This window comes from Cetorhinus maximus, chromosome 16 (genome assembly GCF_964194155.1).
Source record: "Cetorhinus maximus chromosome 16, sCetMax3.hap1.1, whole genome shotgun sequence".
Lineage (NCBI taxonomy): Eukaryota > Metazoa > Chordata > Chondrichthyes > Lamniformes > Cetorhinidae > Cetorhinus > Cetorhinus maximus.
In genome coordinates, this window is record NC_135894.1 from 98,089,165 (window position 1) to 98,214,088 (window position 124,924).

The 124,924-nt window shown below is 46.4% G+C and overlaps 1 protein-coding gene across 3 annotated transcripts; it reads left to right on the forward strand.

Annotated features, from left to right (window-relative positions):
* Positions 1-3,876: 3,876 nt before the first annotated feature.
* LOC144691838 (SAM domain-containing protein SAMSN-1-like) lies at positions 3,877-107,735 on the forward strand. 3 transcript variants are annotated; one of them, XM_078560378.1, is made up of 9 exons: positions 3,877-3,997; positions 25,888-26,243; positions 85,886-85,966; positions 89,338-89,496; positions 92,730-92,856; positions 96,683-96,834; positions 98,091-98,297; positions 100,280-100,424; positions 104,720-107,735. In XM_078560378.1, the coding sequence occupies exons 2-9, from the start codon at positions 26,055-26,057 to the stop codon at positions 104,917-104,919; spliced, it is 1,260 nt and encodes a 419-aa protein (XP_078416504.1). In that variant the 5' UTR covers positions 3,877-3,997; positions 25,888-26,054; the 3' UTR covers positions 104,920-107,735. The 3 variants fall into 3 exon arrangements, with proteins under 3 accessions (XP_078416504.1, XP_078416506.1, XP_078416505.1); XM_078560380.1 differs by having other exon boundaries at positions 3,883-3,997; positions 96,680-96,834; XM_078560379.1 differs by lacking the exons at positions 3,877-3,997; positions 25,888-26,243 and adding an exon at positions 43,164-43,332 and having other exon boundaries at positions 96,680-96,834.
* Positions 107,736-124,924: the final 17,189 nt, after the last annotated feature.

Sequence of the window (124,924 nt, forward strand, 5' to 3'; positions counted from 1 at the left end):
CACGGCCTGTCCAGTGCCAAATCAAATTTATTTAGTTGTAATAAATTTTATCCCAATCTATTTTTCTCCTCCCTTTGGAGAACATTCGATAACATTGCGTTAAGTATATTTTGACCGGCTGTCCTTGAGAATTGCACAGCAGTCCATATTAAATGCCACGGCAGTAGGAGAGAAAATAATAAGTACAGCAGAAAGCTGGGGGGATGTGATGGGAAAATGTGAGTTTCAGAAACTTGTAGACTGTATGAGGATGGGAGGAGCGAGGGAGCTGAGGAGATTCATTGTTTTGAGATCTAGTAAACAGGGAGGCCGCGGGAAGAGATGGAGTGCATGGAAGCCTTTACCTGCCCTGACACACTCCTCTACATGCCTACCTGCTCTGATACCCCAACAATAAGCTCCTTCTGTGCTGTAGGTGCCCTGATAACCCTCTCTGCCCTTGTGTGTGCCTGTTATGATGTAAAATTAGTTCTAGTTGCAATGTAAGATGTTTTGGAAATGTGCAATTCAAAATTGGTTTCCTCACTCCAGGTGAGACATTCTACATGTGTTGCAGATACGAGGCATTCCTCCTTGGATTTGTGGGGCAAGGACAGGCGATTGAGTTATATTGCTTTCTGCACCTTTCCTCTCCCCATACACTTTGGCAACTTGTGTGCGCACGCATGAGTGCACATGCACACAGAAGACACACACCCATCCACACCAAAGCACAACCCCACTTCCCATCCAACACACACACACACACACACACACACACAGGAGACAACATGCATATACAAACACACACAGGAGACAGACACATATACACAACCACTCATAAAAACACAGACAAACACACAGGCACGCACGCACATACACGCCTATTTGGTACACCAGTTCTGACTCTGCTTTTTCCTGCTACTTGTTACAGAATGGAATGTCGATTATCTCTACAAGGAACTTGTCAAGAATGATGATGGGAATCACCTGCTTAAGGTAAAGGGCAAGAAAGCCAAGATTTCTCAGGCTAGCCCCTGGCTATTCACTACACAGATTTTAACACTGGCAGATCCCAGTGTAAGTTATTTGTCACAAGCTGTGTGCATGAGCATTGCTTTGCAGCTAGCACCAGTCTAGCTTAAAGCACCAATATAGATGTGGCCATGTGCCGATCATGCGTTCTTCTCTAATTCCCTTCCTTATTCTGCATCTCTCACTTTCTGCTTCTCCTTTGCTTTTTGTGTCTTTCTTTCTCGATTGTAGTGATTGACAGGGACTCTATGTGCCAGAAATGGGGGTTCTAGGTAACAGGAGACAGACATTTACAAGTTTATTAAGAGTTACATGGCATACTCATAGATAAAGCTTTGCAGCAGAAGCTCACACATTACAGTCTTGAGCTCAACTTCCAGCTTCTCTTGCTTGTTTTATTTTCATATACTGCCTACTCCCAAATGCAAATTTATTGAACAGTCAGTGTCAGCCACTCCTATCAGCTCTGGTTCAGTGGGTAGCACTTTCACCCCTTGAGTCTGAAAGTTGTGGGTTCAAGTCCCACTTCAGAGGCCTAAGCACTTAATCCAGGCTGATGCTGTCTAAGTGGCATTGCACAATTGGGGGTTCTGTCCTTTGGATGAGATATTAAAGCAAGGAACTATATACCCTCTCAGGTGGGTATAAAAGGTCCCATGACATTATTTTGAAGAAGATTGAGATTCTCTGCTCTATTCCAGAAAGTCCGGAAGTAAAGGATAGAACTGGAGCCAATCTTTACACACATTTATTAGTATTTATTTACGGAGTCACATATTACAAACATGAGCCTCCTAACCCAACAACCAGAGTTTCAGTCGGTTCCTATTTGTAGACATGAAAGTACTTTCATCCAGTTAATGCCCTCTGCCTGCATGCAATTAAATAATTAATAGACAATTAATATTCTCCATAGTATCCTGGCCAACATTTATCCCTCAAGCCAACATCAGTTAAAAAGATGATCTGATTACTCTTTGTGGGGCCTGACTATGTGAAAATTGGCTGCCACATTTCCTACAAGCAGTGGTGAATACACTTCAGAAAGTATTTCAAACTGTTGCTTGGTGATACGGAACTTGAAAAGAGAGATATGTTGCTGAAGCTTCTTATCTTGCACTCATCAGAACAAACACAAGAATGCTAAATTTTAAATGATCACAATCAACAATTTATGCTTGGGTGCTGATTGGTTGGCAAGTCAACTCTGATTGGCTGAGGCATTGCTATGGAGAAAGCAATGGGGAACTATAGGATCCCCAAGCTCCTGGGTAATTTGTGGTGTGCATAAATTATTTGGACTTAAATATAGTAGGTATGATCAAGAAGTTTGAAGATGACACGAAAATTGGTCGGGTGGTAAATAGTGAGGAGGATAGCTGTAAACTGCAGGAGGATATCAATGGACTGGTCAGGTGGGCAGAGCAGTGGCAAATGGAGTTCAACCTGCAAAAGTGTGAGGTAATGCACTTGGGGAGGGCTAACAAGGCAAGGGTTAATACTATGAATGGTAGGACCCTGGAAAGTACTCAGAGGGACCTTGGTGTGCATATCCATAGATCCCTGAAGGTAGCAGGGCAGGTAGATAAGCTGGTTAAGAAGGCATATCGGATACTTGCCCTTATTAGCTGAGGCATAGAATACATGAGCAGGGAGGTTATGCTGGAATTGTATAAAATGCTGGTTAGGCCACAACTGAAGTACTGCCTGCAGTTCTGGTCACCAGATTATAGGAAGGATGTGATTGCACTTGAGAGGGTGCAGAGGAGATTTACCAGGATGCAGCCTGGGTTGGTAGGTCTGAGCTATATGGAAAGATTGGATAGACTGGGGTTGTTTTCCTTAGAGCAATGAAGTTTGTGAGGGGACCTGATAAAGGTGTATAAGATTATGAGGGGCATAGACAGGGTGAATAGAAAGGCACTTTTTCCATTAGTAGATGGGTCAATAACCAGGGGCATAGATTTAAGGTAAGAGGTAGAAGGCGAAGAGGAGAGTTGAGGAGAAATTTTTCAGTTAAAGGGTGGTGGGAGTCTGGAACTCACTGCCTGAAAGGGTGGTTGAGTCAGAAACTCTCGTAATATTTAAGAAGAATTTAGATATTCACTTGCGTTGCCATAGCCTCCAACGCTATGGGCCAGGCGCTGGAAAATGGGATTAGTGTAGTAGGATTTTTGTTGACCGGCATGGACACAATGGGCTGAATGGCCTCCTTCTGTGCTGTAGACATCTATGAGTCTAAAAAAGATGCAAGGCTGGAACATATTGCTTTGTTTGCAGAGAACAGGTCCCTGCATGTGAATGTATGTCACTTCTAGCAAGTGTAAATGAGCCACACTATGAACTCGACTGATTATCTTAAATTGGTTGTCAGTGTAGCTATTAGCACACTCAGGATTGTTCAGCGAGTGTTGCCTAATTGCAGAATCATATCTAATAGTGGAAGTTTTGTTTTGTTTCTCATCCAAAAGCAGCAGTGTGTACCATCTACAAGATGCACAGCAGGAACTCATCAGGGCCCCTTAGACAGTATCTTCCAAACACATGACTGCTACCATCTAGAAATACAAAGGCAGCAAACACATGGGAACATCATCAACTGGAAGTTCCCCTCCAAGCCACTCACCATCCTGACTTGGAAATATATCGCCATTCCTTCACTGTCGCTGGGTCAAAATCCTGGAGCTCCCTAACAACACTGTGGGTGTACCTACACCACTGGGACTGCAGTGGTTTAAGAAGGCAGCTCAGCACCACCTTCTCAAGGGCAATTAGGCAATAAATGCTGGCCTAGTCGCGATGCTCACACCCCCTGAATGAATGCAAATAACTCACCTTGATTCCCTCTTTTTTTTTTTACAGAGGGTACAGCCAGGCAGTGAAGAGACAGAAGAGATTGGAACATTAAAGCGGCTTCAGAAGCTGGTCTGGAGTAGGAGGAGTCATGGCACCGATGATGGAAAGCAAACTCCACTTGCTCACAGTAAGCGTCACCACCAATTTTCATTCCCTACCTTCACTCCTGGCTCCAAAGCAATCTCTTATGCTGGGGTATGTCAGTGTTGGCTGCTGCCAGCGTCCCAGCAGGTAGCTAGTGCTCCTATGACAATAGATTATACCCTAGAGGTGGACATCATTGCAGAGTCAGAAACTAATGCCCATCAACACATAGAGTCGTCTGGTGTTAATCCAATCCCAAGCCAGTTGGTGAAGCATAAAACTAGACATTAACTCTTTCCTTGTTAATAGGCTTATTCACATAATGCAACATTGTGCATGCCTGGTTCTTACCTACTAACAATCCAGTGCTCCAGCAGTTTCTCTTTATAAGTTCACTAAGTACTTGATTAACCAATGCCATTCAATTGTACATTTTAACAATATAATTAACAAACCATTAATATCTGCCATGTCTCAGTGGGTAGTACACTGATTCAGAAGGCTCCATGTTTGAATTCCACTCTCAAAACTCAAGTACAGAATATCTGGGCCAGCACTCCCATTTCAGTGTTGCACTGTCCAAGCTGATGTCTTTCAGATGCAGTGTTAAACCAAGCGCCCATCTGCGCTCTCATGTGGAAGGTCATAATGGCATCATTTTAAGGAGTCAATGGGCCTCGAGGGCACAGAAGAAGGCCATTCAGCCCACTGAGTCCATTTTGGGTGTCTGTAGAGTAATCCAGTCAGTCCCATTTCCCTGCTCTATCCCCTAGCCCAGCAAGTTCATTTCCCTCAAGTGTCATTCATCATCTCCACTTCCACCACCCTCATAGGCAGCGAGTTTCACATCTTTACTATGTAAAAAAGTTCTTCCTCACATTCCCCCTGTATGTCTTGCCCAAAACCTTAAACCTGTGCCCCCTGGTCTGTGCACCATCAGCTAATGGGCACAGCTTTTCTTTGTGTACCTTATCTAAACATGTCATTATCTTGCTCTAAGGAGAACAACCCCAGCTTCTTGAACCTGATAGCTAAAATCCCTCATCCCTGGAACCATTCTGGTAAATTTCCTCTGCACCCTCTCTCCATGACCCTCACATCCTTCCTAAAGTGTGGTGGCCAGAACTGGACACAATTGTTGTGGCCTAATAAGGTTCAGCATGATTTCCCAGCTCAATACCTCCATTTATGAAGTCCAGCATCCCATATCCTTTGCTAACTAGCCTCTCGATATGTCTGGCCACCTTCAAAGATCTATGCTTATGAATCGCCAGGTCGCTGTGTACTTGTACATTCTTTAGAACTGTGAGTCCTTGCACACTCTTCAGAACTGTGAGAAGAGTAAGGGTGTTCTTCCCAGTGTCTTGGCCAATATTTATCCCTCAACCAAAAATGAGATTCACTGCAGAGAGAGGAATGAAAAAGCTTACATTTATCTAACACTTTAATGACTACTGAACATCCCAAAGAGTGCAATGGCCATATAGTACTTGCAAAGTGTCGTCACAGTTGTGATGTACAAGCGATAACACATTTTTGCACAGCAAGACCCCACAAACAGCATAGAAGTACTTGTGGATTGGTGCTGTGTCCATTATTCACTTTTCAATTGGTAGTAGGAAGGCAGTGTGCCATGATAATGGCCTTGATAGGCAACCAAAGGCTGGAGTGTGGGTGAGGGACTTCATGTAATAAATCCCCCAGGAATACATCAACCAAGATGGGCAACCTTAGGTCTTGTTTTAATGACTTTTCTAAGGGGGTACTGTCTAAAGGATGGACATTAGTGGTGTCTGTTTTAGCATAAGTCTCTGAGCCAGTCAGATTCACTCTGAGAATCGACCCCTACTGTGGTAATGAGGTGTACAGACGAAGAGGCTTATAAGTTCCATTGCTGGTCTGTGTAGACTGGCACCATAGGAACGGGAGGAGGCCATTCAACCCCTCCAGCCTGTTTCACTCTTCAATTAGATTGAGGCTGATCTGAGCTTCTGGCTCAGAGGCAGGGACACTACCCACTGCACCACAAGGACCTCCCATCAACTTTTTTAATCAACTTAAACATATCAATTTAATCAGCCCTTAATCTTTTATATTCAAGGGAATACAAGCCCAGTCTATGCAATCTGTCCACATAATTGAACTCTACTGGCCTCACGTCATTCTGGTGAACCTGCTCCCCACCTTCTCCAAGGCCAATTTATACTTCCGGAGCTACGGTGCCCAGAACCGAAAGCAGAACTCTAAATGACCTCTAACCAGACCTTTATATAACTTTGACATTCATTTCACCACTTTGTATTCCAGCTGTATTTGAGATAATGGCTAACATTCAAATGACACTTGCATTTAAAGAGTGCTTTTCATGACCACGAAATGTCTTAAAGTGCGTTACAACCAATGAAGTGTTGTCATTATTGTAATGTACATTATATAGATAAATAAATCACTAATTTCAGTCTGGGAGTGGTGTGAGTGTGGTACAAAGTGTGTGTTTGAGGAAAATAACATTGCACTGTTGGAGCTGGTGTCTTTCGTATGAAGTATTAAACCGAGGCCCCATCTCCCTGCCTGGGTGGATCCAAAAGATCCCTGGCACTGTCTTGAAGAAGAGCAGGGGAGTTATCCTCAGTGTCACATGGCAGACAATTTAAGCTCAGCAAATTCCCACAAACAGCAATGTGATCATGATCAGATAATCTGTTTTTTTTGTGATGTTGATTAAGGGATAAATATTGGCCAGGACACAGACTAAAATTATCGATTGATTTATTTATCTATATAATCATAACCCCTAATTTTGGACTGCACCAAAAATGCAAAGTAGGGTGGGAGGAGGCTCATTTTGCGCCATGTCAACTTGTTAAACTTAAGTATGAGCACTGGCAAAGAGCAGTTAGGCCAAAGGGCTTTTATCTACCCTGCAAAATTCCATGTTGTGAAGAGAAGTGAGTTGGGACCAAAAATAAAATAATTATAAAATGTAAAGCCTTAAATTTGATTACCCACCCTTTAAATGTTAATAAAACTATATTGTGCCTCTCTTTTTGAACGAACCATCCCAGCAGGTAATATCAGCAGTTGAGTTGGTAGATGCTTAGTTCAAACTAACTCCACAACATCAATGCTGCCAGACTAGATGGTGCAACATCAATTCCACTAAACAATAACACCTTGCATTGGTATAGCACACTTAATACAGTAAAACATCCCAAAGCACTTAACAGGAGCATTGTCAAACAGAATTTGACACCTGAACCACATAAGGACATATCAGAACAGATGATCAAAATCTTGGTCACAGAGGTAGGTTTTATGCCGTGTTTTATAGGTGATAGATAGATAGAGAAAGAGAGAGGGAGAATGACCGAGAGGTGAGAGGTTCAGGGAGGGAATTCCAAAGCTTATGTCCAAAAGAACTGAAGTCAAAGCCACGTGACAAGCAAAGTGGATAATGGGGATCCTGTAGATGTAGTATATTTGGACTTCCAGAAGGCCTTTGATAAGGTGCCGCACAAAAGATTAATACACATGATAAGATCACACAGAATTAGGGGTAATATATTAGCTTGGATAGAGGATTGGCTAATCAACAGAAAGCAGAGAGTCGGGAAAAATGGGTCTTTTTCTGGATGGCAATCTGTAACTAGTGGGGTGCCACAGGGTTCAGTCCTTGGACCCCAACTATTTACAATCTATATTCATGACTTGGATTCAGGGAAAGAAGGTATTATAGCTAAATTTGCAGATGACACCAAAATAGGTGGGAAAGTAAGTTGTAATGAAGAAATAAGAAATTTACAAATGTAAACAGGTTAGGTGAATGGGACAAAATTTGGCAGATGGAGTTTAAGGTGGATAAGTGTGAGGTTATCCATTTTGGTCGGAAGAATAAAAAAGCGACTTGTTATTTAAATGGAGAGAAACTTCAGAATGCTTCAGTGCAGAGGGATCTGGGTGTCCTCATGCATGAATCGCTGAAAGCTAGTATGCAGGTACAGCAGGTAATAAGGAAGGCAAATTGAATTTTGGCATTTATTGCTAAAGGAATAGAGTATAAAAATAGGGAAGTGTTGTTGCAACTGTACTAGGCATTGGTGAGACCGCACCTGGAGTACTGTGCACAGTTTTGGTCCCCTTACTTGAGGAAGGATGTGGTTGCATTGGAGGCAGATCAGAGGAGGTTCACTAGATTGATTCCAGAGATGTGGGGCTGAATTTTTCCCTTGACGGGCGGGTGGGCCCGACCGACTTGGCAGCGGGTGGGCAGCCGATCGCTGCTGCCGAAACGGGGCCCCGCCGGCATTTTAAGTGGGCGGGCCTTTTGACGCCTGACGGGAAGCGATGTGCGCTTCCTGTGCGGGCGGGGGGTTCCCCAAATGCGAGGCTTAGCGCTGCCTCAGGGAGATCGCTTGTCAAAAAGTGTAACAATAGAAAAATAAAAATATCATTAATGTGTCCCCCTCATGTGACAATGTCCCATGAGATGGGACATGTTAATAAAGTGCACAAAAACTTTATTAAACTTTTAAAAACCGACATGAAACCTCATCCCACCGGTGGATGAGGTTTCATGTTTTTTCTAGTTCCCTCCGGGACTCCTGGCCGACCCGCCAACCTTAAGGTTGGACGGGCAGGTCCTTTAATTGTTTTAATTATCCTGTCAATGGCCTCAACTGGCCGCGCTGTCCCCCCGCCTTCCTGAAGATTTAACTGGGGCAGGATGACATTGGGTGTTCCGCCCAACATCAACCCGCATCATTTTCACATCAGCGAAAGGGCCCCGCCCTCAACTCGCTGACCGAAAAATTCAGGGGTTTGTCTTATGAGGAGAGATTGAGCAGTTTACTCACTAGAGTTTAGAAGGATGGGAGGAGATCTAATTGAAGTATAAGATGCTAAAGGGGATAGACAAAGTGCATGCGGAGCAGATGTTTCCCCTTGTGGGGAATTCTAGAATGAGAGGCCATAGTTTTAGGCTAAGGGGTGGTAGATTTAAATCAGAGATGAGGAGGAATTACTTTTCTCAAAGGGTTGTGAATCTGTGGAATTCACTACCTCAGAGTGCAGTGGATGCCGGGACGCTGAATAAATTTAAGGAGGAGATAGGCAGATTTTTAATTAGTAACAGGTTGAAAGGTTATGGAGAGAGGGCAGGAAATTAGAGTTGAGGCCGAAATGAGATCAGCCATGACCATATTAAATGGTGGGGCAGGTTCGAGGGGCTGAATGGCCTACTCCTGCTCCTAGTTCTTATGTTCTTATGTATTAGTGGTGGAGTGGTTAACATCGGGGCTTTAGAGAAGCACAGAGATCTCATATTTCAGGAACATAGGAAATAGGAGCAGGAGGAGGCCATTCAGCCCCTCGAGCCTGCTCTGCCATTTGGCAAGATCATGGTTGATCCTCTACCTCAATGCCATTTTCCCACACTATCCCCATATCCCTAGATACCTTTAATATTTAGAAATCTATTGATCTCTGTCTTGAACCTACTCAATGACTGAACCTCCACAGCCCTTTGGGGTAGAGAATTCCAACAATTCACCACCCTTTGAATGAGGAAATTCCTCCTCATCTCACTCCTAAATGGCCTGCCTCTTATTCTGAGACTGTGTTTCCTGGTTCTAGACTCCCCAGCCAGGGGAAACATCCTTCCTCCAACTACCTTGTCGAGCCCAGTAGGAATTTTGAATGCTTCAATGAGATCACCTCCTCATTCTTCTAAACCCTTTGAGAATACAGGCCCAGTCTCCTGAAACACTTTGTGGGGCTGGCGGAGGTTACAGGGATGGGGAGGGGAGAGGCTATGGAGGGATTTGAATATAAAGATGAGAATTTTAAAATTGATGTATTGCAAGTCCGGGACCCAATGTAGGTCAATGAACACAGAAGGCAGGTCATTCTTTCCCTCACCTGTACTGCGTTAACTGGTCTCAAGTGAGATATCAATGAGGACCCAATGCTGTGCCTGAGTATCTCTGAATTAGAGACGTGAAAACCATACGTGGGTCTTTCTGTTGATCTTTATGCTGCTCACCCAAAATGGAATGTTTGTGCATGTTTATTCTTTTAATTTGTTCTCGGGACATGGTCATCTTTGGTAAGGTTGGTATTTATTGCCCATTGCTAGTTGTCTTGAGAAGGTGGTCATGAGCCTTCTTCATGAGGCCCTACCTACCCTCTCAGGTGGATGTAAAAGTTCCCGTGACATTATGTTGCAGAGGTGTAGGGAAGTTCTTTACAGTGGCCTGGAAAATATTTAACACAAAAGTGATTATCTGGTTATTAGCACTTTGCTATTTGTGGGAGCTTGCCGTGTGTAAGTTAACCACTGTGTTTTCTACATTACAACAATCACTGCACTTCAGAAAGTACTTCATTGGTTGTAAAGAGCTTGGGAGCTTCCCAAGGTCATGACAGGTGCTTCTTAAATGCAAGTCTTTCTACTGTTGGAGTCCTTGTAGTGAAGATGCTCCCACAATGGGGTTAGGTAGGGAGTTTCAGGTTTTTGATCTAGCTAGGATCAATGAAACCCAGGCTAAAAGGGTTAAATGATACAGACAGGTTGCATAGAATAGGCTTGTACTGCCTTGAGTGTAGGAGATTTAAGGGGCTGAGGGGATCTAATTAAGGCTTTTAAAATGGTTAAGGATTTGATAGGATAGATGGAGAGAAACTATTTCTTCTGGTGGTAGGGGGGTTGTGGGGATGGGGGGAGTCCAGAAGAAGGAGCCATAGCTTAAAAATTAGATCCAGGCTGTTCAGAAGTGATGTCAGGAAGCACTCCTTCACATAAAGGCTCGTGGAAATCTGGAACCCTCTCTCCCCCCAAAAAAAGCTGTTGAGGCTGGGGGTCAAGTGAAAATGTCAAAATGGAGCTCGGTAGATTTTTCTTTGGCAAGGGAGTTAAGGTTTATGGGACCAAGGCAGGTAAATAGAAGAGTAGAATGGCCATGATCTAACTGAATGGCAGAACAGCCTAGAGGGGCTGAGCGGCCTCCTCCTGTTCCTATGTTCCTAAGTAGTGGCAATGCACGTCCTATTCAGGACGGAGTGTGTGAGTTGGAGGAAATCTTGGAGGTGATGGTCCCATTCCAAATAAGGACTGAATTGTATTGGTTGGTGATATCTGCAAACGCTCATACAGCCCAGGATCCCACAGTGAATATCCCAAGGAGAGCCAGCACCTTCAGAAGAGGGGAAGAAATTAGGGGTAATAGAACTGACAGAGTGGAGAAACATTTCTTTTTGTTTTAAAACACTTGTGGCATAAATCTCAGCATAACTTATGACGTGCATGCAATGTCGCTATGGCAACACTTTTATGTTTCACCTAACTCACCCCTCCCCCCACCCCAAGAAGTTGCTTTTCCACATAGGCTTTTTTTTTGAAGACACCGGCCCTTGAAACATTCGTATGACGCTTATCTCCTTCAGGAGGAGGTCATGAGGTCACAGCATAATTATTTCTCTTTGAATATTCATCAGAAAGGAATTTTTAAAAAAGAAAACAGCTTCTAAAAGTGGAGAGACCGTGGAAACTTGGACCGCTCTCCTTAGAGCAGAGAAGGCGAAAGGAGGTTCAAGAGAGAAGAACTCAAAATTATGAGAGGTCTTGGCAGAGTGAATAAGGAGAAACGGATTCCACTGACAGGAGGGTCAGTAACCAGAGGATGCAAGATTTAAGATAATTTTCAAAAGAACAGGAGGGGGAGATGATTTTTTTTTTGCACAGTGGTTTGTGACCTGGGTGGCACTGCCTGAAAGGGTGGTGGAAGCCGATTTGATAGCCACTTTCGAGAGGAAATTGGATAAAGGTTTGAAGAGGAAATGTTTAAGTGGGACTAATGGGGTCTTTTTACCAAAGAGCTGCCACGGGCACGATGGGCCGAATGGCCCCCCTCCTGGGCTTTTTAAAAATTATTTCACGGGACGCGGGTGCCGCTGGGCCAGCATATCTATTGCCCATCCCTAATTGCCCCTTGAGAAGGTGGTGGTGAGCTGCTTTCCTGAACCGCTGCAGTCCCCGTGGTGTAGGCGCACCCACAGTGCTGTTAGGGAGGGAGTTCCAGGATTCTGACCCATCTTTGTATGGTTTTATGATTCTATATTGGAGAAGGGCTAGCAATTACCCTCCCACCTACACATGGACAAATTCACATATCAAGCAGCAGTGAACTTATCTACTGAACCGCCCTGCTCAACTCTTTGGCTCAATCAACTTTTAGCTGTTTCTTCTTCACATAGTTTTACTTAAGCTGTAGTCAGTGCAGCTCTGCTGCTCTCTCACTTCCTGCTCTGAGACCATCGTCCAACATTCTCTTCCTCCTCCCTGGATCCTCGCTCTATTTTCGCCTGCTCTACCATATTCTTTCCCAGGAGCTGGAAAACAGTAGAACTCCCTCCCTCCTGCGTATATTTTTCTCCGACAGCCTTCAAATAGGGGAAACACCAGCTTGGTGTCGAGCGTTGCCTCCTGATTCTCGTTGCCGTCTCTTAGCTTTCCCTCAGCCTTGCTGTGCTCTTGTGAGCCTGAAACCTTTACCCAAGTTTCTCAGTTAAATACAAAAGATAAGTATGCACCAAGCAAATGGGGTACAAAGTGAAAACCATTGGCAATCCAAGATTCTCCCACTCATGACGCTGACCCAAATCCACTTATGACTTAGGTACCTGTGAGTCATTAACTAACCGTCTCATTGTACATAAGTTATTCAATGGCTTTTCCTATGTTGCCTGTATCCTAACGTACCAAATCACGTTCACCTATCACCCCTGTGCCTGCTGGATAACATCGATTCCCGGTTAGCAACACCTTGTTTTAAAACTCTCGCCCTCGTTTTCGAAACGTGGGTTGATGTCAAAATTGCACTCGTGGGGTATATCAAAGGCGCTCTGTGAATGCAAGTTGTTGTTGGTCTCTCAGAATCACACCGGGCGTGTACATACTTGAACGGCTCGTTAAACAGTCTTACGTGAGGAGCAGTCCCTTTAAGATTCTGGAACACTTTTTTTTCAGTTCGCAGTTGATGATGGAGATTTGCCTCAATGTGAGAATTTCAATTACAGCGTTTGCAGTTTGATTTAGTGCTCATGTGCTTTGTTCTAGTTGACCTCGAGGTTGCTGATGCAGAAACAATATCCCGCAACCATTGTTAGGCAGGGTCAAGGTGACCTTCAGAGGAGGTCACATACTTCTGAGTGATCATTATAACATAGCCAAAACATGCCATCCTCACACTCATTTCCTCCATCTTGTATGCCTTTATTCTCATTAGTATTTCTTTATTCCCCCACCCCCCCTTCTGCAGTTTCAGAGAAGTGCTACCTTGTAGAGAGGTCCCACTCAGGCTAAGGAATGTGGGTGACAACTACAACTGTTTTGTGCTGAAGCTCTTGTTCTCAGAGAAGGCACCGGTTCTTGCAAAGCTTAAAGCACCCATCTGGCTCAGTGGGTATCACTCTTGTCTTAGTCAGAAAGTAATGGGTTCAAAGGCTGCTCCAGAGACTTAAGCCCCATCATCCGGACTGACACTCCCAGTACGTTATAGAGGTAGTGCTGCATTGTCGGTGTGCTACCGAGGAACGTGAAGCCAAGGCAGATGTATGGAGTTGAGGTGCAGGTCAGTCCTGATCTAATTGAATGACAGAGCAGGCTCAAGGTATTGAATGGGGTCCTCTGGTCCTTATGTTTTCCTTAGTTCATACACGAGAAGCATTTAGTGCCTAATTTCCCTTGAGAGAGCGGTGATGAGTGATCACCTTGAGTACAACTGAGAGGCTTGTTAGGCCATTCTAGAAGGCAATTAAGAGTCAACCACATTGCTGTGGGTTTGGAGTCACATGTAGGCCAGATGGATGGGATAGCAGATTTCGTTTCCTGAACCAGATGAATTTTATGACAGTCCAGACATTCATGGTCACAATTACTGACACCAAGCCATTCCAATCCAGATTTTATTTAATTAATTGAATTTAAGTTCCCAACTGTAGTACTGGGATTTTACCTGATGTCTCCCTATCATTAGTTCAGGCCTCTGCATTGCTGGCCTAGTAATATAACCGTTATGCTACGCACTCCTGGGTTCCTAGGTTGTTCAGTGTAAAACCACTTTAAAGCCCTTTTATTCTGATGGGAAAGGGCCAACCCTTAATGCCATGGGCTGGGATGAGTGAAAGCTGCAACATTTTCCAACATTTTTTTAACTGTGGCTCAGTGGATAAGACTCTCACCTCTGAGCCAGGCATTGTGGGTTGAAGTCCCACTCCGGGATCTTAAGCACAAAAATCAAGGTTGACACTTTCAGTGCTGTGCAGAGAGAGTGCTGCACTGGGTTGCCATCTTTCGGATGAGATGTTAAACTGAGGTCCGCTCTGCCCTCTTGGGTGGATGTAAAAGATCCTATGGTGCTATTTTAAAGAATAGAAGGGGAGTTCTCTCCTGTGTCTGTTGTATGATGTTGTATGTGCCTGCATGTCATTGTACTGTAAAGGTGCTCAGCAGAGCAATGGTTAATGTGGACTGGAGAATAGCACTGCCCAAGGTATGATGTGTGGAGTCACATGGTAATAGACTCATAGAACCCTCTAAAAGCAGCCTACCTGCATGGCAGCAGCACTATGCATGACAATAACTGGGTTCTGTATATAGTTCAAGACTACCAACAAATGATTCATGTCTAAATATGTAAGTCTCAAGGTCTCATCATTGAGAATCAAATGAACCCATAAAACAACAGCAGCAATATTCATCCCTCAAACAACATCATTAAAAACAGATTATTTGGTCATTAGCTATAAGTGCTGTTTGACATTGCTGGGTGCAAATTTGCCACCATGCTCCCAATATAACAACTGTGACTACATTTTAAAAGTAATTAATTATCTGTATAACGGTTAAGGGCAACCTGAGGTCATGAAATGCAATATATAGGAACGTAGGGTCAGGAAGAAGCCATTCAGCCCCTCAACCATGTTCCATCAATCAATTAGATTAAGGCTAATCTGTATCTCAACTTGAGTTACCTGCCTTGATTTCATATCACTTAAGACACTTTGCCTAACAAGGTCTGTCAATCTGTTTTAAATTTTTCAATTGACCCTCCCAGCCTCAACAGTTTTTTGGGGCCAAGAGTTCCAGATTCCCACTGCTTTTTGTGTGAACAAGTGCTTCTTAGGGGGAGAAAAAACACAGAGGAATAAATTCCACTCTAAAAGGTTCAGATCCTGAACAAAGTGAAGGAATATAGGGCTGCAGATACATGAATATTAAATGATTGGGATACTTAGGGATTATTTTGTGCAGTTCTGGGTGCCCCAGTATAGGGAGAGCCATTGAGGGGTCGAAGATTCACTGGAATGAAAGGTTATTGCTATAAAGAAAGGCTGGAAAATATTTTATTTTTCTCCGCACAACTGAAAAAATTTAAAGGAGAGAGACCTAATGGAGGTTTTCAAAATTATGAAAAGTTTTCATGAATCAGTAACAAGGGAAGAGGAATGTGAGAAATGCAAAAAGCAAAGGCTGTAAGAAATGTTTTAGGCCCAGGGAATTATAGAACATGAACCCTGCTCCACAAATAGAGACTGAAGCAGGGATTATGATGTTAGTTAGAAGGGAATTAGATGTGAGGAAGAATATAAACGCATTGGAGGAAAGACCAGGGAAATGGAATTGGAATAGATAGCTCCAAGTGATGACTTAACATTGACCTAGGCAGGATCAGCCAATTGCCAATCAGCTCTGAAAAAGAGTCATACGGACTCGAAACGTTAACTCTGCTTCTCTCTCCACAGATGCTGCCAGATGCTGAGTTTTTCCAGCATTTTCTGTTTTTATTTCAAGCAGTTGGCCTGTGATGTAGGCTATGGTTTTATAATGCTGACAGCCAGGCATGACTGACACCTCCAACTATTACAAAATAAAAACAGAATTACCTGGAAAAACTCAGCAAGTCTGGCAGCATCGGCGGAGAAGAAATCAGTCAACGTTTCGAGCCCTCATGGCCCTTCAGCAGAACTGAAGCATAGTTTCAACAAGGGAGAAATATAAATTGGTTTAAGGTGGGTGGGGGGGAAGAGACACATTGAGGGTGTGGTGTGAGCAGATAATCAAAAGATGTCAGAGACAAAAGGGTCAAAGAGGTGTTGAAGGTGGCGGTCTTTGTCTGAGAAAAGTGCTAATTAAGAATGCAAGACAGGATATTCAAAGTACAGCTCTAGTGGGGGTGGGGTGGAAGGACTAAAGGTTTTAGTTTTAGATTTAAAAATAATGGAAATAGGTGGGGAAAGAAGAATCTATATAAATTATTGAAAAAAAAGGCGGGTGGGGGGGGAAAAGAAACGGGGTGGGGATGGGGGGAGGGGGGTTTAAGATCTAAAGTTGTTGAATTCAATATTCAGCCCAGAAGGCTGTAAAGTGCCTAGTCGGAAGATGAGGTGCTGTTCCTCCAGTTTGCGTTGGGCTTCACTGGAACAATGCAGCAAGCCAAGGACAGACATGTGGGCAAGAGAACAGGGTGGAGTGTTAAAATGGCAAGCGACAGGGAGGTTTGGGTCTTTTTTGCGGACAGACCGCAGGTGTTCCGCAAAACGGTCGCCCAGTTTGCGTTTGGTCTCTCCAATGTAGAGGAGACCGCATTGGGAGCAACGAATGCAGTAGACTAAGTTAGGGGAAATGCAAGTGAAATGCTGCTTCACTTGAAAGGAGTGTTTGGGCCCTTGGACGGTGAGGAGAGAGGAAGTGAAGGGGCAGGTGTTGCATCTTCTGCGTGGGCATGGGGAGGTGCCATAAGTGGGGGTTGAGGAGTAGGGGGTGATGGAGGAGTGGACCAGGGTGTCCCGGAGGGAACGATCCCTACGGAATGCCGTCAAGGGGGGTGAAGGGAAGATGTGTTTGGTGGTGGCATCATGCTGGAGTTGGCGGAAATGGCGGAGGATGATCCTTTGAATGCGGAGGCTGGTGGGGTGATAAGTGAGGACAAGGGGGACCCTATCATGTTTCTGGGAAGGAGGAGAAGGCGTGAGGGAGGATGCGCGGGATATGGGCCGGACACGGTTGAGGGCCCTGTCAACGACCGTGGATGGAAAACCTCGGTTAAGGAAGAAGGAGGACATGTCAGAGGAGCTGTTTTTGAAGGTAGCGTCATCAGAACAGATGCGACGGAGGCGAAGGAACTGAGAGAATGGGATGGAGTCTTTACAGGAAGCGGGGTGTGAGGAGCTGTAGTCGAGGTAGCTGTGGGAGTCGGTAGGCTTGTAATGGATATTGGTGGACAGTCTATCATCAGAAATTGAGACAGAGAGGTCAAGGAAGGGAAGAGAAGTGTCAGAGATGGACCATGTGAAGATGATGGAGGGGTGGAGATTGGAAGCAAAATTAATAAATTTTTCCAGGTCCCGACGAGAGCATGAAGCAGCACCGAAGTAATCATCGATGTACCGGAGAAAGAGTTGTGGGAGGGGGCCGGAGTAGGACTGGAACAAGGAATGTTCCACATACCCCATAAAGAGACAGGCATAGCTGGGGCCCATGCGGGTACCCATAGCCACACCTTTTATTTGGAGGAAGTGAGAGGAGTTAAAGGAGAAATTGTTCAGTGTGAGAACAAGTTCAGCCAAACGGAGGAGAGTAGTGGTGGATGGGGATTGTTGGGGCCTCTGTTCAAGGAAGAAGCTAAGGGCCCTCAGACCATCCTGGTGGGGGATGGAGGTGTAGAGGGATTGGACATCCATGGTGAAGAGGAAGCGGTTGGGGCCAGGGAACTGGAAATTGTTGATGTGACGTAAGGTGTCAGAGGAATCACGGATGTAGGTGGGAAGGGACTGGACAAGGGGAGAGAGAAGGGAGTCAAGATAACGAGAAATGAGTTCCGTGGGGCAGGAACAGGCTGACACGATCGCTCTGCCAGGACAGTTCTGTTTGTGGATTTTGGGTAGGAGGTAGAAGGTCCACTCCTCCATCACCCCCTACTCCTCAACCCCCACTTATGGCACCTCCCCATGCCCACGCAGAAGATGCAACACCTGCCCCTTCACTTCCTCTCTCCTCACCGTCCAAGGGCCCAAACACTCCTTTCAAGTGAAGCAGCATTTCACTTGCATTTCCCCTAACTTAGTCTACTGCATTCGTTGCTCCCAATGCGGTCTCCTCTACATTGGAGAGACCAAACGCAAACTGGGCGACCGTTTTGCGGAACACCTGCGGTCTGTCCGCAAAAAAGACCCAAACCTCCCTGTCGCTTGCCATTTTAACACTCCACCCTGTTCTCTTGCCCACATGTCTGTCCTTGGCTTGCTGCATTGTTCCAGTGAAGCCCAACGCAAACTGGAGGAACAGCACCTCATCTTCCGACTAGGCACTTTACAGCCTTCTGGGCTGAATATTGAATTCAACAACTTTAGATCTTAAACCCCCCTCCCCCCATCCCCACCCCGTTTCTTTTCCCCCCCCACCCGCCTTTTTTTTCAATAATTTATATAGATTCTTCTTTCCCCACCTATTTCCATTATTTTTAAATCTAAAACTAAAACCTTTAGTCCTTCCACCCCACCCCCACTAGAGCTGTACTTTGAATATCCTGTCTTGCATTCTTAATTAGCACTTTTCTCAGACAAAGACCGCCACCTTCAACACCTCTTTGACCCTTTTGTCTCTGACATCTTTTGATTATCTGCTCACACCACACCCTCAATGTGTCTCTTCCCCCCCACCCACCTTAAACCAATTTATATTTCTCCCTTGTTGAAACTATGCTTCAGTTCTGCTGAAGGGCCATGAGGGCTCGAAACGTTGACTGATTTCTTCTCCGCCGATGCTGCCAGACTTGCTGAGTTTTTCCAGGTAATTCTGTTTTTATTTTGTTTTGGATTTCCAGCATCCGCAGTAGCTTTTAGCTTTTTGTTTTTACCTCCAACTATTATCCTGTTTTCTCAACTGTCCACGTTAAAGAAAAACTAGGATTTAAATGATTTGATAGGCTTGATAAAGACAGACCATTTCCTCTGGTGGAAGAGTCTAGAACAAGGGGGCATAGAACTTAAAATTGGAGCCAGGCCACTCAGGGGTAATGGTAGGAAGCACTTCTTCAGATGCCTCTACAAAGAGCTTCGTATGCTTCCTATCTGCTCATTCTACTAACCTCTCTATTCCCTTCATAATTCTTTGTCAAACTTGGCCTACAGCTGATTTTGGTATCACGACTAAACTTTGGCATCATTCCTCGTCACATGATTAAAAATTAAACAGGGCCTTGCCACAGCATTTCGGGCCCAGCGGTATTCTGGTCCCACTACCCTGACCATTTATCAATGTGGCTCAGTTGAGTGTCCCGTTGTCTGAAGATTTCAGCGCTGAGACTAAAGTGGCCCTCTGGGATCAGGGGTGAAGTTAAGTTGAGGCCGGTTGTCCCCTGCAGTTGAATACAAAAATCCCCCAGTACTATTTAAACGAGTGTGTCCTCTTGGTACCTTGATTAACGAGGACCATCAGTTGACATCGATAAATGCATCTTATTGATGATGTTCTGTTCAAAATTACGTAGAGTTCTGATAGAGTAAGTGCAAACTGTTTCCAGTGGCAGGTGTTTTGGTAACTGAAGTAATTAGCAAAGGAACCAGAGGGTGGGGGGGGGGAGGGGGATGAGGAGAGTTTTGGATTGCGGGAAATGAGGAGAAGGTGGGTAGGTGGGATTGAGGGATATGGGGAGTAGGTGGGATTGAGGGATATGAGGAGAAGGTGGGTAGGTGGGATTGAGGGATATGGGGAGTAGGTGGGTAGGTGGGATTGAGGGATATGAGGAGAAGGTGGGTAGGTGGGATTGAGGGATATGGGGAGTAGGTGGGTAGGTGGGATTGAGGGATATGAGGAGAAGGTGGGTAGGTGGGATTGAGGGATATGAGGAGAAGGTGGGTAGGTGGGATTGAGGGATATGGGGAGAAGGTGGGTAGGTGGGATTGAGGGATATGAGGAGAAGGTGGGATTGAGGGATATGAGGAGAAGGTGGGTAGGTGGGATTGAGGGATATGAGGAGAAGGTGGGTAGGTGGGATTGAGGGATATGAGGAGAAGGTGGGTAGGTGGGATTGAGGGATATGGGGAGTAGGTGGGTAGGTGGGATTGAGGGATATGAGGAGAAGGTGGGATTGAGGGATATGAGGAGAAGGTGGGTAGGTGGGATTGAGGGATATGAGGAGAAGGTGGGTAGGTGGGATTGAGGGATATGAGGAGAAGGTGGGTAGGTGGGATTGAGGGATATGAGGAGAAGGTGGGTAGGTGGGATTGAGGGATATGGGGAGAAGGTGGGTAGGTGGGATTGAGGGATATGAGGAGAAGGTGGGTAGGTGGGATTGAGGGATATAGGGAGAAGGTGGGTAAGTGGGATTGAGGGAAATGAGGAGAAGGTGGGTACGTGGGATTGAGGGATATGGGGAGTAGGTGGGATTGAGGGATATGAGGAGAAGGTGGGTAGGTGGGATTGAGGGATATGGGGAGTAGGTGGGTAGGTGGGATTGAGGGATATGAGGAGAAGGTGGGATTGAGGGATATGAGGAGAAGGTGGGTAGGTGGGATTGAGGGATATGAGGAGAAGGTGGGTAGGTGGGATTGAGGGATATGGGGAGAAGGTGGGTAGGTGGGATTGAGGGATATGAGGAGAAGGTGGGTAGGTGGGATTGAGGGATATAGGGAGAAGGTGGGTAAGTGGGATTGAGGGAAATGAGGAGAAGGTGGGTAGGTGGGATTGAGGGAAATGAGGAGAAGTGGGTAGGTGGGATTGAGGGATATGGGGAGAAGGTGAGTAGGTGGGATTGAGGGAAATGAGGAGAAGGTGGGTAGGTGGGATTGAGGGAAATGAGGAGAAGTGGGTAGGTGGGATTGAGGGATATGGGGAGAAGGTGAGTAGGTGGGATTGAGGGATATGGGGAGAAGGTGGGTAGATGGGATTGAGAGACATGGGGAGAAGGTGGGTAGATGGGATTGAGGGACATGGGGAGAAGGTGGGTAGGTGGGATTGAAGGATATGGGGAGAAGGTGGGTAGGTGGGATTGAGGGATATGGGGAGGTGGGTAGATGGGATTGAGGGAGATGGGGAGTAGGTGGGATTGAGGGATATGAGGAGAAGGTGGGTAGGTGGGATTGAGGGATATGGGGAGAAGGTGGGTAGGTGGGATTGAGGGATATGGGGAGAAGGTGGGTAGGTGGGATTGAGGGATATGGGGAGAAGGTGGGTAGGTGGGATTGAGGGATATGGGGAGAAGGTGGGTAAGTGGGATTGAGGGAAATGAGGAGAAGGTGGGTAGGTGGGATTGAGGGAAATGAGGAGAAGTGGGTAGGTGGGATTGAGGGATATGGGGAGAAGGTGAGTAGGTGGGATTGAGGGATATGGGGAGAAGGTGGGTAGGTGGGATTGAGGGATATGGGGAGAAGGTGGGTAGGTGGGATTGAGGGATATGGGGAGAAGGTGGGTAGGTGGGATTGAGGGATATGGGGAGAAGGTGGGTAGGTGGGATTGAGGGATATGGGGAGAAGGTGGGTAGGTGGGATTGAGGGATATGGGGAGAAGGTGGGTAGGTGGGATTGAGGGATATGGGGAGAAGGTGGGTAGATGGGATTGAGGGAGATGGGGAGTAGGTGGGATTGAGGGATATGAGGAGAAGGTGGGTACGTGGGATTGAGGGATATGGGGAGAAGGTGGGTAGGTGGGATTGAGGGATATGGGGAGAAGGTGGGTAGGTGGGATTGAGGGATATGGGGAGAAGGTGGGTAGGTGGGATTGAGGGATATGGGGAGAAGGTGGGTAAGTGGGATTGAGGGAAATGAGGAGAAGGTGGGTAGGTGGGATTGAGGGAAATGAGGAGAAGTGGGTAGGTGGGATTGAGGGATATGGGGAGAAGGTGAGTAGGTGGGATTGAGGGATATGGGGAGAAGGTGGGTAGATGGGATTGAGAGACATGGGGAGAAGGTGGGTAGATGGGATTGAGGGACATGGGGAGAAGGTGGGTAGGTGGGATTGAAGGATATGGGGAGGTGGGTAGGTGGGATTGAGGGATATGGGGAGAAGGTGAGTAGGTGGGATTGAGGGATATGGGGAGAAGGTGGGTAGGTGGGATTGAGGGATATGGGGAGAAGGTGGGTAGGTGGGATTGAGGGATATGGGGAGAAGGTGGGTAGGTGGGATTGAGGGATATGGGGAGGTGGGTAGGTGGGATTGAGGGATATAGGGAGAAAGTGGGTAGGTGGGATTGAGGGAAATGAGGAGAAGGTGAGTAGGTGGGATTGAGGGATATGGGGAGAAGGTGGGTAGATGGAATTGAGGGACATGGGGAGAAGGTGGGTAGGTGGGATTGAGGGATATGGGGAGAAGGTGGGTAGATGGGATTGAGAGACATGGGGAGAAGGTGGGTAGGTGGGATTGAGGGATATGGGGAGGTGGGTAGATGGGATTAAGGGATTTGGGGAGAAAGTGGGTAGGTGGGATTGAGGGAAATGAGGAGAAGTTGGGTAGATGGGACTGAGGGACATGGGGAGAAGGTGTCACCACTGCTGACTGAGCTGGCCGAGTCCTAAATGACATAGCTGCTAGACTGAGTCTACAGCAGGTGGTGAGGGAACCAACAAGAGGGAAAAACATACTTGACCTCATCCTCACCAACCTGCTTGCTGCAGATGCATCTGTCCATGACAGTATCGGTAGGAGTGACCACCACACAGTCATTGTGGAGGTGAAGTCCCGCCTTCACATTAAGGATACCCTCCATCATGTTGTATGGCATCACCACCATGCTAAATGGGATGGATTTCGGACAGATCTAGCAACTCAAATCTGCGCATCCAGGAGGCACTGTGGGCCATTAGCAGCAGCAGAATCGTACTCAACCATAATCTGTAACCTCATGGCTTGGCACATCCCCCACTCTACCATTACCATCAAGCCAGGGGATCAATCCTGGTTCAATGAAGAGTGCAGGAGGGCATGCCAGGAGCAGCACCAGGCATACCTAAAAATTAGGTGTCTACCTGGTGAAGCTATAACATAGGACTACTTGCATGCCAAGCAGCAACAGAGCTAAGCGATCCCACAATCAGCAGATCAGATCTAAGCTCTGCAGTCCTGCACACATCCAGCCATGAATGGTGGTGGACAATTACACAACTCATTGGAGGAGGAGGCTCCACAAATATCCCCATCCTCAATGACGGGGAACTCACCACATTGGTGCAAAAGATAAGGATGAAGCATTCGCTACAATCTTCAGCCAGAAGTACTGAGTGGATAATCCATTTCAGCCTCCTCTGGAGGAGCCCAGCATCACAGGTGCCAGTCTTCGGCCAATTCGATTCACTCTACGTAGTATGAAGAAATGGCTGAAGGCACTGGATACTGCAAAGGCTATAGGCCCTGACAATATTCTGGCAATAACACTGAAGACTTGTGCTCCAGAACTTGCCGTGCCCCTAGCCAAGCTGTTCCAGTGCAGCTACAACACTGGCATCTACCCAGCTATGTGGAAAATTGCCCAGGTATGTCCTGTACACAAAAAGTAGGACCAATCCAACCCGATCAATTATCACCCCATCTGTCTACTCTTGATCATTAGTAAAGTAGTGGAAGGGGTCATCAACTGTGCTATCAAGCAGCACTTGCTTAGTAATAACCTGCTCAATGATGCCCAGTTTGGCTTCCGCCAGGGCCACTCAGCTCCTGACCTCATTACAGCCTTGGTTCAAACATGGACAAAAGAGCTGAACTCCCGAGGTGAGGTGAGAGTGACTGCCCTTGACATCAAGGCACCATTTGACAGAGTGTGACATCAAGGAGCCCTAGCATAATTGGAGCCAATGGGAATCAGGGGGAAAACTCTCTGCTGGTTGGAGTCATACCCATCACAAAGGAAGTTGGTTGTGGTTGTTGAAGGTCAATCATCTCAGCTCCAGAACATCACTGCAGGAGCGCCTTAGGGTCGTGTCCTCGGCCCAACCATTTTCAGCTGCTTCAGCAATGACCTTCCTTCCATCATAAGGTCGGAAGTGGGGATGTTCGCTGATGATTGCACAATGTTCAGCACCATTTGCGACTCCTCAGATACTGAAGCAGTCCATGTCCAAATGCATCAAGACCTGGACAATATCCAGGGTTGGGCTGACAAGTGGCAAGTAATATTGACGTCACACAAGTGTCAGGCAATGACCATCTCCAACAAGAGAGAATCCAACCATTGCCCCTTGATGTACAATGGCATTACCATCACTGAATCCCCCACTATCAACATCCTGGGAGTTACCCTTGACCAGAAACTGAATTAGTCTAGCTTTATAAATATTGTGGCTACTGTGGCTACAAGAGCAGGTTAGGGACTAGGAATCGTGCGATGGGTAACTCATCTCCTGACTCCCTAAAGCCTGTCCACCATTTACAAGGCACAAGTCAGGAGTGTGATGGAATACTCTCCACTTGCCTGGATGAGTGCAGTTCCCACAACACTCGAGAATTTTGACACTATTCAGGACAAAGCAGCCCACTTGATTGGCACCCCATCCACAAACATTTACTCCCTCCAACACCGATGCACAGTAGCAGCAGTGTGTACCATCTACAAGATGCACTGCAGGAATTCACCAAGGCTCCTTAGACAGCACCTTCCAAACCTATGACGCTACCATCTAGAAGGACAAGGGCAGCAGATAGATGAGAACACCACCACCTAGAAGTTCCTCTCCAAGTAACTCACCATCCTTACTTGGGAATATATCACCATTCCTTTACTGTCGCTGGGTCAATATCCTGGAACTCTCTTTCTAACACCACTGTGGGTGTACCTACTACTCATGGACTACAGCAGTTCAAGATGGCAGCTCACCACCACCTTTCAAGGGCAACTCAGGATGGGCAACAAATGCTGGCCCGGCCAGCGAAGCCCACATCCCAGGAATGAATGAAAAAAAACCCAAATATTGATATAAGTTTAGCAGAACTTCACGGCTTTTGCATTATATCCCTTTAAAAATGTACCCCAATGTCTTTTTGATTTTTAAAAAATAATCTTATTAACCTGTCTTGTTATTTTTAATGATCTGTCTATTTGTACCCCCAGGACCCTCTCTTCCTCGATCCCATTTTGACCCAACTTTCCAAGGAGTAAAAATCACCTCTTTATTCTTCCTACTAAAATGTATTACCTCACCCTCAGTTACACGAAAGTTCATTTGCACATTACATACCCATTCTGCAAGCTTATTAATGTCATCCTTTATCTTCGGTATTATGGGGCAGACAGTGATGTAGCGGTGATGTCACTGGACTCTTAATCCAGAAGCCGAGGCTAATGCTCTGGGGACATGGGTTTAATCCCACCATGGTGGCTGGTGGAATTTGAGTTCAATTAATTAGTAAACCTGGTAACTGAAGCTGATCTCAGTAATGGCGATAACGAAACTATCATCAATTGTCGTAAAAGCCCACCTGATTCACTAATGTCCTTTAGGGAAGGAAATCTGTCATCCATGCCTGGTGTGCTCTAAATAGGACTCCAGATTCACAGCAATGTGGTTTTGGATTAATTAGGGGCATATACATACTAACCTACAAGTTAGGAGCAGGAGTAGGCCACTCGGCCCTTTGAGCCTGCTCCACCATTTAATAAGACCATGGCTGATCTGACTGTTACCTCCCGCCTACCCCCAATAACCCTTCACCCCCTTGCTTATCAAGGATCTATCTACCTCCGCCTTGAAAACATTCAAAGGCTCTGCTTCCACTGCTTTTTGAGGAAGAGAGTCTCAAAGGCTCACTGCCCTCTGAGAGAAAAAAATTCTTCTCATCGCTGTCTTAAATGGGCAACAAGTACTGGCCTTGCCAGTGATGCCAAGATCCCATGAAAGAACACATTTCTAGAAATGCAGTTGACCTGTGTGTATGTGCTTTTGGTTGATTAGCTCCTGGGCAGGGATCAGATGACCCTACGTGCGCAGAGAAACCATTGCGTCCGCAGCCAAAACTCAGATGCGGTTCCCAGGCACAGAGGGGGTTATATGAGCCGGACCCGGACTGGGACCTCTCCTCCCCATCGCTGATCAGGATCCGCAGCCCCGAGTGGTACGAGATGCCGGAATTCTTTTCTCCATGGGACCGGAAGCATCATTCCTGTTGTAGGAAGCTGCAAGACTCTGAGGACCTCCGACTTGATGCAACTCTGCCGATGGGGCGCGATTGGTCTCCTCTCTGTCTGCATGCCTGTCATTGCCAAAGGTTTCCGTGCTCTGTCACAGGAATAAATCTGTCAGATGGATTGGTAGGTAAATGTTTCATTTTTAGCTAACGTGCTTTTGCCTTGATGTAGGGGCTGTCGCCAAGACTATAATTCAGAAGTGAATTGTCCCCTTTTACCCATTGTGTGTACAGTAAAAGAAAGGACCTGCATTTACATAGCACCTGTCGCAGCCTCACAATGCCCAAAAGCACTTAATGGCCAAAGGGCTACTTTGAAATGCAGTTACTGTTGTTGTGTAGGGAAATTTGGCAGCCAATATGTGCATAGCAAGATCCCACAAGTGGCAATGCTCAGATGATGTTTCTTCTCTGTTGGTTGAAGGATAAATATTTGCCAGGATTTTTTACACCTGTGAGAGCAGACAGGGCCTTGGTTCAGCTTCTCATCAGAAAGACAGTGCCTTCGGCATTTCAGCACTCCCTCAGTACTGTACTGCAGGGTTAACCTGGATCAAGTGAAAATGGAACCCACAGCCTCTGACTCAGAGGTCAGAACCTCGGTACAACACATTTGTACGTGTGCACTGTGTACTGTACGCTACAAGGACTTATAGTGAGACACACATAGGGCTGGATTTTCCGGACGGGGAGGGGCGATGGTGGGGAGAGTGGGGGTGCTGTCCCTGCCCCCCACTCCCCCAGCGTAACAGTTGGGAGCGACATTGCCTCTGCTTTGCCGGCTTGCCCTGTGGCCATCTCATGGCCATCGGGTTGCTATTTGGCTTGAGGGAAATGGGGAGAAGGTGGGTAGGTGGGACCTGAGGCCTCTGAGAGCTGTTGGCCAATCAAATGGCAGGCAGATCTCTGGTCCCAGCAGCACCACTGGGAGTGGTGGCCACTGTTGGGACTGCAGCAAGTGCCCATCACTGATCATCGTTTGAGCTGGATACAAAGTGAGTGGGATGAGGGAGGTATTGCTGTCAGGGCCTGGGGCTGTGGTGGGGGGGTGGCGGTGGGGGGTGGGGGGTGTGGTGGGTGGGGGGTGTGGGGGGTGGGGGCGGTGGTGGGTGGGGAAAGGGTGGTGTCGAGAGGTGTATTAGTCTGAGGTGGATAGGCAAGGGGGTAGGGAAAACCTGGGGGTAAAAAAACCTTTTGGGATTGGCACTGTGATGAGCTGCATTCGTGGCATGGGACTCTCCCACTGTGGGTGAACTCCCAGCTTCAGTGGGAGGAGGCCCTTATTAGTGGCCACTTTAGGGCCTCTATTGACCCACGAGTGGGCAGGCCTCCCGACACCTCACCACCTCACGCACTGCTGGTAAAATTGAGGCAGGAGTGGGGGTGGGCAGGTAGTACACCCATGGCATGGCATTCTATTTACAGTCTTCACCGGACTGCTACCCTGCCCCCTGGGGTCTTCTTCCTTGCCACCCACCCCCTCCCTGCGACACTCATCCTGCCCTCACCCCGCCCTCACTCACTTGGGATCCGGTGTCAATCCTTGGGCTGGGCCTCAGTACATCATTGGCTGCAGCCACCATTCCCGGTGGCACTGCAGGCAATTGAGAGCTGTCAGCCTCTGACTGGCGAGCAGCTCTCAAGGCCGGGTTTTATGCACCACTGGGGGCTTGACTGCCATACAGCCATTTAATCGGAAGCAACATGGGGCTCTTGCCGCTTCTCCAACTCGTAGGAGAGTGGGGGCCCTGCCCTCACTGGAACAACAACCAGCCTCGTGTATTAAGGTGATATTAGTCCAAAACTTCCTGGAAGGGGAACGCAATAGTATTTTGTGTCAAATCAAGTCCCATTCACCCATCAACCCTGTGATCGCTGACCGAAATTGGCTCCCAGTCCAGCATTATCTTCATTTTAAAATTCTCATCCTTGGTTTCAGACCCCTCCATGACCTCACCCCTCCCTATCTCTGCAATTTCCTCCAGCTGTAGAATACTTTGGGGATATATGGGCTCTTTGAATTCTGGCCTTTTGTTTATCTGTGATTTTAATCACTCCATCATTGGCAATCATGCCTTCAGCTATCTAAGCCCTAAGCACTGGAATTCTTCCCTAGCCCTCTGCACGTCTATAACTCTTCTTTTAAAAGCTCTTGGAACTATCCTAATATTTTCTTAAGTGGCTCAGTATTAAATATTGTTTGATAATCGCTCCAATGAAGAGCCATGGGACATTTTGCTACATTAAGTGTGCAGTCTAAATGTAAGTTGTTGTAATGTAACCTCAGAAACTGAAAATAAATTGACTCTAAAGACAGCTTTGAATATTATCAACGCAATAGATCAGTGTGTTTTCAGGAGAAATATTTGGTAATAGTGTTGAACCTCCTTTAAGTCATGATTAGTCTGGGTTTGGACAGGGTGTATGTGTCAACTTTACTTCACTATCACTGTCCTTGATGCAATTTTGTGCAATCTCTCTCACTGCTTACACAGCAATGATTAGCAAACTGAAGGGGAGGAGGAAATGATGAAAGAGTGAGTGCAAGGATGAGTGGATCTTATCATTGCTGCACCTTGGCTTACTCTTTGGCCCTAAACCACTCCACCTCCGCCTCCTCACAGTGGACATCAGGTGGGATTGAAGCACAGGGGAGACATCACAGAATGTCAAAGGTGTGATCACTCCCTGACTGCTTTAACTGAGGGCCAGCAGAGCTTTGATGGGCTGAAGGGCCTCCTTTATTTGCTATAAATTTCTATGCCATGGGACTTGGGGAGCAGAATGTTCATGGTGTTCAAACACTCCCTCCACCCCCCCAAAATTTATATTGCCTTGTTTTTATCGGAACAATCTTTTGGAAAAGGCAGACTTTAGCTCACTGGAAAAGACCCAGAAACATTGGAATTTCTCCTACAGTTGATCAGTTTTGTATTCAATCATTGAATAGTTGGGCTTCTGATTCTAAATGCTCAGCAAAGTATTGTAGTGAATAGTAGTTATCGATTAATAAGTCTATCAATGACTAGACGAGTGACACATAATCAGTGCTTGGACTTCATGAACATAGGCACATAGGAAATAGGAGCAGGAGTGGACCATTCGCTCCTTCAAGTCTGCTTCAACATTCAATAAGATTGCAGATGACCTTTTATCTCACCTTCACTTTCCTGCCCAAACTCCATATCCCTTGCTTCTCTTAGTATCCAAAAGTATGTTGCCCTCTGCTTTGAATATATTCAACGATTGAGCATTCACAACCCTCTGTGGTAGAAAGTTCCAAAGATAGAGTCCATTGAGTGAGGATGCTTTAGAGTTCTTTTGCTGATGAGACCGATTTTTCTTTTTATATGCTTTTCTTGAATTAATTAATCAAAGTGTATTTATTTCCGCTTCAATCTTATTGTGAAATTTTTATTGATTGATTTATTTATTTATTACTCATTCACGGGATGTGGGTATCGCTGGCTGGGCCAGCATTTATTGCCCATCCCTAATTGCTCTTGAGAAGGTGGTGGTGAGCTGCCTTCTTGAACCGCTGCAGTCCATGTGGTGTAGGTACACCCACCGTGCTGTTAGGGGTGGAGTTCCAGGATTTTGACCCAGCGACAATGAAGGAATGGCGATATATTTCCAAGTCAGGATGGTGTGTGGCTTGGAGGGGAACTTCTAGGTGGTGGTGTTCCTATCTATCTGCTGCCCTTGTCCTTCTAGATGGTAGTGGTCAAGGGTTTGGAAGGTATTGTCTGAGGAGCCTTGGTGAATTCCTGCAGTGCATCATGTAGATGGTACACACTGCTGCTACTGTGCGTTGATGGTGGAGGGAGTGAATGTTTGTGGGTGTGGTGCCAATCAAGCAGATTGCTTTGTCCTGGATGGTTTCCAGCTTCTTCAGTGTTGTGGGAGCTGCACTCATCCAGGCCAGTGGAGAGTATTCCATCACACTCCTGACTTGTGCCTTGTAGATGGTGGACAGGCTTTGGGGAGTCAGGAGGTGGGTTACTCGTCACACGATTCCTAGCCTCAAAGGGACCTGGTGTAAGTAAGGTGGCCAAAGAAAAGTTGTTTCCATTAACTGATGATACAAGGACTAAGGGCATAGATTTAAGGTTTTGGGCAGGAGATACAGGGCGGATGTGAGGATGAACCTTTTTACGCAGCAAGTGGTAATGACCTGGAACTAGCTACCTATGAGAGTGGTGGATGTACAGAGACAATCAAAGATTTCAAAAGCAAATTGGGTAGGCACATGAGCAAAATGAACTTGCAGGGCTATGGGAATAGGACCAACTGGACTGCTCTACAGGGAGCTGGCATGGTCTCGGTGGGCTGAATGGCCTCTTTCTTCATCATAATGACACCTGACTTAAGACTTTTTGAAGGAGATTTGTTTGTTATGGCAAGTACAAGTAAGGGAAATTAGATAAATGCTTGTAGGGAAAAATATGAAGGGCTGTGGAAAATAGCAGAAGGAGTGAGACTGCTTGGAGAACTCTTTCTAAGAACTGGTGCAATATCAATTTTTGTGATTCCTGGTATTTACATTGCTCTGTACCAGAATCCTAGAACTCTGTGTTGTGCCCTCTCTTAAGCCTCAGGATCTCCAGTATGGAGTCCAATACTAACCTAGTACCCCAACTAAAGTTCTTAAAGATTTTACAATCAATTTGAAGGCCTTTCTCCCTTTCTCTCCTCCTCTGCAGGTGGCTGAGGTCACCGTCTTCTGTTCTCAAAGTTGCCGACATCCTTTTGATGTTTTGTCAACATGTTAATTCTATAACTGGGAAGGATGAAAGAGAGCGTAAGCAAGTATTATCTGAAAAGGAAGAATGTGCAGGGTTAATGGGTGAAGGCACTCGGTGAATTTACCATTCAGAGAGCTGGCACAGACATGATGGGCCAAATGGCCTCCTTCTGTGCTATAACAATTTTGTGATTCTGCAACATGGAAATATTACATTTGGTTCCCTCATCCAAATCATTGATATGTATTATGAATAGATGGGGCCCAAATACTGATCTCTGCGGTAAAAAGGGCCTTAACAGTTGCACAGTATCCTACATTCACCCAACCCAGGCTTATTCAACATTCACCCAACCCAGGCTTATTCAAACACAGTAACATAGAAAATAAGAGCGAGAGTGGGTCATTTGGCCCTTCAAGTCTGCTCCACCATTCAATATGATCCTGGCTGATCCTCTATCTCAATGTCATACTCCCACTCTTTCCCATATTCCTTGAGGTCTTTAAAGTCCAGAAATCTATTTATTTCCTTCAGTGACTTGGCCTCCACAGCCCTTCTGTGGTTGAGAATTCCACAGGATCACCACCCTCTGAGTGAAGCAATTTCTCCTAATCTCAGTCCTAAATGTATCCTGTATCCTCAGACTGTGACCCCTTGTTCTAGACCCCCGAACCAGAGGAAACATTATCCCTGCATCCAGTCTGTCCATCCCTGGCAGAATTTTTTATGTTTCAATGAGATCTCCTCTCATTCTTCAAAACCCTAGTGAATACAGACCTAGATGGCCCAATATGTCCTCATATCACAATCCTGCCATCCCAGGGATCAGTCCGGTGAACCTTTGCTTGCGCTGCCTCTATGGCAAGTATATCCTCTCTTAGGTAAGGAGACCAAAACTACACACAATACTCCAGGGTGGTCTCACCAAGCCCTGTACAGCTGCAGTAAGACATCCTTGCTCCTGTACTCAAGTCCTCTCACAGTGAAGGCCAATATACCATTTGCCTTCTTAACTGCTTGATACACCTGCATGGTTGCTTTCAGTGATTGGTGTACAAAGACACCCAGGTCCCTTTGTGCATCAATATTTTCCAATCTATCACTATTTAAATATTATGCCATTCTGTTTTTTCTACCAAAATGGACAACTTCACACTTATCCACATTGTACTGCATCTGCCATGTATCTGCCCACTCACTTAACCTGTCTAAATCACCTTGGACCCTCTTAACACACTTCTCATCGCTCACATTTCCACCAAGTGAACTTTAGATCTTAAACTCCCCCTCCCCCCATCCCCACCCCGTCTCTCCCCCCTCCCTTTTTTTTCAATAATTTATATAGATTCTTCTTTTCCCACCTATTTCCATTATTTTTAAATCTAAAACTAAAACTTTGTTAGTCTTTCCACCCCACCCCCACTAGAGCAGTACCTTGAGTGTCATGTCTTCCATTCTTAATTAGCACTTTTCTTAGACAATATCACCACCTTCAACACCTCTTTGATCCTTTTGTCTGTGACATCTTTTGATTATCTGCTCCTATCACTGCTTGCTTATCTCCACAATCACCACACCCTCCACTTCTCTCTCCCCCCTGCCCCCCCACCTTAAACCAGCTTATATTTCACCTTTCTCCTAACTATGCTTCAGTTCTGCCGAAGGGTCGTGAAGACTCGAAACGTTAACTGATTTCTTCTCCACCGATGCTGCCAGACCTGCTGAGTTTTTCCAGGTAATTCTGTTTTTATTTTGGAAATATTACATTTGGTTCCCTCATCCAAATCATTGATATATATTATGAATAGAGCTGGGGCCCAAATACTGATCCCTGTGGCACCCCACTAGCCACCGCCTGCCAGTCCGAAAAAGACCCATTTATTCCTACTCTCTGTCTCCTTGCTGCTAGCCAATTCTCAATCCATGCCAATATATTACCCCCAATCCCATGCACTTTAATTTTACACACTAACCTTTTGTGTGGAACTTTATCAAAAGCTTTCTGAAAATCCAAATACACCTCATCCACTGGTTCTCCCTTATCTATTCTGCTAGTTACGTCCCCAAAACACTCCAGTAAGTTTGTCAAACATGATTTCCTTTTTATAAATCCATGACGACTTTGTCCAATTCCGTTAATATTTTCTAAGTATCCTTTATAATAGACTCTAGTATTTTTCCTAGTACTGACGTTAGACTAACTGGTCTGTAATTTGCTGTTTTCTCCCTCCCTCCTTTTTTAAACAGTGGGGTTACATTTGCCACCCTCCAATCCGCCGGGACTGATCCAGAATCTACAGAATTTTGGAATTTTGGAAGATAACAACCAACGCATCCATTATTTCCATGACCGCCTCCTTTAGTACCCTGAGATGTATCAATCAGCCTGTAGAGGAGGTCACTGGCTGATTCATTCCTCCTGCCCCCGCTCACCCTGGCCCACAGTGGTTCAGTGTCATGCTATACGTCAAGGCAACATGCGCAGTTGAAGGTATTTCACCACCAAAATCACACTAATGTCGTCAGTGTGTACGTAGTCACCAGTTCTTTACCGAGGACACTGGTTGATTTACAGACTAGGGCAATGAAAGGAAATGGTGAAACTGTGGAGGAAATGTAACATCACAAAATCCTTCTAAACAGCTCTTCCTCTATACAAAGATACACAAACATACAGACACACCTATACACAATCACACCCGTGTGTACGAATACAGGAGAATGCAAACACTCATACACACACAGAAACATAGGTACATTTGACAGCACCTTCCAAACCCACGACCACTACCATCGAGAAGGACAAGGGCAGCAGACACCACCATCTGGCAGTTCTCCTCCAAGCCATGCACCATCCTGACTTGGAAATATTTTGCCGTCCCTTCACTATCGCTGGTCAAAATCCTGGAACTCTTTTCCTTACAGCACAGCCTAGACCACATAGAATGCAGCAGTTCAAGAAGGCAGCTCACCACTACCTTCTCAAGGGTAACTAGGGATGGGCAATAAACGTTGGTCTAGCCAGCAACACCCACAACCCACAAACAAATAAAAAACAACATACTCAATTACACACACGTACACAAGCACACACACAGATAAACACATCCATAAACGGATACACACCTATCCTTCACTCCCCTCCCCAAAGCACACATATCTCCATCTAATGTTCCCCCTCCTTCCTGCATATGCATGCACCTCTTTTCCAGTTCCCTGCCCTTCACAGATATCGCCATGCTCTCCCACCTTCCTCTACACAAAGATATCTCCCATCCTCTTCCCTGCTCATCCACATTCTTCCCTAGAATACCCATTTCCCCCACTTCATAACACATGCATATCCCAACTGCACCTCCTCCCCACACAGCTGCATCCTTTATGTTTTTGTTTATAATTTTGTTTTCTCATATGAAGATATAGAACCATACAGCACAGAAGGAGGCTATCTGGCCCATAGTCCCTGTGCCAGCTCTTTGAAAGAGCTATCAAATTAGTCCCAAACCCCTGCTCTTTCCCCATAGCCTTGAAGATTTTCCACTTCAAATGTTTATCTAATTCCCAGACTTGATAAGGTGCCACATCAAAGTTTATTGCGGAAGAAAGAAGCTCATGGCGTAGGAGGTAACATGGATAGAAGTTTGGCTAGCTAACAGGAAACAGAGAATAGTCATAAATGGGTCTTTTTCTGGCTGGCAGGATGTATTGAGTGGATTGCCACATGGGTCAGTGCTGGAGCCTCAACTTTTTACAATTTATAGAAATGATTTGGATGAAGGGACCAAAGGAATGGCTGCTAAATTTGCTGATGACGCAAAGATAAGTAGGAAAATAAGTTGCGCTAGGACATAAGGAGGCTACAAAGTGACATAGACATGTTAAGTGAGTGGACAAAGATCTGGCAAATGGAAAAGGTGAAATTGACCATTTTGGCTGGAAGAATAAAAAAGAAGCTTATTATCTAAATGGTGAGAGATTACAGAGCTCTGAGATTCAGAGGGATCTGGGTGTCCTAGTGCATGAATCACAAAAGGCTAGTGTGCAGGTACAGCAAGTAATTAAGAAAGCTAGTAGAATGTTATCGTTTATTGTGAGGGGAATTGATTATAATTCCAATAGAATCAATATAATTGATTACAAAAGTAGGAAGGTCATGTTTCAGTTGGACAGGGCGCTGGTCAGACCACAGCTGGGGCAGAATTTTTCGTTGAGCAGGTGGGGGCACGCCCGACCCATTCGAGCGTAATGCCATTGGGTGAGCATCCCGACATCAGCTTTCGCTCACACGATACTTCAGCTGGCGGGTCCGAGTGGGAGTCGGAGCTGCGCCCGCCATTAATTAAGTGGCCAGTTAAGGCCATTAAAAAGGTAATTGACGGCCATTTTACGTTGCGTGTGTGATTTCGTGCTCATCACACGGGCAAAATGGGCAGGCGGCCGGCCAACAATTTGCAAAACCTCATCCAGCAGCATTGCCAGTGTGAGGAGTGAGGAGTTTGGTGGATAGTTTGCTGCTGGTGACGTATTGGTACTTGGCAGCTTCATCTCTGTTCGGGGCTTCATTCTTACCATGTCCAGGCTTCATTTCAGGACTCCAAGGCCCCCAGAGGATTCAGACCACGTGGACCCTTCTCCGCTGGTGGCACCTCCTCTGACGAGGAAGAGAGGGGCAGAAGGGAGAGGAGGCCAGGTGTCCCAATGCAGCCTCCAGGGGAGGGACCTGTGGGAAGAGAGGCGCAGGCACAAGGGGGGGCAGGGCCAGCAGTTAATCCAAGGCTGAAGGGGCCACAGAAGATGCCACTAATCTGCTGTCAGGGTTTACAGGCGGCAATGCAACTGCCTTAATATGTCTGAGGTGCAATGCTGAAGGAGACTCTGCCTCTCCAGGGAGACTAGCCTCCATTTATCAGAAGGTTGATCCTGAGATCAGCAATGATTGTGTGGATTGACACCCCATGCCAGTGGCTCTAAAGGTCAAGGAGGCCCTCGAATTCTATGCATCCCTCTCTTTCTATGGCTCAGTGTGGAGTCTCCCAATCAGCTGTCCACAGTTGCATCAAGCTGGTGACAGAAACTCTGTTCAGGTGGGTATTGACTTTCATTCATTTCTGTATGGACGAGGCCAGCTAGGCTGAGCGAGCCAGAGGCTTTGCAGCGATTGCTGGGATCCCCTGCGTCCAGGGTGCCATCGACTGCACACGTGTGGCCATCAGGGCGCTTGCGAGTCAGCCGGGTGCGTTCATCAACTGGAAGGGATTTCACTCCATGAACGTGCAGATAGTGTGTGATCACAGGACGCAGATTCTGCAAGTCTGTGCAAGGTACCCAGGCAGCTCCCATGACGCCTACATCCTCAGACACTCCCAGGTGCCGGGGCTCTTCAGTGCTCCAGCCTGACTGGTTGGATGGCTGCTGGGTGACAAGAGCTACCCCTTGAAAAGGTGGGTTATGATGTCTCTCTGCCATCCAAAAACAGAGGCAGAGCAATGGTATAACAGGAGTCAGGCCTCCACAAGAGTGGTGATAAGGAGAACCATAAGCCTTCTGAAGCTTCACTTCCGATGCCTGGACTGTTCAGGGGCAGCACTACAATACCCCCCAGAGCGGGTGTCACTGATAGTGGTTGCATGCTGTGCTCTCCACAGTCAGGCACTGGCAAGAGGGGGCACCCACTGGAGGAAGAGGATGTTGACGCAGCTGCACAGGCCACAGAGGATGAATCCAGTAGTGAGTCTGAAGAGGAGCACGGTGAGGAGAGTGCTGAGGGTGTGGAGGCAGATCTCTGTCACCTCCAGGGAGGCAGAGGCACCAGGGACGCCTTGATCCAACGGTCCTTCAGCTAGGCTGCCAAATAAGCACTACCACCTCATGCCAGGGCTGCAGCCTCCATCCTGGATGTCTGAAATGACCCTTTCCTTTCACTCCAAAGTCCACTCAGTGCCTGTGCAATAACGTTCAGAACCACCTACATCCAGCATTACATACTGGCGTACCCTGCACCATATTAAATAAAAAAGGTGAAGCATACTCAGGCCACTATGACGGAAGAAAATTTATCTCAATTGACAATCCAAACAAATTAACAGAACCTTCCCTGGTCTTCAGCCCCAGACCAGTAAACATAAACAAAACATTGCACAACAGAAGGTCACCCCTGACCAGTCCCTCTTGTGCTCATGGTACTTTAAACTTGTTTGCGAGTGGTACGTCTTGGTGCTCCCCACTCGCTGGCAGCAGCATTGGAGACAGCCCACTGGATCTGCTGCCTTGTTGGCCTTGATGACCTTGGCGGTCATCCTCTGGCCAGTGGAGACTGTGCTAGACTCACCTGGGAGGGAGTGACCAGTGCCATGGCTGGCATCTCCCCAGTCACCGCAGCCTCATCAGATGCCACGGTAACTGGCAGAAGGGTGGAGGAGCTGCTGCCTTCATCGAGAGTGCCCTGAGAGGAACCCACAGAGACGACAGGCAGCTCCTGTGCCAATGTGAGGTCACTCTGGACCTCCCTGCTCACCATTGATGGACAGGCACCTAGCTGGGATACTGGGTTCTTCATCCATCTCACACACTGACACTGACCAGCTGAGGTCATTGCCTGTGTGAGGGTTTTGCAGGTTCGAGCGCAACCCCAGGAACCCCCTGATTCTGTTCCTGGAGCTGCCTCTCCATGAGAGTCGCCAATCTTTCAATGGAGGAGGTAGTGCGCTCGGCCATGAGGGTTAATGCAGTGCTCATGCTCCACATGGATTCCTCCACAACAGAGAACATGGCACGCATACCCTCATGGATCTCCGCAAGATTCTCCCAGACACCTCACTGGACACCCATCATCTGCCGTCTAATGGACAACTCCCGAGGCTCATCATCTGCCTTCGGCTCAGCATCGTCCTGGTCTCCAGCAGTCCTCCAACTGCTGGCGCCCTGGGAATTCTCTGCCTCCACCTCCTCTTCAAGCTAGTGTGAAGTGCCCTCACCGCTGTGCACTGACATTCTAGCTGAGGTGCTGGTATCTGCACTGGTGCCTGGTTCAGAGAGCAGGTGTGACACAGGTACATCTGGAGCTTGGCAGTCCTCTAGCATCAGGGGTGGCTCTTCAGGGTCCTATGATTGGGTGCGTGGTGGCAAACCTAAGGAGAGAACAAGGACATACCATTAGTTTAAGCCATCACACTGTCACTGTATCTGCCAGGCACCCTGGTGAGACCATGGTGATCTGCATCATGGTGTCATCTTCTTTCAACGATCAATGGGGAATCCAGGTTTGAGGCTCCCATCAATGATGAGGCTACACAAGAATGTTTGCACCATCCAAAACTCTCACCTCTGCGCCCTGCACTTTTATCTTCGTCTGACACCCCAGCCTCTCCGCAGCCGGTTGACTGAAGTGCGTGCCAGCTCTCCATCTCCAAGGCATCCTGCTCATACCTCGTGAGGATTAGGAGGTTTTGGGGGCCTCCACCAGTCTGCGACCTTTCAGTGTTGTTATGGGCCGTCTTCTCCTGAAAGGACAGAGGAGCATTGATTAGTCCACTCTCTACCTGCAGCGCCATTGCAGCCTGGCCAACCCCACCTGAGGAGCACCTCGCAGGGCACATCCGAGTCGTGGCCCTCGAGCTGCAAGGCACTCAGTCCAAGCAGCCAGGGCTCACCCCCTTGGCCATCTCTGGCGTCATTGACGGTTGGCGCTCAGACTCTAACACCCCCTGAGCTCCATGGGGGGTGGAGGGCAACCACACCTCAACACTTCAACACACTGATCCATGCCAACATGGTACTCACCCTTCCTGACGTAGCAGGTTGTTAAACCTCTTGCTGCACGGGACCCAGGCACAACATCTGCTGACCTGCACTGCCACCTCCTCCCAATATCTTTTTTGTGAGGCGTGGTGACCTCCTCCTTCCATCCCTGGGGACAGGGGTATCCCTTCTGGCAGCCACCTCCTCCAGTGGGGACCACGAGGCACTTATCAGAAAGCTGGGAGGCCGAGGGCCCACCTGACCTGCCCTCCTGGCTGGCATTTGCAACCACACTGGGAGCCATCATTTCCTGTTGACAACACCGAAGATGTCTTCCTCGCTGGCCCCCCGCTCGGCTCTTCCCGACCACTGAGGAGACACGTTTCACACTGGGTGGGCCTTAAATGGATAGTTGCTTAGAATAAAAGACATTTCATTTAGGAGAAAAAAGACCTTCTACTTCCCAATATGAACAAAGCATGAAATTGCGGTCGAGGGCCGGTCACGGGCTGCGGCCTACTTCACGGCCACTCCTGGGCTGGCCGACCGCGCCCACCCACCGAGCTCAGAATTCTGCCCCTGGAGAACTGTGTACGGTACTGGTCTCCTTATTTAAGGAAGGATGTAAATGCGTTAGAAGCAGTTCGGAGAAGGTTTATTAGACCAATACCATGAATGGGCAGGTTGTCTTATGAGGAAAGGTTGGACAGGTTAGGCTTGTTTAGGAGAATAAGAGGCTATTTGATCGAAACCTTTAAGAACCTGAGGGGTCTTGACAGGTTGGATGTGGAGAGGATGTTTCCTCTTTGGGGGAAACCAGGACTAGGGGTCAATATCTAAGAATAAGGGGTCGCCCATTTAAGACAGAGATGAGGAGAAATTTTTCTCTCTCAGAGGGTCGTGAGTCTTTGGAACTCCCTTCCCCGAAAGGCGATGGAAACAGAGTCTTTGAATATTTTTAAGGCAGAGGTGGATGGATTCTTGATCAACAATGGGGTGAAAGGTTATCGGAGCAGGCAGGAGGTTACAATCAGATCAGCCATCACAATTAAATGGGTGCTTACGCTGTGGTTGGCAAATATTGTGTTATTAAAGCTTTGCAATGATAGTAAGGCAGAGAAACAGCTGCATATTCAGAGGTGTAAAACCCTCCACACAGAATACCAATTAACTTGCCATAAAAATGAATGGGGAGATGGTGGCACAGTAGCAATGTCACTGGGATAGGAATCTGGAGGCCCAAGCTGATGCCATGGGGGGCAGGGGTTCATATTTCACCATGGCAGCTGGTGGAATTCAAACCCAGTTAATAAATCTCAAATTACCAGCTTGTCTCAGTAACGATGACCATGAAACAATTGTCATAAAAACCCATCTGGTTCAATAATGCCTTTTGGGGAAGGAAATCTGCCATCCTTACCTGGTCTGGCCTACACCTGACTCCAGACCCACAGCAATGTGGTTGACCCTTAACTGCCCCTCTGAAATGGCCTAGCAAGCCACTCAGTTTTATCAAACCTCTATGAAGTCCAAAAGGAGTGAAACTGGACAGGCCACCCAGCACTGACCGAGGCACTGGAAATGGTTATAGCAAACCCTCTGTCGACCCTGTAAGTCCTCCTTACTAACATTTTGTGCCAAAGTTGAGAGAGCTGTCCCACAGATTAGTCAAAACAAAAACCTGACAGTCATACTCACGGGATCATTCCTTACAAACAATGTCCCAGACACCACCAGCACCACCCCTGGGTATGTCCTGTCCCACCAGCAGGATAGACTCACTGGAGGTGGCGGCACAGTGGTACACAGTCAGGAGGGAGTTGCCCTGGGAGTTCTCAACGGACCCCATGAAGTCTCATGGGACCAGGTCAAACATGGGCAAGGAAACCTTCTGCTGATTACCACCTACCACCTCCCAACAGCCCCCCCACCCTTAGTTGATAAATCAGTACTCCTCCATGTTGAACACCAATTAGGGGAAAAATTGAAGGTGGCAAGGGCGCAGAATGTACTCAGGGTGGGGGACGTCAATGTCTGGGTCTGCGGTAGGTGGTGAGGGAACCACGAAGAAGGAAAAATCTGCTTGGCCTCATCCTCACCAATCTGCATATCGCAGATGTTTCTGTCCATGACAGTATTGCTAGGAGTGACCATTGCACACTCCTTGTGGAGAAGAAGTCCTGTCTTCACATTGAGGATACCTTCCATCGTGTTGTGTGGCACAACTATTGTGCTAAATGGGATAGATTTCGAACAGATCCAGCAACCCGAGACTGGGCATCCATGAGGCACTGTGGGCCATCAGCAGCAGCAGAATTGTACTCGAACACAATCTGTAACCTCATGGCCCGGCATGTACTCAGCTCTATCATTACTTTCAAGCCAGGGAACCAGCCCTGGTGCAATGAAGAGTGCAGGAGGGCATGCCAGGAGCAGCACCAGGCATGAAAACCAGAACTGCCAATGGCCATTTTTAAAGGTTGCGTTTGCAGAGCTGTGAATTCGCCCAACCTGGGATCGAAAGTCTGAGCCCAACACAGACTGACACTGTTCATGTGAGGAAATGGTCCAGCTGGGGCACAGCCAGTGTTTTATAAAGGTTTAGCGTAACTTATTTGGTTTTGTTCACTGTGTTTCTATTTATAAAGCTCTTCTGGCTCATTTTGTAAACTATTTTTGAAGCTTTGAGATAGAAAACCCGGTGGCTGGATCACGTGGAGAGCCGTAAACTCACATCTAGAATGGAGGGATAGACCGAGATGAAAGAGATAATATCAGGTGACAGGCTACAAGCTAGATAAATGCAACCTGAAAGCTGGCGGACAGTTCAGATACTTGAGCAGGCCAAGATGGGACATGAGGGCCTTAATTAATACAAGGCCCCAGTAGCAGATTGTGGCCAAGTGCAGAGATTGCAGAGCAACCCTCGCCAATATGGTGACCAACTCTGGTTGGACATATTCATGGAGGTTCCACTCCAACCACCGCACCTGGTCAAACAGCCCTTCTCTCCATCGCCAATACTTTTCATAATAATAAACAAAAATGTTCAAAGAGAATTTTTTAAATTCCATGTTTTTTGAAGGTAGTGAATGTTCCCTGGTTTCCCTGATCATGATGTCAAATTATGTGGTGGGACAGTACAGATTGAGCTTTACTCTGTCGCTTCAAACACCTGTAGGACAGGTACAGCACGGGGTTAGATACAGAGTAAAACTCCCTCTACACTGTCCTGTCAAACACTCCCAGGACAGGTACAGCATGGGGTTAGATACAGAGTAAAACTTCCTTTACACTGTCCTGTCAAATACTCCCAGGACAGGTACAGCACGGGGTTAGATACAGAGTAAAACTTCCTTTACACTGTCCTGTCAAACACTCCCAGGACAGGTACAGCACGGGGTTAGATACAGAGTAAAACTTCCTTTACATTGTCCTGTCAAACACTCCCAGGACAGGTACAGCACGGGGTTAGATACAGAGTAAAAGTCCCTTTACACTGCCCCATCAAACACTCCCAGGACAGGTATAGCACCGGGTTAGATACAGAGTAAAACTTCCTTTACACTGCCCCATCAAACACTCCCAGGACAGGTACAGCACGGGGTTAGATACAGAGTAAAACTTCCTTTACACTGTCCTGTCAAACACTCCCAGGACAGGTACAGCACGGGGTTAGATACAGAGTAAAGCTCCCTCTACACTGTCCCCATCAAACACTCCCAGGACAGGTACAGCACGGGGTTAGATACAGAGTAAAGCTCCCTCTACACTGTCCCCATCAAACACTCCCAGGACAGGTATAGCACCGGGTTAGATACAGAGTAAAACTTCCTTTACACTGCCCCATCAAACACTCCCAGGACAGGTACAGCACGGGGTTAGATACAGAGTAAAACTTCCTTTACACTGCCCCATCAAACACTCCCAGGACAGGTATAGCACCGGGTTAGATACAGAGTAAAACTTCCTTTACACTGCCCCATCAAACACTCCCAGGACAGGTACAGCACGGGGTTAGATACAGAGTAAAACTTCCTTTACACTGTCCTGTCAAACACTCTCAGAGCAGGTACAGCATAGATTCCTCCACTCTGTCTCTGTGGTGGTGTCAAAAAAGCAGAGAGATGGGAAGGTTTGTAATGAAGGAAGAGAGGTTGTCGGCTCGAGTTGAGAGAGCGGGATCAAGTATCAAATTTCTCGTGTTTTCTTGCATCCTGTCTAGAAATGCAACTAAAGGCCACAATGTAATCAGAAAATTATCAGAACATTTCAATTTCTTTGCCAGCTAGTATCTTATATCCTGCACGAGTAATAAATGATGATGAACCAAATAATGCAGGGTAATCATAAAAGAACTGAGGAGGCAAGCTTTTGTGATTTGGTGTGGGGAAATTGCTGTCAGTTTATCGATGACATGTTCGTGGAAATTACCAAGACATCTATTTGCTGATACTGGGATCCTCGTGTGCTTGACTTCTGGTTTGGTTCTTTCAGTGACATTCCTGTATCTCATCACGCCAGATAATGCTTCCGGCTTCATGAGGAAGTCAGGCTTTAAGTGTTCTGATGTGAAACATTGTGGTTTCGCGACAGTTGCTTCTTCAGCTCTAGTTAAGCCCTAGCATTGTTTCTATTTCCTTCGCGTCAGGGGTTTAATCAAAGTTTGGAAAAATGATACGCCGAAAAGTTTCAAATGCTTCGGATAAAGAGAAGTGCGTAAAGCCTAAGGTAAGTTCGACGTTGAGGGATTGTGAAATGTCCTTGCCCTGTTAAAAGGAGAGACATCTTATCTGAGTATGCGGGATTTGCCAGTAAGTAAATTGAGAGTTTACAGTCCAGGGGGCTTTGGGCATTGAAGCCTCTTCAACGAGTCAGCCTCAAACGCACACTGACCCTATTTTGAACATAGCGGGATGGTAATGAACATTAAAGTTGGACAACTGCGTGAATTTATTTGTTGGTGCATTTGGATTCTGTAGGATGGCAGTGCCTGAGAAAGGGTTGGTGGTTTGGACCTCTGCAAAATCCATGGATTGGCTAGGTCCATTGGAGCTCCATAAAATGGGCTAAATGGGAAGGGGTTTAATCCATTAGGACTCTTCTGTGCGAAGTACTTTGGTCCATTGTGATTGTGTATAATGGGATTAAATATAAAGACATTTGGCCCTTGGCATTCTACATATTGGGAGAGAAAATGAAGGGACTTTATTCAGAATAGTACTTGTGGAGTACCCTCGGGGCTCAGTGGGTGAAGGTACCATGCAAAATGGATCTGAGGCACAGAGACCAGATGCATCAGTCGTACTCAATCAGTTGATGTTCAGGGCATCTGAGAGATAAATGCAGCAAAATTCTCACTGCTGGTCATTCTTTGGTGACCTCTGTGTAGAATGTGCACAGATCTGGACGTAAATGAAGGCAGGTTTGACTGTGATGGCTCCCACAGTCAAATAGCTTTCCATTGTTCACTCTCAGCTACCAAGCTCTGGAATTCCCTCCGTAAAGCTCTCTGCCTCTCAACCTGTCTCTCTTCCTTTAGGATGTTCCTTAAACCTTTTTGACCAAGCTTTTGGTCACTTGTCCTTATTTCTCCTTGTGTGGGTCGCTGTGAAATTTTGCTTATTGAGCTCCTGAGAAGCAGCTTGGGGATGTGCTCCTACACTAAAGATCTACAACAGTGAAACTTGTTGCAATTGTTGTTGTCTGGAGTCAAAGTTCAAGAGTGACCACTTGGCTGAGCAGCTGTAGGGTCGTGATCACCCATAGAGCCCGAATTCAGTGTGAGTTAATGCCTTTGAATTGGGAGAGAAGGCGCAGTTAGAAAGTAGGGATAGGGGCCATGGGGAGGTAGTGAATATGAAATCTCCCTTGACGGGCATGTGTATTCCCTGAAATTGGCTGTAGCTTTTAATTAACTGTCCCGTTCTACAAAACTACGTAACAAGCATTGAGCGTATGTACAGGGGATTTGGGAAGCTTCTAGGGTGAATGATCACTGGTGGTAACCTCCCATACCCATCAAATAATAAACTCCACTCTGAGTTTTCTTGTGAAATTTCCTTTTCCTAACTCAAAAGGTTTTGATGAAGCAACAGCCTCAATTTTTTTTAATAGATGTAAACTGTCTGTAGAAGTCAAGGGATCGGAACAAGGTTCCTAATCTGTCCATTTGTGTTAATGTTTCTCCCCTCTGTTTGGTGCCTACACTATCTATGATGTGCAAAGTATGCATTAGGCTGCTAGGCAGAGGTGCTTAAGAGAGAAAATAACCAGAATTGCAGGAAAGAGAATGGTTTGTAAAAATTAAACAATTTAGCACTGGACTTTGTGGGGGTTTTGAAGTGTACGTTTGTATTTGTGTTTGTGCATGGTGTGTTACATGAGTGTGTCTACATGTCTGTGTGTCTCCATATGTATGTGTACATGGTTTTCAATAAATGTGTTTGCATATGCAGGATATGTATTTGTGGAATGTGGACATGTGCGTCTGTGTGTGTGCATGCATGTAGGTCATTGGTGCATGTATGTGGATATGTGTGTAATGTGTGCATGTATTCATAAATATGTGTGCCTCTATGTGTCTGAGAATATATATGTGCTATATTTGTGTATGTACGCCTATGTGTCTTTCTGGATTATGTTTGTGTTTGTTTGTGTGTGTGGGTGTGTGTGGATGGATGTGTCTGTGTGGATGGATGTGTGTGTGTATGTAGATGGATGTTTCTGGATATGTGTGTAGATGTGTGGGTGTGTGTGTGTGTGTATGTGTGTAGATGGGTGTTTCTGGATGTGTGTGTAGATGTGTGGGTGTGTGTAGATGGATGTTTCTGGATATGTGTGTAGATGTGTGGGTGTGTGTGTGTGTGTGTAGATGGATGTTTCTGGATGTGTGTGTAGATGTGTGGGTGTGTGGATGTGTGTGTGCATGTGCGGATAGGTGTGTGTGTGTGTTTGTGTTTATGTTTGTGTGTGGAAGGATGTGTGTGTGTAGATGGATGTTTATGTGTGTGTCGGGGGGTGTGTGTGTGTTGGGGGTGTGTATGTGTGTGTATGGATGTGTGTGTGTGTGTGTGTGTGTGTGTAGATGGATGTTTCTGGATGTGTGTGCAGATGTGTGGGTGTGTGGATGTGTGTGTGCATGCGTGGATAGGTGTGTGTGTGTGTTTGTGTTTATGTTTATGTGTGGAAGGATGTGTGTGTGTAGATGGATGTTTATGTGTGTGTCGGGGGGGGTGTGTGTGTTGGGGGTGTGTATGTGTGTGTATGGATGCGTGTGTGTGTGGGGGTGTGGTGTTTGTGTGCATATGTGTGGAAGTGTGTGTGTGCAGATGGGTGTGTGTGGGTGTGGAGATGTGTGGGTGTGTAGATGTATGTGTGTGTGGATGTGTGTGTGCATGCGTGGATAGGTGTGTGTGTGTGTGTTTATGTGTGTGTGTGTGTGTGTGTGTGTGTGGGGGGGGGGGGGTGGGGGGGTAATGTATTTGAGCACGAGCGTGTACAACTGTAAATGCTGCAGAGCGTCACTTTGAATCAGTTTGAAATTTGATGCTTTGTGCAACTTTACCACATATCTGGGTTCTTGATCCATGTGGTATTTCAGTAATTTAAGGGACTTTTTTTGTACTTAATGTTTAACCCAAATGCCTGTAAAGATCTTACACACCCTGTTTATATCGAGGACTCTATTCCTTGTGCATTGTTGTGGAGACATAAGCAATTTAGCATCTAAACTGCAATTTGCTGCATTGCAACTGTGACTATCAAAGATACTTGATCTGTAAAGTGCTTTAGAATAGCCTGAGGTTGTGAAAGGTGCTATAGAAATGCAAGTCTCATATTACAAGTTTATTCCAATGATGTCTCAGCAGCCAGTCAAAATCAACCAGAAGAATGTGAGAAATAGCAGCAGGAGTATAGGCCATTCGGCCCCTCGAGCCTGTTCCACCATTGTCGCCACCTCCATCACGGCTGATCTTCTCGCTCAACCCCACTTTCCCACACTATCCCCATATTTCTTCATTCCCGTAGTGCCTAAAAATCTATCCAATGAACTAGAGGGTAAGAATCTTATAACAGTGACCTGTGTTGGAGTACCAGGAAAAGCAGGCTGCTGAATTGGATTAGCAATATGCCCGTGGTAAGATCCCACAAAATAGCAATATGATAATGATCAGATAGTGAAGTCGACTGAAGGATGAATACTGGCCCAGGACACCAGGGAGAACTGCTCTGCTCTTCCTCCAAGTATAATATTTTACATCCGCCTAAGAGAGCAAATGAGGCCTTGGTTTAACATCTTACCTGAAGGACGGCTCCTCTGACAGTGGAGCACTCCCTCAGTGCTGCGCTGTGTGTGTGTGTGTGTGTGTGTGTGTCAGCCTAGATTTTGTGCTCAAGTCTTTGTAGTGGGGGCTTGAATGTGTGACCTACTGACTCAGCAGTGAGAGCACTAACAACTGAGCCAAGGCTGACACCCTGTTTAGAAAAACTAATTCACCTTCCTGCTTTATGCCGCAGTGTTTGGTCACTCGGTTGTTTTCCGCTTCTGTACAGAGGCACCAGGGCTAAGGGGCTTGAAGAAACACATTTTATAAATGAGCAGGCGGAGCACTGGAGCATTTCATGTTGCACAGTAGGTTCACCGTGGCGGGGCAGAATTTAATGCCCTCTCCTGTGGCGAGCTTGGGGGTTTGGGGGCACTTAATCAGGTGGTGGATGGGGACCCTACTGCCTTCTCGCCTCTACCCTGATTGAGTCAGTGGTGGAAAAACCCATGGGTGGCCTTCCTGCCCACCGCCAACTGAGGCCCTCAAGTGGGAAACGAACGCACACTTGAGGGTCTCATCCTGCCGCCACTGGCACCAGCACAGCAGCAGGCGGTGGGGCACCATGCTGAGGGCACAACGAAGCAAACCAGTGCAGGGTTGCTTATGGGCTGCCAGAGGAGCTCCCCCATTCAAAGGCACTCAGTGTCAGATCAGGGGACCCGGCATCAGGAAGGGTGGGGTGGGTACTGAAAGCCACTCCCCTGCCCCTGCTGCTGACCTCTCAGACCCCACTCCATGACCCCCACCCCCCCCATCCCCCCACTGCCCCGACCCCCACCCCCCCACCACCTGGGATCCAGTGACAATACTTGGTCTTGGGCGGGTGTCATACCGGCAGCAGTCACCGCCTCCCTGGTTGACTGCGGCAGCTCACGGTGAGTGGGGCTCCCATCCCTGGGCTACTTGATCCTGCAGAAGGCTGCTGTCCAGTTAAGTGCCCGAGTTGCCTTCCCCAAAGTGGGAGCGATGTGGGGTTCCTGCTGGCTGGGGGCGTGGGGGAGGACAAAACCCCACCAACCCCCCACCTCCTCCATCCCTGTCACTTCCATTAAATCCAGCCCCCAATTCCTGGAACTGTTTTAGAGTTGGTCATTTTTCTGTGAACGGATTGACGTTCTGAAATTGAGAAATGCAGAAAGTAATTTATCATCACTTTGAGAGGCACCTCTCTTACAGTGATGAATAACCATGGCTATTACAAACAGGGGATTCATTAGAATGGTTCCAGGGACCAGGGGCTTCAGTTAAGTGGAGAGACCTGGAGAAGCGGCAATTGGCCTTCTTAGAACAGAGATGATTAAGGGGAGATTTAATAGAGGCGATCAGAGTGAATAAGGAGAAACTGTTTCCAGTAGCAGGTCGGTCGGTCGGTAATAGGAGGACATAGGTTTGAGATAAATGGCGAAGGAGCCAGAGGGTAAATGAAGAGAAACATTTAATTGTCGTGATCTGAAATGTGCTGCGTCAAAGGGCAGTGGAAACAGATTCAACAATAAATTTCAAAAAGGGGTTGGACAAACATATGAAAAGCTGAACAGAGGGAGACAGCCAATTCAGCCTGTGTCTGCTCTTTAAAAGAGCTATCAGGCTTGTTCTATTCCTCTGCTCTTTCCCCATTGCCCTGCATTTTTCTTCCTTTTCGATTATTTATCCACTTTGCTTCCATTGCTCCTTCAGGCAGCATCTTCCAGACTATAACAATTCCCGATTTAAAAAGTTGTCAGCATCTCTTCTCTTGTTCTTTTGTCGATTATCTTTAACCTGTGTCCTCTTTTTACCAACTCTCCTGCATGTTGGCAAAGATTTGCCCTATTGACTAACAAAACCCCAAAATGCGACAACACTTTTAAAAAAAAACACATCAAAACCTCTTTGCCGTTGCCTTTACTGGATCTATCATTGTTTCACAATGTTTGATATTTTTACAAGTAAAATCCATCACCTTTTATTTGCAGTTAGATGCCATTTTATGGTTTACCCATGTCAGCGGGTCTTGTATAGGGTTCCTTTGTAGAGTCCACAGTGTTAGGAACGCAGGGACAGGAGGAGGCCATTCAGCCCCACAAGTCAGCACCTCATTTGATTAAATTACGACTGAATTGTACCTTAACACAATCTACCGCCTTAGTTCCATAGTCTTTAATACCCCTTACCCAAAAATTTATCAGTTTCCGTTTTGAAATTTTCAATTCACCCTCAGCCTTCACAGCTTCGTCGAGGAGGGAGGTCTGGATTTCCACTACCCTTTACGTGAAGAATCATCACCCCTCTACACCTTGCTCTAACTTTAAGCTGATGCCTCCTTGTTCCCTTCGCCCACAGAGGGGCAACAGTTTCTCTCTACCTACCCTATCGAACCCTTTAATCATCTTAAACACACATCAATTAGGTCACCCCTTAATCTATATTCACAGAATAAAGCTTAATCTATGTAACCGGTCCTTTATAATTTCACCCTTTTAGCCCTGGTATCGTTCTACTGAATCCGCGATGTATTCCCTCGTGGCCAATATATCTTTCACTGGGGTGTGGTGCTCAGAACTGAACACAATTATTCCACGTGGGGTCTAACCAGAGCATTTATTAACTGCAGGGAGGCAATAACTGATTCCCTTTCCTTACTGTCCTTTAAAACCTACTCTCAGAATCACAGAATTGTTACGGTGCAAAAGGAGGCCATTTGGCCCATCGTGTCTGCACCGGCCCTCCAAATGAGCAGTTCACCTAATTCCATTCTCCCGCCTTCTCCCCATAACCCTGCACACACTTTCTTTTCAGGTAACAGTCTAATTCCTTTTTGAATGCTTTAGTTGAAAGCCACTACACTCCTAGGCAGTGCATTCCAGACCCTAACCACTCGCTGTCTGAAAAAGTTTTTCCTCATATCCCTATTGCTTCTTTTACGAATTACTTTAAACCTATGCCCTGTTGTTCTTGATCCTTTCACGAGTGGGAACAGTTTCTCCCTATCTCTTCTGTCCAGGCCCCTCATGATTTTTAATAACCCTTTCAAATCTCCTTATAGCCTTCTTTTCTCTGAGGGAAACATTCCTAGAATCATTCTCGTCAATCTTTTCTTCACTCTCTTCAATGTCTTCACACCCTCCCTAAAGTGCAGAACTGGACGCGATACTCCAGCTGAGGCTAAACTAGTGACTTATACAAATTCAACATAATCTCCTTGCTCTTGCGCTCCATGCCCCTATTAATAAAGCCCCAGATACTGCATAGTTTATTAACAATACTCTCAACCTGTCCTGCCTCCTTCAATGACTTATGCACATATACACCCAGGTACCTCTGCCGCTGCAGCCCCTTTAGAATCGTATCCTTTCTTAATATTGTCTCTCCATGTTCTTCCCACCAAAATGAATTGCTTCATATTTCTCTGCATTGAACTTCATCTGTCACCTGTCTGCTCATTCAGCAACTTGTCTGTCGTTTTGAAGTTCTACAATATCCTCCTCACAGTTCATAACACTTCTGAGTTTTGCAAAAACTTTGAAATTGTGCCCTGTACACCAAGGCCTGTCTTCTATCAGTTCTTTGCTAAGTGTCCCAACTCCCCCCGCCCCCCTCAACATATTCTCTTCTTATATCAATTAGCCATGGAGTCCTGTTCCTTGCACAGATTTATATGCACCTGACACATTAGGGTACCTGTCATGAAGAATTTCCCAGCTTCATGTTGAGTTAGGAGAATTTAGCCAACTGGAGGATGCTACAGTGAGCCTGGGAGAGGTCAAAGATCAGCCAGTGTACAAGCTCCTATGGCCCACCCAGGGCCGCTTGCCAGTTACGTAGAATTGCATAGAATTTCAGGAAGAAAATGGGCCATGTGGACCATGGACTCTGCCAGATTGGAATGTTGCCCTTGCCATCTGCAATTTACTGTGTGTGAGTGCTACACTGCCAGAGGTACCATCTTTTCAGATGCTAAACCGAGGCCACATCCAGCAGTCAGATAAATCTAATAGATACTATGTCACGATTTGAAGAATGGGAAATACTACTTTCTGGTGAACTGCCCAACATTCAACCAACGCCAAAAAAACCCGCAATTTAACCTGGTAATGAGCATCGTTGTTTTTTGCTGGGTGCTAATTGGCTGCTGCACTTACCTAAGAAACAATAGTGAATGCACTTCAAAGGTAATTAATTGCCTGTGAAATGTTTTGGGACATCCTGGCAATGAGAGAGATATATAAATGCAAGTTCCTTCCCTTCCCTTATATAACAAGACTGCCTGTATCACACAATTTCTTTGTGTGAAGCACTTTGATGTGAGTCTTGAACGAGTGGTATTATTGTTTCCTTCTTGCTTTCATTCCTGTTATCAATTTAGTGAATCTTCACCACTATCTTTCCATGACTAATATCCTTCCTATAATTGGGTACCTAGAACTGTGCGCAATATGTCAAGTGCTAATACTTTACGTTAATGGTAGACTGCTCATTGTTCAAGTACATCCAAGCTGTAAATTACTGTTATCATCATCTCGCATGACTGAAGAGTCCGTTGCAAGATTAGCATGGGTGTCCATAGAACTGGCAGTTCATGTTGTCGTTGTTGGTGCTCGGTGGGGGGGGGGGGGGGGGGGGGGGGGGGCTTCTGCAGCTGCGGCACCTCTGGCCTTCCTCTGGGCATGACAGATGTTGTGGGCGTGGTTAAATGTCCCTCAAAACACGTTGAACCAAATTTGTGTGGCATAGAAAGCTTCGAACTTTCAAGTATCAAGAAAGGCCTTCCAGTTCTATGCTGCTGTTTATGCTTCAAATAAGTCTCCTGGCACCATAATCCAACCCACCCTACAAACTCAATAACACATTGTAATATATTTACCTTAGTTCGCCCAAGCTTTTGATGTTCACCATATGTATCCCACCTTATCATATGGTTTCGGAAAGTCATTATTCAAGGCAGTTGTTGTATTGGATTTATTGATCCCGAAATGATTTGGGGTTCCTCTGATCTGCTGTCATCAGTGCAACATGATTTTGAGCCATTTTACCTGGGAACTCTCCCACTCGAGTTATGGGAGGAGACAGGAAAGTCTTACCCAGTTACAAGGCAGTTGCATCCGATGCTGTTTGAATGTCGCTGGGTCAAAATCCTGGAACTCCCTCCCCAACAGCACTGTGGCTGTGCCTACGCCACATGGGCTGCAGTAGTTCAAGGAGGAGGTTCATCATCACCTCCTCAAGGGCAACTAGGTATGGGCAATAAATACAGGCCCAGCCAGTGATGCTCACACCCCAAAAATTGCTGACAAAAAATGATCAGCAGTGAACTCGTGCGATCTTGCAAACTGACCACAGTTACATTAAATTATATGGAGAAAAAAGTCTGTGATTATAATACAAAACGCGGTACGTTCCAATTATTCAGCCACATGTGACATAGATACAAAATGAAAAGTGTAAGCTGCTCCTATCTGCAACCATCCTGCCCCGGACCCATAGAGCTGAATTTTTTTGAGTCTAAGGACCAAGTTATGCAGATGCAAGAGCAACAATGTGCATTTATGTAGCACTTTTGAAGCAATAAAACATCCCAAGGCACTTCCCAGGAGTGACAATCAAATCGAATCTGACAGCGAGCCACGTGGGGAGATGTTAGAATAGCTGATCAAAAACTTGGTCAAGGAGGTAGGTTTAAAGGAGGAGAGCAAGGGCAACTAGGGAGGTTTAGGGAGGGAATTCCAGAGCTTAGGGCCTAGCAGCTGAAAGGACGGAGGATGGAAACTGAACGCTCAAGAGGGCAGAATTGGAGAAGTGCAGAGATCTTGGAGGTTTGCCAGGCTGGAGGAGGTTACAGAGATAAAGTCCCATAACAGCAGCTACCGTGTTGGAGGACCAACACTATCTCTACAATCTGTCAAACTGCAACAACTGACATGCGCTGACATGACACACTTAATCCGATTCCATTACTCATGTTGCTATCAGGGTCAAACTGCTGTTGCAGAAACTCATGTCCTTGTTCAGAGAGGCACCCGTTTCCCCACCCTACCACAAAATGTTACCCACTCCCTTCCTATGTTCACCAGTTCTTGCTGCCAGTCCTCACTGCCGCCACATTGCTGAACCTAGAGCGGTGAGTGCTGGCAGCTCATTGAGTGCAGAAGGCACCGCAGCCAACCAAAATGCACCAAGGGTCAAAGCATTGGCGCCATTGGACTGTTGTAACCCTATCCCCAAACTGTGATCATTTAGAGGGAGGAGGCTGCCCGTGGAGATGGTATGATTGGTGAGTTAACCCTTTGACGTTGGCAGGATTCACTGGGCAGTGATGGACTGGTAAACCGAGCTAAGGTCAAATCATCATAGGCCCGGGATGAAGCTTGACATTTTTCTGGCATCTATGTCTCCATTCCACATGCCAAGGGGTTTATGTTCACCCTCTGAGTCTTTGAAAAGGTTGTTAGGTTTGCTTTTTTGTTGAAGTTGATCGATCTTGTCAGCAATTCTGCATGGTGGGATTTGTAGAAATTAATGAGGGGGGGTGGAAGACAGGTGTAGCTCTGCTCATCCATTGGCCAAGTCGTCAGTCACCACAATCTCCCTGGCTATATGTGCTATGAACTCTCTGCCACATGACAACAACAACAACTTGCACTTACACAGCACCTTTAACGTTGCAAAAAATCTCAAGGCACTTGATAAGATCGAGACAATAAAAAACATTTTTGACACTGAATCACAGAAAGAGAATTCAGGACAAAGGCTTGATCAAAGAGGGATGTCTTAAGGACTGTGGGGTGGGGGGGGAGAGAGGAGCGGTGAGAGAGGTAGAGACAAGGAGATGTTTAGGATGAGTATTCCAGAGCTTAGGGCTTAGGCAGCTGAAGGCAAGGCCAGCAAAGGTGGGCTGATTGAAACAGATGATACACAGAAGGCCAGAATATGAGGAAGGCTGGTAGAGTATCCAGAGGTAGTTATCATGATCATCATTGCTTAACTTTATATCCCAGATGTTCTTAATTGAATTGCCATGGGTAGGATTTGAACTCACGCCCCCAAAGCATTAACCTGGGGCTCTAGGTTGTTAGTCTACTGATGTTACCACTGCACCACCACCTCCCTCAAACTCTAGAAGCAGTGCCGTGGGATATTTATATTCACCTCATAGGACAGTCGAATTCTGGGTTTAATATTTCATCCAAAAAATACAGTATCTCCATAAAAGTGCCTGGAATATTTGCCTGGAACATGGCTTTATCCCTCTGGAGTGAGATTATTTTTGCATGCTGTGGGACAATCTGACGGCTGTGCTGATGGTTGCGATGGCTTCCAACCCAGAGGTGAGTTCTACCCACTGAACCACAGCTGACACAAGTGGAGGTGTTTGAGAAACCAATTCCAACAGATGTACACCCTACATGAGACGCTTGATCATTTGGCCTGTCATTTTCTATGCATTCAAACTGATAAATCCACACGTCTCGGACCCAGCCTGTTCAATGTTCATAGCGCCTGACCCTAGCCACAATTTCACTTTATATTTGGACAGACGCAATTATAATAATAGAGTTGCAAGTGAACAGATGGAGTAGGTAGTAGAGGAAGTGTACGTGTGAGTGTGAAGGGGAATATGTAGGTCTCATTCACAGGCTTGTCAACTAGTTTTGGTTGAAATGTCAACCACCTTGGTCCATCTAGCTGTTAAAAAGAATTCATGCTTCTGCCGGTGGATGATGAGAGCCTTGCACAGCCATCAGATTACCTCACATTGGGCAAAAAAAAAAACTCTCTGAGCTCTTCTTAAAAAATGAACCACTTTGAAAGGTGCTGCCTATCACACAGGGATACACATTCACGATTTCACCAGAATATCGAACAGAGAGGATCGGCCCCAATGCATTTTCGATGACCCAACAAGGAAACATATAGAAGTTACAACGCAGAAGGAATCCATTCAGCCCATTAAGTCTGTGTCAGCGTTTACCCTGCACCTGAGCAAATAGCCTACTTTATCACATTTACAAATACAGCTCCCGTCTCCCTTCAGTCCTTTATCCCTCATCCACCAATCCAATCTAATCCTGTAAATCGACACAGTGTCTGCCTCAACTCAAGCCCTGTGAAGAAAGGAAAGAACGAATTGCATTTATATAGCGCCTTGCATGACCTTAGGGTGCCCCAAAGTGCTTTGCACCCAATGAGCTACTTTTGACTTGTAGTCTCTGGTGTCGTGTAGGAATGCAGCAGCCAATTTGTGCACAGCAAGATCCGGATAATGAACAGCTAATATGTTAAAGTAATGTTGGTTGAGAGACAAATATTGGCCAGGGTAGTGGGGAGAACTCCCCAGTAAGTGAAATCCTTATCTTCATAGCCCGGTGTGCAAAGGTTTCTCCTGCGCTCCCTTCTCAATCTCTTAAGATTAATCTTGTATTCATGATCCCTCAATGCTGGAACCTGTTTATTCAATGCCTGATTCACAACTACAAAGGAAGCAGAGAGGTCAATAATCAGGGGGCATGGATTTTAAGTATTGTAGACGTCAGCATATAAGTCAACATTGCACATCCCCCATTTTAATCGCTCCACCAATGGTGACTGTGCCTTCCACTGCTTGGGTCCTCACTTCTGAAATCCCTTCCCTCAACCTTTCCGCCTCATTACCTCTCTCTTGTCCTTTAAGACATTCTTTTAACCCTTCCAATTTGACCAAGCTTTTGGCCACCACTCCAGATCTCCTTGCAAGGCTTGGTGTCAATTTTTGTCCAACTATATTCCCCTGGGTGTGTGTCAGTATTTACAGGGGTCTCTGGGTATGTGCCTGTATTAAAGGGGTCGCTAGGTGTGTACTTGCATTTACAGAGCTCTCTAGGGGTGTATCTGTATTTCCAGGGGTCTCATGGTGTGTGTCAGTATTTACAGGGGTCTCTGGGAGTGTGTCTGTATTTATAAAAGTCTCTGGATATGGGTCAGCATTTACAGAGGACTCTGGGTGTGTCCCTGTATTTACAGGGGTCTCTGGGTGTGTGTCTGTATTTATAAAAGTCTCTGGATATGTGTCAGTAGTTACAGGGGACTCTGGGAGTGTTTATGTATATACAGGGCTCTCTAGGAATTGCTTGTATTTACAGGGCTCTCTGGGTGTGTGCCTGTATTTACTGGGAACTCTGGGTTTGTGTCTGTATTTCCAGGGGTCTCTGTGTGTGCGTCAGTATTTATAGGGGTCTCTGCGTGTGTGTCTGTATTTACAGGGGTCTTTGGGTGTGTGTCTGTATCTACAGGGGACTCTGGGAGTGTTTATGTATATACAGGGGTCTCTGGGTGTATGTCAGTATTTACAGGGCTCTCTGGGTGTGTGTCTTTATTTACAGTGGTCTCTGGGAGTGTGCCTGTATATATAGGGGCCTCAGTGTGTCTGTAGCACAGCAAGTTTCTGGAATGGGATATTTAATGGGAGCCCTCATGTGATAATTGAATATAGTTTAACAGTAAGGGCTGCATGGTGTCATAAGGAAGCTAAAATGGTGGTTAAATATGGGACAGGATGAGTCAGCTCTTACTGCCCGTCAGTCCTGCTGTTTAGGGAGTGATTCTGAGAATAATTCAACTGGGGTTAAGATTGCATCATTGTAAAAAGATCCTGATGTAGTGGTTATTAATGTTGTTGAATTTAGGGCTCTCTGGTTATGTGTCTGTATTTATAGGGTCCCTAGGTGTGTATCTGTATTTACAGGGGAATCTGGGAGTGTCCTGTATTTACAGGGGTCTCTGGGTGTGTGTCTGTATATCCAAGCATCTCCGGGAGTGTGTATGCATTTACGGGGTCTCTGTGAGCATGCCTGTAGTTACATGGGTTTATGAATCTGTGTCTGTATTTACGGGGTCTCTGGGAGTGTGTCAGCATTTCGTCTTTGAGGATGTATCTGTACATACAGGCATCTCTGTGAGTGTGCCTGTATTTACAAGGGTATCTGGGAGTGTGCCTGTATTTACAGGGATCTCTGGGAGTGTGTCTGTATTTACAGTGATCTCTGGGAGTGTGTCTGTATTTACAGGGGTCTGTGTGTGTGTGTGTTTGTGTGTGTGTATTTACAGGGGTCTCTGGGAGTGTGCCTGTATTTACAGGGGTCTCTGGGAGTGTGCCTGCATTTACAGGGGTCTCTGGGAGTGTGCCTGTATTTACAGATGCTGGGGTAGTGTTCTTCTTCCCTTCTAGTTACTCCCCTCTTGTCCTAAGGTTCTGCCTCACTGAATGGTATAGACCCAAGCATGCCAGGTGGTGACTGTATGGAGGCTATTCAACTATGACAAGCATCACTGACCAGTCTGTTCCTGTCCTCACTTGCTGATCATGAACATGTATCCTCATGAGCAGAGGATCCCTCTTTATGTGGCTTAGCATCAAATTATTTCTGATTACCCTCCTGCAAGGGCCCTTGGGATGTTTTAATGCATTAAGTGGCACTATACAAATGCAAGTTGTTGTTATTGTCACTGAAGTAGGAACCTACCCAGACCCATAGAAGCATAAAACACAGAAGGTGTCCTATTGCAACTGTGAAGGCTGTTTTTTGGGAGCTTGCTGTGTGCAATTTGGCCGCTGCATTTCCTATATTACAGCAGTGAATTCATTTTGAAAGTGCTTCATTTGCTGTTAAGTGCTTTGGAATGTTCTGAGGATGTAAGAGGCACCATGTAAATGCAAGCTATTACTCCATTCATCTCAAGTTATAGATACTAACTGGTACCGGGTATTCTGATTTAAGATTTAGGAGCTGTGAGGTGAAAAACCTTTCTGCACTGCATGAAATTCGAACGGTACAAACCGACAATTAAGAAATAGAGGCACAGAAGGAGTCGGCTACATGATTTGCGAGCAATTGTTTGGCTATTATTTCAGGTTAATCTGGAGATTGCCAGGTATTTAATGCCACTGTGGTGCTTGCAGAAGGGAGGTCTTGTGGCACACTGACAGCGTCTTTACCTCTAAGCTGAAAAGTTCCTGGGTTCAAGTCCTGCTTGATAGCTATGGAAGATGTGCATGTAATGTGGTCAGCCTATGAATTCTTCCACTATGCTTGATAGCGAGTGAGAGAGTTTCCTGGTCAATCATAATCTGTGGGATAATTCAATGGAGGTTTATGCCCTCTTAGGACGTGGTACCTGAAGAAGTATTTGAAATTAGAAGCACGATGAAAGTGGGATACTTAAATGGTTAAGCTGGTGCTATCCAGCTCTAGCCATGGTGAGTTTAGTGTCCTTCCCTGTTCAACTCAATTCAATATATTCACCATGATGAATTTTTAAATAAAATAAATGTGGTGGTTTGGGTTGGCACTAGAACCAAAAAGGACCTGAAAAGTTGCTGTTTTGCTCTAGTCCTTCAGAAAGGGAAAATGTCTTTACCCTGCATATGTTATACATGGTGGTGGAGCCCACAAGGGAACAGGCAATTCTAGATTTAGTGATGTGTAATGAGGTAGATTTGATAAGGGAGCTTAAGGTGAAGGAACCCTTAGGAGGAAGTGACCATAATGTGATAGAATTTACCCTGCAATTTGAGAGGAAAAAGCTGGAATCAGATGTAACGATACTATAGTTGAATAAAGGCAACTACAGAGGCATGAGGGAGGAGTTGGCCAGAATTGACTGGGAGATGAGCCTAGCAGGAAAAACAGTGGAACAGCAATGGCAGGAGTTTCTGGGAGTAATTTGGGAGACACAGCAAAAATTCATCCCTAGGAAGAAGAAGCATACTAAAGGGAGGATGAGGCAACCATGGTTGACAAGGGAAGTCAGGGACAGCATAAAAGCTAAAGAGAAAGCATACAATGCAGCAAAGAGCAGTGGGAAACCAGGGGATTGGGAAGCCTACAAAGACCAACAGAGGACAACTAAAAAAGAAATAAGGAGGGAGAAGATTAAATATGAGGGTAAACTAGCCAGTAATATAAAAGAAGATTGCAAGAGTTTTTTTAGATACAGAAAGGGTAAAAGAGAGGCAAAAGTGGACATTGGGCTGCTGGAAAATGACACTGGAGAAGTAGTAGTGGGGAACAAAGAAATGGAGGAGGAACTGAATAGGTACTTTGCGTCAGTCTTCATGGTGGAAGACACGAGTAACATCCCCAAAGTTCAAGAGAGTCAGGGGCAGAGGTGAGTATGGTGGCCATTACCAAGGAGAAGGTGCTAGGAAAACTGAAAGGTCTGAAGGTGGATAAATCACCTGGACCAGATGGATTACACCCCAGAGTTCTGAAGGAGATAGCTGAAGAGATAGTGGAGGCGTTAGTGGTGATCTTTCAGGAATCACTGGAGTCAGGGAGGGTCCCAGAGGACTGGAAAATCGCTAATGTAACCCCCCTGTTTAAGAAGGGAGTGAGGCAAAAGACGGAAAATTACAGGCCAATTAACCTGACCTCGGTCGTTGGTAAGATTTTAGAGTCCATGATTAAGGATGAGATTTCAGAATAGTTGGAAGTGCATGGTAAAATAGGGCAAAGTCAGGATGGTTTCATCAAGGGGAGGTCATGCCTGACAAATCTGTTAGAATTCTTTGAGGAGGTAACGAGTAGGTCAGACAAAGGAGAGCCAGTGGATGTTATCTACTTGGACTTCCAGAAGGCCTTTGACAAAGTGCCACACAGGAGGCTGCTCAGTAAGATAAGAGCCCATGGTGTTAGAGGCAAGGTACTAGCATGGATAGAAGATTGGCTATCTGGCAGGAGGCTGGGAGTGGGGATAAGAGTGTCCTTCTCAGGATGGCGGCCGGTGACTAGTGGAGTTCCGCAAGGGTCAGTGTTGGGACCACAACTTTTCACTTTATACATTAATGATCTAGATGAAGGAACTGAGGGCATCCTGGTGAAGTTTGCAGATGATACAAAGGTAGGTGGAGGGACAGGTAGTATTGAGGAGGTGGGGAGGCTGCAGAACGATTTGGACAGGTTAGGAGAATGGGCAAAGAAGTGGCAGATGGAATACAACGTGGGGAAGTGTGAGGTCATGTACTTTGGTAGGAAGAATAGAGGCATAGACTATTTTCTAAATGGGGAGAGAATTCAGAAATCTGGAGTGCAAAGGGACTTGGGAGTCCTAGTCCAGGATTCTCTTAAGGTTAATTTGCAAGTTGAGTTGGCAGTTAGGAAGGCAAATGCAATGTTGGCTATATTTCAAGAGGACTAGAATATAAAAGCAGGGATGTGCTGCTGAGGCTTTATAAGGCTCTGGACAGACCACATTTAGAATATTGTGAGCAATTTTGGGCCCCGTATCTCAGGAAGGATGTACTGGCCCTGGAGAGGGTCCAGAGGAGGTTCACGAGAATGATCCCAGGAATGAAAGGCTTAACATATGAGGAACGTTTGAGGACTCTGGATCTATACTCGATGGAGTTTAGAAGGATGAGGGGGGATTTGATTGAAACTTACAGAATACTGAAAGGCCTGGATAGAGTGGACGTGGGGAAGATGTTTCCATTAATAGGAGAGACTAGGACCCGAGGGCACAGCCTCAGAGTAAAGGGAAGACCTTTTAGAACAAAGATGAGGAGAAACTTCTTTAGCCAGAGAATGATGAATCTATGGACTTCATTGCCACAGAAGGCTGTGGAGGCCAGGTTATTGAGTGTATTTAAGACGGAGATAGATAGGTTCTTGATTGGTAAGGGGATCAAAGATTAAAGGGAGAAGGCAGGAGAATGGGGTTGAGAAACTTATCAGCCATGATTGAATGGCGGAGCAGACTTGATGGGCCGAATGGCCTAATTTCTGCTCCCAATTCTCATGGTGTCTCCATGATACTATCAGGGATTTGTGAATTGTCTTAGATTAGCACTCTCATCTTTGAGTCAGAAGGTCACAGGTTCAAATCCCACCCCAGGAACTTCAGTCCATATAACCCTGGCTGATACTCCCAGTGAGGTAGGCAGCAGGCAAAGGTCTTCCTTTCAATAAAAACTATTTTGGAATCTGTTAAAAAGAAAATGCAAGTCTTGGGAGAGACTGCCTGAATTCTTACTGAGACATCCTGTTCTCTACAAGAGATTTCATCATTGTTCTTAGCCAACACCAGTTGACCGGATTCAGCACGTCTGATTGCAACATTCACTGTCTGCAAAGTGGAAAAGTTAAAGCTTAACGTGAGATTGAGTAAAATTTTCAGGCCTTTTAATCACTTTTCTGCTTCCCTTTTTCCATTTCCCATCTCCAGCCAAGGGCGAAAATTATTCATTCCTGTATTTGGCTCAATAAACTATTTTGATCATTGTGACACTGGTAACTTTTCAGCATTGAATACTGGTTTGTGCTGTAAAAGTCAAGAAAATGCTCCCACCAGTCACATCAAGATGCAAGTGGCCTAACTTTTGCCGCTCTCTTTGCCGCAATATTCCTGGAGCTGCCAATCTTCTCGGTCACTCCTGCTGCACCACCTTGTTCTCTGCTAAATATTTAGGGCCAGATGTTTTCTAATGAGGCGGGGAGATCAAGCCAGCGATTTTATGGGGGTGGTAGCGATGTACTGGTATTGCAGCTGGACACATAGTCCAAGGACCTAGGGTAATGTTCTGGGGACCCAGGTTCAAGTCCTGCCATGGCAGATGGCATCTGGAGCTAAAAAACTGAAGATGACCATGGAAAAATCTACCTGGTTCACAAATGCCCTTTCAGGAAGGAAATTTGCTGTTTTTACCTGGTCTGGCCTACATGTGACTCTGGATCCAAAAGAAATGTGGTTGTCTCTTACATGCCCTTGAACAAGGGTAATTAGGGACGCACAATAAATGCTGGCCTAGCCAGCAATGCCCATGTCCCATGAACAAAACTTTTGTTCTTGGGAGGACCAAGTCAGGCCCACCACCTAAGGAGGCAATTTGGAGGTAGCCACAGAGGCAGGTGAGTGCCAGGCCAGGCTGGTTAGAAGGCCCACCTTGGTTCTCTGGGACTTCAGCCCAGTTGTATCCAAGCTGTTAGTCTCTCTAGGCCTTACCCCTCACATCCCTTCGCACCTCCTCATATCCCTCACAAGCCCTCCATACTCCTTCCATGCTCCCTCATACTTCTCCATGCCCCCTCACACCCTCCACGCACCCCCATGCCTCCTCATACCTGCATGCCCCGACCATAGTCCCCTATATCCACCATATTCACTCATCCAGCATGCTCTATGTACAGAACCAATGAGCTTTATAATAACAGTGGAAACGTTCATGCAAGAGCACCCGTTTAGAAATCACCTTTAAAAAAACTGCTGCTCTTACAACCGAATAAAATTATCAGAGACAGAGCCATTCATAGTTCCAATAACAGAAGCGTTACCTCACTTCACACCTCTTAATCTTGTCCAAATAAACATGCAGACTTTGGGAAAAAAAATCAAAGAAAGAATATCTTATTATAATCTCATAAAGGAGTCAATCAATCAAAAAAACCTCCCCTTCCATCTGTGTAAACAGATCCCTACTGCTGATTCCATTAGTGAGTCTTAGAACTCAGCCAAGAATTCATAATGAGGACATGGGGAGAAACTGATGTCTGGCCACCTGTTTCTGTTGCTATAATTGCCAGTTGGCTTCATTAGATTTCCACATTCTCACCATTTTATGGTAGGAGTAAAGAATATTCTCCTGAATTTCCTATTGGATTTATTAGTGACTATCGTATATTTATGGCCCCTATTATTGATCTCCACCTGAAGTGGAAACATCTTCTCTACCTCTACCCTTTTAATATCTTACAGACATCTTTTTGGGTCATCTTTGTTAATTGGATCCCAAGCCAGATGGTGAAGTATTAAACTAGACACAAATCCTTTTCTTTATAATAGGTTTGTTTACATAATGCAGCATTACATATAAATTAAACAATACTCTTCACCTGTGTATATTAACAATATAATTTGCATTTCATTAATAAACTTCTCTTGTCATGAGCACAAATGGTGCTCAACTAGTTAAGGCATCGATCACTGCATCTAGTGAGACCACCTGATATACTATTGGGCCTCACACTCTGCCAAAGCTTGTCACTTCCAAACAACTTGGAGGGCAAAGATAGCCCCCACTTTCTCTTTTTCAACCCCACCTTCCCTGACCTTTCGACCCTCACCCCCAGCAATAAGTGTGAGGAGCTCATGGACTTATTTATCACTAAGATTTCCACCCTCTGCATCTTTGTCTAATTTCTCTCCCATATCCCTTCACCAACTTCTTGAGCTCATTTTGTCCACAAGGCTCATCTGTTGCTCTGTTGATCCTATTCCCACTAAATTGTTTTTTTAATTCTTTAATGGGATGTGGGCATCATTAGCAAGGCCAGCGTTTGTTGCCCATCCCTAATTGCCCTTGAACTGAGTGGCTTGCTACAGTTCAGAGGGCAGTAAAGAGTCAACCATATTGCTGTGTGTCTGAAGTCACATGTAGGCCAGACCAGGTGAGGATGGCAGATTTCCTTCCCTAAAGGAGCATCAGTGAACCAGATGGATTTTGATGACAATTATTACTGAGCTCACCATTACTGAGACTAACTTTATATTCCAGACTTATTAACTGAATTCAAACCCCACCAGCTGTGGTGGGATTTGAACCCATGCCCCCACGGCATTACCCTGGGTCTCTGGATCACTAGTCCAGTGACAAGATTACTATGCCACCATCGCCCCCCACTAACTTGTTGACCACCCTCCTGGCCCCCAGCTTAGTTGGTATGGTCTGCTGTCACTGTTTCCTTCCTCAAAAAACTGACCCTCAACCTCTCTGTCTCTAGGCCTCATACCAAACATTCATTTCTTCTCCTTCAGTCCTTGAAGGTGTTTTTTTGATTATGAAATCCATGTCATTTCTGAATCTGTCAAATTCCTTTCCCTACAGTGCTGTGGGAGTACCTGCGCCACAGGGACTGATACAGTTCGAGGAGGCGGCTCCACACTAGCTTTTCAAGGGCAATTAGGGATGGCCTACATGTAATGGCCCAGCCAACGAAGCCCGCGTCCCATGGGAGAATACATTTTTTTAAAATTAGTTTTCTTCCCTGACCACATCCCTGAAACAGCTCTTATCAAAGCCTAGAGTTACCTCCTCCGTGAACAGCAGCCTCGTCAACCTACACTGAATCTTTTGACATGGTTCCAGGGCTGCGATGGTTAAATGATGAGGATGGCTTGTCTGGACAGGATTGTGTTCCTTTTGAGTGTAGAAAATTGAGGAGTGATCTCACTGATGTGTTTAAGTTGATGAAAGGAGTTGGCAGGGTAGATAGAGAGAAACAATTTCCTCCGGTGTGAGGGAATTGAAACGAAAGGGGCAAAATTAAAACTGGAGCCAGGCCGTTCAGGGGTGATGTCAGGAAGCACTTCACACAGAGCGTAGTGGAAATTTGAAACTGCTCCAAAAAAACTGTTGAGGCGGTGGGGGGGGTGGTGGGGGGTGGGGGTCAGTTGGTCATTTCAAAACTGAGATTGATAGATTTTTGATGGGTCAGGGTATTAAGGGGTTACAGGAGGAAGGTGGTGTTAAGATACGGATCAGCCCTGATCTAGTTGAATGGCAGGGCAAGCCTGGGCGATTGAATGTCCTCCTGTTTCTATAATGACGTGAACCCTCCTCAGTCCAAAAATTGCTCCTTTTGATTCTAAGTCGACACACACACCTGGGGGAATGAATTAGTTTTGAAGCTAACAGTTTCATATCAGGGGGTCCATGGTGAAAAATGTTGGGGTAGAAAAATCTATCAAGTCGACATCAGACTGCAGGACTCGCAACCTTATTCCCCGACAGCCTCTGGTGTGTCAGTGCAGCCTCCATCACAACCTACATGTTCTGCAACAGCCCTGAGGTGAATGGGATAGTTTTTTTTTTAAGATTTAATGTTTTTCCTTTCAGCTTCTTGTGGGCCTGTGCACTCCAGCACTATTCATATAAATCTGTAAGCCAAAGTTTCTGGGGTGTCAGAACCTCTGAGTGTTAAACTGCCTCTCAGTGGTGTGAACACAGAGAATGAAAGGAGAACGAGTGAAAGATTTGGATTTAAGTAGCACCCTTAACGACCTCAGGACATCCCAAATTGGTTTCCAGCCAGTGTAATGCTCCTGATGGGCAGTCATTGTTGTAATGATTTGTTCATGGGATGTGGGCGTCGCTGGCTAGGCCAACATTTATTCCCCATCCCTTGTTCAGAGGGCATTTAAGAGTCAACCACATTGCTGTGGGTCTGGAGTCACATGTAGACCACACCAGGTAAGGACGGCATATTTCCTTCCCTAAAGGGCATTAGTGAACCAGATGAGTTTTTATGACAATCGGCAATGGTTTCATGGTCATCATCAGACTTCTAATTCCAGATTTTTTTTTTCATTGAACTCAAATGTCACCATTTGCTGTGGTGGGATTCAAACCCTGGTCCCCAGAGCTTTAGCCTGGGTTTCTGGAATACTAGTCCAGTGACAATACCACTATGCCACCGCCTCCCCAATTCAGCACAGCAAGCTCCCACAAACAACACTGGGATAATAACCATATGCTCTGATTTTAATGATTTGACTGAGGGAAGAATATCGGGCCAAGGCACTGGGGAGAAAGCCCCTGCTCTAGTGCCATGGGATCTTTGATGTCCACCCAAGAGAACAGATGGGGCCTCAGTTTAATGTCTCAACCGTAAGGCAGCACCTCCCAGTGTGCAGCACCCCCCTTAGTGAATATCAATACTGCATTTACATAATGGTGTCTTATTACAGTTCAGAAATGCAATGAGCCGCATCTGGATTCTCAATTAGCCACATGTGACCAGCAGCTAACATATTGAGAGACCAATATGCAGAGTAAGTTGTGAGTTAGTTCTCAGTTGTGACATGAGCATAGCAGAAAATCAGACAACTTAAAAGCATAGAAGTGTAAACTGGGCAGAGAAGAAAACAATCATTCGCTTGTTGTCTCACTCCAAGTTTGTTTCTTTTCAATTACTTAGGAATGTAGCATACGAATTAACAGCAGGAGGAGGCCACTCGGCCCCTCGAGCCTGCTCCGCCATTCAATAGGATCATGGCTGATCTGGTTGTAACCTCAACCCCACATTCCTGCCTACCCCCGATAACCTTTCACCCCCTTGCTTAACAAGAATCTATCCAGCTCTGCCTTAGAAATATTCAAAGACTCTGCTTCCACTGCCTTTTGAGGGAAGACTTACCACCCTCTGAGAGAAAAAAATTCTCCTCACTTCTGTCTTAAATGGGCAACTGTTTATTTTTAAATAGTGACCACTAATTCTAGATTCCCCCCACCCCCGAAGTGGAAGTATCCTTTCCACATCCACCCTGTCAAGACCCCTCAGGGTCTTATTCTTTTCAGTGCCTCTTGCTCCAGCAAATACCAGCCTAACCTGTCCAACCTTTCTTCATAAGACAACGCTCCCATTCCAGGTATTAGTCTACTAAACCTTTGAACTGCTTCCAGCACATTTACATCCTTCCTTAAATAAGGAGACCGACACTGTAGACAGTTCTCCAGGGGTAGAATGTTCCCCCTGCCAAGGTTTGGGGTTGGGGGTGGCGGGTGTGGATTGGCCTGGACCCGATCGGGGGCGCCGATCGGGTATGCGCCACCATTTTACGTGGGGGGACCAATTCAGACCTGCCCAGGGTGATGCGTGCCCGGAAGTGCCGAGCGCTCCCTGTGCAGGTGGGGGTGGGGGAGGGTGGGGGGGGGGTTCCCTGAGTCGGGAGTGCGCTTTCTCGCGCACGCGTGCGAAAGAACACAGAAATCTTTGTGCCTCAGGGAGATTAGTTTTAAGTTTTAACAGTCCAATAAAGTGCTGAAAAAATTTTTATGACGTGTCCCCTCATGTGAAACTGTCACATGAGCTGGGACATGTGCATCCATTTTAATAGAAAACTTTCTGAAAATTTTAAATCATTCATGAAACCTCATCCCGCCCGTGGATGAGGCTCCATGAGAAATGCGAAGGCCGCCTGGGCTCTTCACCTGCCCGGCCGACCTTAACGTTGGACGGGCAGTTTTCTCAACAGGCTTAATTAGTTCATTAAATGGCCTTAACAGGCCTCTGACAGTTCAGTGGGCAGGCAACCAAATTGGCTGTGCGCCCGCTGAACTAAAAATGTAAATGACGCGCGGTGATGTCGGGATGCACGCCCGACGTCACTCCACGTCATTTTACACCCCGGCTAGCGGGCCCCACCCCTGCTCACCGAGCCGAAGAGTCTCCCCTAGATGTGGTCTCACCAATGCTCTGTACAACTGAAGCACAGCCTCTCTGCTTCTGTATTAAATTCCCCTCACAATAAACAATCACATTCTCTGAGCTTTCCTAGTTACTTGTACCTGCACTCTAATCTTTTGCGATTCATGCATTCGGACACTCAGATCCCTCTGCATCTCAGAGCTCTGCAATCTCTCACCATTTAGATAATATGTTTCTTTTTTACTCTTCCTGCCAAACATGGACAATTTTACATTTTCCCGCATTGTACTTTATTTGCCAAATCCTTGCCAACTCACTTAACCGATCTGTGTCCTTTTGTAATGCTCTTCACAACCTACTTTCCTACCTATCTCTGTGTCACCAACAAATTTAGCAACCATATCTTTAGTCTCTTCATCTAAGTCACTTATATAAGTTGCCAAAATTTGAGGCCCCAGCACTGATCCCTGTGGCACACCACTCGTTACATCTTGCCAACCTGAAAATGAGTCATTTATGCCAACTCTCTGTTAGCTGTTAGCCAGTCAATCTTCTATCCATGACTATATGTCACCCCCTACACTATGAGCTTTTATTTTCCACAATAACCTTTGATGTGGTATCTTTTCAAATGCCTTCTGGAGAAGCAGGTACAGTACATCCACCAGTTCCCCTTTATCCACAGCATGTTACTTCTTCAAAGAACTCCAATAAATTGGTTAAACATAATTTCCCTTTCAAAAAACCATGTTGACTCTGCCTGATTACCTTGAAGTTTTCCAAGTGCCCTGGTATTACATCTTTAATAATAGCTTCTAACATTTTCCCTATAACATAAGTTAAGCTAACTGGCCTGTGGTTTCCTGCTTTCTGTTTCTCTCCCTTTTTTTAATAAAGGAGTTACATTTGCTAATTCCCAAACTCATGGAACCTTCCTTGAATCTAGGGAATTTTGGAAAATTAAAACCAACTCATCAGTTATCAGACTAGCCACTTCTTTTAAGACTCTAGGCAGAAGTCCATCAAGATCCGAGGACTTGTCAGTTCGCATCTCCAACAATTTTCTCAGTACCAATTCCCTGGTGATTGTAATTTTCCTGAGTTCCTTCCTCCCAATTCGTGATTTACAGCTATTTCTGGGATGCTACTTGTATTCTCTATAGTGAAGACTGATGTAAAATACCAGTTCAATCCATCTGCCATCTCATTATTTTTTACTATTAATTCCCCAGACTCACTATCTATCAGACCAATGCTCACTTTGACTCTGCTCACTTTGTTAACATTTCTTTTAAAAATATCTATAGAAACTCTTACTGTCTGTTTTTATATTTTGAGCTAGCTTTCTCTCGCAATCTAATTTTTCCCTCCTTATTAATCTTTTAGTCATTCTTTGCTGTTTTTTATGTTCTGTCCAATCTTCTGACCTGCCACCCATTTTTGCATAATTATATGTATTTTCTTTAAATTTGATTTTGTCTTTAACTTTTTTGGTTAACCACAGATGGTGGGTCCCCACTTTGGAATTTTTCTTTCTCATTAGAATGTACCTACTCTGTGTATTCTGAAATATCCCTTTAAAAGTCTCCTACAGCATCTCTATTGACCTACACTTTAACTTAATGTGCCAGTTCACTTTAGCTCACTCTGCTTCCATGTCCTCATAATTGTCCTTATTTAAGTTTAAAATACTAGTGTTGGACCCACTCTACTCTCCCTCGAACTGAATTTAAAATTCAATCATATTATGATCACTGCTACCTAGGGGTGCCTTCACTGTGAGGTCACTAATTAATCCTATCTGTTTGCACAATACCAGCTCTAGTATAGCCAGTGTGATGCTAGATATGTAGGCCATACATCCCAAAGACCAGAGGGTCATATCCAAGCCATGTCCTAGCCACTGTTCACAACAAGCAAGGTACAGACCATAACCAACCAGCCCGTGCTTGTAAAACTCAAAACACAGTATCTACACTAGATATGATGCCATGATTGGACAGCATTTGCGAAATAATCTTAGGGGTGCTAAGAATGATGCTGACAACAAATTTTAGATTGTCAGTCAGGCACGCAGTGTGGTGCATTTTCATGTACTGGAAGCTAGATATATTAATACACAGGGCCTTGTTCTTTGCAGGCAGAAAGAACATGTACACACATTGTGCCTGTTTCAGCTGAACAAAATTAGTGAAAGCCATTTGTTGACTCATTCCTCAGGGCAATGCCTTGACCAATCAGTGTCAAGCTGCCTTGGGTAAGTTTTTTTAAAAAATGCTGGCAGTTAACTGTCACTCACCATCAACTGGTGCATTCTCCATGGCAATGCCTCTACCAAATCAGAGTCCACTTGCCAACCAATCAGCACCCTCTACTGATACAGTTTAAATTGTTGTTTTCCTCTTATATTGGTATTCTTGTGGAGTGTCCTGATAAGTGCAAGACAAAAAGTTTGGACATGTCTCTTTTTTCAACAACACTTATTTATTTCTATTTGCGCTTATCAGTTCCCCTGTTTTGTCTAGAATGTTACACGCATTCAGATACAGAGCCTTTTGCTCTTTTAGTAATTTTGTAACCTCTAGCCATATCTGCTGATTTACTCTGAGATATGTACTATCTGTTCTTTCCTGTCATGGCCTGTTTATCATTTCTCATACTCATGCCTTCTCTCTTGCTTGTCTCTGCTCTTTAATTTAGCACCTCTCCCCCAATTTGATCCCATGCCCCTACTATTTAGCTTAAATGCCCCTCTACTTCCCTCGTTATGCAGCTTGCTAGAACACTGGTCCCAGCACAGCTCAGGTGCAGACTGTCCCAAAAGTACAGCCCCCCTCACTTTACCCAGTCCTGACGCCAGTGCCTCATGAACCCGAACCCACTTCCCACACAGCACTCTTTGAACCATGCAGTCATTTCTCTAATCTGATTTGCCCTACGCCAATTTGCATGTGGCTCAGGTAATAATCAGAGATTTCTATCTATGGTGTTCTGCTTCTTAGCTTGGTGCTAGCTCCTCACACTGCCTATGCAGAACCACTTTCTTTGTCCTGCCTATCATGGAGCACAATGACTGGATCCTCTGCTTCCCACTCCAAGTTCCTCTCCAGCCCTGAGCAGATGTCCCGAATCCTGGCACCGGGCAGGCAACACAACCTTCTGGCTCTTTGCTGCAGAGACAGTGTCAATCCCGCTGACTACTTTATCCCCTACCAAAACTACATTCCTTTTTGCTCGGCCCACGTGATTGGCTTCCTGTCCCATGGTGCCATGGTCAGTCAGCCCATCCACCCTGCAGCCCCCACTCTCATGCAAACAAGCTGAAAGAGCCTCAACCCCGCTGGACAATTGCAAAGGCTGAGGTTCCTGCACTCATGCCCTCTGAGTCCCCTCACCTGTCTCACTCGCAGTCAACTTTCCTGTCCCTGACCACTGACCAAATCAGAAGACCTTATCCTAAGGGTATGACTACCTCCCGGTACAAAGTGCCCAGGTAACTTTGCCCCTCCCTGAGGCATCGCAGTGTCTACAGCTCAGCCTCCAGCTCAATGACTCTAAGCCAAAGCTCCTCGAGACACAAACACTTACTGCAGACGTGTTCGCCCTGGATCACACTGGTATCCAGGAGCTCCCATATGCTGCAGCATTGACACATCATCTGTCCTGCCATCTTGATTTGTTTTCATTAACTACTTAATTAATTTATTCAATTAATTAATATCCTTCTTTAATATATTTTACTAACCTTACCACCAGTTTGTGTACTATTTTAAACCATTACCAAGAGTGGCTCGGTAGCACCACTACAGACCGAGCTGGCCGAGTCCTAAAGGACATAGCTGCTAGACTGGGTCGGCAACAAGTGGTGAGGGAACTAATAAGAGGGGAAAACATACTTGACCTCATCCTCACCAACCTGCCCACTGCAAGTGCGTCTGTCCATGACAGTATCAGTAGGAGTGACTACCACACAGTCCTTGTGGAGACAAAGTCCTGTCTTCACATTGAGGATACCATCCAGCATGTTGTGTGGCACTACCACCATGCTAAATGGGATAGATTTTGAACAGATCTAGCAACTCAAGGCTAGCAACCATCAGCAGCAGCAGAATTGTACTCAACCACAATCTGTAACCTCATGGTCCAGCATATCCCCCAACTCCTCCATTACCACCAACCCAGGGGATCAACCCTGGATCGAAGAAGAGTGCAGGAGGGCATGGCAGGAGCAGTACCAGGCATACCTAAAAATGAGGTGTCAACCTGGCAAAGCTACAACACAGGACAACTTGCGTGCCAAACATCATAAGCAGCAAGTGATAGACAGAACTAAGTGACCCCACAACCAACGGATCAGCTCTATGCTCTGCAGTCCTGCCGTATCCAGTCGAGACTGGTGTCGATAATTAAACAACTCACTGGAGGAGGAGGCTCCACAAATATCCCCATCTTCAATGATGGGGGAGCCCAGCACATCAGTGCAAAAGTTAAGGCTGAAGCATTCACAATAATCGTCAGCTAAAAGTGCCAAGTGGATAATCCATCTTGGTCTCCTCCGGAGGTCACCAACATCACAGATGCCAGTCTTCAGCCAATTTAATTTACTCCACATGATATCAAGGAACGGCTGAAGGCACGGGATACTGCAAAGGCTATGGGCCATGAGAATATTCCGGCAATGGTACTGAAGACTTGTGCTCCAGCACTTGCCACGCCCCTAGCCAAGCTGTTCGAGTACAGCTACAACACTGGCATCTATCCGGCAATGTGGAAAATTACCTAGGTACCTCCTGTACACAAAAAGCAGGAAAAATCCAACCTGGCCAATTACCACCCCACCAGTCTACTCTCAAACATCAGTAAAGTGCCAGGCAATGGCCATCTCCAACAAGAGAGAATCTATCGCCGCTTGACATTCAATGGCATTACCATTGCAGAATCCCCCACTATCAACATCCTGGGGATTACCATTGACCAGAAACTGAACTAGCCTAGCTATATAAATACTGTGGTTACAAGAGCAGGTCAGAGGCTAGGAATCCTGCGATGAGTAACTCATCTTCTGACTCCCTAAAGCCTGTTCACCATTTGCAAGGCACAAGTCAGGAGTGTGATGGAATACTCCCCACTTGCCTAGATGAGTGCAGCTCCAAAAACACTCAAGAAGCTTGACACCCTCCAGGACAAAGCAGCCCGCTTGATTGGCACCCCACCTACAAACACTCACTTCCTGCACCACCGACGCACAGTAGCAGCAGTGTGTACCATCTACAAGATGCACTGCAGGAATTCACCAAGGCTGCTTAGACAGCACCTTCCAAACTCATGACCACTACCATCTAGAAGGACAAGGGCAGCAGATAGATGGGAACACCACCACCTGAAAGTTCCCCTCCAGGTCACTCACCACCCTGACCTGGAAATACATCGCTGTTCCTTCACTGTCGCTGGGTCAAAATCTTGGAACTCCCTCCCTAACAGCACTGTGGGTGTACCTACACCACATGGACTGCAGCGGTTCAAGAAGGCAGCTCACCACCAATTGTCCTGTAAAAATGAATAAAGAAATGTCCTGAGGCCATGAAAGACGCTATATAAATGCAAGCCTTTCTTTCTTTAAAAGAAGCAATCTTGATGTTAATAGCTCTCTAACCCTCCACCCCTATCTGACAATTACTCAATTATTGGGCAGGATTTTCAGGTCGGGCATGCAGGCACGCAGTCGACCCGCTCAAGCGTAAAATAGCTTTCAATCCGTGCTCGCCCATGCCCACCCTCTTTCCACCCCCACCCCAGCAGCGCTGAGGATTTCAGCGCGCGCTTTACGCTGGCTGGCCGTTTATTCGCCAACCAGTGGTCCGTTCCCTGGCCGCTCCTGGACCCGTCGATCGCGCCCTCCCAATGACCTGAAAGTTCTGCCCAATGATTCCAGTCCCTTCTCATAATTCTTTCTACTTGCTTCTATTCTGTGAGAAAAAGTATTTATTCTATTTTCAGCGACTCTTGTAGAGGCAAGTTACCAACAAGTTTCACTTCCATTTTTTAAACAACATTTTAATGGTTAGTTTTGGGGCTTACCTCACCTTTCCAGTAATAAATAAGTTTTGATGTAAAAAAAACCCTGCTCATCAGCTTTCTATTTTTAAAATCACAAAGTTCTCCCTCCCTGGACATTTGTTTGTTGAACTCATTGCCCAATGAGCACAGAGCGGCTCCAGATTTGATTGTTGGTCTGTGTTGTGTTTGTTCAGCTCAGGGATACAATGATTGGCACTGGTTGGGGAGAGAGGGGTGTGGGGATTTTGGATGGGGAGGGTACAGGAGTCCCAGCCCCTGATTCCTACCTAAGGTTTCTTGTGCCAGTATTGCGTGAGGATTGTTGTTGAATTCAATGCCCCCACGGTCAAATAGCTGTCAAAACTAACTGTCTGGGCTTACGTGTGAAGATTGGTCATCTGAGTGTGGTATTGGGGGTCTGGTGAAGCCAGTTGAGATCTACACCAGGAAAGAGCAAGCAGGATATCCAAAAGTGGGGGTGTTCGCTGCCGATTGCACAATGTTCAGCACCATTCACGATGCCTCAGACGCTGGAGCAGTCCATGTCCAAATGCAGCAAGGCCTGGACAATATCCAGGCTCAGGCTGACAAGTGACAAGTAACATTCACGCCACACAAGTTCCAGGCAATGACCATCTCTAACAAGAGAGAATCTAACCATCGCCCCTTGACATTCAATGGCATTACCATCACTGAACCCCCACTGTCAACTTCCTGGTGGTTACCATTGACCAGAAACTGAACTGGACTAGCCACATAAATACTACAAGAGCAGATCAGGGGTTAGGAATCTTGTGGTGAGTAACTCACCGCCTGACTCCGTAACGCCTGTCCACTATCTATAAGACAGGAGTGTGATGGAATACTCCCCACTTACCTGGATGAGTGCTGCTCTCACAACACTCAAGAAGCTTGACACCATCCAGGACAAAGCAGCCTGCTTAATTGGCACCACATCCACAAACATTCACTCCCTCCACCACCGACGCACAGTAGCAGCAGTGTGTACCATCTCCAAAATGCACAGCAGAAACTCACCAAAGCTCCTTAGACAGCACCTTCCAAACCCACAACCACTACCATCTAGAAGGACAAGGGCAGCAGATAGATGGGAACACCACCACCTGGAAGTTCCCCTCCAAACCACTCACCATCTTGGCTTGGAAATATATCATCGTTCCTTCACTGTCACTAGGTCAAAATCCTGAAAGTTCCTCCCTAACAGCACTGTGGGTGTACCTACACCACATGGACTGCAGGGGTTCAAGAGGGCAGCTCACCATCACCTTCTCAAGTGCAATTAGGGATGGGCAATAAATGTTGGCCTGGCCAGTGACACCCACATCTCATAAATGAATTTAAAAAAGAACAGTTTGCCTCTTTGTGCTGTCACAGTTTCTAACTTTGCCCCCAGTTCAAGGGGATGAGGACAACCACTGCTGCAGTCTGGGTGGCCAACTGTCCCATATTTCGAGAGATTACCCCTCATTTTGACTGCTTGCTCCCTGTCCCTCAAGGAATGCCTTTTGTCCCGTATTCCCAGGACAACCTTTGGGAAGCTGATCCTGAGGGTCTCCGGGGTGAGTTTGAATGATTCGAGCGGGACTGCAAGTGTGGAGACGCCCATCAGGGAAGTGATGATGCTGTGGCTCAACAATACAAGTTATAATTTTAGTTGCTTTTCAAACACCCTCCCTTGCTATTATGGTCTCAAGGTCCAGCTCTCATGCTGACTAACCACCCCCTGCCCCATCACCATCCTCCCACCCCCCCACCCACTCTCACGGCTCGTCTTTCAAAAGGCCCCCTCCCGTCAAAGTGTCCCTTATGCTATTTCATAAGGGTTGGTCACCCTGGTCCTAGTAGAGACAGGGCACCAGATCTACACCCCAGCACCATCCCACAGCCCAGCACTGGACCCGAGGGAGTGAGGAGAAACCACAGCCAGCGTTTTCCCAGCAGAGAAAGATATGGACAATCCGCGACCCAGCACAGTCCCTTGAATTTTTAACTCCCCCAACCATAAACTCAATCTGAAGCTCTCGTGTGTTTTATTACAACGGAAAAATTAGGAAAGCAGAACTGCTGCAAGGTGCCACAGTGACTCTTTGATTGTGTCATTTCCTCCTGGTATTCGGTGTAAAAAGGAAACGCCTTAAATAGAATTTGCTGCGCATGAACCAGGCCAGTTGGCACAGCTGCTCTACAATGTTCATATCCCACACTGTGAAATTGTCCAAAACCCCTCACTTCTTAATGCCTTGCACTGGACAAGTAACTAAAGAAGTTTTGACAGGTCCAATTTTGTTTGTATTTAACATTTAGCATCTAACTGCAATTTACTGTCTAAATTCTAGATTTTGTCCAGGCTGAAGCAGGAATATACAAGCACCCCCAATGGAGAGCGGCTGAAGCCGATTAATGAAGGAAACTAGCTTAAACTGTTGTTCCTCTACCGGGGCTGAGCTCAGTCTTTAGTTTCAGAGCATATAAATACAGGCCTCTTAGTGCAACTTAGAACTGCAGTGTGACTTTGAACAAGAGTGCAGGGAGTTGGGTGAGCGGGGGAATTAGGGGAAGGAGATGCTCCTTTGCTCTTTTTGCTTTTTTTCTAATTTTTTTCACCCTGTAGCTGTTTGTTGGGTACCTGGTAAGTGGTTAACGTCTATTCTATCCTTTTTAATCATGCACAGGATGTGGGTGTCGCTGGCTAGGCCAGCATTTATTGCCCATCCCTAATTGCCCCTTGAGAAGGTGGTGGTGAGCTACCTTCTTGAACTCCTGCAGTCCATGTGGTGTAGTTACACCCACAGTGCTTTTTAGGGAGGGAGTTACAGGATTTTGACCCAGTGACAGCGAAGGAATGGTGATATATTTCCAAGTCAGGATGGTGAGTGGCTTGGATGGGAACTTCCATGGGTCGGTGTTCCCATGTGTCTGCTCCCTTGTCCTTCTAGATGGCAGTGGTAATGGGTTTGGAAGGTGCTGTCTAAGGAGCCTTGGTTAGTTTCTGCAGTGCATCTTGTAGATGGTAAACACAGCTGCTACTGTTCGTTGGTGATGGTGGGAGTGAATGATGTGGATATGGTGCCAAGCAAGTGGGCTGCTTTGTCCTGGACAATGTCCAGCTTCCTGAGTGTTGTTGGAGCTGCACTCATCCAAGCAAGAGAAGTGTTCCATCACACTCCTGACTTGTGCCTTGTAGATGGTGCACAGGCTTTGGGGAGTCAGGAGGTGAGTTACTTATCGCAGGATTCCTTGCCTCTGACCTACTCTTGTAGTCACAGTATTTATATGGCTAGTCCAGGTCAGTTTCTGGTCAATGGTAACCTCCAGAATGTTGATAGCGGGGTATTCAACGATGGTAATGCCACTGAACATCAAGGGGCGATGGTTAGATTCTCTCTTGTTGGATATGGTCATTGCCTGGCACTTGTGGGGTGTGAATTTTACTTGCCACTTGTCAGCCCAAGCCTGGATATTGTCCAGGTCTTGCTGCATTTGAACATGGACTGCGTCAGTATCTGAGGAGTCATGAATGGTGCTGAACATTGTGCAATTATCAGCGAACATCTCCACTTCTGAACTATGATGGAAGGAAGGTCATTGATGATGCAGTTGACAATGGTTGGACCTAGGACACTACCCTGAGGAACTCCTGCAATTATGTCCTGGAGCTGAGATGATTGATCTCCAACAACCACAACCATCCTCCTTTTGTACTAGTCATGACTCCAACCAGTGCAGAGTTTTCCTCCTGATTTTCATTGACTCCAGTTTTGCTCAGCTTCCCTGATGCCACATGTTATGGCACAGCAGATGGTAAATTCTGAGCTGCTCAAATCCCATAGGGAAACATGAAACAACTGTCACAACTATTTTTTTTAAAATTTGCATCTTTATTTTGAGATGCGTGCTTTGAATTCAGTCGTAATAAGTCCACCAACTCTGAGAGGTTCTTTACAAAAGTAAATTAAACACTCATTAATGGAAGAAAAGATTTTAAGCACATACATATGTCTACAAATTACTACTATGATAACTCCTAACTCCCCTAATTAATCTGATTCCAAACTACATCTCCATTAAGGCAACAGTAAAAACAAATACATGTCAACAGACCGTGCAGAGCACACAATACCCTGGACAATGATATTCACAGTGAGTTTGCTTAGCTTTGGTTCCTGTAGACAGCAACTTGTTGCATTTGTTAGATCTTAGAATGTCTTCCTTCTTACACATAACCTTAGCTCCTTTATACATGTTTCTCCTTTTTTTAATGTAAATTCCATTGTTCCAATATGTCTTTGCAAGTTTACTTTTTCCATAATATAAATCTCCCATAGTACTCATATTATCAGTAATCTTTGGGAAAAAATAAACACACTGTTTCGTTTAGCCTCTGTTGGCTAGGTGTAACACCTTACCATTTCTGAAATTCATCAGTCTGGTTTATCTAAAAATGCAAATGCTCCTCACACCTCACATTCTAAATCTTCAGCCATGTTTATGTATTTATCATTTCAAACCAAGCTTCCCCCTTGAACACTCAAAAGCTCCAGATCAGCTGTCTCTAATTCAATTAAATTCCCCATACACATATCCACACAGAGAAACTAATCCAATCCCCACTATTAACCTACCTTTCCAATAAATCACAACAATATTATGAAAATTATTATATTTGCATGACACCACACTCGGTCAAATGCTGTCTTGATGGTAAGGGCAGTCACTCTCACCTCGCCTCTGGAGATCAGCTTTTTTGTCCATGTTTGAACCAAAACTGTAATGAGGCCAGAAGCTGAGTGGCCCTGGCGGAACCCAAACTGGGCGTCAGTGAGCAGGTTATTGCTAAGCAAGTGCCACTTGATAGTACTGTTGATGATGCCTTTCATCAGTTTACTAATGATTGAGGGTAGACTGATGGGGCAGTGATTAGCTGGGTTGGATTTGTCTTGCTTTTTGTGTACAGGACATTCCTGGGCAATTTTCCACATAGCTGGGTAGATGCCAATGTTATAGCTGTACTGGAATAGCTTGGCTAGGGGTGCGGTAAGTTCCGGAGCACATATCTTCAGTACTATTGCTGGAATATTCTGAGGGCCCATAGCCTTTGCAGTATCCAGTGACTTCGGCTGTTCTTTGCTATCACATGAAGTGAATCGAATTGGTTGAAGTCTGTGATGCTGGGGACCTCAGGAGGAGACCAAGCTGGATCATCCACTCGGCACATCTGGCTGAAGATTGTAGTTAATGCCTCAGCCTTACCTTTTGCACTGATGTGCTGGGCTCCTCCATCATTGAGGATGGGGATATTTGTGGAGCCTCCTCCTCCAGTGAGTTGCTTAATTGTCCACCACCATTCACTACTGGATATGACAGGACTGCAGAGCTTAGATCTGATCCATTGGTTGTGGAATCGCTTAGCTCTGTCTACCACTTGCTGCTTATGCTGTTTGGCACGAAGGTAGTCATGTGTTGTAGCTTCACCAGGTTCACACCTCATTTTTAGGTATACCTGGTGCTGTTCTTGGCATGCCCTCCTGCACTCTTCATTGAACCAGGGTTGATCCCCTGGCATGGTGGTAATGGTAGAGTGGGGGATATGCCGGACCATGAGGTTACAGATTGTGTTTGAGTACAATTCTGCTGCTGCTGATGACCCACAGCGTCTCATGGATGCCCAGTCTTGAGCTGCTAAACCTATTTGAAACCTATCCCATTTAGCACGGTGGTAATGCCACACAACACGATGGAGGGTATCCTCAATGTCAAGTCGGGACTTCGCCTCCACAATGACTGTGCAGTGGTCACTCCCACTGACACTGTCATGGACAGATGCATCTGCGGCAGGCAGTTTGGTGATGATGAGGTCAAGTATGTTTTTCCCTCTTGTTTGTTCTCTCACCACCTGCCGCAGACCCAGTCTAGCAGCTATGTCATTTAGGACTCGGCCAGCTCGGTCAGTCATGGTGCTACCGAGCCACTCTTGGTGATGGACATTGAAGTCCCCCACCCAGAGTACATCTGCACCCTTGCCACCATCTGTGCTTCCTCCAAGTGCTGTTCAACATGGAGGAGCACTGATTGATCAGCTGAGGGAGGGAGGTACAGGGTAATCAGCAGGAGATTTCCTTGTCCATGTTTGACCTGATTCCATGAGACTTCATGAAGTCCGGAGTCGATGTTGAGGACTCCAAGGGCAACTCCCTCCTGACTGTATACCACTGTGCCGCCACCTCTGCTGGGTCTGTCCTGCCGGTGGGACAGGACATATCCAGGGATGGTTATGGTGGAGTCTGGGACATTGTCTGTCAGGTATGATTCCATGAGGATGACTATGTCAGGCTGTTACTTGACTAGTCTGTGGGGCAGCTCTCCCAAATTTGCGCAAGCCCCCAGATGTTAGTAAGGAGGACTTTGCAAAGTGGACAGGGCTGAGTTTGCCCATGTCGTTTCCAGATGCTGGGTGGTCTGTCCAGTTCCATTCCTTTTTATTGGATCTACAGTAGCTTGATTCAGCTGAGTGGCTTGCTCGGCCACTTCAGAGGACATTTAAGAGTCAACCACATTGCTGTGGGTCTGGAGTCACATGTAGGCCAGACCAGGTAGGTACAGCAGACTTCCTTCCCTAAAGGACATTAATGAACCAAATAGGTTTTTATGAGAATATACAATGTTTTCGTGGTCATCTCAATTACAAATTTTAATTACAGATTTTTTAAAAATTCAAATTCTACCTGTCAGGAAGATATAATAAGTTGCATAATGTTACAGGAATTTATTGTAAAGTAGCGTAATAGCGGTTTGTATCTGCAACTGGGCCCCAGACTGTGATTTCATGCTGGCTGGCCAATTAACAGCCAGCCAGTGTGAAACGCGAGCTGATAACCTCAGCGCTGCCGGGATGTTGGGAGGGGAGGGGTGCGAGCGTGGGAGTATGCGCATGCGGGCGGGTGCACTCAGCGAGAGCTCCCCGAAGGCACAGAGCCGCCTCAGGGAGCTGAAGATTTTTCACATTAAAAATAAAGTTTTCCAAAAAAAAAGGAAAACATGTCCCCTCATGTGATTCTGACACATGAGCAGGGTCAGGTTGAAAATGAGCTCTAAAAATTTCTATTTCATTTTTAATTAACATCGGAAACCTTAATCCGCCCGCGGATGAGGTTTCCTCAAAAGCCCAAAGGCCGCTTGGCTTATTTGCCCCACCGGCAACCGTAAGGTTGGACGGGCAGGGAAAAATTGTATTTAATTAATGGGCTTAACAGCCCTCTTAATTGTCGGTGGGTGCGTGGCCGACTCTCGCGCGCACCCACTGACCGAAATATTGCGTGAGTGCGTGATGATGTCGGGACGCTCGCCCAACGTCATTGTGCGCTATTTCACGATCGTGCGTGTCGGGCGCGCACCCACATGCCGAGCTGAAAACCCTGGCCTATGCCTGTGTGTGTGTGTGTGTGTGTGTGAATTAAAGGCAGTTGGTCTGAAGGCTTTGATCAAAAGATAAGCTAGGTTTGAAACGTTAAGTAGATAAACATAGGTGGAAAGGGACCATTTGCATTTTTAAATAAACCAGACTAGCTTGAATTCAAAAGAGGGGGTGAAATATTACACCTAGCCAGGAGAAGTTAAGAAAAAGTGTGTTTATTTTTCCCAAAGATTACTGGTAAAATTGGTACTATGAGAGATTTTTATTTTTAGAAAGGTAAAGTTCAAAGACATAGGGCAGGATTTTTCAGTCAGTGTGCGGGGGTGAGCCCAAATTGCCTACGTGTAAAATGATGCACAATGACGTCGGGCATGCGTCCCAACATCATAGCGCAGCCCCGCGATATTTTGTTCGGCGGGCACGCGCCAGAGTCGGCTGCGCGCCCGCCAATATGTAAATAGCCCACTAAGGCCATTAAGGAAGTAATTGATCTAATTGCTAGCACTGCCCGTCCAACTTTAAGGTTGGCGAACAGGCAAAAATGCCAAGCCGCCTTCGTGTTTTTTAGGAAACCTCATTCATGAGCGGGATGAGGTTTCCTAAAGTTTTTATTAAATAAATAAAAAAGTTTACCTTAATATAAAAACATGTCCCATGACACAGTCACATGAGGGGACACGTTTAAATAAATTTTTGAACCATTTATTTAATTATTTCAATATCCATTCAAGGTCGAAGCGCTCTTTCGCCCCAACTCCCCCTCCTCCCCCCGCCTGCACAGGTAGTGCTGAGTGCTATGGCCTGCGTATTACGCTGTGCGGCTCCGCGACTGACTCCGCCCACTCCCGCCAAGCCCGCCCACAGCCTGAAAAATTTAGGCCATGGTGAAACAATGGGAATTTGCATTCAAAGGGGAAAATATGGATAAAGGAGAGAAGGCTGTGTGCAGGGGAAGACATTCTAAGATCTAATAAGTGTGAAAAGCCTTCAGCACTTATGCCTCAAGCTGCTGTTTACAAAGAACTGAAGTTAAGAAAAATCACTTTGAATTGGATTGTTCAGGGTATCGTGTTTATTTGCCTGGGTCTTTTAAAGTCTATGCGTCTTACTGTTGCCTTAATGAAATTGTAACTGGGATTTAGGTTAATTAGGGGTTTTAGAAATGATCATAGTAGTAATTTGTAGATCTATGTGTGTGCTTAAGAGCATTTCTTCTATTAATAAAGGTTTAATTTAGTTTTGTAAGAAACCTATAAGTCACAGTGGTCTTATTTGAATTTACTGAATTTAAGGCAGCATCATGAAATTTATACAATTGCAAAACAGCTATTTCAAGTTTCTTTCTGGGATTTGAGCAGCTCAGCATTTACCATCAGCAGTGCCATAACACACCACATCCCATCACCATGGTGGGGTTCGAATGCAGGCCCCCAGAACATTACCCTCGGTTTCTGGATTATTGTTCCAGTGACAATACCACTATGCTACCTCCTCCCCAAATGTTGCAGTCAATTAAGTACTTTTGAAATGTTGCCATTGTTGTAATGTAGGAAATGTGGCAGGAAATTTGCGCATCACAAACTACCAATTAAAAAATTAAACAGTTTGAGTGATGTGGGCTGAGGGATAAATATTGGAGAGCTCTCATGCTCCTCTTTGTGGCTTGGGATTTTTTTACATGCACCTGAGAGGGGCAGTTGGGTTCTTGGCTTAGCGTCTCACTTGAAATACAGTGCCTTCCGACAGTACAACACTCTCTCTGTACTGACCCTCTGGCAGTGCAGCACTCCCTCAGTGAAAGCAATCGTGCAGGTGCGGCAAGCCATTAAGAAGGCAAATGGTATGTTGGCCTTCATTGCGAGAGGACTTGAGTACAGGAGCAAGGATGTCTTACTGCAGCTGTACAGGGCCTTGGTGAGACCATCCTGGAGTATTGTGTGTAGTTTTGGTCTCCTTGCCTAAGAAAGGACTAATAATCCAGAGACCCAGGGTATTGCTCTAGGCACTTGGGTTCAAATCCCGCCATCGTAAATGGTGGAATTTGACTTCAATAAAAAGAATCTGAAATTAAAAGTCTAATAATGACCATGAATCAATTGTAGTGAACCAGATGGGTTTTTACAAATGTCCCTCTAGGGAAGGAAATCTGCTGCCCCACATGTGACTCCAGACAATGTGGTTGACTTTTAAATGTCCCCTGAACAAGGGCAATAAATGTTGGCCAGAGACACCCACGTCTCATGGATGAATAAAAAAAGATAGATTTCTCGACTTCAAAGGCATCAAGGGGTACAGGAGAGAGTGGGAGTATGGCATTGAGATCGAGGATCAGCCATGATCATACTTAGTGGCTCAAAGGGCTGAATGACCTGCTTCTATTTTCTGTGCTTCTAGTACTGAACCTCCGACGTTGCAGTACTCCCTCAGTACTGCACTGGGAGTGTCAGCTTGGATTATGGGCCATGTTTCTAAACACAACCCCCACCCTGTCCAAACCTCTAAACACAATCCCCACCCCGCCCAAACCTCTAAACCCAATCCTCACCCTGTCCAAACCTCTAAACCAACACCCACCCTGTCCAACCCTCTATACTCAACCTGCACCCAGTCCCATCCTCTAAACTCAACCCCCACTCTGTCCAAACCTCTATACCCAACCCTCACCCTGTCCAACCCTCTATACTCAACCTGCACCCAGTCCCATCCTCTAAACTCAACCCCCGCCCTGCCCAAATCTCTAAACCCAACACCCACCCTGTCCAAACCTCTAAACCCAATCCTCACCCTGCCCAAACCTCTCTGATTGGCACTCAGGCAAGGCAGATGATTGTCCGCTAGCCTAGTCATCGGAAACACCTTCATGGTATTTACCAACATAACCTAGATTTGGGCAGAATCAAGTTTCTTCTCTTTCTGGGATTGTGTAGTGTCTGCTGAGGATTTAAATAGTCAACCAGCCTCTTTCTTCAGAAAAGGTTCATTGAAGCTGTGATATCTTTTCATCTTCGCACATCAAACATAGATAAAAACAACACACCCCATCCTATGAGGAGCAGCAGCATACAATCTACAATCAACAGACAGGAAACTCACTTTCTGTATTTTTTAGGTCATTGCAAAGGACGTTAGCAACACAACTTTAATATTTCTCAACTTGCCACTTTAGATAAAGTGCAAGGCCTGCCCTGGGAGTGTTTGATGTGGACGGTGTAGAGGGAGCTTTACTCTGTATTTAACCCTGTGCTGTACCTGCCCTGGGAGTGTTTGATGGGGACAGTGTAGAGGGAGCTTTACTCTGTATCTAACCCCATGCTGTACCTGCCCTGGGAGTGTTTGATGTGGACGGTGTAGTGGAAGCTTTACTCTGTATTTAACCCTGTGCTGTACCTGCCCTGGGAGTGTTTGATGGGGACAGTGTAGAGGGAGCTTTACTCTGTATTTAACCCTGTGCTGTACCTGCCCTGGGAGTGTTTGATGGGGACAGTGTAGAGGGAGCTTTACTCTGTGCCTAACCCTGTGCTGTACCTGTCCTGGGAGTGTTTGATGGGGACAGTGTAGAGGGGGTTTTATTCTGTGCCTAACCCCGTGCTGTACCTTTCCTGGGAGTGTTTGATGGGGCAGTGTAGAGGGAGTTTTACTCTGTGTCTAACCCCGTGCTGTACCTTCCCTGGGAGTGTTTGATGGGACAATGTAGAGGGAGCTTTACTCTGTATCTAACCCCGTGCTGTACCTGCCCTGGGAGTGTTTGATGGGGACAGTGTAGAGGGGGTTTTATTCTGTGTCTAACCCCGTGCTGTACCTGCCCTGGGAGTGTTTGATGGGGACAGTGTAGAGGGAGCTTTACTCTGTATTTAACCCTGTGCTGTACCTGCCCTGGGAGTGTTTGATGGGGACAGTGTAGAGGGGGTTTTATTCTGTGCCTAACCCTGTGCTATACCTGTCCTGAGAGTGTTTGATGGGGACAGTGTAGAGGGAGTTTTACTCTGTGTCTAACCCCGTGCTGTACCTTTCCTGGGAGTGTTTAATGGGACAGTGTAGAGGGAGCTTTACTCTGTATCTAACCCCGTGCTGTACCTTTCCTGGGAGTGTTTGATGGGACAATGTTGAGGGAGCTTTACTCTGTATCTAACCCCGTGCTGTACCTGCCCTGGGAGTGTTTGATGGGGACAGTGTAGAGGGGGTTTTATTCTGTGTCTAACCCCGTGCTGTACCTGCGCTGGGAGTGTTTGATGGGAACAGTGTAGAGGGAGCTTTACTCTGTATTTAACCCTGTGCTGTACCTGCCCTGGGAGTGTTTGATGGGGACAGTGTAGAGGGAGCTTTACTCTGTATTTAACCCTGTGCTGTACCTGCCCTGGGAGTGTTTGATGGGGACAGTGTAGAGGGAGCTTTACCCTGTATTTAACCCTGTGCTGTACCTGCCCTGGGAGTGTTTGATGGGGACAGTGTAGAGGGGGTTTTATTCTGTGCCTAACCCTGTGCTATACCTGTCCTGAGAGTGTTTGATGGGGACAGTGTAGTGGGAGTTTTACTCTGTGTCTAACCCTGTGCTGTACCTTTCCTGGGAGTGTTTGATGGGACAATGTTGAGGGAGCTTTACTCTGTATCTAACCCCGTGCTGTACCTGCCCTGGGAGTGTTTGATGGGGACAGTGTAGAGGGGGTTTTACTCTGTATCTAACCCTGTGTTGTACCTGTCCTGGGAGTGTTTGATGGGGACAGTGTAGAGGGAGCTTCACTCTGTATCTAACCACGTGCTGTACCTGTCCTGGGAATGTTTGATGGGACAGGACATTGGGGCGACCACCTCTGCCTTTCTTCCAATCATGCCATGGGATCTTTGACTTGCCCCTGAGTGGGCAGACGGGGACTCAGTTTCACATCTCATCCAAATGTCATGGTTAAGTTTGAGGCCTTCTGTGGTGGAATATCACGATGACACTCACCGATTGGGAAAGAAAGAAGAAACACATTTTTATAGCCCCATTGAAGGCTTCAGGGCATCTCAAAGTGATCAATAGCTCAATGAAGTTGTTTCCAGGGTAGCCACTATTGTAATGTAAACTGAAGATATGAAAAGCAAGGCTAAGTCATCAGGCAGTGACCAGTGACTGTGGAGCTGTTCCACTGTGTGAGGCAGCACCTTCTTGTGAGGAGGGGAGAGAATTGTTTGCAGCAAAAAATGGCCATAACAGAATCAAGTTTGGGAGCACAATAAGAACTGGCTGCTCTCAAACTGTGAAAGTCCCAGTTTTACCCAAGTGTCGATGGGGCTGTGACTAAACAGTGCTGTTTCTCTTGTCTCTCTTACAGCGCACCAGCAGTTTCGGGAGCTTCGACCGATTTCGACATCATCCACACACGCCAAAGCCGGAGGAGAAAGCTGACAACAGTGTAGGTGTTCCCGCTTTCAGGTCAAGCTCAAAGAGTGTGAATGGAGCCACCTCTCTGCAACCTCTCAGGCTGGAGAACACTGTCTAATGCTCAATAGCTGACCTATCCTTCAAATATACACTGCATCTCTCTTACTTTCCCTGTCTGTGTGTATGTATTTCACACCGTGTGTTGCTCACTCCGTGGCTGGAACCTTGTTCAAGTCCCATGTTCCTCCATGCTGTCCTTACCTTTCTTTCTATCTCTTGCTCTTCCTGACTCTGTCTGTCTCTTTGCCTCTGCCTGCTTCTTTCCCGCTCGCTGCCTAACCCCTGCGTATGAACATCTCTCTCCCACCGTCTCCCTATGCACTTGTTTCACTCCATGTTCATCTCACTTTTCTCCATTGTTTCTCTCTGGCCATGTGTGTTTATGTGTGTGTGTGCATTTGCGTGTGTGCGTGTGTGTTTGTGTGTGTCTGCGTGCATGTGTGTCTGTTTGTGCGTGCGTGTGAATGTGTGTGTGTGTTAGTGTTTGAATGTGTGTGCATGTGTGTGTGAGAGAGTGTGTTTGTGTGGGTATGTGTATATGTGTCTATGTGTATGCCTGTGCGTATGTGCCTGTGTGTATGTGTGTGTGTCTGTGTGTGAGTGTTTGTGTGTGTGTATGTGTATGTTTCAGTGTCTGTCCATATGAATGTGTATGTATTTGCATGTGTGTGTATTTGCATGTGTGTGTATTTGCATGTGTGTGTGCGTGAATGTGTGTGTGCATATGTATGTGTGTGTGCATGTGAATGTGTGTCTATGTGTGTGTGTCTGTGTGTGTGTGTTTGTATGTGTGTGTGTGTGTGTGTATGTATGTGTGTGTCTGTGTGTGTGTGTGTATTTGTGTGTGTGTGCATACGTGTCCCTATGTGTGAGGATGTGGCCAGAATTTTCTGGCCCCGTTAGCATTGGGCATCATGGTGGGGGTGGGAAGGGGAACAATATAGTGAGAAGGCCAAAAATCGGTTTCACGCCGTCATGAAACCAGTTTGCAATCGTCTGCACCACCCAGCATTTCCTGTTTCCACACATCGGGAACCTAATTTCAATACTTTAGCATCTCATTATAAGCCTTGCTCGCTGGAAACATCCCCCTACTCTGGATCATCCGGACACATCGGTGCAATTGCACGCCAATGTGTTTCACAACTGGACATGAATGACATGCAACTGGTGAGCTGCACTCCGCTCATTGCTTCGAGGTTTGTTTGTCTACCTTGCTTCGGGCAGCACTCAGACCATCCCAAAGTGCTTTTCAGCCAATGAAAGTTATCCTTTTTCTCTTTCATTTGTGACAGTGTAGTCACTGTTGTCATTTAAGGAAATACAGTAGCCAATTTGTGCACAGCAAGTTCCCACAGCCAGCAACAAGAACATGACCAAATAATAATGTTTAAATGATGTTGGTCGAGGAATAAATATTGGCCCTTTGACACTAGGGAGAAATCCGCTATCCCTCTTCAAATTACGCCACGGGATCTTTTGCATTCACTTGAGGGGGCAGATGGACCAATTTAATGTCTCATCCAAAAGGTGCACCCCTGACATTGCAGCACTCCCTCAGTGCTGCACTGGGAGTGTCAGCCTCAAATATATGTTCTCCTTAACCTCGGGAATGAATATTCTGAACCCACAACCTCTTGACTGAAAAGGTGAGCATGTTACACACTAAGCCACAGCTACTATAGAACAGAGACCATCATTACAGCATACATAGGTCAGCGAGAGTCATAGGGTCATTATGGTGCAGAAGGAGGCTATTCGTTCCATTGCGCCCATGCCAGCTCTCTGGAGAGCAATCCAATTAGTCTCATACCTACCTCCGCTTTATATCACTGTAACCCTGAAAGTTTATTTCCCTCAATGCCCCCAGTTTCCTTTTGAAAGCATTGATTGTCAATGACTGTTCATTGTTAAGAATCTTCCAGAAAGGCCTCCTATGTCAGGAGGGACATATCTGTAACCCCACAGAGCAAATGTGACCCCGTCAGCCTGGACTGGTGGGGGGAGGAGGAGTTACTCGTGGCTCTGGGCCCAGTTACGCTGCAGTGAGAGCACCACCTGGTGACAGGCGGACGAGATGCTGCACAATGGTGGAGACCCTTTGTCAGCATGGTTGCCCGCTGAAGATGCAGCCCTAGTGAGGGGGGATGAAGATCAGCGGCTCCCAATCAGCACCCAGTGTGACCTCGGAATCACAGGTCACAGAATAGCTACAACACAGAAGGAGGCCATTCAGCCTGTTGTGCCTGTGCTGGCTCTCCAACGGAGAAATTCACCTAATGCCGCTCCCCAGCCTTTTCCCTGTAACCCTGCACAGTCGTCCTTTTCAGATATTAACTCAGTTCCCCCTTGAATGCCTTGATTAAACCTGCCCCCATCACACTCTCAGGCGGTGCATTCCAGATCCTAACCACTTGCTTTTTTAGAGTTCTTTCAAGGGATGTGGACATCGCTGGCTAGGCCAGCATTTATTGCCCATCCCTAATTGCCCTTGAGAAGGTGGTGGTGAGCCACTTTCTTGAATCACTGCATTTCTGCGTGAAAAGCTTTGCCTCATGTTGCCATTGCTTCTTTTGCCAATTGCCTTAAATCTGTGTCCTCTGGTACCTGACCCTTCCACCAATGGGAACAGTTTTTTCCCTATCCGCTCTGTCCACACCCCTCGTGATTTTAAATCGAATCTCCTTCCAGTCTTCTCTTCTCCAAGGAAAGCAACCCTAACTTCTCCAATCTAACTACGTACCTGAAGTTGACTGATGAATGTTGGGAGTGAGAAACTCATCAGGTTTGGCAGTGATGCCTCCTGCAGTTGGACAGCCTGTAGACACTGACCGCTTGGTCCGATGTGTGCAAAATATTCACTTGGTGGTTTGCTACCAAGTATCCGGTAGCCTGTACCTCAGTGAGGGTGAAAAGGAAAAAGGGGGAAAATAAAATGAGGGTAGCCAACCCTCCGGGATTATCCTCGAGTCTCCAGGGATTAAAGATTCATGGTAAAAGAATCTCTCCATCTCCCTACCTTTCCTCCTTTGAGATGCTCCTTAAAACCCTTGCGTATGCAAATTGGCTTCCGGGCTTCCTACGTTTCAACAGTGACTACACTTCAAATTTACCTCGTGGGCTGTGATGTGTTTTGGGACTTCCTAAGGTTGTTACAGGCGCTATAAAAATGCACGCTCTTCCATTAGCGTTTTGCAGTGAAATTCCTTTCTGCGTGAAAACGGCGGTTAAAGAGGTGACTTGAACTTTTTTTAATTTAAAAAAAAACATGTTACCTGTGAGGATGAAACCTGAAGGTGGTTTTGCAAGCTGAGTGACGAGGGGTTTCTTTTGCTCTGGTAGACTGGAGAAGCTGAGCAAGGGGCTGAAGCCGCCGGGGAGCAGCATCCAGCAAAGTGCGGACAGAACGGGAGCGGGCTGGGGAAAACCATGCGCGCCATTTCCAAAACCATGAAGAAAAAGATGGCGCGCAAATACATCAAAGCTCTGTCGGAGGAGATGGTGAGTTTTAATGTCACTGGACCGCGCTGGTCCTGGCCTGGTCCCGGCATACCCGTTTTCTAACTAAGGCGATAACATCACTCATGAGCAACAGTGCATTTCCCACCAATTAGCACGGCAGCATTGAAAAGGGACAGCTGCTTTTATTAGGAAAAATAGCAGCAAGCATTATCTATTCACTTTAACACCAAGTTGAAGGCTGCCTGTTGTAACACCTTGAGCACTCTGTTTATTATAGGCAGAGACAACCACACTTATTCATTACTTGAGTATTGCTGAGAAAGGACATTTTGTTGAAGCGTTTTGTCTTGCACTGATCAGGACAATCAAAAGAATACCAATGTCGGGAGAAACAACAGCTTTATACTGTATGAGAAGTGGGTGTTGATTAGTTGGCAAGTGGACACTGATTGGTAGAGGCGTTACCATGGAGAACGCACCAGTTAATGGTGACTGATGGCACCCACTTGCCAACCAATTAGCACTGTCTTGTCATTCTGTATTAAGTTGTTGTTTCCCCTGACATCAGTATCCTTGTGAATGTCCTGATGAGTGCAAGACAAAAAGCTTCAACAAAATGTATTTTTTCAGCAATACTCAAGTTCTGTACTACCAAACGACTAATTATTCATTAGTTTTCTCTCTTTTCAGTACACTGAATGTAGGAACAAACATAACTAAATAGCATCTTGTTAATGTGCAGTTATGTTTTATATGTTAAAGCCCTTCTGACTCTGATTCTGTGTTAAACTTGTATCAAAGATTGGTTATACCACACTTGTATTGTGCACAGTTCTAGTCTCCACGTTACAAAAAGGATATAGGTATAGCAATGGATGTGCTAAAAAAAGATGTACAGAAATGATACCGCATCATGATACTTATCATAATAGATTGACTAAAAAAGATAACGATGAGAGGCTGAGGTGTTGACCTGATTGAGATCTTCAAAATCATGAAGAGGTTTGATAGGATTAATGCAGAGAAGATGTTTCCACTTGTAGGGGAGATCATAATGAAAGATAGTCACAAATAATAAATCCAATGGGGAATTCAGAAGAAACGTCTTTACCCAGAGAGCGGTGAGAATGTGAACTCACGACCATAGGGCATAGGTGAGACGAATGGTATAGCTGCATTCAAGGGGAAGTTAGACAAACATATGGGGGAGGCAGAAACATTGCTGAAGAAAGAGACACGCTATCCAAGCTTTTTGTTTTGTGTCATCGGGACCGCTGATGGACTGCTGATGACAGAAAGGAATAGAAGGAGACGTTGTTCATATTGGATGACATTAGATGGAAGAGGCTCATGTGGAGCTTCAATATGGCCTGAACTAATAGGGTTGAATGGCCTGCTTCTGAGCTGTAAATTCTATGAGATTTGCTGAAAAAAAGAGACATTTTTTGTCAAAGCTTTTTGTCTTCTGCTCATCTGGACAATTTGCAAGAAAATACCAATGTCAGGGGGAGTAACATGTTCATACATGTATGAGAAGAGAGTGCTTATTGGTTGGCAAGTGGACTGTGGTTGAGGCATTGCCATGGAGAATTCACCAATGGATGGTGACTGACAGTTAACTGCCAAACATTGTTTGAAATTTAAACCAGGCAGCTTGACTCTGATTGGTCAAGCCATTGCCCTGGGGAATGAACCTGTGCCTGTTTCAGCCGAACAAAACAAGTGACAGCCATTCGCTAGTTCATTCCCCAGGGCAATGTCTTGACCAATCAGAGTCAAGCTGCCTGGCTTAAATTTCAAACAATGCTTGGCAGTTAACTGTAGGTCACCACCCACTGGTGCATTCTCCATAGCAACGCCTCTAACAATCAGAGTCCACTCTCCAACCAATCAGCATTCTCTTCTCACGCAGTGTAAATATGTTACTTTCCCTGACAGTGGTATTTCTTGCGAATGGTCCTGATGAGTGCAAGGTAAAAAACTTCGACAAAAATATCTCCTTTTTCAGCAATACTCAAGTTGTTTACTACCAAATGACTATTTTTAAATGTTATGTTATACTCTGCTTACTCCCTCCAAGTATGCGGTACAGTTTGTACTAAGCACTGACTGTAGTTTAACTTTGGCTATAGGCCAGAGTAGAGTTGATGACAACCAGTGCAAAAGGTCACAACAAAGAAGAAGCATCATTGTTATATGGAAATAGTGCTGCCAGCTTAACACTGACCATCTTGTATAGGGGGGTAAAATTGCACGGACACAGTATTTAAAAGGGCACTGCCCTTTTAAAGATCTGTTTGGCGCCACCTTGGTGTCTCAATGGGTGCTGCACTAGGTGCCGGAGTGCCAAGCCACCCAGACCAGACAAGGAATGTCCCAGAATTACCTGGAAAAACTCAGCAGGTCTGGCAGCATCGGTGGAGAAGAAAAGAGTTGACGTTTCGAGTCCTCATGACCCTTCAGCAGAACCTGTTCTGTTGAAGGGTCATGAGGACTCGAAACGTCAACTCTTTTCTTCTCTGCTGATGCTGCCAGACCTGCTGAGTTTTTCCAGGTAATTCTGTTTTTGTTTTGGATTTCCAGCATCCGCAGTAGTTTTTTGTTTTTACCTAAGGAATGTCCCAGGTTGGACAGTGTTGAGTGAGCCAGGGGCATTTGATGCAATGTTTCAGTTTCATTATACTACCGAGGGCAAAAGTCACCCCAGGGTTACCCCTTCTGGCCATGGCCTGGTAACTAGCTCCACACAGCAATGGAGGAGCCATATTAGTCTGTCTTAAATGATACACCAAGTGTTGTCGCAATCAGTGGAATATGTTAGCTCCCAAGTTTCATGACTTTGTTGGATTGAAGTTTTCAAAATATTACGAGAAACAGATAGGGTAGGTAGAGCGAAACTGGCCGGCGAGTCTAGGGCTAGGGGACATTGCCTAAAAATTAGAGCCAGGCATTTCAGGAGTGAAATTAAGAAGTACTTCTACACACAAAGGTAGTAAAAGTTTGGAACTCTCTTCTGCAAATGGTAATTGATGCTAGACAAATTGTTAATTTTAAAACTGATACCAATAGATTTTTGTTAAACAAAAATATTGAGGGTATGGGGTAAAGGTGATTTAGATTGCAGATCAGCCATTGAGTTGTGGAATAGGCTCAAGGGAATAAATGGCCAACTTCTGTTCCTATGTTCCTATGTTATCTAATTGGCTCTGGGAGGGAATCAGTGACAGTCGCGATTGTTCAAGATTTTTTAAGAGAAAACTTGTGTCTTTCAGTGCGAGGCCAATATGGAAGATCCTACAAGTCAACTTATGGGAGAGCATGAAGCAGAAGAAGGTTCCCTGAAAACTTGCGAGTCTATGGAGAGTCTTTACAGTCTGAACAGTGGCCAAAGCTCGTCCAGTAAGTCAAATGAAGTGCATTTTTGGGGCTGTAGCCTATTGTAGGCCTGTAATGGTCAAATGCTAGAAGCTGCACTGCCACACTGCTAAGAGAGAAAACCTGAAATCAAACAGAAATTGTGGAAATACTCAATAGGTGAGCTAGTGTCTATGGAGAGAGAAACAGAGTTAGTGTTTGAGGTCAATGACCATTCACTGTCACTGGAAGACAATTGTCTGACAGGTTTTAAACCAGTATAGAGGCAGGGGAAGGGCAAAGGGAGGAAAAGAACCAAGGGGAAGGTCTGTGATAGGGTGAAAGACAGGAGAGATTAAATGACAAAAGGGATAACAGGGCAAAGCAAAAGAGGGCGGTAATGGGACAAGTCAACAAATAAAAAGTGGGCCCAGAGGAGCTGGGAATGACAAAAGCAGAATCATTACCAATATGGCTGTCCAAATAAATGGGGACGGTAGTTATGATCTGAAACTGTTGAACTCAGTTTTGAGTCAAGGAAGTGCTAATTTAGGATCATACGAACCTAGGATTTAGGAGCAGGATTAGGGCCATTTGGCCCTTCAAACCTGCTCCACCATTCAATAAGATCGTGGCTGAATTGGTTGTGGTCTCAGTTCCACTTTCCTATCTGCCCCCATAACCCTTGACTCCCTTGTCTATCAAAAATCTGTCGAACTCAGCTTTGAATGAATACATTGACTCAGCCTCCACTGCTTTTGGGGGATGAAAGCCTTCCTTTGTTATGCTATCCAGGACCTGGACAGACAGACTGAGATTCTGATGTGCATTAATTAAGATAGATGGTTCTCCAGGTAATGAGAAAAGTCAACAGGAATTATTGCATAAGAAGGTTGATTAAAAATGATAAAAAGCAAGACTTCCAATTCTATACCCCCTTTCATGACCTCAGGATGTCCCAAAGTGTCTTACATCCAGGGAAGTACTTTTGAAGTGTAGACACTGCTGTAATGGAGAAATGTGGCAGCAAATTTGGACACAGCAAGCTCCCACAGAGGTAATGACCAGATCATCTTGTTTTAGTGATGTTGACTATGGGATAACAATTGACCAGGACACCAGGGAGAGCTTCTCTACTCTCCTTCACACTTCTTTTATGTCTACCTGAGAGTACAGACTTGGTTTAAAGTTTCAGCCCAAAGGCAATACCTCCAACAATGCAGCACTCCCTCAGCACTGGCACTGGGAATAGGTCAGGCCTAGGTTATGTGCTCTGCAGTGTAACTTGAACCAACTTCCTTCTGACACAGAAGCGAGGATACTATCCAATGAGCCATAAGTAACGTAACATAGGATCCTGAATTTCTACTATACAACAGGTTAGCAAAGTTATTATAATTAGTTAATATACATGTTAGATTTCTGCTATGTTCATTTACAGTTTAATTACGTTGTTTGCTGTAAAATCTTACAAGACCAATCACTGTTGAGTCACTCTGCTTCTTGCCAAAGTCAAAAAGAGGCACACATTAGAACTAGTGGCTCAGGCAATGAATGATGGTACTTCTGTTCCTGGGTGCACTATGTATGTGCCTTGATGTAAGTACCTGCTTATCAGTGCTCACATAAAAATTCTTGAGGATGTTTGGAATGAGGAATCACCTAGAAAAGTTTTCTGAGAAATAGAATCCAGCAACGGAATGGTTACAGTCACAAATATGTAACAGGTCCTCCCCATTCAAGTAGTTGGTTTCAATGTTATCATCCAAGACCTTCACTACGTCAGTATTTTCATAAACAGAAAAAGCCCATTGGATTCAACAGACTAAACCTTTTCTTTCATAGAGTGGGACCACTTTTTCCCCAAATTCCCGAAGCCCATGTATCTACCTTCTCTCCATATCCCTTAAGCCCACTCACCCACCTTCTCCACATATCCTTCAATCCCACCTACTCACCCTTTCCCCATATCATTCAATCCCACCTACCAACCCTCTCCCCATGTCCCTCACCCCACCTAACCACCTTCTCCCCATATCCCTCAATCCCACCTCCCCACCCTCTCCCTATATCCCTCAATCCCACCTTCTCCCCATATCCCTCAGTCTCACCTACCCACCTTCTCCCCATAGCCCTACATTCCTTTTCTCTATACAGATATATCTAATTACCCTTTAACCCAATTGATTCTGTCTGTTTCAATATCCCTTTGTGAGGGATGATTGACAGCCTCCAGGACAAAGCAGCCCACTTGGTTGGCACCATGTCCACAAACATTCACTCCCTCCACCACCGACGCACAGTAACAGCAGTGTGTCCCGCCTACAAGATGCGCCACAGGAATTCACCAAGTCTCCTTAGACAGCACCTTCCAAACCCACGACCACTACCATCTAGAAAGACAAGGGCAGCAGATAGATGGGAACACCACCACCTGGAAGTTCTCCTCCAAGTCATTCACCATCCTGGCTTGGAAATATATCACCGTTCCTTCACTGTCGCTGGGTCAAAATCCTGGAATTCCCTCCCTAACAGCACTGTGGATGTACCTACACCACATGGACTGCAGCGGTTCAAGAAGGCAGCTCACCACCACCTTCTCAAGGACAATTAGGGATGGACAATAAATGCTGACCCAGCCATTTTCCCACCTTCAGAGTCTTCCAAATTTCCCTGTTTGTGTTTGTAACTCCTGAACCCTTCCTCAAAGCGAACAGTTTTCCAGGCTTACCATCAGTACCAGTTCCCCGTGAAAACCTCAGTCACGTTCACCTGATACCTCTTGGAGAAAACACAATGGTGAGGCCTTGCGTATAATTTACAGTCAGGCCTGTTAGGATGCACTGGTTATTGTATTTTTCAACTGCCTTGCAGAATAGGACTAAGATGAGGTGGAATTTCTTCATTTAGAGGGTGGAGGGTCTTTGTAACTCTTTGCCCCAGAGGGCTGTGGAGGCTCAGTCATTGAATGTGTTCAAGACAGAGATCGTTAGATTTCTAGATTAAACACATCAAGGGACACGGGGATAGTGCAAGAAGATGGCATTGCGGTAGAAGGTCAGCCATGATCTGATTGAATGACGGAGCAGGCTCGAGGGGCCGAATGGCCTACTCCTGCCCCTAATTCCCATGTTTCTATGAATAGTATGAATTCCAAGGGTTAAAAATGATGAACATTTTTCTGCTACCTTGGCCGAAGTTAGTGAGGATGTGTGCTGGTGATAAACTGCTTCAGCAGATTCAGGTGATAAGCAACCTCAGGCAAAGGCTGCCTGAGCTGGCAATGTGGTTACCTGTGCGTCACAAAAACAACCACCCACACTTTCTTATCAGTGGCTCCATGTTGACTGTTAAAGTTAGAGAGAGACCTTAGAATTTATTTCATTTTCCCTTTGCTTGAAAGTTCAGGGTTTGGGTCACGTGAGATGTTATATTTTTGCATTGCGATGGCGATTTCTCACTTTCTTGCATGGTGGCCAGGTAAATGTCAGCCAAACCAACAGCCCAAAAGGATCCCATGATTATTTATTTTATTGATGTTTGTGTGAGCTTGCTGTGCACCTTTTGGATGCCACGTTTCCAACATTGCAATAGTGATCATACATTGACTCTAGACTTCTTTGAGATGCCCAGAGGCCACAAGAGGTGGGGTTTCCAAGTGCCTACTTACATAAAACGTAGCTTGATCACAAAGAAGGATGCACAAGAGAGAGGATAACGCTGAAAGGGAAAGGAGGTGTGGGACTGAAGGCACAGTTCAGTGGAGAGTTTCAAACATGCTCTTGATGAGGGAGCGGTGCTGGAGGGTTTGGGAAGACTTGTAGATTGAACTGCCTTGAGCAGTCCTGATGCTTTCTTATCTCTCAAGCAGGCGGTATCGTGAGTGGCTCAGATGCAACAAGTAACCGTGACAGTCTTAGGCTGGACGAGGAGGTGCCCTACTCAGGCCCATTCTGTGGCCGAGCAAAGGTTCATACAGACTTCACTCCAAGTCCCTATGATACCGACTCTCTCAAGCTCAAGGTAAGATAATGCTGATTTATTTGGGTTGGGTCATATGTGACTCACCTGATTCAGAATGTTGTGGGCTCAAACCCAACTCCAGAGTCAAAATCCAGGATATCACTCCAAATGCAGAACTGACAGAGTGCTGCACTACCGAAGGTGCTCCCTGTTGAATAAGATATTAATCCGAAACCCCATTTGCCCTCTCAAATGGATGTAAACAGATCCCAAAGCACTAATTGGAAGAAGAGCAAGGGGGTATTCTCCCTGGTGTCCCAGACAATATTTATTCCTCAATCTATGTGACTCAAAAAACAAACTTAATGTTCAGGTCAATCATCAGAGCCGCCAAATCTTTGGCCTGAAACATTAACCCTGCTTCTCTATTTACAGATGCTGCCTGACCTGCTGGGTATTTCCAGCATTTTCTGTTTTTAAGATTTCTAATATCTGCAGCATTTTACTTTTGCTGAAAAACAGCACCTCTGACAGAGCCGCACTCCCTTAGCAGCACGTCCTAGAGTCTTAGCCTGGACTCAAAGCCTCTGGGGTGGAACTTGAGTGCATAGCAAATAGGCTGAAAATTTCCCCAGATCTGACCACTTCCTCAGCACTGATTGCTCAGAACACAGACTAGGAAATGGTTAATTAAGTTATATTGTGGAGCCAACCAGAGCACACACGCGTTCAATGCAAAAATTTGGTGGCTGTTACAAACCCATCTTGGGCCCTCTTTCTTTTTCCCAGTGCCTCTCCCACTCCTGCCATGTCCCCATGCAGTCTCTACACGAGAACACAACTGACAAGCTGCAACCAAGGAGGGGAGGAAAGGAGAGGAGAGAAGAGGGGAAGGAAGGGAGGTGAGGGGAAGAAGGGGCAGGGGACATGAAAAAGGGGTAGGGGAGGAAGGGGGTGGGGAGGGGTAGGGATTGTAGGGGAGGGGAGGGAGAATAGGGGAGGTGGAGGTGAGAGGAGGGTAGGAGAGGAAGGTCAAGGGAGGGGAGAATAGAGGAGGAAGGGGAGGGGAGGGGGAGGTGAGAGAAGGGTAGGAAAGGAGTAGGGGGGGGGGAGGAAGGGGGAAGTTAGATGAAGGAATGGGTTGGGGAGTAGAGAACAGGGGAGGAGAGGAGAGGGGAAGTGCCTGCTTGCCGAGCAATATTCACCTCCTACCTATTTTACTCCCTCGAGTTAAAGTCGACCCTTCTCAGTCCTGTCAGGCCATTTGAGTTCAAAGGGCAAAGGTTAATTTACCTCAATCTCGGACCATCTTTCAGTGCGGCGACATCATCGATATAATTAACAAGCCAACCATGGGCACCTGGACAGGAATGCTAAACAGCAAGGTGGGAAACTTCAAATTCATTTACGTGGATATCCTGCCCAATGAAAAAGCCCTACCTAAGAAGCTAAGGACAGACAGGAGGAGCAAGCAGCCAGTCCCTGATTCCTTACAGGATCTGTTGGAACGAATCCAATTGCAGGTTAGTGCCATACGATGCCCCCTTTGTTCCCTCTCCTCCTTCTCCGCTCCAGATTACATTGGCTCTTGCACAGGCACTCAAAGACATCAGACACCTTGCTCATTCTTCAATTGCAAGTGAAGGTGTCGTGTGTTGGGAAATCTTTTGAATCAAATTGGGGATGGGGGTGTGAAGGGACATTAGCTGACAGGGACACGGGCACTTTCTTGTAGGGCTCTCACTAAGTATAATAATCTGGGTTTTAAATCCCTGTTGCTATTTCCCAATTCCCAAGGCACTGAAAGCGATTTCACATGGCGTTGCTACCTCCAACTGAGCTCCTTTTAAAGGATCACAGAATAGTTACAGCACAGAAGGAGATGCCAGCTCTCCATTGGAGCAATTCACCCAGGGCCACTCCCCCGCTTTTCCCCATAACCCTGCACATTTTTCCTTTTCTGATGATGCTCCAATTCCCTCTTGAATGCCTAGATTGAGCCTACCTCCACCACACTCCCAGGCAGTGCATTCCAGACCCTCAACACTTGCTGCTCTCTGTTTTTTTGGCAGTTACGCTAGAGTCTTGGCTACGTTCCTGGATTAGTAACGTGCCAGGCTTAGACTAATACCGAGTTCAAACCCTGCCGTGGCTGTTTGAGAATATGGACCGAGCTTTTAATAAATCTCAGAATGAATAAGTTGGTGTCAGTTAATAACTTGGCCACAAAGCTGTTGGGTTGTCATTAACATCTTTTAGGAAAGGAAACCTGTTATCCTTATCCCCCCCCACCCCACCCCACCCCGCCGAGTTTTCCAATATGTGACTCCACGTTGGTTGAACATTTAACTGGTCTCCAAAATTGTATCCAGGGCAGCTAAGGATGACAATAAGTGCTGGCATTGTCAGCGATGTCAATATCCCATAAGACCATAAGATGTAGGAGCAGAAGTAAGCCACTCAGCCCATCGAGTCTGCTCCGCCATTCAATGAGATCATGGCTGATCTGATAATCCTCAATTCCACTTTCCTGCCTTTTCCCCATAACTCTCGATTCCCTTACTGATTAAAAAATCTGTCTATCTCCGCCTTGAATATACTTAACGACCCAGCCTCTACAGTCCTCTGCGGTAAAGAATTCACAGAGAGAAGAAATCCCTCTTCATCTCTGTTTTAAACGGGCGACCCCTTACTCTGAGATTATGCCCTCTGGTCCTGGACTCTCCCACAAGGGGGGGAAACCTCTCAGCATCGACCCTGTCAAGCCTCCTAAGAATCTTACATGTTTCGCAAAACATGTTGCTGCCATGCCTCCTCTACCAGTTGGAACTGCCTCTGTTGTGTACCATAGGTATGATCTCTTCAACTAAGCTAAGCTAACTCACTACAGACCATCCTAGTTACTATATTTCACGTACAAGCACATTAGCAGGTGACATGTTTTTATAATAGGGAACTATATACTCAAATACTAAAGGATGGATTCGATCACACCCCCACAGCGAGGGCTGTGATTGGAGGGAGAATGGCACAGAGACAGAACCGCAGTGTTAGCTCATTGGGGGAGTTACCTCGCTAGGAAGGTGGGATAGCTGAAATCACTCTGAAATGTTTGGAGAGCAGAATGACATCACAACAAAATAATTTGCATTTACTTAGCGCCTTAATGAAGCAAAATGTCCCAAGACACTTCACAGGAGCATTTATCAGACACAATTTGACCCCAAGCCGCATAAGAGCCAGGATTTTACCACCCCTCCCGCCCAGTGGGATATTACAGTCCCGCCGAAATGAAAGGAGATTTAAATGGCTCGCCGCATCCAACAGGGGGAGACATGCTGTGGCTGGGCCATAAAATCCTGGCCAAGGAGATGTATCAGGGCCAGACGGTCAATAACTTGGTCAAAGAGGTAGCTTTTATGGAATGTCACAATAAAGGCACTGCACTCTTTCTTCTCCCTTTCCAGTAGTAATGGTTCTGGTTTCCATTTTTTGGTCCATGTAGGATCTTTATTCCACCTTCCTTCTGAATGGCTACCAGAGCCTGGAGGATCTCAAGGATCTCAAGGAGAGTCACCTCATCGAACTTAATGTCACAGATGCAGAACAGAGGGCGTTGCTTCTGACCGCCGCTCAACAGGATTATGATGGTAAGGGCAATAACAGTACTTCTGCCTGATGCTGTTCCTCTGTCAGTCTCTCTGCATGAAGGTGAATAAGTAATAATGTCACCTGCGGCAGCATTATCATCACTTTAACTTACAGGTATTGATGGATTTCACCATATATTCCTCTGTCCTTGAAGATGTTTGCCAGATCCGTTCTCTCATTCTGGATCCTCATCTATTCCTTTTGCCTCAAAATGTCCTTTAGTATTTCTAAATTTCTCTTATCTTCCATTCTTTGCTCCTATACTATATATTTAGAGGTTAGTGGATATTGGGAGAGATACAGCATGAAGGGGGTGGATGGTGCGGGTGGTGTTGAGGTCGGATAGTTCATCATGGGTAGAAGAGGAAAATCAAAATAAAAGAGCAAAAGAACATAAGAAATAGGAGCAGGAGTAGGCCATTCAGCCCCTCGAACTTGCTCTGCCATTTGAAAAGATCACGGCTGATCTAATTGTGATCTCGGCTCCAGAGATCTACCTGCTCCCATAACCCTTGACTCCCATGTCAATCAAAAATCTACCTCACTCAGCCTTGACTATATTCAATGACGCAGCCTCTGCTGCTTTCCAGGGGAGAGAATTCCAAATGCTAATAACCCTCTGAGAGAGGAAATCTGAGGAAAAAAATCAGTGTGTGAATCAATGCCAGGGTTCAGTGTGTGAATCAGTGTCTGGGTTCAGTGTGTGAGTCAGTGTCTGGGTTCAGTGTGTGAATCAGTGTCTGGGTTCAGTGTGTGAATCAGTGTCTGGGTTCGGTGTGTGAATCAGTGTCTGGGTTCAGTGTGTGAGTCAGTGTCTGGGTTCAGTGTGTGAATCAGTGTCTGGGTTCAGTGTGTGAATCAGTGTCTGGGTTCAGTGTGTGAATCAGTGTCTGGGTTCGGTGTGTGAATCAGTGTCTGGGTTCAGTGTGTGAATCAGTGTCTGGATTCAGTGTGTGAATCAGTGTCTGGGTTCGGTGTGTGAGTCAGTGTCTGGGTTCGGTGTGTGAGTCAGTGTCTGGGTTCGGTGTGTGAATCAGTGACAGGGTTCAGTGTGTGAATCAGTGTTTGGGTTCGGTGTGTGAGTCAGTGTCTGGGTTCGGTGTGTGAATCAGTGTCAGGGTTCGGTGTGTGAGTCAGTGTCTCGGTTCGGTGAGTGAATCAGTGTCTGGGTTCGGTGTGTGAATCAGTGTCTGGGTTCGGTGTGTGAATCAGTGTCTGGGTTCGGTGTGTGAATCAGTGTCGGGTTCGGTGTGTGAGTCAGTGTCTGGGTTCGGTGTGTGAATCAGTGTCTGGGTTCGGTGTGTGAGTCAGTGTCTGGGTTCGGTGTGTGAGTCAGTGTCTGGGTTCGGTGTGTGAATCAGTGTCTGGGTTCGGTATGTGAGTCAGTGTCTGGGTTCGGTGTGTGAGTCAGTGTCTGGGTTCGGTGTGTGAATCAGTGTCTGGGTTCGGTGTGTGAATCAGTGTCTGGATTCAGTGTGTGAGTCAGTGTTGGTTTCGGTGTGTGAGTCATTGTCTGGGTTCGGTGTGTGAGTCATTGTCTGGGTTCGGTGTGTGAATCAGTGTCTGGGTTCGGTGTGTGAATCAGTGTCTGGATTCGGTGTGTGAATCAGTGTCTGGATTCGGTGTGTGAATCAGTGTCTGGGTTCAGTGTGTGAATCAGTGTCTGGGTTCGGTGTGTGAGTCAGTGTCTGGGTTCAGTGTGTGAATCAGTGACTGGGTTCAGTGTGTGAATCAGTGTCTGGGTTCGGTGTGTGAGTCAGTGTCTGGGTTCGGTGTGTGAATCAGTGTCTGGGTTCGGTGTGTGAATCAGTGTCTGGATTCGGTGTGTGAATCAGTGTCTGGGTTCGGTGTGTGAATCAGTGTCTGGGTTCTGTGTGTGAGTCAGTGTCTGGGTTCAGTGTGTGAGCCAGTGTCTGGGTTCAGTGTGTGAATCAGTGTCAGGATTCGGTGTGTGAATCAGTGTCTGGGTTCGGTGTGTGAGTCAGTGTCTGGGTTCGGTGTGTGAGTCAGTGTCTGGGTTCGGTGTGTGAATCAGTGTCTGGGTTCGGTGTGTGAATCAGTGTCTGGATTCAGTGTGTAAATCAGTGTCTGGGTTCGGGTGTGAATCAGTGTCGGGTTCGGTGTGTGAATCAGTGTCTGGGTTCGGGTGTGAGTCAGTGTCTGGGTTCGGTGTGTGAATCAGTGTCTGGGTTCGGGTGTGAATCAGTGTCGGGTTCGGTGTGTAAATCAGTGTCTGGGTTCGGTGTGTGAGTCAGTGTCTGGGTTCGGTGTGTGAATCAGTGTCTGGGTTCGGTGTGTGAGTCAGTGTCTGAGTTCGGTGTGTGAGTCAGTGTCTGGATTCGGTGTGTGAATCAGTATCTGGGTTCGGTGTGTGAATCAGTGTCTGGGTTCAGTGTGTGAGTCAGTGTCTGAGTTCGGTGTGTGAGTCAGTGTCTGGGTTCGGTGTGTGAATCAGTGTCTGGGTTCAGTGTGTGAGTCAGTGTCTGGGTTCGGTGTGTGAATCAGTGTCTGGGTTCGGTGTGTGAGTCAGTGTCTGGGTTCAGTGTGTGAATCAGTGTCTGGGTTCGGTGTGTGAATCAGTGTCTGGGTTCGGTGTGTGAATCAGTGTCGGGTTCGGTGGGTGAGTGAGTTGAGAAGTCGGGATGGGCCCACAGCAAGTATCCCACGCACTAGTAACAGGATGTTAATTTGTTTCAATACTGAGCCACTTGACACCAATAAGCCCTAAGGGCACAGGAATTTCTTGGTGACACAGGGATTTAATGGGCTTTGCAAGGCTCTCCCTCCCCTCCAGAGGCCGCACCTGTTGGGTTTGCCTGAGGCCTCGTCGTCGTGGGGTATGGTGGGGGTAGTCCCTTGTTGTCAGGCACTCTGCGTCCAATCGTCGAGGGACCTGGCATCAGGAAGGGAGGTAGTGCTGAAAGCCAGCCCCTGCCTTTGGCCCTGACCCCCCCCCAGTTGCTCCCGACCTCTGGCGATCCTCACCCTGTGACCCCCATCCCGTCCCTCAGTCCTAACCTTCATTTAGGGAGGCTTCTGTTAGGGTGTCGGTGTCTTCACCCCTTAGCCAGGGTTCCATCAACCCATGGTGTTGATGCAATGATCCCACAATAAACTCTGGGATTGCTAGGGGCTGGTCTTCTGAAGTCCCAGGTGTTTTGTTGCCTTAAGGTAGCAGACCAAGATCAAAGTTCCTAAACTTTAAACATGACTTTTGGTTGGCACAAGATGGATCGATCACAAGCAATGTGCCCTTACGCGGGACATTAGAAAGACAGTTCCACCACAAACTGATAACTGGCATGAACCAATTGACAACTTTTTGTCACTGTCAGATTATGTCCGTTATCAAAAGCTGTTGGACCTGCACGGGAGGAAGGCATGTTTGCTGTGGCTAAGTGGACAGTGTTCTCATTTCAGTTGCAGAAAGTTGTGGGTTCAAAGTCTCAGGAGTCACAACCTTCTGTGTCTGAAGTGAGAATGCAAAGCCACAGCAAACATGACATTTCCGTCCCCAATGTAACGTTTACTCCAGAGACTGGAGCACAAAATCCAGGCTGATTACTCTCAGTGCAAGACTGAAAGAAATGCTGCACTGTCGGCTTTTGGGTGAGATGACACTGACACCCTAACAGAAGCCTCCCTAAATGAAGGTTAGGACTGAGGGATATGGGGAGAAGGTGGGTAGGTGGGATCGAGGGATATGGGGAGAATGTGGGTAGGTGGGATTGAGGGATATGGGGAGAAGGTGGGTAGGTGGGATTGAGGGATATGGGGAGAAGGTGGGTAGGTGGGATCGAGGGATATGGGGAGAAGGTGGGTAGGTGGGATCGAGGGATATGGGGAGAAGGTGGGTAGGTGGGATCGAGGGATATGGGGAGAAGGTGGATAGGTGGGATTGAGGGATATGGGGAGAAGGTGGGTAGGTGGGATTGAGGGATATGGGGAGAAGGTGGGTAGGTGGGATCGAGGGATATGAGGAGAAGGTGGATAGGTGGGGCTGAGGGATATGCGAAGAAGGTGGGTAGATGGGATTGAGGGATACGGCGAGAAGGTGGGTAGGTTTGAGGGATGTATTGAGAAAGTTGGAGAGGAGGTCAAGGCAAAGAACCTCAGGCACTGCAGTACTACCTTCATAACTGAGTGGTCTCTAGGTCTTGGCAGAGTACAAGCACCACAATCCACAACCACGTGTCTCCCAGACAAGAGCATTATTCAATTATCCCTTCCTATTTAATGGTAAACAGATTATGATGGATAAAGAGAATGATATTCTTACACTTCTGTATTACAGTTCTAAGTGAAGAGGAAGAGAAAAATGACGTTATAACTCCTAGCCAAGCCTCTGACCTCAAGCTCGATCAAACACACTTGATGCAATGCCCCAGGGACTCTGGATGCTACGCTACATCTGAAATCTCGGACAATGGCAAAGAAGACTTGGATTTGGAGAATTTGCCAGAAATGATTGAAGGTGTTTCTCTTGCCGACTGATTGCAGTGGGAATCGTCAAGTTGTTCAGTTTTAAGTCATACAGTCGGAGCCAATGGAGACTTGAGGGATTTCAGTCTCTAAGCATTGATATCCATGGGCACACATTGAACATGGTTTCCTTTATTTAATCTGAATCTACAAGAGAAAGTGATGGGCACAGTTTTGGATTCATCCTGCAATTTCCCGAAAAGCAGGGAACACCTGTTAAAAGTATGTTGATTAGCAAATTATTGCAAATAAACAGGCTGAATTTTTCCATGAACTTTAGTCATGCAACGTTAAGGGTCATTTCTGGGTTGTGAACATGCTTGAGGCTAAATTTTGTGGGAGTGACCTATTAGTACATCGCCTCCACTTTTGATGTCCAACTAGCACAAAATGGAGGTGCGATGCTGATGATGGGACCATCAGCCAATTGCTCTCACCCAGCACTATCCACTGGATCCATCTGCAGGTGAAATACATGGATTTTCATGTCTTTGCAGGTGGACGGCCTGAGGATTGACAATTTGGATCTTTAGAGTGACCATTGCCTCTGCACTGACCTCCCGCTGTGCTCCTGTGGGTAGGTGAGCCACAGACAAAGCAGGAATCCTATGTGCCACCAACAAAATTCTATCCCACCTAAAAATGGTCATCAATTGGCTCTGTCATTGCCCTGATTGTCTTCTCACCTCTACTGGCCATTTAACCATCATCTCCCTGAAGCCACCTCTGGGGTCATCACAAGGAGGTGGGAACATGTTGGGGAGCCATCCTGATGGGTTTTTTTCTCTAAATTTTCTGGCCCTTGCTGCTCACAAAGCTGATTTCACGGGGCTGAGAAAATACAACCCAATATAACCCCTGTGGTTTTTGCAGCCTTGTACTTGACCTTGTTCAAATTTGTTTATATATTTCAAAAGGGAATTGGACAAGTACTTGAAGGAGAATAATTTTCAGAGATATTGGGAAAGAGAGTGGGACTAGTTGTGTAGCTGTGCCAAAGAATCAGCACAGGCGAAATAGGCTGAGTGGCCTCTTTCTGTGCTGTATCATTCTATGGTCTCCTGGGAGGCACTAGGGCTAAGATCATTCCTCTACTGGAACGGATGAACCCATGTTAATACAAAGATCGGCTAAACAAATTGTTTGCACCAGTGCTCAATGCCAGAATGTAGCATTTTAGTGGTTAGATGAGTTATAAATTGGGAAAAGCAAACAACTTGCTGACAAAAGCTGTATTTTCAATGGCTATACATTTAGAGAAGTTGGAAACTCTCTGAGGGTGAAAGTATTCATCTGTTCTGCACCTCCAACCACAAATGGCAACATGAAGGGTGGCAGGTAGATCACCACCAGTTTGGTTCTCTCTGCCCTGTCCAAAAGATTGAGCATGGAAATTCAGCATCTATATTTTCCCAATTGCCCAGCTCGCCGGATCGCTTCTGATTTTCTTTCGCCTAGCCAGGGTAATGATGTGAAAAGGGAATTGGCAAGGACCATTTGTCAAATGGAAATGATCATTTAGTGGACAATGCGGAAATGGATGGTCTTTGAACATGAGAATCATATCATCAGTGCAACATTGTTTTTGAACCCTGTCCATTTGACTGAAGCACCCTAACACCATATGTTATTCTAGAGCCCAGGTTTCACAATGATGCAAATAGTGTTGCCAACTCTGGTTGGATATATTCCACCAAATGGAGTTTTCCACCAAAGTTGCTGACAGAAAAGCTTGGAGAAAGCAGGAGAAATTTCACCACAGAGAATATAATTGGGACCAAGAAACAACTGGGCAAGTATCTGGTGAGAAAAAATGACTGAGCGAGGGTTGAGGTGAGGAGGTGAGCAATGTGTGTGAAAAAGGAGAGGTTTGTTGAGGTTTCTCTTCCTGCTCCCGAATATTCTCGTGATATTGCAGAATTCGTGGAAGTAAAATTAAACGTGGCAACACAATTAGTGCTTCGCCCCACGGTATATTGACACACAGGGAAATGCAGTGCTGGGAAAGGCACAGGTTACATCTGCCTCATCCCACGTACCCAGTAAACATACAGTATTGCACAGGTATACACGCAGCGCACATACAGAGATTCATGCGGGGCAACGTTTCCTCTGTTTTTCTTTGGAGCATGTAATTCATTTAGTTATACGTATGGTCCCTTTATGTCTTTTTGCACGGTTGGGATGCACAGTAACTTGTGCGTGACCTGCACGGGGACTTTTGGGTTGCTCTACAACAGTGCAAGTTAAGGGAAATATTGATGCAGATGTATGGACATATATATGTGAATGTACAAACACATACAGATACATACAGCCACATGAACATACATGTAAATGCACACAAATACAGACATACATGCATGCAGATACAAACCTTTATACACAGAGGTCAATACATCCAACTTGCAACCGCTGTTCTACTTTTCTTAACATGTTTTAAATGGTAAATGCAAACAGAAGAATTTTGATGTAACTAGCTAGGTCAGATGTGTGACTTTTAACCAAGCTGTAGAAATTCAAAATCCCCTTTGCTCTCTCCTTCCTTCACCACACAGTTTCCATGACGATCGGTTGAGTGATTTGCATCAGTCCGTGTCTTAAGCTTACTTTAAACTTTGTATGTGTAAATATTTATTTGATTTTTCTATTTTATCTGGATAGATTTTACACAATCGTTTTGGAATTCCCAGTGTGTTAAGTTTTGGCTCGAATTGTTCCTTCTTTACTGTTGTATTCTGCATTGGGACCTTTAAATGAATTTATGTAAAGGCATTACAAGTTCTTTAAATGTGGCTCAGTGAATAAATTATAAGATTTTTAAAATATTTGTGGAGTGCTAAATTTGCATATTTGACTCATAAAACTATGAGATAAAAACAATTATCTTGTGCTCACAAACCAATATGGTTTTCCCCACTGCGTCAAACTGACTCTGATCGGAGGTAAAAACAAAAAACTACTGCGGATGCTGGAAATCCAAAACAAAACAAAAACAGAATTACTTGGAAAAACTCAGCAGGTCTGGCAGCATCGGCGGAGAAGAAAGGAGTTGACGTTTTGAGTCCTCACGACCCTTCAACAGAACAGGTTCTGTTGAAAGGTCATGAGGACTCGAAACGTCAACTCTTTTCTTCTCCACCGATGCTGCCAGACCTGCTGAGTTTTTCCAGGTAATTCTGTTTTTGTTTTGTCTGATCGGAGGCTTGTTCAGAATGACGTTTATTCCTGGTTCAAGAAGGGGGATTAATCTTTTATTCCTCAGCTCAGGAACGTAGCAACAGGAGGAAGCCATTCAGCCTCTTGGCCGGAATTTCCTGGCCCCCCCCAGCAGTGCGTTCCACCCACGGCAGGGCCAGTGAGACATTGAAATTTCCATTCACATCAGCGGAACCGAAAGATCCAGTCGGCACAAGGGGCTGGAAAATTCCGGCTCTTGAGTCTGTCCCGCCAGTTAGATCATGGCTGACCTACACCTCAACCCCATTTACCCTCCTTGGTTCTGGGACAACGCTTAACTCCCTTCGCCTAACCAAGGTCTAGCAATGTGAGTTTTGAAATTTTCTATTGACTCACCCAGCTCCACGCTCCTCCACATTCCTCCCCCAGCCCCACCCCACCACCGCAACAATCATAGCTTTAGAATTTTCGATTGAACACCCTGCATGCCACTTCCCCCAACCTCAGCAGCTTTTTAGGGGAGGGAGTTCCAGTTTTCCACTACCCTTTGCGTGAAGAATTGCTCCCTGACACCACCCCCTGAATGACCTAGCTTTAATTTTAAGTCATGCCCCCTTGTTCCACATTTCCACACACAGGAAATACTTTTTCTTTATCTACTCTTTCTTATCAACTGTGAGTTCTCTGGCCCAGAGAGCTACGGGTACTCGAAGTTGATGAGTATATTCAAGACTGAATTGATATATTTTTGGGTACTGAAGGAATATAGGTGATAGTTTGGGAATTGGGAGTTGAGGTAGAAGATCATGGCTTGTTGATTGATGGAGCAGGCTCAAAGCATCAAATAACTGCCTCCAGCTCGCATTTCTTATGTTCTTATGTTAACTTCTTTAAGCATCTGCAACACCTCAACTAATTCGCCCTGTAATCTTCTTAGTTCTTCTGCTACTTTCTCCTCTCCTCCTAAGATTGCCAGGATGTGAATCCTGCTGCGTCACCCAGGCTCCAACAGCCGTCAATGCTTCATGGGCATATTGTCAGACTATCTGACCATAGAGGGCATCACCCTCCAGTCCCATCCAGTTTTGTGGTGGAATTGTTGGGCCTGACAGTGTTGGAGCGACGAGTCATCCAGAGAACTGGAATCAAACTACAGAGAACGTGGACTAATCCCAACCTTGGCCAATTGAGAATTTGCATTCAGTTAAAAAAGGAAATAAGAAGTTGGCCTCAGTGAAAATGACCATGAGGCTTTTGGATCCATTCTAAAGACCCAGCTGGCTCACTAATGTCCCTTTAGGGAAGGAAACCAACTGTCCTTACCCAGCCTGGCCTGTATGTGTTGCTGGTCCCACACAACAACAACAACTTGTGTAGATTATCTAGAATATATGTCACAGAAACAGGTGGTTATGCTAAACTCGAGCATCCTCCCATTTTCCTGATCCAAATCTACCATCATAACCCTCCTCCCTGATAAGTCTGTCTAGCTTCCCCTTAAATGTATCTATACTATTCGTTACAACCACCACCCCGCCCCCCCCCCCCCCCCCCACTGCTGTGGTAACGAGTTCCACATTCTCACCACTCTTTGGATGAAGAAGTTTCTTCTGAATACCCGGCTGGGTTTCTTGGTGACTATCTTATATTGATGCCCTCTGGTCATGCTGTTCCACGCAAGAGGAAATATTTTCCCTGTGTCCACTCTATTAAAATCTTTCATGTAATTTTAAAGTATTCTATTAGGTTACCCCTTCAATTTTTTTCAATAGAAAAAAAGAGCCAGCCTGTCAATCCATTCCTGATAAGCATACCCATACATTTCTGGGATCATCCGTGTAAATCTTTTCTGCATACTCTCCAGTGCCTCTACATCCTTTGTATAATATGGCAAACAGAACTGCACACAGTACTCGACATGTGGTCTAACCAAGTTTCAATACAGGCTTACCATAATTTTCCAATTCTATTTTCCTACTACTTCTGTTTCTGCTTTAGCGATGTCGATACCACAGATGTACATTCATATTCCGTCATCTCCTTTTGATTATGAATGTGCTTAACAATGTGATAATGACCAGATGATCTGTTTCTGTGCTGTTAACTGAATAATCTATATTGGCCAGGACTGGGAATAATGCCCCTGTTCTGCTTTGAAATAGCACCATAGGATCTTTCACACCCACCCTAGAAATAAATAGTGGGCTTGGTTTGCCTCTTCATGGCTTTGCTAAGCTGTGGTGCAAACTTTTGTGATTATACTGTGAAGGAATGCAGCTATAAATATGAAGTTTTAAGAGAACCCTGCCATAAATAAGGAGTTATAAGATTAAAAAGAGTGATTCCCCTATGAAATAGGGACTAAAACTTTAAAGCAGCGCTCACCTGCTGTACAAAGGTTTAAAAGTTTGTAAACATGGCTGGACATAATTGTGTGCTCAATTCAATGAGATCATATCTGATCCTCTACTTCAACGCCATTTTCCTGCATTATTCCCGTATCCCTTGATATCTTTAATATTCAGGAATCTATTGATCTCAGTTTTAAACATATTCAATGACTGAGCCTCCACCTGCCCTCTGGAGTAGAAAATTCCAAAGATTCATGAGTGAAGAAATACCTCCTCATCTCAGTCCTAAGTGGCCTGCCCCTGATCTTGAGACTGTGTCCCCTGGTTTTAGACCCCCTCAGCCTGGGGAAACATTCTTCCTGCACATACCCTGCCAAACCCGGTAAGAATTCTGTACACTTCAATGAGATCGCCTCTCATTCTTCTAAACTCTAGAGAATACAGGCCCAGTCTCCTCAATCACTCCTCAGAGGACAATCCTGCCATCCAACGAATCAGCCTGGTGAACCATTGTTGCACTCCCTCTATGGTAGGTATATCCTCCCTTAGGTAAGGAGGCCAAAACTGTACACAATGCTCCAGGTACAGTCTCACAAGGCCCCTATACATAAGGTGTTACAGCTCTGCGCAATGAGCTCGATGAGGTAGAGGGTCTTTACCTGTCTGACACCGCTCACGTGAATGTACATAAAGACCAGGGGTGGAATTTCCTGTGCCGCTGGTATCAGGCGTCATGGTGGGTGTGAGCAGACAATATGACAGGAAGGCCAAAAATCAGTTTCGCGACCAGTTTGCAATCGTCCACTCTGCCCGTCAATGGTGGGCTGTGTTTCCCACCACTGCACATTGGGAACTTCATTGTAATACATCTGCATGTCATTATATGCCCAGCTCACCGGAATCATCCCCCCCACGCTGGATTTGATTGCACGCCGACGTGTTTCACAACTGTACATAAGCAACATGCACCTCGCGGGCTGCACTTTGCTCAGGATTTTGAGGTTTGTTTGTCTACCTTGTTTCGGGCAGCACTCGCAGTCATCAGCACCAGGCTTCACAGGCAGCACCACATCACTTTTAGGGGGGGCTCATGGGCAGGTCTCTACCTACCAGACCAGCCTTAAGGAGGGGGTGGCTTTTCAACGGCTGCAGGGGGAGAAGTGGCTTCAGGCGAGGGAGGAGGCTGTGGGGCTGGGGCATTACTGGGGTAGGGAGGTATCCCAGAGTGTGTGTGGGGACATAAAAACAGCAAATTCTGGTAAAACTCAGCAGCTCCAGGGAGGCAGGGACTCCCGGGAGGCTTTAATCCAATGAACCTTCAGCTAGCACACCACACATGGACGTCCAGGATAAGCCTGGGCTGTAGGCTCCATACTTGATGCAAAATCTGCCAGGTTAGGAACATTAACTAAGGTCCTTGTTAATAAAGCTGAATGTCCCACAAAGCACTCATTACATTATTGGAAACCATCCACCTGCAGAACAAAAGAGACTCCCTCAGCCACGGTGACATGGCTGAATTTAATATTACAACCAAAGAAATTTAATGAAACAAAATGAAAAAGGTGTTAAAAATCACACCAACTCATAAAGACCTCATTGCGGGCAAACACAAAAGCACCAGTGATAAACCCGTGGTGTGCCTAATGTGCCTTATGTTTACGTTTCTGGGTGCTACGTCTTGGTGCTGACCCCTCGCTGGGAGTGGAATCTGAGACAGCCGGCTGACTCTGCTGTCCTGTTGGCCTCGATGACCTTGGCGGACGTCCTGTGGCCCGTGGAGCCTGTGCTGGCCCTGCCTGGGAGGGATCTGCCAGTTCCACAGCCGGCAACACCCCAGTCGTCGCAGCCTCACCGGATACTATGGTCACTGGGAGATGGGTGGAGGAGCTGCTGCCCTCTTCTGGAGCGCCCTGAGAGGAGCTCGCAGAGATGACAGGCAGCTGCTGCGCCGACGTGAGGTCACTTCGGACCTCCCTGCTCACTGTGGATGGATGGGCATTGAGCTGGGAAATTTGGTGCCCAGACCATCTCCCACACTGGCACTGACCAGCTGAGGTCAACGCCGATGTGAGGGCTTGCTGCTCTGAGCGCATCCACAGGAAGCCCTGATGGGTCTCCTGGAGGAACCTCTCCACGAGAGTCACCACTCTCTCCATGGAGGACGCATGGCGCTCGGACATGAGGCTCATTGCTTCAGCGATCGTCTGCGTAGATTTCTCCACCATGGACACAAGCCAAGCATAGCCTCATGTGTCTCCCTCAGATGCTCCAGCACATCCGGTTGCATTTCCGACTCCAGAGGCACATCTTGAGGCACCGACTGAGCATGTGCCTGGGCCCCTGCAATCCTCTGACTGCTGGCGCCATGGGTACTCTCTGTCTCTGCCAGCTGCTCCAGCGACTGTGTCCCGGGATACTAGCTGATGTTCTAATTCTTACTGAGGTGCCTGCCTGGCAGAGATGGTGTGACTCTGGTGAGACTTCAGGGCCCTCAGGTGTGAGAGGGGGTCTCTGCTGCTCCTCCTCCCGGCCCTGCTCTGCTGATGCTGAAAGGAAGAACAAGGACATTGGATCAGTTAACGTGGAGACAATGTCAATGTGCATCCCTGTTCCCCGGATCATTTTGCGCTCATCCTTCCATAAGCAATGGTCAAGCCTTGTTGCAAACTTCAATCACTGAATATTCAGCACTTCCATGGCTTCTGGGAGAGCAATGGTGACCTCAGTGCTGGGCAAACATACCTGCCCATGGTACCCCACCCTCACAGACACCGGTGGACCTGGGCACATGGCGCCTCTCCAAATCCAGGGCCTCCTGTTCGAACCACCTAAGAATGGCGATCTGCGCCTGGCCACCGCCAGTCCTCACCCGCTCGGTGGCATTATGTACATTCTTCTCCTGAAAATGAGAGACAAGCATTGATTAGTGCGACTTGTACCTGGACTCTCTTTGCAGATGGTCCACCCCAACCAGAGTGGGACATATCAGGGCTCCAGTGCCTCCTCACCCCGCTGCTGCCGAACACTCACACAAAGATGTGAGGCCTGTCCCCAACCCTCCACCCCCATGGCCAAATGCTGCCTACATCACATTAGGCACCACACGGTCTAACCTTCCATAGCAAAGAGGCGCAGGCACATGGAGCGCAGAGGGCAGCAGATCGATCGGTGCCAACGCCACCTTGAAGCTCCCCTCCCAGCATCTCATCACCCTGACTTTGACATGTCCTGGAGTTCCAGCACTGCACCCAGGTGCAGCTCCTCCAGGCTGTCCCCACACCAGTCATGTGGGTCTCAGTGTACCACATGCTGTGGGGGCAGAACCCATCTCTTCACCACCCTCTCCGGGTGACCTCGGCATGGGCAATATCTGCTGGCCCACCCAGCGAAGGATACTGGCTGTCAATGATTCAATGCAGTCACTACACTCAGACTGGTGGAGGTGGGGGCACCAGGGGGGAAAGCCTACCTGCTGGGTTAAATCTGCGGAGAGGAACACAGTTAACGTTTTGAGTCTGTATGATTCTTCAACAGAACTAAGTAAAAATAGAAACGAGGTGAAATATAAGCTGGTTTAAGGGGGGGTGGGACAGGTAGAGCTGGATAGAGGGCCAGTGATAGGTGGAGATAACCAAAAGATGTCACAGACAAAAGGAGAAAGAGGTGTTGAAGGTGGTGATATTATCTAAGGAATGTGCTAATTAAGGGTAGAAAGCAGGACAAGCAAGGTACAGATAGTCCTAGTGGGGGTGGGGCGAAGGAATCAAAAAAGGCTAAAAGGTAGAGATAAAACAATGGATGGAAATACATTTAAACATAATGGAAATAGGTGGGAAAAGAAAAATCTATATAAATTATTGGAAAAAAAAAGGGGGGGATCGGAAAGGGGGTGGGGATGGAGGAGAGAGTTCATGATCTAAAATTGTTAAACTCAATATTCAGTCTGGAAGGCTGTAAAGTGCCTAGTCAGAAGATGAGGTGCAGTTGCTCCAGTTTGCGTTGAGCTTCACTGGAACAATGCAGCAGGCCAAGGATGGACATGTGGGCAAGAGAACAGGGTGGAGTGTTAAAATGGCAAGCGACAGGGAGGTCTGGGTCATACTTGTGGACAGACCGAAGGTGTTCTGCAAAGCGGTCACCAAGTCTGCGTTTGGTCTCTCCAATGTAGAGGAAACTGTATTGGGAGCAACGAATGCAGTAGACTAAATTGAGGAAAGTACAAGTGAAATGCTGCTTCACTTGAAAGGAGTGTTTGGGCCCTTGGACGGTGAGCAGAGGCGAAGTAAAGGGACAGGTGTTGCACCTTCTGAGGTTGCATGGGAAGGTGTCATGGGAGGAGGTTGAGGTAGGGGGTGATGGAGGAGTGGACCAGGGTGTCCCAGAGGGAACGATCCCTGCGGATGCCGCCAGAGGTGGTGAAGGGAAGATGTGTTTGGTGGTGGCATCATGCTGGTGTTGGCGGAAATGGCGGAGGATGATCCTTTGAATGCGGAGGCTGTTGGGGTGATAAGTGAGGACAAGGGGGACCCTATCATGGTTCTGGGAGGGAGAGGAAGGTGTGAGGGCGGATGCGCGGGAGATGGGCTGGGCACGGTTGAGGGCCCTGTCAACCACCGTGGGTGGAAAACCTTGGTTAAGGAAGAAGGAAGACATGTCAGAGGAACTGCTTTGGAAAGTGGCATCATCAGAACAGATGCGACGGAGGCGAAGGAACTGGGAGAATGGGATGGAGTCCTTACAGGAAGCGGGGTGTGAGGAGCTGTAGTCGATGTAGCTGTGGGAGTCGGTAGGCTTGTAATGAATATTGGTGTATATTTTTTCAATCCTTTATCCCCAACCATCCACCCCTCCCCCCATAGGGCCACCTGTCACTTGTTTCTATTTTGTGGTTTCACAGAGCACAGACCCTTGTTCTATTAACTCCTTCTGCTATCTTATCTTTATGCCTATCAGCACCTCCTTTACTCTTTACCACTGCCATTAGCACTCTCTTTGTCTTGTGTCCATGACATCTTTGTCAATCTCTCCCAGGTGTCACATGTCCTTGACCTTCTATCTTGCTCCACCTGCTCCCCCCCACCTTAAACAGTATAAAATACATCACATCAGATTTGTCCTTCTCTTTAGCACTAAAGAAGGGTCATACAGACTCGAAATGTTAACTCTGTTTCTCTCTCAGCAGATGCTGCCAGATCTGCTGAGTTTGACCAGCATTTTCTGCTTTTATTTCAGATTTCCAGCATCCGCAGTATTTTGCTTTTATCTGTGTGCGGAATACATTTTAATCTGTGCAAGTGGCCTCAAGAGGGTGAGGGATGAGGAGGCAGTCTCCAGATGGAGATGTGAGGGTGTGTGTGAGAGAGTGAGTGGCGATGTCCCTTGAGCTGGCAGTGAGTGTGATGCCAGTGAATGTGTGATGGGCTTGTGTGTGTGTGTGAGTTTAGAGTGATGAGGTGGTTGCCATACCCTGGTGGCACAGATGAGATCATTCATCCTCTTTCTGCACTGGATGGCTAATGTTCTGTGCAGCATTGACACTGACCACCTCTGCTACCACCTCCCAAACTGGAGTGGTGACACGGATGGGCCTCTCTGTGGCCAGAGGGAGGGTAGATAACATCACGGCAGGTTCCAGCAGTACCCAGAAGGAGCCCCGGGGATTCCTCACTGAATCGGGGGGGGCTGCAGTCTTCTTGCCTTTCGGGGCCATGTCTTCTGTGCAGCAGTCTTGGTCTGGAAGCGCTGAGAGGTGTGCGCGCTGCTGCACTTTAAATATGCCACCCGGCATGAGGAAGCGGCAAGGTGATGGCATGGCGGGCAAATCGGAAGCTGCCCGCCATCAGAACGGCGTGTTTCCTGGGAATGCATAATTAATGAGGCGGGATTGGGATGATGTGGCGCGAAAACCCACCATTGCAGCTGGTGGGTAAAATGTCCTTTTTCCCACCCAGTACTGCACTTTGTGCAAATCTGGGATACTAGAATTGTACAGCACAGAAAGAGGCCATTTGGCCCATCAAGGCCATGCCATCTCATTGAAGCTGCTATCCAATCAGCCTGCCCATTCTCCATTGTACTGCATATTTTCATTTTTAATTATTTGAAAGTCACTTTTGAATCAGCTTCTACCACCAATTTGGAATGTGCATTCCAGGTCATACGAGTCATTGAGTAAAATAATTGATATTGAGTCATAGAATTGTTACACCACAATAGAAGGCCATTTGGCCCATCGTGTCTGTGCCGGTTCGCCATGGGCAACTCACCTGGTCCCATTTCCCTCGCCTTTACCCTATAGATCTGCAAATCTTTTCTCTTCAGATAATTATCCAACTCCCATTCAAAAGCCACAATTAAATTTGCCTCCACTGCACTCTCAGGCAGTGCATTCTATATCCTAACCATCACTGTGTAAAGAGCTTTTTCCTCAGGTTGCCATTGCTCCTTTTGCCAATCACTTTAAATCGATGCCCTCTGCTTCTCGATCTTGCCGCCAATGAGGACAGTTTTTCCCCATCTACTCTGCCTAGCCACCTCATGATTTTGAATACCTCCATCAAATCTCTTCTTAATCTTCTCTTCTCCAAGGAGGACAAACTAACATCTCCAATCTACCCTTGCATCTGAAGTCCCTCATCACTGGAGCCATTCTCGTGAAGCCACTCTGCACCTTCTCTAATGTCTTACCCAGAGTGAGACACAAAAGTTGAGGCCAAACTCGTGTTTTATAGATATTCACTATAACTTCCTTGCTTTTCTACTCCATGCCCTCACTTATAAAGCCCAGGACTTGATGCTTTATTAACCATTTTCTCAACTTACCCTGCCACCTTCAATGATTTGTGCACAGGTACTCTCAGGTTCCTCTGCACCTGTGTCTCCTTTAGAATTGTTTGCTTTATTTCATATTGTCTCTCTTCCTTCTTCGGGCCAAAATGAATCACTCCACCCTTCTCTGCATGAAACCTCATCTGCCATATGTCTGCCCATTCCACCAGCCTGCTAATGTCCTCCTTTTTTTACTCTTTCATGGGGTCGCTGGCTGGGCCCAGCATTTATTGCCCATCTCTAATTGCCCTTGAGAAGGTGGGGGTGAGCTGCCTTCTTGAACCACGGCAGTCCATGTGGAGTAGGTGCACCCACAGTGCTGTTAGGGAGGGAGTCCCAGGATTTTGACCCAGCGATAGTGAAGGGACGGCGATATATTAACAAGTCAGGATGGTGAGTGGCTTTGAGAGGAACTTGCAGGTGGCGATGTTCCCATGTGTCTGCTGCCCTTGTCCTTTTAGGTGCTAGAGGTTGTGTGTTGGAAGGTGCTGTGAAAGGAGCCGTGGTGAGTGGCAGCAGTGCATCTTTCAATCACTAATGTTGCGGTAATTAGTTGGGTTGGATTTGTCCTACTTTTTGTGTACAGGACATACCTGGGCAATTTTCCACATAGCCGGGTCAATGCCGATGTGGCTGTACTGGAGCAGCTTGGCTAAGGGCATGACTATTTCTGGAACACAAGTCTTCAGTACTACTGCTCTAGTGTTGTCAGGGCCCATAGCTCTTGCAGGATCAGTGCCTTCAGCAATTTCTTGATATCAGGTGGAGTGAATCGAATTGGCTGAAGACTGGCAACTATGATGCTGGGACCTCCTGAGGAGGCTGAGAAGGATCATCCACTCGGCACTTCTGGCTGAAGAGGATGCAAATGCTTCAGCCTTCTCTCCAACACTGATGTATTGGGCTCCTGCTTCATTGATGATGGGGATATTTATGGAGCCTGCTCCCCCTGTTAATTGTTTAATTGTTCACCACCATTCACAACCAAAGGTGGCAGGACTGCAAAGCTTAACACTGATCCGTTGGTTGTGGGGTCGCTTAGCTCTGTCCTATCACTTGCTGCTTATGCTGTTTGGCACGCAAGTAGACCTGTAGCTTCACCAGGTTGACACCTCATTTTTAGGTATGCCTGGTGCTGCTCCTGGCATGCCCTCCTTCACTCTTCATTGAACCAGGGTTGATCCCCTGGCTTGATGGTGATGGTAGAGTGGGGGATACGCTGGGCCATGAGGTTACAGGTTGTGGTCGAATAAAATTCTGCTGCTGATGGCCCACAGCGCCTCGTGGATGCCCAGTTTCGAACTGCTAAATTTCTTCAAAATCTATTCCATTTGGCATGGTGGTAGTGCCACACAACACGACGGAGGGTAACCTCAATGTGAAGACGGGACTTTGGACAGAATCGTCCCAGATTTGCACTAAGCACGGTAGCGGGCGGGTAACTTACCCGTTGGCCACAGTAGTGGTTTCTCACGCCGTATCGTCCCAAACCCACCGCGTTAATCATGCAGTCCTGGGATACAGGCTATTTCAATGGCGGGCAAGCTCTGATTCGCCTGCCACGCCATCACCTCGCTGCTTCATCACACCGGGTGCCACGTTTAAAGTATAGCCCCGCGCACAACTCTCTGTGCTTCCAGCCCAGGACAGCTGCAAATAAGACATGGCTCCTAAAGGATGAATGACCTCATCTGTGCCGCCAGGGTATGGCAACCATCTCATCACTCTAAACTCACACACTTAAGCCCATCACACATTCACTGGCATCTCACTCACTGCCAGCTCAAGGGACATCACCACCCATTCTCACACACACACCCTCACATGTCCACCTGGCCTCATCTCCTCTGGAGACTGCCTCCTCAGCCCTCACCATCTTGAGGCCGCATGCACAGATCAACTTGTGCCCCCCCACACACACCCTGGGATACCCTCCTTCCTCAATACAGCCCTTGCCCTGCAGTCTCTTCTCTTGCCTGAGGCCACTTCTCCCCCGGTCCCCAAGCAAGCCCTAGTCCTACAGCCGTACAAAGCGACCACCGCCAATGGCTGGTCTGGTAGGTAGAGACCTGCCCGTGAGCCCCCCCCCTAAAAGTGATGTGGTGCTGTCTGTGAAGCCTGGCGCTGATGACTGTGAGTGCTGCCGGAAGCAAGGTAGACAAACAGACCTGGAAGTCCCGAGTGAAGTACACACCGCCAGGTGTATGTCATTTATGTGCAGTTGTGAAACATGTCGGCGTGGGTGGATGATCCAGCAATGGGGGGGTGAGCCCAGTGGACTGGCCTTATAATGACATGCGGATGTATTATAATGTGGTTCCTGATGTCCGATGGTTGGAAATGCGGCCGCCCTCTATGGGCTAAGCGGACAATCGCAATCTGGTTTCACGACATCGTGAAATTGATTTTTGGCCTTCTCGCCATATTGTCCGCTCACGCTGACGCCAACAGGCACAGAAAATTCCGCTCTTCATCTCCACAAGGACTGTGCAATGGTCACTCCTACCAATACTGTCATGGACAGATGCATCTGTGACAAGTAGATCGGTGAGGGCAAGTTCAAGTAGGTTTCTCCCTTGTGTTGGTTTCCTCACCACCTACCGTAGACCCAGTCTAGTGGCCACGTTCTTTAGGACTCAGCCAGTTCAGTCAGTAGTGGGCGTTACTGAGCCACTTTTAGTGATGGACATTGAAATCCCCCCCACCCAGAGAACATTCTGCACCCTCGCCACTTTCAATACTGCTTCTAATTGGTGTTCAACATGGAGGAGCACTGATTTGTCAGCTGAGGGTGAGTTGGTGGGGGCTGTGGTAGGTGGTAATCAGCAGGAGGTTTTGTTGCCCATGTTTGACCTGATGCCATGAGACTTCATGGGGCCCAGAGTCACTGGTGAGGACTCCCAGGGCAACTCCCTCCTGGCTGTACACCACTGCGCCACCACCTCTGTTGGGTCTGTCCTACTGGTGGGACAGGACATACCCAGGGATGGTGATGGTGGTGTCTGGGACATTATCTGTAAGGTATGATTCCGTGAGGATGACTATGCTTGACTAGTCTGTGAGTCAGCTCTCCCAGTTTTGGCACAAGCCCCCTGCGCCCAATATCAAGGAGGTGGACTTTGCTGGGCTGGCAGGGTTGGGTGTGCCATTATTATTTCCAGTGCCTAGATCGACGCCAGGTGGACCGTCCAGTTTAATTCCTTGATGACGTTTCTGTAGTTTAGATACAACTGAATGGCTTGCTTGGCCATTTCAGGGGCCAGTTAAGGGTCAGGTAAGGACAGCAGTTTTATGGCAATCGACGATAGTTTCATGCTTACCATCACTGAGACTAGCTTTCAATACTAGATTTATTCTAATTCAAACAGCTGCCCTGGTGGGATTTGAACCCAGGTCCCCGGAGAATGAGCCTGGACCTCTGGATTCCAGACTCCAGTCACATTAGCAGTATGCCACCATCTCCCCCCTGTGCTCTTCACAGTTCACATTACTTCCAAGTCTTCATCTCACCACTGGTTCTTTTGCTATTTCTATCTTCGCAAAATATGCGGTTGAACATCGAAAGAGTCATTTTTTGAAAATATATATTTTTTAAAAAATTATTTTGTGATATGACAGGGCAACCTTTGCACTTCAAGTGTCAGTGGTTTCCTTTTACTGCTCATATCCGACTGCTGTGTGAGTTCAGAGAAATCTGGCTGCCGCGTAAGCAAAACCAAACTTTGCAATAATAGATCCCAATTTTACCCAAACTTACCAGGCAAAATGAAGGGTCACACAGACTCGAGACCTCAACTGGATCCCTCTCTGCAGATCCTGCTGAGTTTTTCCAGGTATTTTTGTTTTAGTTCTAGATTTCCAGCATCTGCAGTATTTAGCTTTGACCAGGCAAAACGCTGCCATTTCAGTGGCATCATTTCAATTGTTTTCTTAACACATTTCAGAAAGAAAGCGAGAAAAAGAGAGAACTGAAGAAAAAAAAAGTGCGGAAAGGGTAAAAGGGAAAGAGAGGAAGGCAAGGATAGAGAGGAAGGCAAAGAAAGAAAGCAGGAACTTGCATTTGACGGGGACGGTAGCACAGCGGCAATATAACCGGACTAGTAAACCAGATCAAAAGCTATGGGGACTGACAATATTCCAGCAATAGTACTGAAGACTTGTGCTCCAGAGCTTGCCGCACCCTTAGCCAAGCTGTTCCAGTACAGCTACAACACTGGCATCTACCCAGCAACATGGTAAATTGCCCAGGTCTGTCCTGTACACAAAAAAAGGACAAATCCAATCCAGCCAATTACCACCCCATCTGAACATTCATGATCAAAGTGGTGGAAGGTGTCATCGACACTGTTGTTGAGTGACAATTAACTGCTCACTATACTGATGCTCGGTTTGCATTCCTCCAGGGCCAATCAACCACAGGCCTCATTACAGCCTTTGTCCAAATGTGGACAAAAGAGCTGAATGCCAGTGGTGATGGGAGAGTGACTGCCCTTGATATCAAGGCAGCATTTGAACAAGTGTGGCATCGAGGAGCCTTCCTGAAACTGAAGTCAATGGGGATCAGGGGGAAAGCTTTCCGCTGGATGGAGTCATGCCTAGCACAAAGAAAGATGGTTGTGGTTGTTTGAGGCCAATGACCCCAGTTCCAGGACATCACTGCAGGATAGAGTAGTGTCCTCGGCCCAACCATTTCAGCTGCTTCATCAATGACCTCCCTTCCTTCATAAGGTCAGAAGTGGGGATGTTTCCTGATGATTGTACAATGTTCAGCACCATTTGCACCTCTGCAGATACTAAAGTAGTGTGTGCCCGCTTGCAGCAAGCCCTGGACAGGGATTTTCCAGCCCTGTCATAGCAGGACCTGCCGTGGGAAATTTGGCAGCCCAGCCAAAAGCCCATTGACCTTCGGCGGGACTAGACGATCCAGGCAGTGCATGGGGCCAGAAAATCCCACCCCTGGGCAACATTCAGGTTTGGGCTGATAGGTGGCGAGGAACATTTGTGCCACACATATGCCAGGCAATGACCATCTCCAACAAGAGAGAATCCAGCCAAACTCCCCTCCACATACAAGGCATTACCATCACTGAATCCCCTACTATCAATATCCTGGGGTTTATCATTAGAAACATAGAAACTAGGAACAGGAGTAGGCCATTCGGCCCTTCGAACCTACTCCACCATTCATTATCATCATGGCTGATCATCCAACTCAATAGCTTGCTCCCGCTTTCTCCCCATATCCTTTGATCCCTTTCGCCCCAAGAGCTATATCTAACTCCTTCTTGAATGCATACAATGTTTTGGTCTCAACTACTTTCTGTGGTAATGAATCCCACAGGCTCACCACTCTCTGGGTGAAGAAATTTCTCCTCATCTCAGTCCTAAATGGTCTACCCCATATCCTTAGACTGTGACCCCTGGTTCTGGACTCCCCCACCATTGGGAACATCTTTCCTGCATCTACCCTGTCTAGTCCTGTTAGAAATTTATAGGTTTCTATGAGATTCCCCCTCATTCTTCTGAACTCCAGTGAATATAATCCTAATCGACTCAATCTCTCCTCATATGTCAGTCCCGTCATCACAGGAATCAGTCGGGTAAACCTTCACTGCACTGCACTCCCTCTATAGCAAGTACATCCTTCCTCAGATAAGGAGACCAAAACTGTACACAATATTCCAGGCATGGTCTCACTAAAGCCCTGTACAATTGCAGCAAGACATCCCTGTTCCTGAACTCGAATCCTCTGGCTATGAAGGCCAACATACCATTGGCCTTCTTTACCGCCTGCTGCACCTGCATGCTTACCTTCAGTGACTGGTGTACAAGGACACCCAGGTCTTGTTGCACATTCCCCTCTCTCAATTTATAGCCGTTCAGATAATAATCTGCCTTCCTGTTTTTGCTACCAAAATAGATAACCTCACATTTATGCACATTATACTGCATCTGCCATGCATTTGCCCACTCACTCAGCTTGTCCAAATCACACTGAAACATCTCTGCATCCTCCTCACAGCTCACCCTCCCACCCAGCTTTGTGTCATCTGCAAATTTGGAGATATTACATTTAATTCCCTCATCTAAATCATTAATATATATTGCAAATAGCTGGGGTCCCAGCACCAATCCACTAGTCACTGCCTGCCATTCGGAAAAAGACCCGTTTATTCCTACTCTCTGTTTTCTGTCTGCCAATCAGTTTTCTACCCATCTCAATACACTACCCCCAATCCCATGCGCTTTAATTTTACACGCCAATCTCTTATGTGGGACTTTGTCGAAAGCCTTCTGAAAGTGCAAATAAACCACATCCACTAGTTCCACCTCATCAACTCTACCAGTTACACCCTCGAAAAATTCCAGTAGATTTGTCAAATGTAATTTCCCTTTCGTAAATCCATGCTGACTCTATCCGATTCTGCCACTGTTTTCCACGTGCTCAGCTATTAAATCTTTTATAATGGACTCTAGAATTTTCCCTACTACTGACGTCAGGCTGACTGGTCTATAATTCCCTGTTTTCTCTCTGCCTCCCTTTTTAAATAGTGGGGTTACATTAGCTATCCTCCAATCTGTAGGAACTGTTCCAGAGTCCATAGAATCTTGGAAGATGACCACCAATGCATCCACTATTTCTAGGGCCACTTCCTGAAGTACTCTGGGATGTAGATTATCAGGCCCCGGGGATTTATCGGCCTTCAATCCCATCAATTTCCCCAACACCATTTCCCTACTAATACTGATTTCTTTCAGTTCCTCGCTCTCACTAAACCCTGGGTTCCCCAACATTTCTGGTATGTTATTTGTGTCCTCCTTTGTGAAGACAGAACCAAAGTATGTATTTAGTTGGTCAGCCATTTCTTTGTTCCCCATTATAAATTCCCCTGTTTATGACTGTAAGGGACCTACATTTGTCTTCACCAATCTTTTTCTCTTCACGTACCTAATAGAAACTTTTACAGTCAGTTTTTATGTTCCCTGCAAGCTTACTCTTGTACTCTATTTTCCCCTTCTTAATCAATCCCTTGGTCCTCCTTTGCTGAATTCTAAACTGCTCCCAATCCTCAGGTCTGTTGTTTTTTCTGGCCAGGACCAGAATGGGAACAGCCGTATAAATATTGTGGTAACAAGAGCAAGTCCGAGGCTGGGAATTCTGCAGCCGGTAACTCACCTCCTGATTCCCCAAAGCCTGTCCACCGTCTACAAGGCACAAGTCAGGAGTGTGATGGAATACTCTCCACTTGCCAGGATGAGTGCAGCTCCCACAACACCCAAAAATTTCAAGATCAACCTACAAAAAGCAGTCGGCTTGATCAGCACCCCATCCACCACCTTGAACACTCACTCTCCCCACCACTGGCACACAGTAGAAGCTGTAACTCACCAAGTATCCTTCAACAGAACCTTCTATTACCCAGAAGGGCAAGGGGAGCAAATAAATGGGAACACCACTGCCTGGAGTGCCCCTTCCCAGTCTCACACGGTCTTGATTTGGAAATGTATCGCCGTTCCTTCACTGTCGCTGGATCATTAAGTCCTGTAGCTCCCTCCTTAACAGCACGGAGGGTGTACCTACACCACATGGACTGCAGTGGTTCAAGAAATTGGTGGTGGCCACCTTCTCAAGGGCAATAAGGGATGGACAATAA

Bases quoted from the DNA above. Each gene is read 5' to 3' on its own strand.
- LOC144691838 (XM_078560380.1), top strand. From the start codon at position 26,055: ATGCCGGAATTCTTTTCTCCATGGGACCGGAAGCATCATTCCTGTTGT. The intron at 85,967-89,337 runs GTAGGTGTTCCC...TTGCTCTGGTAG, and splicing joins AGGAGAAAGCTGACAACAGT to ACTGGAGAAGCTGAGCAAGG. The intron at 92,857-96,679 runs GTAAGTCAAATG...TTATCTCTCAAG, and splicing joins CAGTGGCCAAAGCTCGTCCA to CAGGCGGTATCGTGAGTGGC.